Below are 144,179 nucleotides of genomic sequence, written 5' to 3'. Positions count from 1 at the left end.
TCTCCTGCCCCCATGTCCCAGTTTCCCTGCTGGGTGAAACACCAACACTATTAGTAGTAAATACTGTTCCAATTCCATGGGAATGTCAACTTTTTTAAGAACTGCCTAGCATAAGAAACGAATTGCCATTGATCCTTTGTGCTGCACAGTCATTCTTTATGGAAACATCTTTAATACAAATGTTGGACAAAATATTCCCATCAGTTGTAGGCATAACTCCCACTAGAATGGGTGCCACTTAATGGTCAGGCCCCTTTTATGTGATGATTGAAGCTAAATTAGCACCACATTTTATGAAGAAGATGACATCCAAAATCCTGGTATTTCAGTGATCCAAATCAACTTCTTGAATTCATTCCTAATCTGCTGTTAAAAAAAGGTTAATGACAGTTAATAAGGGATTCAAGTCTCCATGCAATTGTTTTGAAGTCAGTGTGGGGGTGGATGTAGGGGTATAATTAATGACAGAGTTTTTCCCATAAAAATTAATTCCATTATTATAGAATTACAGGACATATGATATGTAATCTTGTGCGTATAAAATATCTCTCTCTGCTACTTCTGTGTGGGCTCGGGTTATGCCATTGAGGTCCACGCAGTGGCGCTGGTGTAACTAAGAGAAATATAAAATACATGGGCATGTAATATACACTGCTTATGACAGAACAGTTTGGGTACTCCAGATACAAGATAAAATATGAGAAACACTCACAAGAAAGGGTAACTTTGTAAATGATAGTAGGCTAGCCAGATTCTGGCCCATGCCACGACCTGTTTATAGAGCAAAGGGACCTTAAAGAAGCATTAAATAGGCAGCTGAGGATTCCCCTGACATGGAGAAATGTTCTTTTGGTATAAAGTAATTGTTTCCAGACCCCTCTCTATGATCTGCTCCTTCCCTGGTATAGGAGTATGGAGGGCACTGTGGAGCTGGAGCCGGAGGGCACTGTACTCAACAATCTTCTCTACCATAATAGCCTTCGGGAGGCTGTAGTAGCTGGAACAAAGTAAAGCAGCATAAAAGATGCTCTAATTTGCCTCTAGAGATGGTTAGGCCACCAGTCTACCCCAGTTTATAGCAATCTTTGCCATCTTGCATCTCAGCCACACCACCTCTTGCTCCAAAGCAGCTGAGGGTTTAGCCCAATAGTTAGAAATCAAGACACTGATTATGAAGTCTATAGATGGGCAAAATTCCCATTGAAATCAACAGTGTATCATCTTTGTAAGATGTAGGTACCAAGGAAGTGAATAATAATTAGATAATTTAAAGTAGATCTTGTGTGTATCTTAATATAAAGCAAGGATTATGGTTTTTTACAAAGTTCTCTGAGGAAGTCAAATGAAGGGAAAACATTTGCTCTTCCTGTGCAGTCTCCCCATACAATTTACATTTTTCATTAAGGAATTTTTTTTTGCAATATTTGAGGGGTTTTTTTCAATATTGCCAGGAGGGGGAAAATATCGTCTGTAGCCAAAACAGATTTTGATTTGAATTGGTAAGAGATTGCATTCATTCAGAGTTTGTATTACAATGGTTGGAAATACAGCTCTATCTAGAGGAACTACTTCAACTGAATTTTCATTTTCATTTTAAAACATGGATGCTTTGTTATGCAAAAAACTATTAAAGATCTCGGAGGAAAGAGATGTGGTGGAATAAATGTATACAGTAGAGTTTACTAATTTATATTCACAGTTTGAGACTTCTCATTCTGGTTCCAATTTACTGAAAAACATGCATATGTTCATTACCAAACAGTTTCAGTATTAAAGTATCCTTTTTAGTGGCATGCTGACAATATAAATTTTTAAAACAGCTTTATGGGTTCAAGAAAATGCATATTGCATGTTGTCATAAATATAAAGGGAAGGGTAAACCCCTTTGAAATCCCTCCTGGCCAGGGGAAAGCTCCTCTCACCTGTAAAGGGTTAAGAAGCTAAAGGTAACCTCGCTGGCACCTGACCAAAATGACCAATGAGGAGACAAGATACTTTCAAAAGCTGGGAGGAGGGAGAGAAACAAAGGGTTTGTGTGTCTGTCTGTAGTCGTCTTGGCCGGGGACAGAACAGGAATGGAGTCTTAGAACTTTTAGTAAGTAATCTAGCTAGGTATGTGTTAGATTATGATTTCTTTAAATGGCTGAGAAAAGAATTGTGCTGAATAGAATAACTATTTCTGTCTGTGTATCTTTTTTGTAACTTAAGGTTTTGCCTAGAGGGGTTCTCTATGTTTTTGAATCTAATTACCCTGTAAGATATATACCATCCTGATTTTACAGGGGGGATTTCTTTATTTCTATTTACTTCTATTTTTTATTAAAAGTCTTCTTGTAAAACACTGAATGCTTTTTCATTGTTCTCAGATCCAAGGGTTTGGGTTTGTGGTCACCTATGCAAATTGGTGAGGCTTTTTATCCAACATTTCCCAGGAAAGGGGGGGTGCAAGTGTTGGGAGGATTGTTCATTGTTCTTAAGATCCAAGGGTCTGGGTCTGTAGTCACCTAGGCAAATTGGTGAGGCTTTTTACCAAACCTTGTCCAGGAAGTGGGGTGCAAGGTTTTGGGAAGTATTTTGGGGGGAAGGACGCGTCCAAACAGCTCTTCCCCAGTAACCAGTATTAGTTTGGTGGTGGTAGCGGCCATTCCAAGGATAACGGGGGTAATATTTGTTACCTTGGGGAAGTTTTGACCTAAGCTGGTAAAGATAAGCTTAGGAGGTTTTTCATGCAGGTCCCCACATCTGTACCCTAGAGTTCAGAGTGGGGGAGGAACCTTGACATGGTGGCACAGTGGTGGGATTAACCTGAAATCATTTTGAGATCCAGTTGAGATTTTTTGAACTAGAAATACAGATTTTAAAAAGGAATTTTTAGGAAGTCCAGAAGGCAGCTTTGAAACTGAAAGCAGCTTGGTTTCTCTCTGCTTTGTGGCCAAGCAGAGACAAAAGGGGATTATCTTGTGAATTGCAGGTTTTCTTTGCCTAGAGGCAGGGTACTTAACTCCTGCAGGGAAATTCACAGTCTTCCAACCCAGAGGTTTTTTTTTCTTTTCTTCCTAAAAGTAAATAGGGGGTGTGTGCTCTACCCATTTGCCTGGAGACAAAAGTGGCAGGGTTTTTTTAGGATTTTGATTTTTTTTTGTTTTACAAGGAGTACAGGTTTGAAAAGAAATTTTTTTTTTCTTTGGGCTGGGTAAGCAGTTTTCCAAGTAGTTGGAGGTTTTTTGCTTTAATTTGGGCCCAGAGCAGAGACAAGGGAATTGTCTTTTTCTGTAGGCTGACAATCACTATCAGAGAATAGGTATTCTATTCCAGCACAGCAAAATTTTACAGCCAAGTTTTGTTTGTTTATTTCTAAACCTCGGGTGTAAAGTTAGTTAAAAACAGAGAGGTTAGAATGGCCAAATCCTCAGCTCGACTACAGCTGGAATTAGCCAAATTGCAGGCTGAGGAAAAACAAAGGGAACATGAAAGACAGATAGAACTCATGCGGCTGGAGAAGGAGGTACAGGAGGCTGCCCACAAGAGGGAAATGGAGGCAAGGAAGCATGTGGAGGAGATGGAGAGGATAAAGGCCCAGCAGAATATACCAACAAACCCTAGCAATCCTTCTCCAGGTACCACTTCCCATCCCAGAAAGTTCCCCACCTACAAGGCAGGTGATGATACTGAGGCCTTCTTAGAAAACTTCGAAAGGGCCTGCCTTGGGTACAACATCTCTACTGACCAATACATGGTAGAGCTGAGGCCGCAGCTCAGTGGACCCTTAGCTGAGGTGGCAGCTGAAATGCCTAAAGAACACATGAACAAGTATGAACTGTTTAAATCCAAGGCGAGAGTCAGAATGGGGATAACACCCGAGCAGTCTCGTCGGAGGTTCAGAGCCCTAAGGTGGAAACCAGACATGTCATTTACCCGACATGCCTACCACATTGTAAAACATTGGGATGCCTGGATATCAGGAGCAAGTGTTGAATCTCCAGTAAATTTGCCCTTCCTAATGCAAATGGAACAATTCTTAGAGGGTGTTCCTGAGGAAATAGAAAGATACATCCTAGATGGGAAACCCAAAACTGTAATTGAGGCAGGAGAGATTGGAGCCAGATGGGTGGAGGTGGCAGAGAAGAAGAAAACTGGTCGCAGTTGGAGCGGAGACCAGAAGGGACCACCCCAGACCACACCCTATTACCGGGGGCCGCCCAAAGCCCCACCTACCTCCCAAAGAACCCTCCAGACCCCTTATCGTCCCACCACCCCGTTCTCCAGCAACCCACCTCGCCCCGGTGACCCGTCAGCTGGACGATGTTTTAAATGTAACGAGCTGGGGCATGTAAAGGCCAACTGCCCCAAGAACCCCAACAGGTTACAGTTCATTGCACCGGAATCACACCAGAGGTCCACAGGCCCAGATACCTCCCAGATACCCTTGGAGCGGAGGGAAACTGTGAGTGTGGGTGGGAAGAAGGTCACCGCGTGGAGGGACACCGGAGCACAAGTGTCAGCTATCCATGCTTCCTTAGTGGACCCCAATTTAATCAACCCAGAGATCCAAGTGACGATTCAACCCTTCAAGTCCAACTCTTTCAATTTGCCTACAGCCAAGTTGCCTGTCCAGTACAAGGGCTGGTCAGGAATGTGGACTTTTGCAGTCTATGATGATTATCCCATCTCCATGCTGTTGGGGGAAGACTTGGCCAATCATGTGAAGCAGGCCAAGAGGGTGGGAATGGTCACCCGCAACCAGGCTAAACAAGCCGTGAGGCCTAGCTCTGTTCCGGAAACTTCTATCAGGACCCAGTCAGAGGTGATGGACCTGGACCCCAGGCCAATGTCTGCAACAGCAGTAGTGGATCCAGTCCCAGAGACCCAGACGGAACCAGTCCCAGAACCGGAACCAGCCAAACAACCAACACCAGACCCCGTGCCAGCACTGAATCCAGTACTTGCAACCTCAACACCAGAGGGCCCCACCGAACCTGAACTGGCAGCAGCCGATAACCCTACACAAGAGGCTCAGCCGGAGCCTGAATCCCAACATAGTGCACCAGCGGAGAGCGGTTCACAGTCAACAGAAACAGCTCCATCCCCTATATCGCTTCCAGAGGGACCAAGCCTATGTCCCCAATCCAATGAGGAACTGATGTCTCCAGCATCAAGGGAACAGTTCCAGACCGAACAGGAAGCAGATGAAAGCCTCCAGAGAGCTTGGACGGCGGCACGGAGCAACCCACCGCCTCTCAGCTCTTCTAATCGATCCAGGTTTGTTGTAGAAAGAGGACTTTTATACAAGGAAACTCTTTCTGGGGGACACCAGGAAGACTGGCATCCTCAGAGACAGTTGGTAGTTCCAACTAAATACCGGGCCAAGCTCTTGAGCTTAGCCCATGATCACCCTAGTGGCCATGCTGGGGTGAACAGGACCAAAGACCGTTTGGGGGGGTCATTCCACTGGGAGGGAATGGGCAAGGATGTTTCTACCTATGTCCAGTCTTGTGAGGTGTGCCAAAGAGTGGGAAAACCCCAAGACCAGGTCAAAGCTCCTCTCCAGCCACTCCCCATCATTGAAGTTCCATTTCAGCGAGTAGCTGTGGATATTCTGGGTCCTTTTCCGAAAAAGACACCCAGAGGAAAGCAGTACATACTGACTTTCATGGATTTTGCCACCCGATGGCCGGAAGCAGTAGCTCTAAGCAACACCAGGGCTAAAAGTGTGTGCCAGGCACTAGCAGACATTTTTGCCAGGGTAGGTTGGCCCTCCGACATCCTCACAGATGCAGGGACTAATTTCCTGGCAGGAACTATGAAAAACCTTTGGGAAGCTCATGGGGTAAATCACTTGGTTGCCACTCCTTACCATCATCAAACAAATGGCATGGTGGAGAAGTTTAATGGAACTTTGGGGGCCATGATACGTAAATTCGTAAATGAGCACTCCAATGATTGGGACCTAGTATTGCAGCAGTTGCTCTTTGCCTACAGAGCTGTACCACATCCCAGTTTAGGGTTTTCTCCATTTGAACTTGTATATGGCCGTGAGGTTAAGGGGCCATTGCAGTTGGTAAAGCAGCAATGGGAGGGATTTACACCTTCTCCAGGAACTAACATTCTGGACTTTGTAACCAACCTACAAAACACCCTCCGAACCTCTTTAGCCCTTGCTAGAGAAAACTTACAGGATGCTCAAAAAGAGCAAAAAGCCTGGTATGATAAACATGCCAGAGAGCGTTCCTTCAAAGTAGGAGACCAGGTCATGGTCTTAAAGGCGCTCCAGGCCCATAAAATGGAAGCATCGTGGGAAGGGCCATTCGTGGTCCAGGAGCGCCTGGGAGCTGTTAATTATCTCATAGCATTCCCCACCTCCAACCGAAAGCCTAAGGTGTATCATATTAATTCTCTAAAGCCCTTTTATTCCAGAGAATTAAAGGTTTGTCAGTTTACAGCCCAGGGAGGAGACGACGCTGAGTGGCCTGAAGGTGTCTACTACGAAGGGAAATGTGCTGGTGGTGTGGAAGAGGTGAACCTCTCCATGACCCTTGGGCGTATGCAGCGACAGCAGATCCAGGAGCTGTGCACTAGCTACGCGCCAACGTTCTCAGCCACCCCAGGACTGACTGAACGGGCATACCACTCCATTGACACAGGTAATGCTCACCCAATTAGGGTCCAACCTTACCGGGTGTCTCCTCAAGCTAAAACTGCTATAGAACGGGAGATCCAGGATATGTTACAGATGGGTGTAATCCGCCCCTCTGAAAGTGCATGGGCATCTCCAGTGGTTCTAGTTCCCAAACCAGATGGGGAAATACGTTTTTGCGTGGACTACCGTAAGCTAAATGCTGTAACTCGCCCAGACAATTATCCAATGCCACGCACTGATGAACTATTAGAGAAACTGGGACGGGCCCAGTTCATCTCTACCTTGGACTTAACCAAGGGGTACTGGCAGGTACCGCTAGATGAATCTGCCAAGGAAAGGTCAGCCTTCATCACACATCTCGGGCTGTATGAATTTAATGTACTCCCTTTCGGGCTGCGAAATGCACCCGCCACTTTCCAAAGACTTGTAGATGGTCTCCTAGCGGGATTAGGAGAATATGCAGTTGCCTACCTTGACGATGTGGCCATATTTTCGGATTCCTGGGCAGACCACCTGGAACATCTACAAAAAGTCCTTGAGCGCATAAGGGAGGCAGGACTAACTGTTAAGGCTAAGAAGTGTCAAATAGGCCTAAACAGAGTGACTTACCTTGGACACCAGGTGGGTCAAGGAACTATCAGCCCCCTACAGGCCAAAGTGGATGCTATCCAAAAGTGGCCTGTCCCAAGGTCAAAGAAACAGGTTCAATCCTTCTTAGGCTTGGCCGGTTATTACAGACGATTTGTACCGCACTACAGCCAAATCGCTGCCCCACTGACAGACCTAACCAAAAAGAAACAGCCAAAGGCTGTTCAGTGGACCGGAAAGTGTCAGAAGGCCTTTAACAAGCTTAAAGCGACACTCATGTCTGACCCTGTACTAAGGGCCCCAGACTTTGACAAACCGTTCCTAGTAACCACAGATGCATCCGAGCGTGGTGTGGGAGCAGTTTTAATGCAGAAAGGACCTGATCAAGAATTCCACCCTGTAGTGTTTCTCAGCAAAAAACTGTCTGAGAGGGAAAGCAACTGGTCAGTCACTGAAAAAGAATGTTATGCCATTGTCTACGCTCTGGAAAAGCTACGCCCATATGTTTGGGGACGGCGTTTCCACCTGCAAACCGACCATGCTGCACTAAAGTGGCTTCACACCGTCAAAGAAACTAACAGAAAACTTCTTCGGTGGAGTTTAGCTCTCCAAGATTTTGATTTCGACATCCAACACATCTCAGGAGCTTCTAACAAAGTGGCTGATGCACTCTCCCGTGAAAGTTTCCCAGAATCAACTGGTTAAAATCGTCCTTGAGATGTGGAAAATATTGTTAGTCTTTATGTACTTGGTAGTATATTTAGAGATGCATGTGTCTTATTAACTCTGTTTTTCCTAGAGCTCCAGGAAGAAATCCCAGCCAGTGTTTCACCCTAGCTGAGATTTGGGGGGCGTGTCATAAATATAAAGGGAAGGGTAAACCCCTTTGAAATCCCTCCTGGCCAGGGGAAAGCTCCTCTCACCTGTAAAGGGTTAAGAAGCTAAAGGTAACCTCGCTGGCACCTGACCAAAATGACCAATGAGGAGACAAGATACTTTCAAAAGCTGGGAGGAGGGAGAGAAACAAAGGGTTTGTGTGTCTGTCTGTAGTCGTCTTGGCCGGGGACAGAACAGGAATGGAGTCTTAGAACTTTTAGTAAGTAATCTAGCTAGGTATGTGTTAGATTATGATTTCTTTAAATGGCTGAGAAAAGAATTGTGCTGAATAGAATAACTATTTCTGTCTGTGTATCTTTTTTGTAACTTAAGGTTTTGCCTAGAGGGGTTCTCTATGTTTTTGAATCTAATTACCCTGTAAGATATATACCATCCTGATTTTACAGGGGGGATTTCTTTATTTCTATTTACTTCTATTTTTTATTAAAAGTCTTCTTGTAAAACACTGAATGCTTTTTCATTGTTCTCAGATCCAAGGGTTTGGGTTTGTGGTCACCTATGCAAATTGGTGAGGCTTTTTATCCAACATTTCCCAGGAAAGGGGGGGTGCAAGTGTTGGGAGGATTGTTCATTGTTCTTAAGATCCAAGGGTCTGGGTCTGTAGTCACCTAGGCAAATTGGTGAGGCTTTTTACCAAACCTTGTCCAGGAAGTGGGGTGCAAGGTTTTGGGAAGTATTTTGGGGGGAAGGACGCGTCCAAACAGCTCTTCCCCAGTAACCAGTATTAGTTTGGTGGTGGTAGCGGCCATTCCAAGGATAACGGGGGTAATATTTGTTACCTTGGGGAAGTTTTGACCTAAGCTGGTAAAGATAAGCTTAGGAGGTTTTTCATGCAGGTCCCCACATCTGTACCCTAGAGTTCAGAGTGGGGGAGGAACCTTGACACATGTCATCTAAAAATATAAAATGGTGAGACTGATTAATTATAAAGCTGTATTTCATCTACGGGGTACAGATGCCTTGACAGCTTAGTACCATGTAATTTTATTCAAAAAATCAGGTACCAAATAAATGCAGCAACATGTATAGAAAACCTATAACAGGGAACCAAATGGAGGATTAATAGTAACTTTGCATTTACATTTGTGAAGCAGAAAAAGAAAGGAAAGGCTATTGTTAATTATTTAAGTAGGGGAAGTAATATAAAATACCAGTAGCTTTATCAGAGATCCATGTTTGTGAACACATTTTGTCAAGCAAATTAAAAAAAGAATATATTATAAAAAAAATTTCTTATGTATGCAACAGTTTCGCTGCATGTCTTTTGATAGTGAAATATTTCTAGGTCCTTAAGAGAAGCCATGTATATATCTGCTTAAAAAGCCTATGATTTCACCTAAAGGATTGCAATCTGGCAGGTATATCATATAACTAATGATTAACAGACAGTGACCTGCCAGGAAGCACAGATGGTTTTCTCATGTTTGTTTAAGCCTGTGTTACTAAGATATCATTCCAATGTATCTATATAGGGTCAAATTCTGAAATTCTGGGTCAGTTTTTCTTCAGGTAACTCCAGCTTAAGTGAAGGATTGAGTAAAACAGAAGACCCAGGTAATGCCAGCTAATGGGGAAAGTTCATAGATGGCTACCCTGACTGCCATCTAAGGATTCCAGTGAGCTTCTTTGTAAGGAGTCTTCCCCTAGTTCCCCTGGAGGAAATGAGGCAGAGAGACTTTCTGCCTTTGGTAGAGAAGCAGGGGTACAGCCCCCAAGCCATGCAGCTCTCCAATTATCCAGGGAAATCTCCATTTTCTGAACATTGCCAGAGCTTCCCCCTTCTTCCCAGTACAGGATCCCACTTTAAGAAAGGCTTCCCCTGTGTATGGAGGGGGGGGGGGGCAGAAAGCAAGCAAAACATCTTAATACAGCTTGAAACTTTATTTATTTTTGGTGACTAATCCCTGGGGGGCAAAAGTGTCTCTCCAACTGGCTCCATTCTTCACCCTGCCCATCCTGCCCTTGGTTTGCTGCCTTGCTACTACAGATCCCTGGATCTGCAGAGATCACTCCATCTACCTGACAACAGGGAATGGATGGTACCCAAGAGGCAAATGTCTTGCCTTCCCCCCCTTTCTATGTGTTCAGAGCAATATCATGTGAGGAACTCGTTGTACAGATGGGGTCTGAATGGACCCTGAATAAGTACCTCAGGATTAGCAATGATACAGCAGCACAAAACTCTAGAGTTGGATTTTGGTTGCTTTGATTATTATTTTTTCTTTTTTATATTTGAGATGGGGTGTACACCCCACACAAGTGATGAAAGAGTTAAGTGGAGCTGAAAAGTAAGGTAGTGGCACTTGGAGGATGGACCAGGCCCAATTAAAGATGAGTCACATTTGGAGAAGTAGCTGGGTGGTTAGTATAAAGAGAGGAAGCTAGAGTAGGAAGAGGGCTGAAGGAAGAAAGGGAAGAAACTCTGCAGTTCCTCTCTTGATACGAGACTGTGCTGGTCTTTCTAGTCTCAAGGAGGAAGTCCAGGGAGAGAGCTGGCCCTGGGATTCTCTCCTGAACAGAAAAGTCTGGCAAGAGGCCAGGGAGAACACAAAGCAGCTATGAGGGTAGAGCAAGCTCTGGTGGTGAGCCCGATAAAAGGGTAAGATCTTTATTTCCGGGGAAAAGTCTTTGGAAGTGTTCACCTGAGGAACAGAGCAGGGGAAACTAACGAGTGATGAAAGGTCAAGACTGAGGAGGGCAGAATTTGTTTTGTTAGTAGAATCATAGAATATCAGGGTTGGAAGGGACCTCAGGAGGTCATCTAGTCTAACCCCCTGCTCAAAGCAGGACCGATCCCCAATTAAATCATCTCAGCCAGGGCTTTGTCAAGCCTGACCTTAAAAACTTCTAAGGAAGGAGATTCCACCACCTCCCTAGGTAATGCATTCCAGTGTTTCTCCACCCTCCTAGTGAAAAAGTTTTTCCTACTATCCAACCTAAACCTCCCCCACTGCAACTTGAGACCATTACTCCTTGTCCTGTCATCCACTACCACTGAGAATAGTCTAGATCCATCCTCTTTGGAACCCCCTTTCAGGTAGTTGACAGCAGCTATCAAATCTCCCCTCATTCTTCTCTTCTGTAGACTAAACAATCCCAGTTCCCTCAGCCTCTCCTCATAAGTCATGTGTTCCAGTCCCCTAATCATTTTTGTTGCCCTCCGCTGTACACTCTCCAATTTTTCCACATCCTTCTTTGTAGTGTGGGGCCCAAAACTGGACACAGTACTCCAGATGAGGCCTCATCAATGTCGAATAGAGGGGAATGATCACGTCCCTCGATCTGCTGGCAATGCCCCTACTTATACATCCCAAAATGCCATTGGCCTTCTTGGCTACAAGGGCACACTGTTGACTCATATCCAGCTTCTCGTCCACTGTAACCCCTAGGTCCTTTTCTGCAGAACTGCTGCCTAGCCATTCGGTCCCTAGTCTGTAGCGGTGCATTGGATTCTTCCGTCCTAAGTGCAGGACTCTGCACATGTCCTCGTTGAACCTCATCAGATTTCTTTTGGCCCAATCCTCCAATTAGTCTAGGTCCCTCTGTATCCTATCCCTACCCTCCAGTGTATATACCACTCCTCCCAGTTTAGTGTCATCTGCAAACTTGCTGAGGGTGCAATCCACACCATCCTCCAGATCATTAATGAACAAATTGATGAACAAATCTGATTGAACAAAACCGGCCCCAGGACCGAGCCTTGGGGCACTCTGCTTGATACTGGCTGCCAACTAGACGTGGAGTCATTGATCACTACCCATTGAGCCCGACAATCTAGGCAATTTTCTACCCACCTTATAGTGCATTCATCCAGCCCATACTTCTTAAACTTGCTGACAAGAATACTGTGGGAGACCGTGTCAAAAGCTTTGCTAAAGTCAAGGAACACCACGTCCACTGCTTTCCCTTCATCCACAGAGCCAGTTATCTCCTCATAGAAGGCAATTAGATTAGTCAGGCATGACTTGCCCTGGGTGAATCCATGCTGACTGTTCCTGATCACTTTCTTCTCCTCTAAGTGCTTCAGAATTGATTCCTTGAGGACCTGCTCCATGATTTTTCTAGGGACTGAGGTGAGGCTGACTGGCCTGTAGTTCCTAGGATCCTCCTCCTTCCCTTTTTTAAAGATGGGCACTACATTAGCCTTTTTCCAGTCGTCCGGGACCTCCCCTGATCACCATGAGTTTTCAAAGATAATAGCCAATGGCTCTGCAGTCACATCCGCCAACTCCTTTAGCACTCTCAGATGCAGCACATTCGGCCCCATGGACTTGTGTTCGTCCAGCTTTTCTAAATAGTCCCGAACCACTTCTTTCTCCACAGAGGGCTGGTCACCTCCTCCCCATGCTGTGCTGCCCAGCGCAATAGTCTGGGAGCTGACCTTTTGTTCATGAAGACAGAGGCAAAAAAAGCATTGAGTACATTAGCTTTTTCCACATCCTCTGCCACTAGGTTGCCTCCCTCATTCAGTAAGGGGCCCACGCTTTCCTTGACTGTCTTCTTGTTGCCAACATACCTGAAGAAACCCTTTTTGTTACTCTTAACATCTCTTGCTAGCTGCAACTCCAGGTGTGATTTGGCCTTCCTGATTTCACTCCTGCATGCCCGAGCAATATTTTTATACTCGTCCCTGGTCATTTGTCCAATCTTCCACTTCTTGTAAGCTTCTTTTTTGTGTTTAAGATCAACAAGGACTTCACTGTTAAGCCAAGCTGGCCGCCTGCCATATTTACTATTCTTTCTACACATCGGGATGGTTTGCCCCTGTAACGTCAATAAGGATTCTTTAAAATACAGCCAGCTCTCCTGGACTCCTTTCTCCCTCATGTTATTCTCCCAGGAGATCTTGCCCATCAGTTCCCTGAGGGAGTCAAAGTCTGCTTTTCTGAAGTCCAGGGTCTGTATTCTGCTGCTTTCCTTTCCTCCTTGTGTCAGGATCCTGAACTTGACTTTTGGTTTGGTAGTTATTAGGGGATTCCAGGGGGAAGTCTTGTGAATCCTAGCCATGAAAAAAGGGTGAGCCTATAGAGGCTGTGGGAGGGGCCCACCGATAGGCTGAAATAAGAAGACGCCTAGGGGGAGGTAGCAGGCATTGGGTCCAAAGAGGCAGATCTTGCCTGCTCAGTAGAGAGTCCCTGAGCTAGAACCCAGAGGCGTGGGAAGGCCTGGGTTCTCCTACCAACCACCAGGGAAGGTGATGTGAAGTCAACCCCTGATATAAGGGAATAAGGACTCTTGAAAGCCTTAAGATGTGGGGATATAAGGAACACAGGGCCCAGACGTGGGGCTAAAATTTTTTTTGTAAGGACGTTGGACTTTAATTTGTTGGACACTGCTACCCTGGAAGGGAATTAAGGGACCAGAAAGGGTGACCAGACAGCAAGTGTGAAAAATCAGGACAGAGGGTGGGGGGTAATTGGAAGAACAAATTAAAGGGGAGCATGAATACTGGCAACATGTCTTGCAGCTTGTTAGAACTATTGTTCAAACATTAGCTGAACGTGGTCTGCCTTTCCGGGGAACAAATGATACATTTGGATCATTGCAGAATGGAAATATCTTGGGATTGTTAGAGCTTGTGGCTCAGTTTGATCCATTTTTAGCAGGCCATATCTCAAAATATGGGAATGCTAGCAAAGGTAACCCATCATACTTATCCAAGAGAATATGTGATGAACTCATTGGTCTAATGAGTGACGAAGTTCGTTCAGCTATTGTGGATGAACTAAGTATTGCTGGGTACTTGAGTTTATCTGTTGACTGTACACCTGATCTTTCACATATTGATCAACTGAGTATTGTACTAAGATGTGTCTCCCACAGATGGAAAAACCAGTTGATTTATAACATTGCTCAATTTCAAAAGCCACACTAGTGAAAAAATGGCAAATCAAGTACTGCATTATCTGTGCCAAGTTTGCAAAATAGATTTCTCAAAGTGCAGAGGTCAATCTTATGACAGTGCTGCCAACATGTCAAGGCGTTATCAACGAATGCAGAAGAAGCTTTTAGAACAGAACAAATATGCCATATTCATACCACGTGCTGCACACTATCTCAATCTTGTTGGCTGCAGTGCTGTTGATCGTTGTCCGGTGACAGTAAGTTTTTTCTTAGCAGTCCAGTTACTTTATACATTTTTAACTTTTCTCACACAAGTCAAGCTCTCCAAGAAAAAGAATTGGATTTGAAAACATGTGCAGACCTCTGACAATCATTTGCAGACTACGTACGCATTTTGAGGAATGATTTTGAAAGATTTGAAGGCGTATCAAAAGATATCTTGCCTGATACTAACTACAAAGAAGCCCAGTCCTGCAAGCGAATCAGGAAAAAACAAGCAAATGATAGCAGTGCAACAGAAACACCATTGAATCCTAGAGACAAATTTTGCGTTATCTACTTACTACGCTATAATTGATACACTTGAAGCTCATTTGAAGAGGAGAGGTGACGTGTACAAAGAAGTATCAAGTAGATTTTCTTTTCTAAATGATATGGACTTATCTGACGAACAATATTCACAAGGTTCCCAAAAACTAGTTGACTCATACCCTGTTGAGTTGAACATGAATCTCTGTGGAGAAGTACGGCAGTTCCACTGTTATATGCGTGCAAAGTTTAATGAAACAGGAAAAATTAAATTGTCACATTGATCTTCATGACACAGTATTGAAAGATGGAATACAATGTGTATTTCCAAATGTAGAGATTGCACTACGTATTTTTCTAACATTGATGATTACTAACTGCTCCGCAGAATGCTTTTTCTCAGCTGAAAAGAATAAAAAACCCTCAGAGAACAACAATGTGTCAGGACAGACTTGATTCACTTTCCCTATTGTGTACGGAAGCGGACATGCTTCGTCAAGTCAGCTTCGATGACCTTATCCAGAATTTTTCAAATCAGAAAATCTAGAAAAAAGCTATTTTAATTTCAGCATACATGTAAGTTTTTTTTTGTCATTTCAAAAACTAAAATTTTATTTTACAGTATAATATTGTTTTTATTTTGAATTACATGAGGTGGGGGCACCATAAACTTTTCAATGCCTAAGGCCTCTAAAGGTCTTAATCCAGCCCTATCACCACCCTAAGTGTGGAAGCTTGCTTAGTGAGAACAGAGAGGATTTGGCAGATGATTTGGAGAGAGTATAAAAGAACCAATCTGGTTGATAAGGTACTCTCCTTTGAATATTTATTCATCCTGAATTAGCTGAATGCCTTGAGTCCCATACATCCTGCTGAGTTTATAGAGTGTATGACGTAAATGATGAAAGCTGAGGAGAACTTTGCAGTATTGCTTTAGTACCTTCTGTGTGAGGGTAAGTTCTTAAATATATTTTAAAGAGTTGTAAAAAAAATGGTGTATTTGGGTAATAGGAATAATCTTCTGTTTTAAAATCAGTTGGCTTTGTTTGGGGTAGGGAGGGACTACTATGTGTCTTAGAAAGAGAGAAAATTAAATTATTTTAAAAAAAATCAAATACGTTAGTGATTGGAAACACAGAGCTTGATTCATTATTTGCAAGTTCAGAGGGTGAAATCCTGCCCCCATTGATGTCACTGGAAAAGCTCAGTTGACTTCACTGGGGCTGTGATTTCACTCATTATATACACTATCCATGAGTGCGCAGACACCCACCCAGTTTCCTTTCAATTTTTTCCAATAGCATGCATTGCAAGTGAGAAGTCAGCAAGGCTTCCTGTACTCTTAGGATGTTAGAACGCCTGCAGCTACCATGTATTAGTTGCAGTTCATGACAAAAAGTATTGGGGCTGACTGCTGCTCAAGGACATAACACAGTTAGGTCTTATCATGTAGGCTATCCATTTCTAATTTATCCAATTTATCTGTTGCTGATCCTGCAGTGTCAAATCATTTTGAAAATATATTAAATTCATATCTACCCTTGCTAGGGTAGTTCAGATGTTTAATTAACATTTCCTTCTGAAGACAGTCACTCAGTGTAGACTTTCAAAAGCTCTCCCCTTGGGTGGAATCTTTTATATTAAAATTATTGCATTTATTAATTTACATATTAGCTTCTGGGCTGATGTTTTAGATTGCTTGTCCTTTGTCATATTTAAAGTAGTCACCACTAAATATAATGTCCACTGGAGCTGACAAGGACAAAGACTGGCAGTTGGTTATATCCTCAGTGAAAGGACACTAGTTTGTACTGTATATTTGCCATGATGCTTGGTGAAATGTATTTAATCAGACAGGCTGTAAGAAGGTTCTTGCATGTGCCATTCCTTGTATGAAACTGTTTGAGACAGTGTAACATTTTCTATTCTCTAGTGATGAGACTTAATGCATTACTCAAAGCTCTTATAAAATATAAGAGCCTTCCTAACTTGTCTTCAGAGCCAAATATTGGTAATAGAACGGAGTTCCAGAGTTGTGCAAAACCACTGGATTGCACTAAAATAGTAATGATCAGTTTTTTCTCAAGTTTTGGGAAATAAAAAACATATCCAGGTCTGAAAATTCATCATAACTTCATTTCATTTTTACTGACATTTCATAAATTTGTATCTGTGGGGATGTGTACATCTTCCTTCTAATCCGTAGCAGCAGCGTGACTGAAATGCAAACAATTTTTCAAGTAACAAGGATGATCTAAAACATATTTTCTGTGAACCTCGGCTTGGCTGGCCAAACACTCTGTTGGTGACCCAAAGAGAAGGTCCTCTGAAAATTCACCTTTAAACTAACTGCCATAAGGGAAATCTGTGACAGAGTAAGGAATAGCACCCAGGTGTGAGGAACTGTACCTTTTAACAGGCTCATGTTATGTAATGCAGACACTGGGGAGTTAGGTACTGAATGAAAAGATCTGTCAAGCATCTTGTCTGTGTGATTACTGCACACCACACAAGGGATCAGATGCTGCCTTCATTTGCACCTATGCAATTCCACTGAAGTCAGTTAAGGCCTGAATTTGGTCCCAGATACCTTGAGTGATTATCTCCTGCCTTAACCACAAAAGCATCCCTGTCTCCTAATGAATCAGCTACTTCTTGTGTCTGGAACATTAGAGGATAATAAGAGTACAGACCACAAGGAGGAGAGGCAATTAAGGAGCCACAGGCTGCATGTTTGTATTGCACAGCCTACCATATGTGGGCACAGCACGTTCAAAAATATGCAGCTAAAATTAACCCCCAAAGTTAGTCTCCTTAGCACTCAGGAAACAAAACATAATATATTGGATGTTGGGACCTCAGGTGGTGTTCAAGTGCTAATTAGAAGCTTCCCACAAGACAACATTTGTATTTATTGGTGTGAGTAAAATGACTATGTAACTTCACCTAGCTATTACCATCTCAAGTGTTGCCTGAAACTGTTTGAACTGAAAGGCCAAAATCTGCTAACAGCCCATTTACATTACTTATGGCAGAGAGACGCATTGCAGCACTTACCCCAGTTCAGACAGCAGGAGATTATTAAAAGCTGTGTATGTTTTTACAATTAAGTGCTATGGATCATAACTATCCACCTTGACTAAATCAGAGGTTAGTGAGCTGAAACAGTGAACCAAATTTGTTAGGTCTGATGTTAATTAATGGACAGTTTCCTTCTTTACAAACTGTTTCTTCTGCCTCTGCTATGAGGTTCCTCTGGAATATATTCCAGGCATCTACACCTTACAATGTATATTTTACCATTGGCACAAATAGTTTGCAAATATGGGCTTTCTGTGTTTCTTTGCTATCCAGATTTATATATCACTTGAGTCAAATATTGATTCTGCTATCTCTTTATTTTCAGAGCTTATGTTTGTGGGAGACAAAACTTTGGATACAACACAGTTTCCTGTAGTTAAATGCAGACTAAACAGAAGCCCTCAGTGGCAGCATTCCTTGGCTTTTAGGAGTAATTTATGTAATGGAACATTAACAGCTGCATTTTAGTGGCTATGAAATTATCAGAAAATTGGCTCAAGATATATTAAATATTTGACAGTCTACTTTGATTTTATTTTCCAGTAAATGTGTAAATTTATGTTAATTCTTTCTCACTGTTTTGTATAATCTTAATACAATTATGGCCTATCTTAAAGGATTGTGTGAGTTTTATTAGCTCTGAGGGTTTGGTTTATTTACATTGTAATGTCTTCAAAGGTGGAATCATTTAATTAAATTGGGAATTTGGTAGTGTTTCTCAAAATATTAAACCATCTGTAAACATAAGCTCCATATTGTGACTTATGCTGCTTATCCTGAGTGATGGGAAACGAGATTCTTTTCGACATAAATTTTAAAAAGAAGAAACAGAATAATGTAAGAAATTTTAAGAAAAACTCACAAATTTGTAGTATATAATCTCCTCTTTGCAAGGAAAAAATAGAAAACATTCCTGTGCCCTGCATATTTACAAGAAGTTTCAGATCTGTGGTGCTAATCCTGAGAAGCTGACAGCAACTTTGCTGCATGTGGGGCAGCAAATAGAAAATGGAGCCATTTTATAGTAATTAAAGGATGGACTATTTTTTTAAATAAAATATTAGGCAAAATAAATAGGATTTAAAGTAGAGGATCTTAACAAAGCTTAACTTTGACATCTGAAGATGATAGCTGAATCCTCAGTTATGTTTATTCCAAACCTTTCCTTTAACTCTCAGAATCTAGCTTTCATCCTTCATAATTCATCACTTTCCTTGCTATGAGCATCAACTACTCTAATGCATTTTTGTTGGGCCACCCGACAATGTTTTGGTTTAATGTCCCTCCATGCAAGAAGCTAGCAGTTGCTCAGATACTGACTTTTTTTTTTTATAAATTCAAGCACACTAATAACATTGTTTCCGTAGCTACCAGTCCATTAAACAGTTGATGTTATTTCCTTACTTCTGAGCAAGCCTAATGGGCTCAAAGATAGTTCCTGTCAAATCCCAGGTCCTTGTTCCAGAAAACAAATCATGACAGTCAGTAAGACCAGAGGTTGTGCATCTAATACTGTCCACTGTCTTACCTTCACACTTTAAATAACAAATTAGGAACAGTGCTCTTCCATAGATCTGATTTAAGGATCTCTATTGGCTATTCTGCACCTGTGGGGCACACAGAATCTGTCAATGTCAATGGGAGTTTTGCAGCGGAGGTTGAGACTAGCATATTCAATAGAGATTGGCAGTGCAGTGGAAGTGAGAATTTTTGTCCTAACTGCAGAATCGGAAAGAAAGGATAGGCAAGAGTACCGTGGAAACTGAATGTTCCTGGAAAAATAACCATTCTAGGTAATATTAGATGTTAAACAACCCAGTACACCCACGAGGTAAAGCTACCCCAGGGAACACCTCAGACAGGGTAACATGCATAAAATATAGCTGCAACAAAAATGTAGCCTTCATCCAGGGCTTAAAGTAATCAGGAACATGAAGAATGCATCTCCCCATCCTCTCCCACTCTCCGCCTGGGAAACCTCTGCTCCCCATCTTCTACCTAATGAGGACTCTCCAAGGAGTGGGGAGATGAGGTGGGAGCAGCAGTTGGTGCTATCTTCTGGCTGAGGAGTTTCAAAGGTTTCTAGACATGCTACAGAGCAGTGGCAGCATCTGCCTGGAGAAGAGGTGCCTCAGCCATAAGTTCCCTATTTGCTTTCCCTAAAGGAAGATCTACTCTTCTGCTATTGTCTCCTTCCTCCGTCTCGCCGCTTCCCTCCTCCCCTCTTCCAGACAGGACAGGCGAATCATCTACTTTTGCATGTAATCTCTTATTTTTCAAATGCCTTTAATTCTTCAGAATTCCTGTTAAAAATTCTAAGTCCAGAAGGGATCATTGTGATCATGTAGGTTGACCTGTATATAACAGGCCACAGGACTTCCCTGAATTAATTCCTGTTTGAACTGGAAGCTAGACAAATTCAGACTGGAAAGAGGGTATGGATTTTTTTTAACAGTGAGCATAATTAACTATTGGAACAATTAACCAAGGATTCTGGTAGATTCTTCACCTTTAAATCAAGATATGTTCCAGTTGAGACCTATCAGTTAGCCAATTTTTAATCCATAGAATGACGACTTTGAATCATTCTAGTTGCATCTGACATCTCAGTTTCTCCTGATCTCCCAATTTTTGTTTGTTTCAACATTCAAAATATAGTTTATATCCTGGCACAGTCTAAATGCCAGTATTTCTAGAAATGGGGGTGGAAACACCGCCTTGCACATTATTAAGGCAATGTGTTATTTTTAACCTGCCTTAAGAACACATGACTTTTTTTTTTTTTTTTAGCTGATACATCAGTAGGTTGCTTTTTATTCTTATTTTCTCTTAAGAACACTCCAGTTGGGGAAAACTCCCTCTTGCTATTCATTCTACATGGTCAAACTGAGCAGCCTTACCTCTGAGACAGTTATTGGCAGCAGTTCAAATTATCTGGCTCATGTAATGATCTGTTAGAGTATGAGAAACCAGTGCAAATTAGCAATAAGAAATGCTAAAGCTATATATCACTGGCAACAATTTAGGAATAATATCTCTCTGCCTGAAGCAAATTCTGGTGATTCACTGATAATTTGCTAGAAGCCTTTCAACTTGATTCTTATTTGTGGAGTTAATGGTAGGTTATTTTGCAGTGTGATTGAAAGACCTGACATCTTAGCTATTATTTAAGGCTGTTGATTCCCTTCCACATGGAAACTTACCCGATTTTAAAGCTTTTTTCTCTCTCATGACAAGAACATCTTATCTATATTTTAAAATAATATGCTAATGTAATGAACTGTCTTTGTATGTTTGCAATCTTGCCCTCAGGTAGTTGGCCTACAGAGAGATTAAGGAATCTGCTGCTGCTACTGCTCAGCTAAGGACATCCACCATTAGCACAAGTGGTAGATGCCTGTGTTTTGGGAAATGAAGTTTCTGGGTTCTAGCTCTGGACACCCAAGGGTGTATGTGGTTTATATAGTTACTGTCTAGCATTGCAATAAATAAAGTCTGAGTCTACATAGGAATGTTGATATACCGAAGGATCATAATCAGGTATTCTGTGGGAGTAGAGAAAATGGAGCCAAACTTCTTCCTTATTCCATGATGACATCATGCATCTAGAAGATCATGCCATTTTGTACCATATCCTGGAGGGAGTGGGGGGAAACGTTTCTGATTTTCATAGATCACCTTACACCATATTGCACTGGTTACAGGAGTCATGGGATCTGTGATTTTTTTGGAGTATGTAATTAAAAATAAGTATCCTATGGCAAGTCCTCCAGAATTAAACATAACCATTTTAGGGAAAGTCCTGTGCAATTTTAATAAGTGAGAAAGCATCCTGTAAAAATTCCAAAAAAAAATCCTATAGACTTTAATAGTGAATTGAGACCCTTGGCACCATCCTCCAATGCTTATGGCAGGGATATCATTGTCTACTTTATTTTATAAAATAGCATTATCATTTGTACCCACTAAATTCTTTAGGACATTCTGTAAGAATATATTTTCTCCCTGACTTCTGTCTGATACTTCATCATTGGGTGGGTGGCGGTGATGGAGCACACAGATGCTCCATATCCATGGACAACATTAGGAGCTGCCAAGTTAAATGTTGGGCTTTATGAGATGCAATGAGGAAAGAGATTTAATAAACCAAACTGCTGTGGCACTCAGGATCACACCAGTGAACTCTGAGAATTTTAATTTCTCCAGTGGAGGTGCATTTTTTTCTCCCCAAAGCTTACAAAAATAAACAGTTCTCTCTCTTTTTTTTGAGAGAGACTGATTTACAAAGGTCAGTTCTGTTATGCCAGCTTCTGTGTTTCAATTTGTCTGTTTATCATAGAATAAGCACAGTTCTAATTAATTGCACTACTGTGGCATAATAAAGTTTATTTATGGGAGAAAAAAAGGGTTGTAATACCTTATACTTTCAAAAATGTATTTTCATGATTTTTGTCCTTTAATACTCTCATTCAGCTTTGCCTGAGAATGGTTTACAAGAATGAACTCTTTCTTCGAGGCCACATTTAAGAAGGATGAATTCAAACTGGAACAGGTACAGAGAAGGGCTACTAGGATGATCCGAGGAATGGAAAACCTGTCTTATGAAAGGAGACTCAAGGAGCTTGGCTTGTTTAGCCTAACTAAAAGAAGGTTGAGAGGAGATATGATTGCTCTCTATAAGTATATCAGAGGGATAAATACCGGAGAGGGAGAGGAATTATTTAAGCTCAGTACCAATGTGGACACAAGAACAAATGGATATAAACTGGCCATTGGGAAGTTTAGTCTTGAAATTAGATGAAGGTTTCTAACCATCAGAGGAGTGAAGTTCTGGAATAGCCTTCCAAGGGAAGCAGTGGGGCAAAAGACCTATCTGGATTCAAGATTAAACTCGATAAGTTTATGGAGGAGATGGTATGATGGGATAACATGATTTTGGCAATTAATTGATCTTTAACTATTCATGGTAAATAGGTCCAATGGCCTGTGATGGGATATTAGATGGGGTGGGATCTGAGTTACCCAGGAAAGAATTTTCTGTAGTATCTGGCTGGTGAATCTTGCCCATATGCTCAGGATTTAGCTGATTGCCATATTTGGGGTCGGGAAGGAATTTTCCTCCAGGACAGATTGGAAGAGGCCCTGGAGGTTTTTCACCTTCCTCGGTAGCATGCTGGAGGATTCTCTGTTCCTTGAAGTCTTTAAACCACAATTTGAGGAGTTCAATAGCTCAGATGTAGGTGAGAGGTTTTTCGCAGGGGTGGGTGGGTGAAATTCTGTGGCCTGTGTTGTGCAGGAGGTCAGACTAGATGATCATAATGGTCCCTTCTGACCTTAGTATCTATGAAATTATTCATTCTTTTTTTTAAAAAAATGCAAACCTATCATTTGGGGATAATATAGACAACCCAGGAATGTCAGACATTAATACTGAAATTCTCTTTCTGAAGGCTTTTTTAAAAATACACAAAAAAGCGATTAAGTTCAATTTTTGTTCTTTGGTGTAATTCTATTTAAATGGGTATACAAGAATAATCCTATTTAGTAGAGGACTATATAATAGAAACCATTTTGTAATATTGGTCCAAATTCTTCTCTGTTACATTGACTTCAGTGAAATTTCTCTGGATTTACCCCAGTTTAAGTTAGAGCAGACTTTGCCCCAGTGGCTTTTCCACCCAGTTAGACGGCAAATGGCAGGTTTTACCAATCAGTCAATAACTCTTTAATCTTTATTTTCATATGTTTAATCTTGCTAGTGGAGGTACTACATGTCTTTCACTCTGTGTGTTTGGGGGTGGGGGGTTTGCTCTTTGAATCATGCAAGCCTAGAATTGCCATTAGGAACAGATATGTGGTTTTCAGGTGGTATTCTTACTCTGAAAGGAAGTATATGTGCATTGATGGGAGATATTTGTTCATTGTGCTACCTCATTCTGTGGACCTCATTCTTTCACTGCCCTGCACCTTTTGATCCATTTATTAGGGGGAAACTCCTTCAATCCTTACTCAAGCAAGTTTCCTGTTCTCTTCAAGAAGAGGCTTCCCTGAATAGAAGCTGAGGGCTGTTGCCCTCCACATGGATTGTTCCCATGTAGGTGACTTTTAGTACTGACAGTGAAACAATGAAAAAACCTGATACATTCAAAGAGACTGTATCACTGGTATACTAACTAAACAAAGTGATCATGGCAAAAGACTCCTCAAAACCAAAACGCCTGGGAGGTGTTCGCGTGCATAACGTCACAATGCAGAAAGATAGCATTACATCCTATCGTTGTGAGAGCTCTGCAAGTGTTAAGTGGTGTTTCTTTACAATTGGATTTGGATAACTACATTTTAAAAACAAAAACAGTAAAATTTCTCTCCTTTTACGAATAGATATAAAGAGTTTAACATAATATTTTTCTTTTATAATTTGTTTCTACACTACAAAATTTCAACAGGGGAAATTAATGCCACATGGTGTAGCTATGGTTATGCAGGGTACAAGAAGAATTATTGACACTGTTGGACACTGGTCTGGAACTCAGCTGATCCTGGTTCTAATTATGACTGTCATTAACCTTTTGTGTGACCTTGTGCAAGTTACTTTACCTCTTATCTCAGCTGGGACCTTGAAGTGCTACTGTAATACAAATAACATGATTTTGAAATATAATGGCTTTAATAAACTTAAAAGTGATAACAAGTGCAATTAATCATCCATCTCTTCTAAATTAAATACATCCTACAGGTCCATGGCTGAAATTGGACAGTTTTATAATATGGAATAAAGGAAAGGTTTGTACACCTGAATCTGTCATGTATGACCAGTGATGTTGATACTTCACATTTTGTTGCAAAGCAGGGCATCCATTGGCAGCTGAAATCACTCCAGCATGTTTTAGGTTACAAACTGTCCTTTTGAGGATCTGTATTCCAAAGCATATGATTTCAGCAGATGACAATGAAAATAAATCTAGTCTGAAAAGAAAAGACATTCATTTTCTGTTTTTTAAGTGAACTTGTCTGTGAAAGGTGATGGATAGATAGCCTTGGAGATTGACAAGACCGATATTCTTTTGATTGTTCACAGAGTCAGTATAACATTGTCATGCTGCCCCTCCTGTGGGCCTGAATGTTAGCCTGGAGTACCTCTAGAGGTAGGGGTGGGAATGTGATTAATTCTCCTGGCTTGATTGTTGGCCTTTACTTCTCCTCAAAAGGATACCAGTTAGTGCCATGTGAATAGTAGCTTTCATAATATGAGCAATAGAGCAAGTGATATAAACTCTGAACAATTATCATACAGTAATAACTTGTTTTGTTCATTACTGATCTGACCTGGATTCAAATTGGCAGCTGGTGACAGGTTCTAATAAATCCTGAGTATTCCATGTTTCATAGACATGACATTGTAGTACACACGTATCTAGTTGTATCAGGGTATGCACAAAAACAGTTTATTATATTTTTTCTTTCCCTTCCTCCCCAAAGCACACTTTAAAGGAACAGTATGAATCGGACACTCTACTTTCTATGTATCTTATATGACTATATAAAACAATTATTGTCTAGTGTTCTTTACTAATTAAAGAAAAAACTTGCTACAATGCAGCTTACTTTATCCTTAAGTGGTCTCTTTACATGATCCACTTTGTCAATCAGTCTTTGTTTTCACAGTTAAAAATGCTTTACCAGAATCTGATAGTACCAGTCATCTATAAAAAGCTTTGTAGTAAACTGGACTAATCCATGCAGGAAAGTAAAAATGTCAGGAGTTTCAATTTGCAGAGTTTCTTGGGAATTCTCCCCCTGGGATGGTGAGGTTTGCCATCCATTCCCACCCCTTCTGGAAAAGGCCTAGGGTTTTGTCCCTACATTTGGTGGGCCCTGCAAGATCCATGCCGTTCTTAGGGAGCCAGTTGAAGCAGTGATCCTACATTTGCCAAGATCTGAACTTGCCTTTCCCATAGTTAGGGGGTAGGGAGGAGACTCAACAGAGACAAACACCTCAGTGGAGGAAGCATGGAGCTCCAAGCTGGAAATCTCTATGGCCCTGATACTGTAATGACTTAAGCAGGTAATTAAAATGAAGCACTTGAGTCATCCCACTGTGTGTTCTCTTGTGACAACCCACACTTGCACATTTGTGAGATTCTTTTCCCCCCAGATCAGGGGCATATTTGACAGTTTTGTTGTTAACCTCCTGACCAGGATCATAACTTGTTATGCCAATGGAAGCTTGACCTCTTTCATCCCTTGTTCCTCAAATATTGTTACAAAATTAGCTGATGAAATGAGGTCCTTCTCTTTTATATTCAATATACTTTAAATTTAAACAAGCAGATCTTTTATCTCACTGAGCTACTTTTAAAGGCACATCTATTTTACATAATAGCTGTTAGAAGACAAATGGTACAGTCACTGAAGAGGGGACATGACTAAAGATAGTTGTCAAAACTAAAATGACTTATTTCATAACATTATGAGTTAGCAGGGTTCTAGTTCAGGTACAGCAGCTTTTCAGTGTCTTTCTCCCAATTTGCACAAATAATTGACAGCTTATTAACAGCTCAGTGGGAGCACAGAAAGCCAAATGAGAAAAACAACTTGAGTACAACAGAGGGAACAAAGTCTCGATTGACAATTATGCTGAAAGCTTCCAACCAGATTTAAAATGAGAGGTTAGAAAACAGCCTGAGTAATAAATTATATGGGAAGAGAAGATTAAATTCTTCTCAGGCAGATCTAGCAATCTCCAGTCAGGCAGTGTGTGCTCTCCCTCACGTGAGGCCACCTTAGCTGAACTGCGTGGACATGGGCCAGCTTCTGTCTTTCCCTGCTTGCACACTTTGTGGGCTTCAGTGCCAGGGTAGGCCTATGCTTGAGTCCTTCCACTCCCTAGATCTATGCCCAGACGATGTTCAGAAATGCAGGGGAAGACTCCTTGCACTATCCCTATAGAGCAGCAATTTTTATTTCTCACCAACATCTTGTAGTACCAATCATCTTTCTTTATCTCAGCTTGATAGCCAAAGTCTCAAACTTGGTGCTTCAGTGATGCTTCTGATGTCAAATAAGGCAGCATTGCACACCTGGAGAGTAATCAAATAACCACATCCAAACCATTTACATAGGATATTGCAAGAAGTTACCCTCCCAAATCAAACGCTAGAGCCTCCTTCAGAATGTCCTGGTTACTTTGTTCCTTTGTGCAGGTAGGGTGGGGAGTTTTCCCCCCTTTCATAGAAGAGGCCAAGATTTCTGTCCCATATCTCACAATATTTCCCACCTACTCATCCAAGATTTGTGCAGATTTCAGGGATCCAGTGGAAACAATATCTTGATCTACTGTCTGCAATAACTGGCATCCAATAGCTTCCCCAATGGCAAGGGAATCCTTCCCAGGGATAGGTAGATCTGCCTGGTTTGGTTTCTGTCTTCCTCTTTGTCACGTACTTAACATACGTTTTTAACGGTAGGGGTAATTAACCGTTGGAACAACATTCCAAGGATTGTGGTGTTTCTCCACCACTAGCATTTAAAAAAAAATCAGCATTGGATATTTTTCTTAAAGATATGCTCTTGTTCAAATAGGAATTAATTCAGGGAGTCCTATGGCCTTTCTTATAAAGGAGGCCAGACTTAGATGATCACAACAATCCTTTTTGGCTTTAGCTATGTGTTGCTGTATGAGATAACATACACACTCTGACTAAATGGACTTAACTATCTTGGATAAAGTTCAGACCATTTTATTCACCAGGAGGATATTGTGGTACGTCTAAAAACAAATCTTCAACCTTGTGTTGAAATAAAATTATTACTTCATATCAAGGTTCCATGTACTGAGAATGAGGACTCCATGCTTATAAAATGAAACTGGCTCTTCATTAAGATAATTACTTACAACTGTGCTGTAACTACTGCTAGCTTTCAAAAAATGTGTGTACAGGCTAACTTCTTAGTGCCTCCTCCAAAGAGTGTGCCTTCTCTTTTGCAACCTGTTCTCCTCCCTCCAAGTTTCATGGAATATTTTCTCTGTGCTGATGAGGGCAATGTCACTTTAATTGTCTTGGGGCGGGGGGTAGGATTGATAATATCAGTATGGAGAAAAAATTCCACATGTGACTAATATCAAGGGCAACAGGCTGCTTTCAAAACTCGTGTATGGACTGATTATCAGAAGTACTGAGTAACTGCAGCTCCAGTTGAAGTGAGTGCAGTTTCAGGGAGTTGGCACTTGAAAACTCAGGCTCCTAGTTCCAAGGGGCGTAGGCTGATGAGGCAAATGGAAAGCTAAAAAGATGTTCCTTTCCTTTTGTGAAACTGGTGAAGAGATGCATTTTTTTTTAACGGTGCTAGCCAATAATTTATGTAGTTGCAATATTTCCTTTCCCTGCCATTAAAATCAAGATTGGTTCAGCATGTGTCCGTAGCTATGGTGATCTAAAAATGTAGTCAAGTATTCTATCAATATTTTATTTCCTCATTCTTTAATGTGTAATATGTGATCCACAAAATGCCAAGTAAAACCATTGCTTTAAAGTATTTTGATAAATCGAACAGGAAATGGTGTATGTGGAATGAGGAGAAAATAAAACAACCTGTTCCCCACTTGTAAATCCTATCCAGTGCTGCTGTTTCTTTTTGACTAATATCCAAAGGTTCTTCTCTGCTTAACAGTGACCACATTCTTGCCATCTGTTCCAACATCTCATAGCTTTACACAGTGCTTCATATGTTGTAGACTCTGTGTTAGGATGATAAGGGAGATAATTAAGATACTGTACCTAAAATAATAGTAGTTGTGGGGTTTCCAGGTTGGCTGCATTTCTCATGCAATTCATTGATGAATACAGAGACTTTCTTCTCTAGTTCACAAGTTCAAATCCAGCCCAAGCTGTAGTTACCAAAGTTGTTTACCATCTGGTAGTAAACAAGTTATATATATGTAACGCTGACAGACCCTGGTCATCTGTGGCCAGGATCGGACCTCTGCAGCTAAATGTTTGAGCCTCTACTGCATGAGCTAAAAGCCACAAGGCTCTTGCCTAGAACTGTAGCAGAGTCATTAATCTCTAAGTGGTCTCAGTGCTGCTAGAGGGAACAGAATACCACATCCAAGGTGTGGGTTACATATATAAAATGCTGAAGAGCCTTCTGAGGGTAAACTGTTTCTGGTGATCTCAGTTCACTTCCCAGAGAACTGATCTCCACATCAAAACCACATCACCAAAAGTCAGCTCACCCCATTTAACACTAAATAGCAGTCAGCAAAGAAACTAAATGAGCCCAAACACCAAATTATCTTCTTACCTCTATAGGTGGTCCCATGAGGCCAGGATTGAAGGCACACGGGCAAAGTTGTGTAGAGAGGCTTACGCTGCTGTCTGTACTGTTCCTGATCTGTGGATAAATAGAGGATTTCAGTCTCCTGGGCTGTCAGTCCAGCAGCTTTCATGAGTTCCATGTTCAGACTTTTATAAAAAGAAAATGGATATCTACACGATTTGCATTTAATGGAGAAGTCAGGGTTTGGTTTGGTTTTCTTTACCTCCTGTAATCTGAATGGGACCTGTCATAAAAATAAAGGGAAGGGTAACCACCTTTCTGTGTACAGTGCTATAAAATCCCTTCTGGCCAGAGGCAAAATACTTTCATCTGTAAAGGGTTCAGAAGCTAAGATAACTTCACTGGCACCTGACCAAAATGGACAATGAGGGGACAAGATTCTTTCAGATCTGGAGTGGGGGGAAACAAAGGGTCTGCCTGTCTGTGTGATGCTTTTGCCGGGAACAGATCACGAATGCAGTCTCAGAAACTCTGCTAAGTTAGTAAGTAATTTAGCTAGAAATGCGTTAGATTTCCTTTTGTTTAATGGCTGGTAAAATACTCTGTGCTGAATGGAATGTATATTCCTGTTTTTGTGTCTTTTTGTAACGTAAGGTTTTGCCTAGAGGGATTCTCTAAGTTTTGAATCTGATTACTCTGTAAGGTATTTACCATTCTGATTTTACAGAGGTGATGTACCTTGTACTTTGGGGAAGTTTTTAACCTAAGCTGGTAAGAATAAGCTTAGGGGGTCTTTCATGCAGGTCTCCACATCTGTACCCTAGAGTTCAGAGTGGGGAAGGAACCTTGACAGGACCTAAGAAGACAACATTCCTCTATTTATTGTTCACTGGGCAAAGGTTTTCACTACTGGCATTATTCACAGATTTCTGCTTTGAATCTCAAAAGGCAGATAAACTCATCAGAGATTCAAATTAAAACACAGCTTAAAAGAATATCCAGTGGCCATGAGCACCAGTGGCAGCTTTCACAAGATAATGCAACATTAGTTATGTACGTAACTAAGAGGTATCATGACTCAGAATTATCATTTTCAATAAAAACACTGACTTGGAGTCATGATCCTTGTATCTATCTTACTTTGGGGCCACAAAGAACTCATGTTGCTAAGATATATATTTTGCTGCTTTATTTCTTATAGAAAGTTGTTGATGGGTTGATGTGAAGGGGGGGGGGGGAGGGAACCTTCCTTCTTCCACTCTTTCTATGTCTTGACATATTGGCAGACAGTGAAATACCAGAGGAATCATATGAGAATGAGCCAATAAAGAAGAACAAATACTGAAACTCAGCCAGAAGGATGAGGCAAAGAAACAGGATCATAAATATTTAAAAGGTCATTTATTCATTTCCCATATCCTATAATCCCTACCAATAATAAAGTGGACTTCATGGAGGCTTTGGCACTCCTCTCTTTGCAGGGTAAATATTCTGTTTGAGGTAGCACTGATTATTTAGATTTCCTTTTTTCTGTTTTTTTTTTAATGGTCAACCTTTATTTTTGAAAATATTTTTACTATAAATTAATTTTTCTTTTTTCAGTTTGAAATTATTTTGCTTAGAAATGTCAGTTTGAAAATGTTGTTGAAATGGGACAACCTCAAAATTAAAAAAAACAAACAGTGGAAATTCAAGTGAGACTTTCTTACAAAAAGTTTTGTTTCAATGAGTCAGCATTTTCTGATAGAAAAATTCCCAACCAGCTTTATTTGTAATTGCTCTGATTCTTAAGCAACCATTCTCTCTGAGCTGCCAGTGAGAGCCATCCTTCTCTTCTCCGCTGTGAGTTTTTGGCCTTGGTGTACATGAAAAGTACATGTACACATGTACATGTACACATGTGTACATGTGTAAGTTATTTCCTACCTCCTGCTTATCTGCAATCAGTTTGAACGGCCATTGTGTTGCCCAATTTCTAATACTCTGTGAGTAAAGTTATACACTGTACACGTTACTGAAATAATAGATCTATATGAACTGAAGGAATCAAGAATAAAAGAGCAGCTGACTTTTCAAGATAAAGTCTTCTGTTTGGTATCCTTATCAGTATTCCACCAGATATTGGAATAATCAGGCTCCCAGCAGAAGCAGCTGCAATTTTTGTGGAATTTCTAATTGGTCATCATCAAGGCCTATAATACTGTGAACTGTATGTAGTGTATTGAACTTGTGTTAAAATAAGGCATGGGTTACAATATAGCCTCCTGTAAGCTTTGACAATCCCTTAATTGACTTTGATTCACACAATTGAGGAATAACATGCAGTGAACAGTTATTTCCACAAATATTCCGTGTTTTACATTATAAGTAGAGCTGAAAGTTCCCACTAAGACATCATGCCTTTGAAACAAATTAAAATCATAGTTATATCTTAAAAGTTCCCTGCAAAGTTTATAAGCATAAGGGCAGATTAATTAAAATCTTTAGGATAAATTAAAATTGCAAAAAGTTAGAGATTTCAGAGTAGCAGCCCTGTTAGTCTGTATTCACAAAAAGAAAAAGAGTACTTGTGGCACCTTAGAGACTAACAAATTTATTTGAGCATAAGCTTTCATGAGCTACAGCTCACTTCATCGAATGCTGTAGCTCATGAAAGCTTATGCTCAAATAAATTTGTTAGTCTCTAAGGTGCCACAAGTACTCCTTTTCTTTTTGCAAAAATTTAGAGCAATTGGAAAATAAATAACTAGAAAATTTGAGTCAATGGAAAGCAGAGTCATAAGAAAAAAATAAATGAAAAACGTTGCTTCTCAGTTGTACCTTTGATTGTTTGAAGTGCTTACCTTGCTCTGTACGACTACATTGCCTTGCCAATACATCAATGTCTTAATTTACCTAAAAATAAAGCATTGAAGGAATGCCCTACAAGTGAACTAACTGAAACATGCAAAAGCTTTGTTTTGCTAACAGCATGGCCTGCCATTGACAAAGATCCCACTGAGCTCCCCAGTTGTTGTTTTCCGTGTTCTAACAACTGGTTTAGACTGGTTCAAACCATTTTCAACACCATTGCCATAAGCCCGCTAGGGTATGTCTTCATTGCAGAGTTAGTCTGGGCTACCCTATCATGGGTGGAGCATCCCCACTGCAAAGCCCAATCCGTGCCACACTCACCAGTCTATATCCACAGTGTATTAGCCCATCTGCTGGGCTGGGTTTCTATCAGGATATTGCATAGATTTGACTTTTCACCATAACTGTGATCACATCTGTTCAATCCCCTTTGCTACCAGCTTCTTTGAGATACCAACATAGAAAGTTGATTTCAGATACAGTTCCCCAAAGGACGGATCTTAGTGATATCATGCCACAGTTCTACCAGAGGGCTGGCCAGCTGAAAGCACACTGGGAGGAGGATTTGTTGGATAGCATCTCTGCTCAAATGCAGTAGAATGTAGCAGGCAGACATGAGGTTAAAATGCCGTGCCAGGTGATATCTAGGGCAGAACAAGGAAGGAGACAGAAAAGAAAATACAGCCCAGTAGAACTGTGCATTTGGATGGGAGGACTAATAGCACTGTGGCTTGACTGGGCTGTGTTTTCACTGTAAAGTAGGTGGGTTGCTAGCACAGTTGCCAACGTTCACCTGGCAAATAAGCACCCCGACTTTCACAATTAGCCAAATATCAAGCTAATCCCATTTCAAAACAAGCTAATCCCTAAGAACACCAACACTCTGTGACCCCCAGCATGCAGTCTGGGACTCTGGTGGGCCCGCTGTGCACCCCTGACGCTCTCCCACCCCGCTTGCCCCTGCTTGAACCTTCCCTGCCCCCGTCCCTGCTTGCTGGGAGCCGATTAAAAAATAAAGAAGCAACTAGCAATTCACAAGCCAATTAAGCCAAAAACAAGCCCAATTTCTGCAGGTTTTTTTTGGCAGGTTTGGCATGTCTGGTTGCTAGCCCGGTGAAACCTAAGGTGAAGCCTATGCCATCAGCCTTGCTAGTCTGAATTTAAAGCACCCTTAAGCCTAGCTTAGTTTTTCTGTGTGGCTGGAAAGGGGATTAGGGGCAACATCAGGGTGACCACGTGTCTGGTTTCGGACTAGAACACCAAAAGGGCTCCTGGTGGCTCCGGTCAGCCATTGAATGTCCAGTTTGCGTGGCGCCGTAGTGGGGCTGGAAGGTTTCCTGCTAGCCACCAAGCAGTTCCTGGGTCAGGAAGCAGCATGTCCAGCTCCTAGCCTTAAGTTAGGGGCTGCTGGGGGAGGGGGGCCACCCCCTGCCCTCAGGCGCAGCTCGCATTGGCTGGATCAGGGCAGGGGAGGAACTAGCAGCACTCAAGCGCTTCGCAGGCAGCTGCTGAGCAGAATGCCAAACCTGCAAAGAAACCTGCAGAAATTGGGCTCGTTTTTGGCTTAATTGGCTTGTGAGTTGCTTGTTGTTGTTTGTTGCTTCTTTTTTTTTTTTTTTTTCAATTGGCTCCTGGCAAGGGGGGCACAAGCAGGGGAAGGCAGGGAGAGAGTCAGGGGTGCACAGTGGGCCCACCACAGTCCCAGACTGCATGCCAGGGGGGTCTAGTCACATAGAGTGTCGGGGCTCTTAAGGGTTGGCTTGTGTTGGCCTTGTTTTGAAATGGGATTAGCTTGATTTTTGGCTTATTGTGAAAGTCGGGGTGCTTATTTACCGCATGAAAGTTGGCAATCGTGCTGTTCAGGGGTCACATGGCGCACACCTCTCCCTCTGTTGCACGGCCCTCTTCTCGCGCGGCTGGGCTCGAGCTGCGGCACGTGCCTTGCGGCGCACCAAGGGCTGTTGCCCCATTGCCGGCACCCAGGAGTTGGAGGTAAGTGAGTCCCCATCTCCGAATCCTGGGAATGGGGCTGCACCCCCAACCCCCTCACTGCATCTCTCCCCATCCCACCCCCGTACACCCATCCCCCTCTCTTTTTATGTGTATGTCCAGCATCTACCACCCTGGAGCCTTAGTTGGTGTCTCTAGGCATTAAACAATTGTAACAATAAATAATGTGGCAGTATATGTGATACTGCGTGCTAGATGTATACACGTGTGTAACTGCATGTAGGTGTGGGCATCATTGCCACAGATTTAATTATGTAGGTGTCTAGACAGGTGTGTATTTCTGTGGTTGTGCTCTGTGGATTTGTATTTGGGCTTCAGAAGTGGGCCTTTAATGGACCCATTGAAGCTGTGGTAAGGTATAGTCCTAATTCCACACACAAAATTACAACTTTAGTTAATAAAAAATAAGGAGCTGGTTACAAAAAATGGGAAGGGGGAGGGAAAGAATCATGAAAACCTTCGTGAAATTTCATTTTTTTTTAAATGACCCTTTTTGACAATTTTGCTGCCAGCTCTAGTGTCCTGTAACAAATAAAACCTGAACTTAGCATAATACATCTGTCAAAACAATAAATGTGCCTGTTTGGGCCTTGCAGTGAAAATGAGCATGTGAGCGAGGGTGGGGGAGAGCAAGTGATGGAGGGAGGGGGGAATGGAGTAAGCAGGGGTTAGGGTCTCGGAAAAGGGGTGGGATAGGGGCAGGGCCTCAGGGAAGGGGCGGGTTAGTGGGAGGGGCAAGGGTGTTCTGTTTTCTGGAATTAGAAAGTTGGCAACCCTACGCAACATCCAGGTTATAGCCTGAGCTAACTCTACAATGAAGACAACCATAGATGCCTGCTATATCTGGGGTATCGAACAGATTTTCTCTAATGGAGTTGACACCAATTTGTACCATCTACACTAGGGATCACTGTATTGTTGACAACTATTTATCAATAACAGGTCTTCCTAGTGCAGATAGGGCCAGAGATTTTTCTAGCTTTCACAGGTCTGGAGATGAGGATTTTAATTACCATTATCTGAGCTCGTATGATCCTTTTATACGATATACCTCTACAAATTACACTAAAAAAAATGCTTTCATCCCCATTGCAAGTAGGTCTTATATGAGCAAATTGAGTAGTTTTATAGTTCTTGGTTTTTTAACTAGGCCAAAGCACTGCACTGAATCTGTTCTATAACCCATCATCTGTAATGTTGTTTCTCTGCTGACATGTTGCCTAAATTAAGTTTTGGACCTGAATGAAAAATGGTTGACTTGCTCTCAGTTCAGCTAAGCCTGGGTGAGTATTTGCTGGTATTTGTTGGCAAAGAACTACCAGCAGTTCTGATCTCTCTAACAACCGAAGGTATCTGCCTTCCAGATGTCTATGTATCCTCACAGTCCTGTTGGACCTATCACTGTTCCTGGATGCTCACATTGCAGCTGTGGCTAAAACGTCCTCCTTTCCTCTTAAGCGAGGCAGATGACTGAACTTTTTCACCTCAGACTGAGCCCTAACAACTGAGATCCGTGCATCTGTCAGCTCTGCTTTAAACTGTTTCTTACAACATATTGTTCCTGGAGCTGACCTTAATGGTCCCTGAGAAGCTAGAGTTAGTACAGATCTAACTTGTATGTGAGCAGAGCAATGGGAACACATCCCTTCAGTGTCCCATAATGACTCCAGACATAGTTCAGGGTCAAGTTCCATGGCCTGCTTCTAATCTTCAAGCTTGAAATAAGCTAGGACTTAACCTCTCTACTCCTCATCAGGAGGAAAAGAGGAGAAAGAGGGATACCTGAATCATTGTTTCCTCTTGAAAAAGGTGGGGAGGGGGCAAGAGATGTTATAATGTGGAGCAGTCTAAAGTTAGTGCGTGAGTATAAAGAGCAAGATTTTTTTTCTTGAGGAACTGGGGTTCACTATATTTGGTGGTCTAAAAGGCAAGCAGTTAATTACTGTACCAGTTTTCAAGGGTGATAAGAATTTAGACATTGCAGTTACTTTAATTTATCATGACCACATACAGGAGTTGTAAAGATAATTTCATCTTGGTTTCTGACTTCATCTTTAGTCTTATGGCCAGAGAGCAGGAGTTCAGCAAAACGATATGATCACTTTCTAATGAAATGAAAATCCAAACAATGACAAATCTAGTTACAGCACGCTATGGGGTAAGCTTTGTTCAAAGTTCAGACTCCTAAAGGTTTGAAAAAACATGATATCAAATGATAGACTGCAATCCATTGTTGAAGTAGTGCGTCTGAGTTAACACCTGAGAATTATTTTTGTATCAGCTACACTTATATTACAGAAACTGTTTATTATGTTTTCAATCCCATCTTTAAAAGAAGGCAACCAACCACCTGCTGCAGTTTATGGAAATACTACATACAATAACAGATTAATATTGTGTGAGGAAATCTTTCAAACATAACTCATCAGTCAGACACTGCTGAGAACTTAATTATGTGTTTCCACCTATTCTTTCTGCTCTTTTGATTGTTCTATTCTGCTTGTTGTAAGAAATGAAAGGTTAGTCTCCATCCTTTCACAGGAAGATCTGGCTTTTTCTTAAATATCAATTGTTTTGCAGGAGTGGTGGGTGAAATTCTATGGTCTGCGTTGTGCAGGAGGTCAGACTAGATGATCATTATGGTCCCTTCTGACCTAAATATCTATGAATCTATGAATATCACATGAAAACATATGTTTCTTTATTTTCATAAAACAGTGAAGTATGCTATGCAGTACAGACAGACCTACTGCTGCATGGTTCATGCAGGACCAGCCTGTTCTGATTTTAGATCACCTGGCACCAATTAGTAGTAGCAATGAATATTTAAAAGGAAATTCTCACCCGTAAGCCTTAAAGCAGGTCACTCAGATGGGCCAATGACTCCATTTTTACAAGTGGGGAAACTGGTACATGATAAAGATAAGTGACTTGTCTAAGTGAGTTAGAAACAAAACTGGGAATAGATAGAACCTAGAGGTGATATTTTCAAATCCCCACTACAGCTCCTTTTTGTAGCCATGGTGATGTACAGGGTCTATATGAGCCACTTTGCTGGCCAAGGCAGAACTTCCCCAATACAGGTATTGCACAAGCTAACCATAATGTGCCCTATATTGTTGATTACTATTTGTATCATAAGAGCCCTAGTCTAGGATCAGGACCCTGTTGCTCTAGGCAAACACAGAATTAAAAAGATTAGTTTAAGTAAGACCCTCTCACAAGTCTCAGTGCAACAGGGGCAGAGCAAGGAGCTGGAAGGGAAGTGGGGGTGTCCAAGGCCATGTTATGGGGATTCTGAGCAGCTCTGCGTCCCGTAGAACACCCCTTTCCCGCCAAAACACTGCCTAAATTATACTTGAAGTAGTTTGGTTCTCTGTAGCACCCCTGAATTGGAAGGGTACAAAGGTGGCTTAAACCACCTTAGCTTCCCCCTCAACCCTGCCTCCACACCCACCCTGTGGGCTGCGAGTTCTGTGTTGCGCCTCCTAGAGTTACTGCATAGAATCTCCTTCCAGGTCTCTTCAATCTTAGTCCTGTCTTCTAATCACTTAACCACCCCTAACAGGCGCATCTGCTACAGTGTTACTCTTTCTTTTCCAATGGAAGTATTTTAGGTTTATTTTTATTCCTTCCTCACTTTGCTGTTCTTTCTTACAAGCATTTTTCCTTAAGTGAATTTACAGCCCAGGGACTGAATTATTCTATTTCTTCACAGTACAGGGACTGCCTAAGGAGAGGCAATTCAACATACGTATAATGCGTTCCCTCCATCAGTGGGCCTCATACCTAAAGTGGAGGGGACCCACTTTGGAGATGAAAGTAGGTCAGTCTCCTTGCCTATTTTGCTAAGACTGTCAGTAAAGGTGCAATTTGTGACCTGGGTTTTCTTGCATGTAATATATATTCACTGGTTAATAGTATTTTTTTAATTAACAAAGGCACTGCAGGCATATTATATTTAGACAAGTGCGCAGAAGTGTATATTTCTGGAGTTTAATACTTCTGCCCTACATTGAGGGCATTATTTCTATTATAAACTGCAAATGAAGGGTTGTGGTGGGGAAAGTCATAGGCTTATGTATTTTTTAAGAGATGATGCAAGTTTCACTTGGTATGCACGGGGAATTTCTGAAGAATTAATGCACTGCACAGCCTCAAGGCCGATTGTTTGATCATCTCTCTGCATTCCATCAATCTTCTAACTTGCTAGGATTTGGGCAGGTTATGATACCACGTCCACACTGCTTTGAAAATGTACATGATATTCTAATAAGATAGGGAATTTGGTACTTTCGCTTTCTAACAAATGTTTAATATGTGGGTTAATTTTTTTTTTTTAGTGCAGAGATAGAAGTGTCCATATTTGCTGACTGTAAATAGCTGTCTCATCATGTCTGGTAGGTAATTGGGAGGGGGTGATGTCAGAGATATTCATAAGCTTTTATACTCTACATTTTTGAAAACCAGAATTTTCTTCCCCTCATTGCCATCTGCACAGCAGGTTCAATGCTTATGTGGTGAGGCCACAATTAATATCTCTGCAGTTGATTGATTTATATGAAACTATAACCAACTCGTCTCAGAACTGGAGTTTGTGTCTAGATTGCTTCCAGGAAAGCTATCTCTTCTCTGCAGCTCTGACAATTAAAAAATAGAACAATAATTATTTGTTTTACAATATAAAATAACAAAAAAGCTTAGCATATGATATGAGATAAAAGTAGCAAGCTCACTAAAGCTGGGCTTTGTGTCCTTGTATCTGGTGATTGTTTTGCTTTTTATTATTATTATTTAATTTTGTGTTAACAAAACTGGACCAAATATTGCTCTATTTTACACCAGGATAAATCTGTACTCATGCCACTGACTTGAATGTTAACAGATAATGTTAATACAAGAGCAGAACAAACTAACAAACAAAAACGTACAATAACAACCAACCAACCACTAGGGCCTTAATTTTCCATAAGGCTGGAAGGGGGAAAAAGCTGTTTCACTGGTTGAATTGTCTTTGTGGTTTTAGTTTGAACTCTTCATCATGCTTGAAATTGATTTATTCTCCTCCGTGAATATCTATCCACGGTCCGTATATGGCTCCTCTCACTTTAGTACCTGAGAACCTCACAAGCTTTAATCCATTTATCCTCACAGCACTCTGTGAGGTAGGGCAGTGCTACCATCCCCATTCTATAGGTGAGACTAAATGACCTGCCCAAGATCACACAAAAAGTCTGTGGTGGAGTAGGCTAGCACCCAAAACACTGGAACAGAAAAAGTTCTTAGTTTTCACCTGTACATGTCCATGCCACTGGGTTTCAAGAGGGGTCCCCATAACAACAGGAATAATTAAACAGAGCTCCATCAGATGACTTATCTGAAATGAAATGCATTGAATGTTTGACTAGTGAATATGTTCATTGAGCTCCCAGCCTTGCTGGGTGAATAATTTAAAGAAATATTTAGTGAATAATTTATTTAAAAATATTGCAGAAATGTATCAAGTAAACTTTTGCTATGAATATTTTTCAGTCATCTCTAATCTCATTTCCTTTGGGGAGGATTACCCTCATTTGGCGAGGCTTCAGAGCCAGGCCTCCACTTGGAGGCAGAAGTGCAGTTTGGCCCATTACAGCATATAGCCACACTGAAGCAGTGGAAATAATATGAGAGACTGGGCAAAAGACTCTCACATGTCTGTCAACATTACAGAGTGCACTGTCAATGATATTTTTTCATCTGTGTTTTTCAGATGTCCATTGCTTGAAAATTTATACATGTGGATGGAGAGAGGTTCATAAATTGATGCTTCCCATCTTAGTGGGGAATGTTTGATTGGAATCCCCATCCTGTGGGGCCTTTTTAGCTATTCCTTGCTGAGAATGCACATGGGGACTGTGTGTGGGAAAAGAGCTAGGGGAGAGTGGAGTGAAAACTGCCTCCCTAGCCACCTCTTGCCCATTCAAGAATAGGGGTGAGGAAACACATTAGCTCCAGCAAACCACACTCTCCCCTTTACCCAGGTTATTAACATTCCAGAGCACACAAAAACCATTCTTACTGCTGAAAGCTGCCCTGCTTATCCTGCCCTACAGGTGGTATAGTTGTGAGAACTAAGTTTCCAGACCTGCAGTGCTGAGACTAATCCAATGACTTATTTTGGAGTCAGGAGGGAAACATTCCCTCCAGACAGGAATGCAACGTTATCTGGTGGGTTTTATTGCCTTCCTCACAGCAACCTGAAGACTTGGAATGTGGGATAAGAAGTAGGAAGAGAGGCCTGTTATCGTGTATAAAGTAACCAAAATGGATAAATGTTCATGTGTAGGTCTCTTAGAGATCAAAAGATACAATCTAGACCTGCACTGGGGTTCAAGAGGAGGAACAAATTCTAGAAACCCTACAAGGGGGACAAGGGAGAGCACAAACCAGCATTTTTTCCATACTGCGCATGGGAAATATGGGTGAGTGTACACTATACCTTGTTAAAGGATAAACAGTAGTAGTTAACACTGGTAGGTGTGCTCCCCTGACACCCTGGGGTATACTTTGCCTATATCAGATACAATGGCTCTTATCCCTTTTATCACCTGGGCTGAAGTTTAAAATCACAATCTACCCATACTGTGTTTATTTACAGAAATATTGAGACAACAAGTATACCAATTTTTCACTGCGACTCTGGCCATGATGCTGCAGTCTGATCCATATGGAGCAACAATGAAGTCAGTGAGCTTCCATCATTGACCATTTTAAAATCAAGATGGGATGTTTTTTCTAAAAGATCAGCTCTAAGAATTATTATGGTCTATATTATAGAGGGGGTCAGACTAGATGATCATAGTGCTCCCTTCTGTCCTTGGCATCTAAGAATCTATGACTCTAAGGAACTTATACAAGGAACTGCCTGTCTGGATAAGATTTCAGGGGCCTGAGAGTAGAAACCTTGAATAAGCGTTGTGAAATAAAAGTAAAGCTCTGCTCTGGTAAATAGAGTACTGTATTCCATTATTTGCTAATACAGAGATTGCTTAAATATGCTTCAAAATGATCAACTATTGCTCAATTCTCTACGCTCCATATAGTAATAGAAAATCATAATATTATGATTATAATGTGCTTATGCTGCCATTTCTCTTCCCCCTATCCAAACAAAACAAATGAACAATTTGAACTTGCAGTGGTGGTGTTTCTTGATATCTTTTTTTGTTCTTTTTTGTTTCATAGTTTTATTTTGGTACATTTTAGTATTTTTCTCACACAGATTACTTGTATTATGCTGTATAAAAGAAAACTGGATTTTGTTCCTAGCAGTCAGTTTCTCTGAACAAACCCTTTGAATAGTAATAGTTCAGATGGTTCTTTGTGCTGGCAGAGATTATCTTTCAAAATTCAGTTTTAAAAGTCTTTTAAAAAATGTACATAATGTGCTTACCATGACTTGACCCCACGTCTGAGGAAGGAAAATACAAAAGTCTTTCATGGTCCTTTTTCCAAAGACAGTATTGTGTCTTCTCCTGAATCTAGTCTGTATTCTTGGTATCTCTTAAAGGAACACTCTTCACACATCTTGTTTGAAAAGATGGTCAACTTTTAGCTGTGAGCTAGCATCAATATTTTTTTTCCTCAGAAAAATTGATACTGTTTTTTGTTTCAGTACATGTCTAAGCAAAGCAAACAAAAAGTTGCCTAATGATAACATCCCAGGCCATTTATTTATATATATGTGTATAAAAGAAATCCGCTATAAAGGTGCTTGTTGTAAAAGATCCACTCACTTGGGTTGATGCTCCCATATCTAGGGACCTCCCATAGTCCTGCAGCTCGAGAGAGGAAGGATGAACTTGTATTTAGGAGATTGGAGTTCATTTCCTCCTGAACTTGGGCAAGTCACTTAGGCTGTGTCTGCACATAAACAGAAGATATGACTGCAGCTTGTGCAAACATATCTGAGTTAGATATGAACTAGTTAGCATGGGCCAGAGAGGAGTGAAGCCACAGTACATGTCTGCTCAGAACCCAGGCTAATTATTTGGGTGGCTAGCTCACTCCAAAGCCTATGGTGCTACAGCTTCACTTCTCTGGTACCTAAACTAGTTGGGTATATCTACATGAGCTGCAATCAGACCCCTGGATTGCAGTGTAGCTATACTGTCTTTCTGTACCTCAGTTCCCTATCTGTAAAACTGAGACAATACTTCATTTCTGAACACTCTTTTTCTGTTTTGTTGTTTGGACTATAAGCTCTTTGGGGGTAGGGATTGTCTTTACTATCTGCTTGTACAGTACCTCGTGTAACCGGGTCCTCGTCTCGTTTGAGGCCTTTAGGTACTTCCAGAATACAAATTCTAATTAGGCAGTTACTCTTCATTCCCTTTAGGGCAGACTGGGCATCCAATTCAGTGTTCATCTAATACAAGGAAAATAGAAGTCACATCTCTGTATGTTTGTCAGTACTATTTTGTAATTTCATACGCAATAATGATGTCTGCCTTATTCATTCCAGTTGGGAAAAATCTAACCAGACTTACAACTGCAGGCATTTGGCATATATTTAAATTGAGCTGCATCCAGTAGACAAGAATAGAAGGCAATTCCTTATCTCACAGTCACACATGGGTTCCTGCTTTTTTGTTTTTTGTTTTTTGTTTTTTGGTTCAAAAGCTCCAATTCTTAGAGCCAATTTCAGAGTCTCAGGAAAGAGTCAGTGAGCCCCCTCTCCTGCCATAGCCCAGTGGGCACTGAGGTGGGAGTCCTATTTTCAAGTCTCTGCTCCTCATACAGACTGGGCATTTGAGCTGGGGTCTCCCACATTTTGGGTAAGTGCCGGGCTGTATAAGGGCACCACTGGCAGCACCACCTTGTACTTTTTTTTTGCAAGAGATAGCTGACCTGGCTTAGGCACCTAATTCCAGTAGAGGGTTCATGACTGTGAATCCTAAAAGGAGACAAGTGCCTCCCTCCAGCACAGATTTAGGCACTAAAGTCCACGTGAGGGGCTTAGGCCACGCCCATCTCCTCACTCTGTTCTTTGGCGTCTAACTCTCCCCATGCATTGTATAGGGAGCGTAGGCACCTAACTCAGGGCTGTGGATTCCACTAGGTGGCAGAATGCCTGAAGTTAGGTGTTGCTATGCTGAGCCTAAATCCACTTTGTGGATCTAGCCTAAAGCCTCTTGCACGGTTAAAATCTGTGTACCGTATGTACAAGAATTGGTTCATTCACAAAATACAGCTACTTCTCAACTGGGGTATTGCAGCTATTATTATAGTAAGAGATAACATTATACTTTGGGAAAGCATATAAAATACCATAAACAGCTGCCGGTACTGGAATGGCGGCTAGACTGTAATTAATAGAGTTGATGACAATGCCAGCTTTAACATGCATAGTTTTGCAAAAAGATTTAGGGCTTTTTATTGACTACTAATGGCCAGGAACCTGCTTTGTATCTAATCTGAAATTCAGTACCTCCACTAGGACAGCATCCAGGTAATGTAAAACATACATCATTTGCTTCGTCATGTTAGTAATGAGATCCAGCCCTGCTTAATGTGCTTAATCCAGCCCTGCTTAAGAGCTCATGAAATCGCAGACCACTGGGTATATCAACATAGCAAAGAAAACCCACAGCTGGCCCATGCCAGTCAACTCGGGCTTCAGGGCAGAGGGTTTGGGATTGTTTCATTGCTGTGTAGACTTCTGGGCTCGGGCCTGAAGACTGTGCTCTGTGATCCTGGGAGGTGGGAGGATCCCAGAGCTCTGGGCACACAAGAGATGAGTAGAACTCTCCAGTAATTCCAAAGCTGGGTTAGCACTCGGTTAATTTACTGGGACTGCTTAAATATGAAGCCTTTCCTGTCCTCTTAAAATACTGACTTCGAAATAAAGGTCGAGCAGTCACTCTTATTTCACCCTCCCTCACATAACATTACTTTTCCAACAATAAGTTTTTAAAAATAAGCATAAATGCGACAAGGGCAGACTTAATTATTGAAGTGAATTCCCAGTTATGTTGGCAAGACAAGAGTTTTCTGGAATGGACGTTTTTGCATGAAAGTTATAAGCTGCACTTTCCCAACATAATATGATGAGGAAGTGTCTTGTCAAATAAAGCCTGTTCTAGAATTACTTCAGCAAATTAGTGATGTAAATAACTGTCTTGTAGCTAAATTTCAGTATATGAACACTGTTGATGGGTCTGGAAAAAGAACCTCTGTGGAATAAAATTATGTTCAAGCACCTAATAGTATACTATAACCCACCACATATTTGCAAGGTAGATAATGGGTGAAATTTCCCCTGGGATAGCTTGCCAAAGGACTAGAGCTGAGCAGGAAGTGGTTCTCCCCTGTGAGACTTAAAAAATGTTCCTGCAGCATCAAGACAAAACCGAGAACTTTTGAGGTAGACTACCAGGCTACTGGCTATTGTGGGGTGGTTCTCACTGAATACATCCTGTAGGAGCTGTTCCACTTTGTATAAAGAAGTAAATATTCATTTTCGGGGAGGAGTGACTGGTTGAATCACTCACCTGGGAGACCCCAGCCCAAGTCCCTGTTGTGTCATTCTGCCACGTTCCAAATGAGCAAACTAATGACCAGACCACGGTCTATTCCGGAGCAAGTGTCTCCCATGCTCTTTTTTTGTTCATTGGTTGGGTTGGCTTGTTTTTTTTTTACCAGAAATTCCATCCTGGAGCTGTGAATCATTCCCTGGTGAAAGTTTTGTCAAAACTGGTGTGTTCCCAGGGAAGGTTCTGCATTCAACAAACTGGCATTTTCTGACACAAAACCATTTTGTTAGAAAATTCCCATCCAGCTCCACTAGGAAGTACCTATACTAAAAGAGGGATTTTCCCTCTGTAGAGGATAGCTGAACTATTAAATCTGGTTGCGGCTCCATAGGCTGCCCTTGAGAGTTGCTGAATTAGCTCATTTCCAGGCCCAACCCTTCCCAGACCACTAATACCTGCCAGGGTACGAGTTGCCAGTGGCTTGCACTGCTCTGCCTTTTCTCCAGGTTAACTTAAGACATCTTTAATACTACTTCCTGCTCAACCTGTCTGGGTAGAGTAGCGAGCACCCCAGAGCCACTGGGTGACCACTGCCGGTGCAAAATGGGAGGGAACGCCTTAAAGGGGGCAAACACCCTGGAACTGTACAGTTCCAGTGTATATGTAGATCTGTGCTGGTGCCTCTCACAGGTGGTGGTGGGGGGTGGGGGGGTGGTTAGGCACCCTAGTCACTGCATTTGTGACCTAACACTGGATTGAATTTAAATTCACCAGGAGTCCACAATCTGTTCTTGCCAGTGCAACCCAGGTTGCGAATCTGGTTTCATGTGCTAGGAATAAGCCTAGCCATTAGATGTCTGCTGAGTAAATTTTTCTTTCTGGATATTTATTGATGTAACATAGATGTCTTTATGATTCCATTACATTTTATTCATGAGCTAGCTGCAATCTCTCCGGGCTGCTCTGCTCATCTCTATATTAAAATCCTGATTCACAAACCTTTAAAGCTGATAGATCATTTTCTTTTATGTTGCACTAAAAGGGTTGTAAGGAACACCCAGTGATAATATATTCAGAAGACAATTAACATTCGAGTTAATGATGATGATTCATCTGAGTCGTGATTCAACCTAATAAAATAACTTGCAGCATTAGAAGCACACAGTATGATTATATTTCTTGTTTAACAGTAAAATAAAATGTGTAATGGTTTGCATGCAATCACCTGGATTCACATCTTATACTTGAGGTCATTCTAAAATTTGACTTCCGTTTTATTCATTTACCATTTACTGGTATATTTGAATAGGATTTCTGTTTCAATGGTAAACCATAAGTGTGCAGAGTGCCAATGTACCTTGGTCCTTTGTGTCTCTATAGGGGAGTAAAACCCCAGTTCTGGCCCCATGAGTGGCAACATAGGACTGTCCTAAACTTTGCAGTCAGGTGGAAAGGGCAAAACAAGGGTATGAACCTGACACCTGCTCCCCTTCCTCATCCCTCTCCCCAAGTGCTTTTCCTGGAGTGGAACAGCTACATGCCTTACCTTACCCAAGGCTGAATGCTTGATTTGCTTCTTTTCGATTGGTTCCACTCTGCATAGCTAATGTACAATTAATGTGTGAAATGTTCTTTTTGCCATTTATTCTTCCCACACATACTACTGTTTTCTTCATTCATAGCAAAGGCAGAACTGTTCCTCGGCAGAACTCCACTACTGGGAATACTGCTGGATTTTGTAATTTTGTAACACAAATGTCAGCAGTATTTCTGTGTGAACCAAAGCCTCTGAAATAACACAAAGCTGCTTCCTTTAGAAATTCTGTCTGATGCCATCTAAAATAATTTTTCCCTACTCTGTCTTCACATTTTCTGCCCTATAGTCTTGATTATATCTATTAAGTTGCTTTTTTATTATTTATTTTAAAGCAAGGTTTTGGAAAGGGTAGTTCCATTAAATACAAAGAATGTATTTTGTTAAGAGCCAATTTCTAGGAAAAAAATAACTAATTTTTCATTATTATTCAAATGTGTTCTTCATTTATTTTTGCTCTTCATATGTGTCAAGCACAGGCTATTAATTGTGAATGCTTTGTATGGTGTACCTATCATGCTTGCTCACTTAGCCTTAAACAAAAGGGAAAAAGAAAACCTGTGCTGTTCAATCAGAATAATCTAAATTGCATTATTTATTCTCTACTGTGTATTTCTGTGGAGCTTCAGAGCCTGTAGTCAGAATCATTATGCTATGCAGCCATTGTAATATAAACCTTAATCTGATCTTGATTGATGGTTGCATAATCACAGTGAAGTGTGATAAGAAATATGGTTCACTTAGATTCATTGTCTGGAAGAAGAAAATACATTTAATGTTTCTATAATTTTACATCAATGATTTTTTATGAACTTGCGAGATAAAGGTGAGTACAGTTTTATGACTATAAGAATCCAGGGCCAGATCCACAGCTGCTGCACATTGGTGGTGTACCATTTAAATCTTCTGTTCCTGTTAGCTAGAAGATCTGCCTGCAGGATTCCTACTATCGTTGATATTACTTTTAAAAAGGCTACTCTGTGTAAAAGCAGATGTTAGACAGTTTGTCTAGGAGAAGTAATGAGGATTGAAATATGCTTTGAAAATAGCTGTAACTATTAAGCATCACTGACAATCCTCCTTATCATTTGCAAACAGTGAATGATTGTATTAAACCCACACCTACTGATTTTCCCTTCTGTGCAGAGGAGGGCACCACCAAACTATATTGAGGAGAACATTTTACATAATGTCCATAAAATGGCAATTTTCTATTTTTTTTTCCTTCAAAGTGACTGTATAACAATGTGCAAAGTACATACACCATCATGATTGTTTCCTCTGTGGAGATTTACAGTAAAATCTATTTCCCTGTCTAAAAATATGAATACAATAAAGAACTGAATAGCCTTCTTCCCTATAGTGTACATGCCTTAAAGCTTCTTCCATGTGTTCCATTACTCCTGATACTCCCCTTTTTATCATATTCAGTTGTACTCATTTCAGGAGACCTCACTCATTTAGTCCCTAATTTACCTATATTCCACACAAATGTGGGATCTCATCACTTCCAGTGTTTAAAATTACTCACATCAGAAATGAAGATTCAGGAAACTGACTGAGGTTACACATAGTTATTTACAGTAAAATGCTATGGAATTCATTCTTCATGGTTAGGTTGTCTCTCATTTTGAGTCTTTATCACACATTGCATTCCACATCTGGCAGATCTGATTGAGAAAAATTTTCTCTTGTTGTCACTGAAATTTTTCTAGGAAATGTTTTGGGCTTTTGGCAATTAAAACGTCCAGTAACAACAAAAACCCTCAATTTTAGTTACAAAATAATAATTTGGGTTTTTTTATGATAAACTGGACATTTTAGATGACTAATATCATTTGTTTAGTAGTGCCCAGATATGGCCTAGATATGGTCACTTCAGTTGAAGAACTTATGAGGGGAAGAAAAATAGAAAAATGGAAGAGAGTTTTAAAAAGCAGGTTTCTTTGTCTTAGAAAGAAAAAAAAGAAGAAAGTAAAACTGTATCTGCTAGCATGGGTTTGTTCTTTTGAATCCTTTGCTACCTTCAAAGGAAAGTATATAATTTCTTCATATTTTTGTGCATGTTTAATGGCTCAGTGCCTATGGGTATGATCTTGTTGTGCTGGCACTGCTTTTTTTGTTTTGTTTTTCCAGTTTACATCTCAGAGTTAACAGGAAAATGTACAATATGCAACAATAAATGCACAGATGAATAAAGCAACATAATCCCAAATGTCTACAGAAAGCAGAGGAAGCTTTCCCCCATCCTTGTGTGTTTAATAAAAATAAGGAAAATTGCAACAGAAAATAATGAAGTAAATAAAATGCTCAAGTTCCTTTTTCTGTAGCCCATCATGTGCTTTCCCCTCTCCTATAATATGCAATGTGCACTTTCTTTTTATTCAAGAATATACGTATCAGTTTTATATGATACAGTGCTGTGTTTGTCTTGTTAAATACTGTTAATGTTGACGGTCACTGAAGTTGCATTAACGTCTTTTCTTCTTTTCTTGTGAGACGCTGAATGGGAGTGAGCAAAAGAACCAGTCCTACTGAGAATCTAGGATGATTTAGTAAACATCTGCAGTACTTATGTTCCAGAGACATGTAATTTACTAAAAATGCCTGGTTCACCTCAGACCGACAATGAACAAAAATAATTTAAAATCTGTTGACTGTAATATGTGTGAATAAGAAAATATTTTCTTCTGTGTAAGAAACTGTCCGTGTTTTTTTTTTAAAATATGGTGTTTATAATTACACAGTTCATTTACAAACCTTCATCAAGTTCCTTATTGCACTACTGTCTTTTTACTGCCTCAGTTACTGGGTACAGAACACTGACATTGGATGATGATGGCACAAAAAGTGGGAGTGTGCTAATAAAGTTTGCGGATGATACAAAACTGAGAGGTATTGCCAATTTAGAGAAGGACAGGGATACCCTACAGGAGGATCTGGATGACCTTGTAAACTGGAGTAATAGTAATAGGATGAAATTTAATAGTGAGAAGTGTAAGGTCATGCATTTAGGGATTAATAACAAGAATTTTAGTTATAAGCTAGGGACGCATAGAATCATAAAATCATAGAATATCAGGGTTGGAAGGGACCTCAGGAGGTCATCTAGTCCAATCCCCTGCTCAAAGCAGGACCAATCCCCAATTAAATCATCCCAGCCAGGGCTTTGTCAAGCCTGACCTTAAAAACCTCTAAGGAAGGAGATTCTACCACCTCCCTAGGTAACGCATTCCAGTGTTTCCCCACCCTCATAGTGAAAAAGTTCTTCCTAATATCCAACCTAAACCTCCCCCACTGCAACTTGAGACCATTACTCCTTGTTCTGTCATCTGCTACCACTGAGAACAGTCTAGATCCATCCTCTTTGGAACCACCTTTCAGGTAGTTGAAAGCAGCTATCAAATCCCCCCTCATTCTTCTCTTCTGCAGACTAAACAATCCCAGTTCCCTCAGCCTCTCCTCATAAGTCATGTGTTCCAGACCCCTAATAATTTTTGTTGCCCTTCGCTGGACTCTCTCCAATTTTTCCACATCCTCCTTGTAGTGCGGGGCCCAAAACTGGACACAGTACTCCAGATGAGGCCTCACAATGTCGAATAGAGGGGAATGATCACATCCCTCGATCTGCTGGCAATGCCCCTACTTATACATCCCAAAATGCTATTGGCCTTCTTGGCAACAAGGGCACACTCTTGACTCATATCCAGCTTCTCGTCCACTGTCACCCCTAGGTCCTTTTCCGCAGAACTGCTGCCTAGCCATTCGGTCCCTAGTCTGTAGCGGTGTATTGGGTTCTTGCATCCTAAGTGCAGGACCCTGCACTTATCCTTGTTGAACCTCATCAGATTTCTTTTGGCCCAATCCTCCAATTTGTCTAGGTCCCTCTGCATATCTACCACTCCTCCCAGTTTAGTATCATCCGCAAATTTGCTGAGAGTGCAATCCACACCATCCTCCAGATCATTTATGAAGATATTGAACAAAACCAGCCCCAGGACCGACCCTTGGGGCACTCCACTTGATACCGGCTGCCAACTAGACATGGAGCCATTGATCACTACCCGTTGAGCCCGACAATCTAGCCAACTTTCTACCCACCTTATAGTGCATTCATCCAGCCCATACTTCTTTAACTTGCTGACAAGAATACTGTGGGAGACCATGTCAAAAGCTTTGCTAAAGTCGAGAAACAATACATCTACTGCTTTCCCTTCATCTGCAGAACCAGTAATCTCATCATAGAAGGCGATTAGATTAGTCAGGCATGACCTTCCCTTGGTGAATCCATGCTGACTGTTCCTGATCACTTTCCTCTCGTGTAAGTGCTTCAGGATTGATTCCTTGAGGACCTGCTCCATGATTTTTCTGGGGACTGAGGTGAGGCTGACTGGCCTGTAGTTCCCAGGATCCTCCTTCTTCCCTTTTTTAAAGACTGGCACTACATTAGCCTTTTTCCAGTCATCCGGGACTTCCCCCTTTCGCCACAAGTTTTCAAAGATAATGGCCAATGGCTCTGCAATCACAGCCGCCAATTCCTTTAGCACTCTCGGATGCAACTCGTCCGGCCCCATGGACTTGTACATGTCCAACTTTTCTAAATAGTCCCTAACCACCTCTTTCTCCACAGAGGGCTGGCCACCTACTCCCCATGCTGTGATGCCCAGCGCAGCAGTCTGGGAGCTGACCTTGTCTAGGAGCTGACCAGGGCATCAATTAGAAGTAACGGAGGAGGAAAAGGACCTTGGAGTATTGGTTGATCATAGGATGACTATGAACCACCAATGTGATATGGCTGCGAAAAAAGCTAATGCGGTCTTGGGATGCATCAGGAGAGGTATTTCCAGTAGGGATAAGGAGGTTTTAGTACCATTATACAAGGCACTGGTGAGACCTCACCTGGAATACTGTGTGCAGTTCTGGTCTCCCATGTTTAAGAAGGATGAATTCAAACTGGAACAGGTACAGAGAAGGGCTACTAGGATGATCCGAGGAATGGAAAACTTGTCTTATGAAAGGAGACTCAAGGAGTTTGGCTTGTTTAGCCTAACTAAAAGAAGGTTGAGGGGAGATATGATTGCTCTCTATAAATATGTCAGAGGGATAAATACCAGAGAGGGAGAGGAATTATTTAAGCTCAGTACCAATGTGGACACAAGAACAAATGGATATAAACTGGCCACTAGGAAATTTAGACTAGAAATTAGATGAAGGTTTTTAACCATCAGAGGAGTGAAGTTTTGGAATAGCATTCCAAGGGAAACAGTGGGACAAAAGATCTATCTGGCTTTAAGATTAAACTCAATAAGTTTATGGAGGAGATGGTATGATGGGATAACATGGTTTTGGTAATTAAATATTCATGGTAAATAGGCCCAATGGCCTGTGATGGGCTATTAGATGGGGTGAGATCCGAGTTACCCAGGAAAGAATTTTCTGTAGTATTTGGCTGATGAATCTTGCCCATATGCCCAGGGTTTAGCTGATTGCCATATTTGGGGTCGGGAAGGAATTTTCCTCCAGGGCAGATTGGAAGAGGCCCTGGAGGTTTTTCGCGTTCCTCTGTAGCATGGGGCACGGGTAACTTGCTGGAGGATTCTCTGTTCCTTGAAGTCTTTAAACTACAATTTGAGGACTTCAATAGCACAGATATAGGTGTGAGGTTTTTTTTCTGTAGGAGTGGTGGGTGAAATTCTGTGGCCTGCGTTGTGCAGGAGGTCAGACTAGATGATCATAATGGTCCCTTCTGACCTAAATATCTATGAATCTATGAATCTCATAGAATGCTCTAGCTGTCTTCAGGCTTCAGTTTATTTCTGTTTCCAGTCTCTGGAAAACTCTGTCCCTAGCAGGCTACTAGGGGAGAGTTAGAAGGCCCCTATGGTATGTCTGCACTGCAGTTAGACATCCATGGCTGGCCTATGCCCATTGCAGTGTATATGTTCAGGTTTGGGCTCAGGCTGCAGCCAAGCTCTGGGACCCTGCAAGGTGGAAAGATCCCAGAGCTCGGGCTGCAGTCCAAGCCCGAACGTCTATACCTCAATTTAACAGCCCCTTAGCCCCAGTCCCATGAACCTGAAACACCTGGCATGGACCATCCCTGGGCTTCTAATTGCAGTATAGATATGCCCTTAGAGGCTTAAAGGAAGCCCTGTTATGCACTTCAGTGCATAGCAGCCCTGTCAGTAAATGTGATGCACTGATAGCTTGCAGACCTTCAGTTCTTCTTGAACCAGGGGATTCCCCTCCTGCACTGATCTGGTGTTCAGCGCAGCTAAACCCAGCCAGGGAAGAGTCACAGGCCAGGCTCAGTTTCAGCCAAACCTTGTCAGAGACTTTGACCTAAATTCTGGGGTAGCTCAGCCTCAGAAACAGGGAAGCAGGGTAGGATCTCCCCTCAGAGCTAAGAAGTCCTGTAAAGAACCACCACACAGCTCCCAGGGACCCAGACCATTTGGGACAGAGAGGGATGCATGAGGCCCCAGATAAGGTGTGGGGCTGGAGGACAAGTGCAAGCTCAAGTCTGCCTTGGACAAGGGCTGTCCCCGTGCAAGGTAGCAAAGGCAGACAGTAGGTGTGTGTTCAGCTTCATACCCCTAACTCCTGTACACAATATTGCTCTCAGTGAATAAAAATAGTTTAAAAAAGGTTAGCATATCTCTGCCCTGCCCCCTGTATACCATATCACTGAAAACAACAAAAGTGTGGGGGAGGGGTAGATATTCCCTTCACATTTTTCCACAGCATTCTGAATGTTCTATGAGGTTTATAATGAAAACAGTGGCATAACATTACGGTCATGCTAACTGCACTATTATAGTGTTCTAAATATTGCTAAAACTATTTGGTGTTCTAGAATTATTGATCTACTCTATAGAAGGAGAACTGTAATATCATGCCTTTAGGCCCTGATCCAAAGCAGACGGAAGTCAACTGCAAGACTCCTATTGACTTTAGTGGCCATGGATTAAAAAATACATGGATTTAAAAAAGTCTTGTAATGAATAGCAAAGAGATGTATCTGCTTGCTCTCTCTGTGTATGATTTTGCAAACTCTTGCAAGTTTGATAGTGAGTAAGGGCAACTAGTATGAGTAAGCGTTTGCAGGACAGGACTCTACCATGAGGGTATTTGGTTACTGCTTCTGATGACAGTCAGGAATATGTCCAGTTTTTGGTATTTGTGAATAGAGCCAGAAAAGAAATAACAATAAATAAAATAGAGAAGCATGTATATTTTTTACAAATAAAACCACATAGTTTGATTTGCTTATGACTGGGTAGAGTCATGATATTTATTTTTGCACCAAATATTCATGTTTGAATATGTTTGAATCCCAAAAGTTTAATGAATTCACCCAGAAACCTTGAAGTGCATTATGTGGTATTTCTCTGGGTTAAATAGTTTGCCATATAGTAAAGAAGTAAAAATCAAGATCATACGATTTTTAGATGACCAGCCACCGATAGTCAAAGCACAGACATTGTGAACAACTTATTAATCTGATAATTATTTGTCCAAACTAGTCATTGATCACTTTACAAATGTTATTAAACAATTTGCGAACTAAAAAAGGAGCTAAATTAATAATGGACATTACTGATAATGAATAGTTCGGTCAGCTCTGTTAGGATGAAATTCACCTTTGTGCAGAAAGCCACTACAAGGATGATGAACTACATAGATCCTATTTAAAATAAGGCTTACATGTGTATCTTAAGTGGTGCAGATAACCTGTACTGGCCCTTGGACCAGGGGTGAATTGTATCCTTAATAAATAGCAGGAACAGGAAAAAAAATCTTCTGAAATGTTGAGATTCATTGCATCTTCCTATGATCTGCTCAAGACAATTTGATTTGTCCCATTTTAGTCTTAACCCAAACTGTAGTTTTACAATAGGTCTCTAAAAATCCCAAAGAGCCCAGTACAATACCTGAATAACATCAGAAAATCTGTGAATCTTTTTCTACTGAAGCAGTACCACAGTTTCATTGTGGGTCATCCTGCAGAGCGTAGTTCAGCAGAAGCAGACATTTCCCCTAAAAGGGAAATGCACTGTTTTAGAAAGTCACTATGGTGATGCTGATCAGCAGGCTTTCATTTGTCAGTTGGTAAACATCATTTTCAACTCCAAATATAAATCTATCTGGAAGTATATAATAATTAATCAGTTTAGAATGTAACTACTTTATTTTCCATTTAACCTATGAAAATTGAAAAACTAAAATCTGTTCAAAGACAGCAAGTGCTTTACTGGATGTGACTAAGGGTCTGATTCTACCAGGTGCTGAACATCTCCTGAAATGTGTTATGTACCCTCAGCTTCTAGTGTGGCTCTAAGTGACTTTTGAAAGCTGCTGAGCACACCTGGACTCTAAATGTTGCCAGTGTTCAGTAACCTTTAGGATTGTTTCCCAAGGTCTTAATTCTGCAAGGTACAGGCAACTTTTGGAGGTTGCTCAACTCCCATTGAAGTGAGTGGGAACTGAAGGTGCCCAATATCAAACTGTAAGGCCTCAATCCAGCAAAGCACTCCAAAGCATGCTTGTCTGTAAGCATGTGAGTCGTCCATTGACTTAAGTGGTATCATACTGCCTGAGCAACAAAAGAAGGGCCTGGGTTTTCAGAAGAGCTCAGCACCCAACAGCTCTCATGCAGGCATCCAAAAAATTGGCCAGGTTTTCAAAAGAGCTGTTTCCATTTAGACTTCTTTACTGCAGTGGACAAACTTGCAGAGTTGTCACCCAGCACGACTCTCATTGCTGTCAATGGAGACTGAGCTCTTTCTAAAAATCTTAACCCAATTCTGGGTGCTAAATTTTTTTTTTTGAAAAATTAGCCCAGATCCAAGAAACACCATCAGGATGTTAATCAGAGAGGATCATGGGTAAAGACTGGATTCAGCCCAGATAAACTGTCACCCATTTCCCATCAATATATGTGGTGGTTTCTTCTTTCACTGCCAAACCCCCAGACTGACCTTGGCTTTTGAGAGTTGATCAGGATTCTTTCACTCTAGCTGGTCATCTCCATGGAGATATTCTGATGATGTTTAGATCATAATCTGGCCCATAAAAGATCTGGTATGGAAAAGGCCCAGCTTGACTGTGAACACTTTGCAGGGCTGACACTTAAAGAAAAATATCTTTTTAAATTGCAAATAATTTATTTGGAAGTCAGTGGGATAAAGTGAATATGGAACCCTATGATATTTTTCAGTCATTCACAGGGTAGTGTTACACTATAAACAGGAGAAAGATTTAAATAAATCAAAGGGTCTGATTTTGATTTTGCTGTGATATAACCCCCATCTGGAAGATGTGAAGTAGATACAATGCAAAGCAAAGTCATGCTGGGGAAAGATCTGTCTGTGAAGTATCTGTGCTGCAAGTTGAAAACTAGAAAGGAGAGGGTCCAAAATAATTGGCACATACTCCAGCATTCTTCTTCCTGTCTTTCAGTGTATCACTACTTTTCAAAAACAAGAGTTCTCAATAACCGTTCAAATCACAGATGTTATATTGGCAGAGATTTGGAAAATAATGCATTTCTTGGCAATTATACTTTATGTCCCTTATATCAGTAGGTTTACATTAGTTTGATCCCATAGAGGGGGAGAGTCACCGATCACATAGCCATTAGGAATTCTCAATGTCCAGTCTCTAAAAGGGAAAGGTTACTAACCAACAAGATTTGTGTGTTTGGGACAAAGTAACATTTTGATGATTGCTTCATGTTGTGTGTGGAGGGGGTGGAGGTTGGTTGGGTTTGGTTTTCTTGCACTTCAAACTGGTTGCTTCAGTTCACGGGAAAGAGGTGTATGTAGTGATAGTGTAGCTGTGTTGGTCCCAGGATATGAGAGAGACAAGGTGAGTGAGGTAATATCTTTCATTGGACCAACTTCCGTTGGTGAGAGAAATAAGCTTTCGAGGCACACAGAGCTAACTTTAGATAAACGTAAGACAAAATACACGGTGTTTTATAACATTTAAATTGCATTCTTTTAAAGTCAGTTGCACTTAGAGCTATTCTAGCTTCACCAGTGCATGCATCCCATTGTTCGTCTGAAAGGAAAATCTTCTTACATTCCAGGTGAACTTCAGTCCAAGGAAAATCTTTTGGACCCTGAATGCACGTAAGCAGGCTGTATTCCTACAGTCCATTTGTTAAGGTTATGTATCCTTGAAAAGTACTAAGCAGTGAAAATGGAATTCATGTCCAATACACCCAACTTTTAAATCAGCAACAAAAATATATTTTGCTCTGTATTAACAAGACGTGTTGGCTTAGCTGAATCACTGCAGCAAGTGCTGAATCATTGATGTGGTGAAGCTCCCTGCTCAGCACACAGAGAACTCTGTTTTTGTGGGAAAAGCTACATATACTGTACAAAATATTCACCTCTGATTCTACCCTGACATGTCTTTCCGGCATAAAAAATAATAGGCTGTGAATTGCTTAGCATCAATTATGCCTTCAGTCTGCAAGATAGGGAAAGACTGTAACTCTGGATAAAGTCCGATTTATAGCCAGTACAACTGTTCTGAGGCCTAGACGCAACAGTTTCAAATATAGTTCAAGGAGCAGATTTCTCATAAGGGATTTAGGTGTGCAAGTCCCATTGACCTTCAATGGGACTTTTGAAAATCTTGCGCTCCTAATGGCCTAAGGGATTTATGAAAATCTCCCCCTAACAGTAACATAATAGAATATTCTGTGTAAGCCAGTATCTGTCTAATTCTTCCATACTGGAAGATTGTATATTATGATTCTATTTCAATACTCAATGGAACCCACTTACTTCAGTGGGTTTTGGATCCAGTCCTACATGCATAGTGCTGTTTTGAGGTGGTACAGCACCTCTCCGGCTCAGGGGAACACAAGGAGGCACACAGCCAGTCAATAATAGACATAGGGGAGTTAAATGGAGGACAAGTGACATCGAAGTTAGGGACTTTTGTATAAATTAGACTCAACAGTCAGAGCAGTGACACAACCTATTGTATAGAGCCTGCAGAGTATCCAAAGACGCAGCATCAATAAACTTGACCTTATAGTGAGCCTTTCGTAATCTGCCTGGTTTTAGGGGAATTCTCTCCTTAAAAAAAATTTCCATCTCAAAAGTAGAGAAGTATATTATTTACTTTTTTGTATTCTAAAATGATACTAGGGAATATGGAAGAGGAATTTCAGGGTTAATTTCTAAAGGTATATTTGCACTTGTTCTACTATGAATGCCTCAAATTTAGGCTATTAATGTGAACTAATATTCAAACACCACTTTATACTAGCTTTAGTAAAGACAAAAAATAATATAATAGCAGAGTAATTTGACAAATGGATTTGGTTTATAATGCAATCTAATGAACTAAAGGAATTGGAGAGCCAAAAAATAATTGATTCTGCTGTGTGAGTTGTGTATTGAAGAGGAATATGTAAATTCTTCCAAGGTTAAGTCCAAAATTCTCCAGTAATCAAAAAAGAACTAATTCTTTCTTAAATTAGGAAATTAATCTTAATGAGAAACCAAAACCCAAAAAGTCAATTGATACAAAGCTGTGAGAAAAAATTAATACAGAGTGGAAATGGTTGAAAAGTTTCCTGTTGTACAGGCTTACAGTAATGTGCACACAGTTAATATTATATGCATTACAATGCAATTTGGATAAGCAGACACCTAAAATCAGTTGCACAATCAGTTGGTCTGAGTACAGAATAGATCATGAACTGACACTGCCTTTGTTTGCTTTAGTAAACTTGTTGGTTTGGGATGTTCAGTCACTCCATGGTTGAAAAGAGGAAAAGAACCCCCGTAGTTTTTAAGATATTTTCTATTAAAACACTCTTCACAAGAGATTCCACTTAAACTATCCGCAGTCTCAGCCCAGAACATGGGCCATATTCACACTTTTGCAAAACTCTCCAAATGTTGGAAAATTCTGCTGGAAATCTTCATGGAGTTACTTGATAAGTGGGAAATGGTTTGTGCCCCTCCCCCAGAGAATGGGCACCATATCCTGCCCTCTATCCCTACAGATCTGTGTAGACCCACTGCTATATATCTCCCCAAGGCCAGTTGCAATGCAGCTCCCTCAGGAGCCCCCATTGATTCATGGATACCCCAAAAACTCAGAGTAATGAATTTAAGTTTAAATTCCCACACCTTTCCCAGACCTGAAGAAGAGCTCAGTATGGCTCAAGAGCTTGTCTCTCTCACCAACAGAAGTTGATCCAATAAAATATATTCCCTCACCCACCTTGTGTCCCTAATATCCTAGGACTAACATGGCCACACTATCACCCCATATAACATGTTTTTATGTAAGAGGAAGGTGTAAGGAAAAATTCTTCATCTATGGACTCTTTGGATTCTAACAGGGCAGAATAACTGAACAAGAACACGGGGTTATTCTGGGTAGCCTGAGAAATGTTGGGAAACTGTCAGATTACTACATCTCTGCTACCATTTGGAATTATAGACTGTTACTCATCTATAAATGCATTTTCACCTGCTTTAACCTTTCAATAACTCATTCCTTTTTCTTAGCTAATAAATCTTGTTCGTTTACTGCAGAATTGGCTAGCTGCATTGTCTTTGATGTGAGATCTAGGATGCAAATTGACCTGAATGGCTGGTCTCTTGGGACTGGATGTAACCTGGAATATTTTGTGATTTTTATTTTTTGGTGTAAGTGATGATTACACCACATAGTCAAGCAGGCCTGGGTGGCAAGACAGACTGGAGTGTCTCTGAGGGGGCTGTCTGTGACTCCATTAGAAGACTATTTTAATGCTTTGGGAGTTCACATATTATTTGGATTAGTGAAATCTAATTATGGAACATACCACCAGTTTTGGTTGTCTGCCCTGCTTTTGACAGTTTGCCCTGAAGTAGGCACTCATGGTTGTAAACCATTCCAGGCAGCATGACGGGGAATCCCTGCAGACAACAGCCATTCTCCTAGCAGCAATTTCGAAAAAGAATGTAAGGTGGGGTAATTTTGTAGAGTATGTGTGTAATGAGTAGGGACAAAGCACGCCAGATGTAGCTAGTGGAGTCAGATACTGTAAATGTATTTCAGCAAATATTGGATGACTACGTGGAATTCAATAAGTTAAAGGGTATTGTTTGATTCTGTTCTTGGAAATAGTTGGGCGCTCTTTAACGGTCAGATAAATATGATTTTGGGGTATCCCCCAAATGATTTTTTTTCTTGGGCAAGTTTTGTCAGGCACCGATTCAAAAGGCATATTTTAAAAATATCTTTTAAGTCTCTTTTCAGAGTAACAGCCGTGTTAGTCTGTCTTTGCAAAAAGAAAAGGAGTACTTGTGGCACCTTAGAGACTAACCAATTTATTTGAGCATGAGCTTTCGTGAGCTACAGCATCCGATGAAGTGAGCTGTAGCTCACGAAAGCTCATGCTCAGATAAATTGGTTAGTCTCTAAGGTGCCACAAGTACTCCTTTTTTTTAAGTCTCTATGAACGATGAGAGACTACAGGTGAATACAACAAACAAACGGGAGAAGAAGTTGAATAAATAGTAATGATTAGTATAAGGAGTAATCTCAGCACACTAACAGCTTACATATCTTGTTGTTTCAAGGCTGCAACCTTGAAGTACTGAGGTTTGCATAATGCAAATGAATGGAAAAGAAAAATTACCTCTGTTTAATTTGTATCTCAACCAAATATGATTGTGATGCTCTACACAGACGTCAATAGGTGGGCTGCGTTTGGAGACTGGGATTTGCTGAAATAAAGTGCATGGACAAAAATAGGACAGGGTCCTTTTTAAAATGTGACTGATTTTCTAAGCAACAGTCCCAGACCACTGGCACAGGGAAGAAGACCAGGCCAAGGTGGCAGAACAGGCTGTTGGCCTAAGGAGGCTCACTAGACCTCAGGTGCAGAGGAGGGGTGAGAATCAGACTCAGGGGCAGACCCGCTGATGGGGGAGGGGAAAGGAGGCATGGGCGATTTAAAAGAGCCCCGGGGGACCCCGACTGCCACCGGCAGTGCAGCAGGGCAAAGCAGGCTTCCTGCCCACCCTCGCTCTGCATCACTGCCAGAAGCAGCTGGCATGACCCCATGGCCCCTGGGGAAGGGGTCTCCGCGCGCTGCTGTCCTGCCCCTGCCCCAAACGCCGACTCCTCAGCTCCCATTGGCTGGAAACTGTGGCCAATGGGAGCTGTGGGGGCAGTGCCTGTGGGCAGCGGCACATGGAGACCTCCTGGGTCCCCCGCCTAGGAGCCGCTGCCAGAGGGATGTACTGGTCGCTTTCGGGAGCCGGCTGAGGAAGCGCCAACCCCCGCTTGCCAACCCCCACACCCCCTCCCACACCCAAACTCCCTCCCAGAGCCCTCACCCCCTCCCGCACCCAAACTCCTTCCCAGAGCCCAAACCCCATGCCCCCAACTGCACCCAAACTCCCTCCCAGAGTCCCACCCCTCAACCCATCCCACACCCAAATTCCTTCCCAGAGTCCGCACCCCCTACCGTACCCAAACTCTCTCTCAGAGCCTGCACCCCACACCCCTTCCCACACCCCAGCCCCTGCCCCAGCCTGGTGAAAGTGAGTGAGGGTGGGGGAGAAGAAGCGACGGGAGGGAGATGGAAAGAGGGGGGTGGGGCCTTGGAGAAGGGGCATAACAGGGGCATGGTCTCAGGGAAGGGGCAGGGCAAGGGTCTTTGGATTTGCACAATTAGACAGTTGGCAACCCTACTGGGCGGACATGTGGAAGCCTTGGCCATGCCGGAACAGTGCACCCAGCAGCTCAGCCGGCACCTCGCTGGGCACCAGCAGGCACAGCACTGTCCAAATGTCAGGCAGACCGCATCCGCGGCTTGTGCATGCATGGGGGCTCATTGACTGGTCTACCCTGGGGCCCGGAATTGCTGTCAGTGGGCTTGCTCAGGGGGAGGGGAGACAGAGTTTGCATTGAGGACTTTTTGATACATTGTCAGATGTGTAACTCTCTCCAGTGTGTTTAAGAATAAAATGCTCATAGTTAAGAAATTCCTTTGCTAAGCCTGTGTTACTTGCTTTCCTCCCACATTGTCCCTGAAGGGATTAACTAAAAAATCAGAGCTCCCACACCCTAGAGAGCTCTGAGGGAACGTGTCTGCTAAAGTTGAGCATAAGAATGAGCATACTGGGCCAGACCAGTGGTCTATCTAATCCGGTATCATGTCTTCCAACAGTGGACAACGCCAGATGCTTTAGAGGGAATGAAAAAGACAAAGCAATTGTCATAAATATAAAGGGAAGGGTAAACCCCTTTGAAATCCCTCCTGGCCAGGGGAAAGCTCCTCTCACCTGTAAAGGGTTAAGAAGCTAAAGGTAACCTTGCTGGCACCTGACCAAAATGACCAATGAGGAGACAAGATACTTTCAAAAGCTGGGAGGAGGGAGAGAAACAAAGGGTCTGTGTCTGTCTGTAGTCGTCTTGGCCGGGGATAGACCAGGAATGGAGTCTTAGAACTTTTAGTAAGTAATCTAGCTAGGTATGTGTTAGATTATGATTTCTTTAAATGGCTGAGAAAAGAATTGTGCTGAATAGAATAACTATTTCTGTCTGTGTATCTTTTTTGTAACTTAAGGTTTTGCCTAGAGGGGTTCTCTATGTTTTTGAATCTAATTACCCTGTAAGATATCTACCATCCTGATTTTACAGGGGGGATTTCTTTATTTCTATTTACTTCTATTTTTTATTAAAAGTCTTCTTGTAAAACACTGAATGCTTTTTCATTATTTTCAGATCCAAGGGTTTGGGTCTGTGGTCACCTATGCAAATTGGTGAGGCTTTTTATCCAACATTTCCCAGGAAAGGGGGAGTGCAAGTGTTGGGAGGATTGTTCATTGTTCTTAAGATCCAAGGGTCTGGGTCTGTAGTCACCTAGGCAAATTGGTGAGGCTTTTTACCAAACCTTGTCCAGGAAGTGGGGTGCAAGGTTTTGGGAAGTATTTTGGGGGGAAGGACGCGTCCAAACAGCTCTTCCCCAGTAACCAGTATTAGTTTGGTGGTGGTAGCGGCCAGTCCAAGGATAACGGGGGTAATATTTTGTACCTTGGGGAAGTTTTGACCTAAGCTGGTAAAGATAAGCTTAGGAGGTTTTTCATGCAGGTCCCCACATCTGTACCCTAGAGTTCAGAGTCGGGGAGGAACCTTGACAGCAATTTTGAATGATCCATCTCCTGTCATCCAGCCCTCGCTTCTGGCAGTTGGAGATTTAGGGACACCCTGAGTATGGGGTTGCATCCCTGGCCATTTTGGCTAATAGCTATTGATGGTTCCATCCTCCTTGAACTTACCTAATTCTTTTTTGAGCCCAATTATACTTTTGGCCTTTACAAAACCCCTGGCAAAGAGTTATACCCATAACGCACAGTGATCCTGTGAAAGTTCTTCCTTTTGTTTGTTTTAAGCCTACTGCCTATTAATTTAATTTGGGTGACCCTAGTTCTTGTGTTCTGTGAAGGGGAAAATAACACTTCCCTTTTCATTTTCTGATTGTATAGATCTGTATTTGAATAACTGACTTTTTGGTTCAATGGCCGAACTGGAGGGGAGGGGGCAGGCGAGAAGGATTTTTTTTTTTTGTTATGAACTGAAACTGAATTTCTTTTGCCCATCAGAAGCAAAAAACAAACAAACAAACATGTTTGGGTCAAACAAAATGTTTTGAATGTCACTGTGAAAATGTCAGTTTGAAACAACAGTTCATTTCAAAATAAAATGTCACAAGTTTCTTTATACTCTTTCAAAAAATATTCCTCACTCTTTATTTGGCCAAAACTACTTGCTGAATTCAACTCAAGTTTGTGAATAGTTTTAGTCACCTTGAAACTGCATTTTTCAGTGAATTTATTATACAACCAAAAAATTTCACCCAGATCTAGTTTCTAAGTGACCAGGGGCATGAGAGGGCTATGGTACTGGTTCCAGGATATAAATTGGCGAGACTCAGGGGTCCCAATGCCCAAAGAATGCAGTGGCATAATGTTAAAAAAAAAGAAATGGGTAAACTAACCTAAAATAAACTCCATATTCCCCAAATGGGAAGTAGGTAAACTCCTTTTACCCTCAACTACACTGAAGAAAGAAGGTTATTGGACATGGGGGCTGCACTTGAGAGTGTGACTGAGAGACCCAAAACTAGGAATGGTGGATACGTTTAAAACAAAAATTTCTACCCACTCCAAGGGGACTTAGCACCATATTGGATTGAGCTCTTGGGTCCACTCACAACAGACTGGTATCAGTTCAGAGAGTGGGACTGGAAAGGTTATGATAACTGCACCTGATTCCTCCTTTTTTTCCCCTTTCAGAAAAAGTTATGATTGTTATAGAAATCCCTGAAAAACCATTCTGACATGAAATGCATTTGTTGAATATAATATGCTTTATTGTTCTCACTAGATATGAAACAACTTTGGTTCAATTTATATAAATTAAAATGAAGAGGCGTGTAATTCTTACCAAAAAACTCCCTCATTACTAAATACACGACAATGTACAGAACATTTGTGAACTCACTAAAACCTAACCCCCCCCCAAACCTCCAATTAAATCTTATATCGCTTCAAATGGGGGAGATCCAGAGTACTCCAAGCCTTTGAGAATAATACAAAGAACTAATGATAATTGCTTTAGATAAAATAAAGGAAAGAACTGAAACTGAATGTTCACTATTAAATCACAAGCACAAGTTTGTATTGTATTTATAGTATAAAATAAAAAAGTATATCTTACCATTCTAGAAGTCTCCCAAAATATCTGTCTCCCTCCGATAAGAAGATGGAGAATGATGTATTAAAAATAAATAAATCAACTTCATTCTCCCATCAGACCATTAGTTTGCAAGCTGTAGGAGCATGGCTTTGAATTTCCTATCTTGGTAATGATTCATAGTAATGCCATGTTTTTTTTGTGCTTCAACACTTAGAAGACAAATATTTTGTAAGAAATCTTTTTCAGGTTTCTTACCAGATCATAATCTTTCTTTCCCCTTCTCCTTCCTCATGTACAGGAGCTTAAAAACGACCCTTCTGTGTTTTTCATTAAGGTTTGCACATTTACAGAATCTCTCAATTTCTGACAGATTAGGAATCTAGACTGATGAAATTAGAAAGCAAAGTGATGATAAAACTATTTGATGTCAAAACCTTTGATTCTCTTTTGATACCGATCATCCTTAAATTCAATCTCTAGTTCCTATTTTGTGCAGTGTATTTTTCTTGAAATAAGGATAGTTTCTTGTCACTGCAAAGCAGATATGAAGAAGTAGAATATAACTTGTTTATCTTTCTCTGAGCTTCACTAGGCTATTAGGGGTTTGTTGGTTTTTTTTTATTTGGTTGTTTTTTTAAAGAAGTTTGTAATCTGCAATTTCTCAGAGGCCTTGAATATTTTTAATGGTCTGCTCCATTTCTAATTTCCATTATTATTTCCCATAGGTGATTCTTCTACAGACTTTGAACTGGAGAGAATTGAAGGAAAGAAACTGCCAAAAATGCAGCTAAGGAAGACCTCCAAGGTCTTTAGAAAAATAAGCAATTAAAAAAACTTGTGTTTAGATATTTTATAAAAAGTTTCAAATCATTTGAGAGTGAAAACAAGCAGATTAAGTCTCAAATATAAGCTGTGCAGACTCTATTGGAAGCAGTCTATGTGGCATTAAAGCAGATATGCCCAATTCTCTACCATAGGTTACTTAATAAACTGTGAGGTTAGGGGTATGAGGTGACTCTATGGTGCTTATATTGTCCTGTCACCACTGGAAACTTTGCTTGTAAACTATTTCAACCTAAGCATGTGTTGGGTGGTCCATTCTTATCTCAAGTGAACATTTATTAATGCCAAAAACTCACTACGGATTTTGGCATGATTTGCCCTCTCTGTACAAGAATGTCCCAAGACTGAAATTGGACAGATGCAGATTTCAGTACAAAGTTACATTTACAGTTGGCATGTGGGATAAAATGCGCGGGGGGGGGGTTGTTTTGCTTTTTTTGGTATGCTTGGTTCTAGGCTTGATCTAACCCTTTTGATTTATTATTCCTCCTACTATGGCTGTTTAAGAATCTACAATATCTAAGGTTTAATCTTAAGCAAAAAAGAAAAGGTTCCTAGTCTTGTGGTTGGGTGGTAACCTTTGGAATCCAAAAGGCATGAAGGTCCTGCCCACACTCTTCAATGGTGATTTTTTATTTACCTCTTTAAGGTGCATGGCTTTCCAAATGTTGCAAATAAACAACACAGCTCAAATGGTATCCACACAATAGCTTTTCTGCCATCTCAATCTCCTTTGCGCCTCTGTACTTACCACACTGCCTGACCATGTTTCTGTCAGGTCATTAGGGGGGAAAACTGAACAGCTATCCCGTAGTGCCTTACCAGGGAATAGCGTTTGGAGGACATATGCAATAACAAAGAGCAAATAGTCAAAGTGAAGTGTTTGTAAGCAATCCATAGTCTAAAACTTTTTCAGCAGGATAGTTATAAATAAATGGGCCTAAGAAATTCAGGGTCAGTTCTCAGGCAACTTGATGAGGCACATTCCTTCCTGGTGCATATCATAATTGACCAGTGTCTAGATGTCACAATTTTGCCTGGAGCAATACAATATGGGCTTGTGTAATTCACCCAAACTCTTTTAAACGTATCTGCCAGTTATAGATCATCATCTATCCCTTGGTTCTGCAAGAAACTTAATGTGGGATGATTACAGTTTCTGGTGGCTCCCACTGTTTAAATTACAGTGCCATGTCTTTTCCTTTCCTTTCCTCATTGTTCTCCACAGCTACATATGTATTTTTCTCTTGGTATAAGTTACCTCTTCTATGCAGTAGAAGTCTGTTAAGGTGGTTGTTAGTTGCTGTGGGAGAAATTCACTCCTGTCCAGAAGGCCAGAACAAAACTTATGCAGCAATTAAGCTACATTTTGATGGTTTGAGCACTTAATACCACTTGAGTCAACAATGTAGGGCTTAATTGTGGCTGATGTGGTGCATAGTTCTTATGCTACTCTTCTGCACAAGAGTGAATTTCACCCTATATTAATTTATTTTTACATGCTTGACTAAAAGTTTCCTTTTTCCAATAGCCATGGAGCAATACAACATCTTCTGAATACACTCCATTGGATTTAGGAATAGATTTATTTTTTATATATATGATCCAAAATGCTGCCTCAGTTCACCTGACCCCATTCTTTAGAGACCTTTAAAATGGGGGTGGGGAGGACGAGATTGGGAAGGAGTGTTTGTTTTTTAATGGTGTGTGTCTGATTCCTGCAGAGGGAAAATGTATCTAACTTGTAAAAAAATATATTTTAAATGTAATTTTGCTAAGGCTACATGATGAGTGAATTTAACATATCCTTAAAAGTCGCACAAAAAGGTTAGAACCAGTTGTTCAATAAATGCAAGATTTCACTTTAGGTAAGTTCAATGATCTGTAAGGGTTTTTAATGTCTAATTTTGCTTTTGTAGGTTTTTCACATTATTGCCTAGGCCGTTAAAAATGTGTGTGTTTGGGGGGGGGGGGAGTGAGCCAGACTTTGATGCGTTTAATAATTAAATTTCAGTGACATCAATGTAATCAACATATCCAGACACTTCCATTGCCCAGGTTAGGATATGGAGAATTGGTGCCACGTCTCTGCCTACGGCCCCTCTCACACTGCACCCCATTTTGTCCACTTATTCACAGGGAGGGGAAGAAACAGCAGCCACAGAGACCTTCTGTTCCACACAGGACATGGACACAAGAGTCCTTGCTCTTGCCTACTTCTCTGTACAGTCACTAGAATGTGCCAAGCCCTTAACTGCTGGTCACACTCGTGTGCCTGTGTAGTTCTTGGTCAGGACAGGAAGCAAAGTTGACAGTGCCAGTTCCCACATGTATTGTTACAAAAGTAATCTGAAAGGGATGTGAGAACCAAGTGTTCAAATAATTTGTCCAGGGTTGAGCTCAGCATCCAAACTTCTGGGTGCTTACCAAAACCTGAATGCTGAACTTCTGGGATTTATCAGTCATTAGTTTTATCTAGTTCCCTGGTAATAGTACAGACTGTTTTTGTTATGGTTTTTAAAGGCCCAGAAATTCAGAATGGGATTATCCAGAAGGGTCTGGAGTGACCACTCCCAGATGAATTTTCACATGGGCTTCTCTGTGAAAGTGCTTAGCAGAGTCCAAGCAAACATCCCCATGCCTCCTTCCATTTGATTCATTATATGGCACCATTGTAACCAGGAAAAAAATAATTGGACCTTATACTTTGGGAAATTTTAAGGTATAATGATCAAATTATTTATAATTCTCCAGGTATTGGGTATGTATGAAACATGTGCAAACTTGTTCTGTTGGCTCATCGGTCATTGTCTTTTCTTACTTGCTTGTTGCCTAGTCAGTTACCACTCCCTTGCTAGCAAGCAAAAGGTTTTTTTTGTTTTTGTTTTGTTTTGTATTTATTTCACTACTTGAAGAGCAAAGGCCAAGCACAGCCTCTAAAGGAAAACAGAGCTTGAGAAATTTCTTAGAGGGAAACTGGAGGCTCCACAACGGAATTCAAAAGAGCGAAATGTGTGTTAAAGCCGCATACTGGTGCAGTTGGGCAGTAGCATATAAAACAGCCATGGGAACTATCAAGAGAACACCACCCTTTTTTGATACACTTGTAATTAGTGCAAACAGGAAATAATCATGTTGCCACACTAAGTGAGATTACTGCTGGGGATGAGTAAAATATTGCTCTTTTTAGTCAGGCACAACCTCAGTAGAGCATAAGTATGCCCCTTTAATATTCCAAAGAATATTTCTGGGAAATATTGCTCAGATTAAATCCTGGTGTTTGTGTGATAATATTTTAATTGGCCAAGTGTTTTGGTTACTAACAAATCAGAGAAGAAGCTTTTTTGCACGTGGCTGTTCAGGGATAAAGCCTTTTTAAGTAAACCAAACCGTATTTTAAAATCCATTTTGGCATTTACCCCATTCAGTTTTTGTATGAGGAAACACAGCAACAGTCGCTTACATTTTAATAATAACTGGCCTAAATAACTTTATATACAATGAAGACAAACCTTTCAACTGAACTTTATTTACACATTTGACCGGATTCATTTTTAAATGTATTGTCTGCCATTCATAACTTGTACTCATTCTAATTAAGATATAAATTGTCAGCTCTCCTGGGTTCTAGCCTATCCCTCTCCAGTGAAGAGAGAGTGACTATTTTATAACTTTCAAAGACTAAGGCCTTGGACAGATTATCAGGAAAGTTATCGAATGTCGGATATTTAATATTGAAGGGAAAATATAATGTGATTTCTTTCCTTTCTTATTCCAAAAAGACAGATGAAATGAGTTGAAATTAAGAATCTTACATTATGCTATGTTGCAATATTCATGGAGGGAAAAGGGGAAAAGTTCCTTCTTTATTAAAATATCAGAAAAACCATTTATCTCACAGCAAATTATTATTCTCATCTCTCAAGATAAATATTTTTAAAAGGAAAAGTAATTTCATTATGTTACTTCTACTTTGTGTCCTGATATATGTTTAATTTTGTGTCAGTTCTGTCACTTGCGTAAGAAGAATATTACTAAAATATAAAAATGATTGCTTATTGAAATACTACATTGCACACTGATTAGAAAATTCTACTGTCACCCCAAAGTGAATCTGAAATAGCTGTCTTTATTTCAGTAATGGGACTCTGAATTTACCAGTGTGAGTGAGAACAGAATTTGGGCCACTCTCAAGAAATTTTTCCCCTCAAAAAATATTAGAGATGAAATACAACTGTGAAATTTGGATTCAGGATTGGACCTGATCTTCCCTTCCCACCCCACCCTCCCTCCAAGTTATGGGGTTTTGGAGAGAAGCCACGAAGTTTGGATCCAGATTTGACCTTATCCAAAATTTCTGTTACAGCAGTTTGGATTTATGTTTCCAGTTCAAGATTATCTCTAATAAGGCACTGTGTATAATAATTGTTTCTTTATTTAAAGAAATAGATAAAAATGGGGCCTCTTTTACTACAAAGCTGTGTGGATGGGATGAATCCACTTGATAACTCTTTGATATCAAATAGTTGCCGCACTGGTTGCCATTATAATGTTAACATGAAGTTGCCATGCCGTGGCTTCTGAAATACCACAGTTTGCCCCCTATATTTGAAATAAGAGGTTGTTATTGTGATAACCCGAATCCTGTGTCTGTTGGCAAATGTTGACTTTTTATTAATGATGATTGCTGCATCAGCATTTGTTGCATACTGAATACAACTGTAAATAATGTCCCGTGGACACTGTGCAAAGCACAGTGTCAATGAGATTTGGAGTCAGCTAGAGAAATCCATTAGTAAATAGGGCTGTTAGAGAATGGAATCAGTTTATAACCTGTGCACATGTCTATGGCATGCAGGACAGCTCGTAGTTGATGAAATGGAGACTTAATGTTTGATTCGCCACTGCTTTTCAGTCATTTATAGCTATGTAAGGGGGTTGTAAGATGCTACGAAATCAGAATGATAGTATTTTTACACCCAACTTTCATTCACTGTGCACAAATGTGAAGGTGAAGGACAGAGAAGCAGAACCTAAGATTCTGTGGATTCATGGGAAGCTGCAAAACTAGACAAGATGAGTAAAGGAAGGTGAAGTAATTCATCATGACTCTCTGCTCACATGGAGAAGACTAGGATGTGATAGCCAATGAATACAATTTACTTTATTTATTTTGGATGTGGCCAGGCCTTCCCTATCTATCTAATCTCTGACAGAGATTTGTTTTCAAATAAGTTTAAATACAAAGGGTATATGTACACTGCAATTAAACACCCACTACTGGCCCATGTCAGCTGACTTGGGCTCACAGGGCTCGGGCTATGGGGCTATTTAATTGTTCTCCGCGTCCCAGAGTTTGGGCTCCAGCCCGAGCCCAAACATCTGCACCATATAATTAAACATGTAGCCTGAGTCCTGTGAGCCCCAGTCAGCTAACATGGGTCAGCTGCAGGTGTTTAATTATAGTGTAGAAATACCCCAACAGTGTCCTGGTTTAACTAACATTGTTTTCTTTGTAGATTAGTTTAAAGGGTCAGTTATCAAATCAAACTGAGTCTAAATAAACCAGGTGTAAATCAGCAGAAATGTGTCCACAGAGAGAGAGAGAGGATTGAATGTATTGAACTAAATCGATTTAAAGACCAATACGGATTAAACTGGGGTAGCCTAAATTCTCCTTGTGATTAGTCTTCTGCCTGTATCATTTTATTTATACTCTGCCAAATGCTGTAGTACAGAGACAAAACCCAATGGTAAGTTTTTTTTTAAGTAAGTGTTGACAGTTTGTTCCTTCAGTATTTTCAACAAAAGCAACATTTCAAACAGCAATGTATATTACCAAAACTATGATACAGAATTTCATTTTAATTTCAGTGCTACTGTATTTTCCAGTACAGTGAATCAAACAACAATTTTAAATCAGATGTTCAGTACCTATTCAGAAAAGTATTTGATCTGTTAATTACAAAAGGAAAATTAAAATGAGAAAAATGCATTCATTTTGAAATATTAAATGTAAAAAAGAAAAATGAAATTTCCCTTTAGTTAATATCCTAGATAATTTAATTCCTTCCAGATGGTTATCTGTGATGAACATGTCATCTTCAATATGGAATAATCTTAGAGCCCAGTTTGTTTATTATTTGAATGTAATAATATTCACAGCCATGGTAGCAGCACTAAATATATAACTTAATCATCTGAGATTAGAGAGAACTTGAAATAGACCACGATTCATAGTGTTTCTAAATTTAATTTTAAATCATATACTGTTAGCATGGTCCATGAATTCATTGGTTGAAATGCTGAGTAACAGGGTATTGTTTGAGTTCCAAAACTAAAAATAGCAATTATAGGAGATATGATCATCTGGATTTTAGCCTTGTACTGAGCCTTTAAGAGGGGAAGGGCCTTTCAGCTGTACTGATCTCCTTTTCTGGTAGTAATGATATTCAAACTGGCTCAGGTAATAAGAAAAATAGACTTAAGCTTTAATCCTCAGGCTCTCCTAGGAGTCTCAAAAAAGAGAACACTCTCCCCACTGTAATCAAAGAAATAGTTTCATGGATCGCAAACTATGGTTCTTGATGCAAAATGCCATGTGTTTCCTATGGGCTGCTGAGTGCCCTCGTTCCCATTCAGCACCTTGCAAGTATGGGATGCTAGCTGTTGTTATTGAATGTGACCTTCAATAAATGGAAGACTTAAATCATGACAGACCTGCTTGGGAACTTTGATCCCAATGGCATGTCCATTTAAATTAATTTCTCTTATTTTGAACTGACATTGGAACCGTATGCTGCATTTCCCCAGGGCCATTCAGGAGGTAAATTTCATAAGTATCTTAAAGACAATGAAAAGATTAATCTGTTAGGATTGTGGATTTATATTGAATAAAAAAATATTTTGCAGAAAAAGTGTAATGGTGTCAAAACTCATTCAAATACAATTAAGTTTACTCACATACTGATAAGAAAACACCACAAGCCTTTAGTTCTCCCAAATTATGGTGTTTTCCGCAGCACAAAGGTAATTTAACATATAGATGTAATAATATAAGCATAAAAAAGAAGCATCATACCTATCTAACACTAAGTCATCCTTCAATCAATGGCCAGGTTTATAGCTTTCTTTAGCAATGAACCTACTTTCATAAAAACAGACATTTCAGATACCAGTATAGTTAAGTAATAGGTAGAAGCCAGAGGAAATTATAGATAGTAACAGAAATTGGCAATTTGTCAAGTAGATATTTCCCCATGATCTTGCATTTGACATTTGCATCTTTGTTTTATTAATAAAATACACTTGTATGGCACTTCTATCTTCATATTAAGCCAGATAATATGAACCCAAGGCAGTTAGAATATTTGGTTTTTCTTCTCTGTTCACTGAAACAATCAATCTGTTGTGTTGCTGCAGACACTTAAAGACCGATACTTCCTTCACAACATACAGAAAGCCTGGTACCATAACAATTTTATATTTATATACCTTTCATAATTTAAAGACATCAAATACCTTTAACTACGGGCTAAAATCTTCTCATTTACAGCAGAAGGCCCACTGAAACCTCTAGAATACAAAGTCAATTAAGGTTGTAACTGAGGGTTTATTTTGACCTTGTATCTGTTCACACACACATCATTTCACCTACCAGTGACAAGCAGCCGAGTCTTTTGTGGAGCAACGGAATTGTTAAACAATTTAAAATAATGCTATGTAACAGTTTAGTTCTGATCATTGAAACTAAAGGGGAAATTTAGGTAAGCAGACTGACCAATACTGGAATTTGGCTAGGACATCATGGTTAACAATGTGACTCTCCCTACTTGTCTGTACTTGTTTTTTAATGCATTTCCCTCTCACCTTCTCCATTTTATAAAGCCGGTGTTGCCCACACAGCTCCTATCACCATGCCAGGGTACTGGTTTCATCTAATGAATTGCCAACATCACTTTTTAAAATATCCTGGGTTTTCCTTAGAGGTTTCATGTCAAAGTATTTCCTCTCCCTGACTCTGCTTTATTCATGAAATAAAAAACACTCAATGCAACATGTCTGCAGGCCCCAGCCATAGAAAAATGGCAGCAGCCTCGGCATGTTGTGCTTTGCTGCTACAGTATGTACAGTAGTTAAATTGCAGATTGGTAAGGTTTCAAGCCAATAATTAAGTTAATGAATATAAATATGCAAATAAGGGCATCTTTACAAAGTAGTCACTGTTGGGTGAGTGAATTAAATCTGTGAAATTATAATTCGAGTAAAGATTTCCCAGAGGCTGGTGAAGCAAGTGCAGGCATGTATAAAACCAATTCAGCCTACAAGGAAAATGTGCTTGAAAAGAACATACAAATTGCAAGTCATCAATAAGGTTAATAGAATCTGGAAAATAGCTATTAAAGATAATGAAAGGTAACAGAAACAAGGAAATCACATAAATTTCCTTTCCAGTTGTCATTGTTAAAATCTGTAGAAAATGATAAATGATGATTTTTAGGGAGATAAGTTTTTAAGGACATCAGAATTGTCATTTCATGGTCTACAGTTTTCAACAGATCACCACATAAAGCACATTGCCTGTCACTGCTGTGCAGCATAGCCTATCTGAGTTTTAGTTGCTTCACTTGTGCCCCACATCCCCCTAGAAAAATGGCTAAAAGCAAATATAAATGTATTCTTTAAAATTCAGAGATGAATCTGCTGCTACATAAAGAAAAATAAACACTTCAAAGTGAATTAAACAATTGACTCTACAATGGCAGCTCTGGCAAGTGTGTTAATTGGATACTTCAGTATAGACAAACGTCTTGATTGTTGCTCTTTTTATTTTAAATAAAGCAAAGGAATAAAGTCAAAGGATGCCATACGTATAAACAACAAATATATCAATGCAGGTAGGGTTATTCTAAAAGTAAGTGAGATCAACTCTAAATTAAGGGAAGAGAAGTGAAAGACCTATGTCAAAACGTAGGTAAGTACTTTGCTAGCATCAAATCCTATTGTAGAAGGTGGTTTTATACAGCACAATGTCAGAAAGTGTGCCATATTTTGAATACAACTCTGTGAATGAAAAATATTCACATCAAGGATGCAACTTTTGGCATGTACCTTCTTAGATTAGCAGTTCAAATGGCGAAATGCTTTAGGTGGATTAAAACCCCCTGGAGATACTATATGAAGCTAGAATCTTTGCTACAAGCCTTTTATCCCTTACATATTTTCTCCATGTGCATAACAAGTCAGGCAAGAATGCTTTCACCTGCCATCAATACCCTTTGGACTCTAGTGTGCTAAGTTGACTGAGGACAACTTTTCTTGGTAACATTTGTGTTCTTCTTAAGTACCTTAGTTTCCTTTCAAATTCCCAGGAAAGCTGGCTTTTCAGTAGTGCTGAGGGTTTGTAACAAGTTATGTCTGCTTCATGTCATACATATTATAAAAAATAAGTAGTCCCTTTTATCTGGATTAGTAAATTACATTTCCAGGTAATATATAGGCTTATCTTTTATAGACTATTATATTTAGATTTGCCTAAATTTTGTGCTATTATAATAATATTCCAATTGCACAAATTAAATATCAGTGGCCAAGAATTTAACTGATGAACATGATTGCAACCAGGAACCAATTACTGCCAACTGGCAAGGGGCACAGAGTGGCCTAGAGATAACCGGGGGCTCCAGAGTCTGGCATTTGCATTCTAGCTCACCAAAAGAATGTCATGTGCGGTCTCTGATGAAAGCCTGTGTTGCTATGGTCTTCGATGTCATTGTTAAATGAATGTACATAAACTATGTAAGGAATTAAGTACAGATACTGAAAATATGTTCTGAAACTCTGTCTAGGGACTTGTCACCAGTAAAGAGGAAAACCAGGTTCTCGGTCAGACAAGAAATGGTGACGTATCTGGCTGTTTAAATGTAAAATACATATTACATAGTTCACAGTGGGTCTCTACTCACCGGCCTGAACCAAATATTAATGAAGTGCTAATGAGAACTTCAAAGAAAGAATCTAACAGCGAGGGGCTGGGTGGGAAGAGAACCATATCTTGAGGTGCACATCAAAGGTTTCCTCTACTATGTTCAGGGTACAAAGAAGACACCCTACCACTCTTCGCTAATGAAGTAAATTAACCATGAGTCTGCTTCATGTAAAAGGGGTCTCAATCAAGGTTGGCTGAAAACCCTGGTGAAAGAACTTTGGATGAGATAACCTTCTTTAGGTAGGAACTAACCCGTTAGTTAATGTAGTCTCTAGAAAAGTGTGTGTTATAATTTTGTTTTATATGTAACTATTTGTTTCCAATATTCTTACTCACTAACATTTATTTTCAAAGAAGAGATTCAAGTGAATCCTTGTTTTCACAATAAATATTTCTGAGCGCTGTGGTGTTAAGCAAAGTGGTGATCCAGAGTTGACTCTTACAAGCTGGTGGGAACAGCAGGCCTAGTAATTCAGTGAATGTTCAGGGGATTAGGGTCTGGACACTATATTCTGAGGATGCGGGGGTTACTGTGAGCCTACTGCTACCTGTAAAGAGAGAGAGCCTGCAAGGGCCTGGATGGCAGTGCTTGTGCTGCCAGAGACTGGTGGCATCAGGCAGCTGATCCACAGGAAGCAGAGAGACGACTTCTTCACACTAAGGGCAGGTGGTGGGGAGGCATCTCTCAATCCTGCGTAGCCCTGGGGAGAATATAGGCTTAAATCTGCTTCATCCATAATTAAACTGGATAAATAACATTTACACATAATTTGTCTTTGTTGCAGCTCACAATGACTTTTAGGGGGCCCTTCTACAGGAATAGTCACTGGGAGTGACAGAGTAAGAATTCTCTCTAAGTGAAGATTTATCTTTCATTGTTTTATCAGGTGAAAGGGATTTTTTCCTCCTGAAATCCTAGGATGCTCAGGAGGCCAAGAACAACATCAAGTAGACCCTGCACGTCTGCATAAGCTCTGGATTTTCAGTGTCTTATCCTACCCTGGCTGGCACTGAGCAAAGAGTGGGAAAGTCTAAAGCAAACTTCCATTCCGTTCATGGCCCTTTCATGCTTGCCTTACATGCACTTTGAGCACTCAAGCTTTACTGGCATGACTGTTCACTTAAAGCAAATGTTGAACTCAAATGCTTGAATAATCACTGAAAGCTAATTCTGAATTGTGTATCCAATTGTAAAAAATGCAAATGCTTTGAATGGTCACATAAGTCATTTGATCAGGTAATATAAGCAATATTATGTGGCTTAACCAGCACAGAGTAAATTGTGACCATTACTAACAGCTATGCAACTTGAAAGTATCTTTGTGAGAGTTAGGTACATAGTAGACACATATTACAGATATGGCATTTTTCTGTTCCCGGCATGGATGACTCTCATAACTAAACAGTGTGCAGCCCAGATTACTGCCTATCTGAAAATTGCCATTCTTATAGTGTTAACTAGTTTATATAAGCCATCACTTCTGCCCAGTGAACAGGGTGGGCATTTACAAATTCATAATGTTTGTTGTTCTTTTTTTTAACTTATTGGCTAATTCCCTTTTCCAAGATTTTCATAGTTCTCTGATTCTACCTCTTTGCACATCTTCCTGTCCTCTGAAGATCTTTTCACCAGTAGGAGGAAATAGGTTCTCTCGATTAGCAGAATTATTATTTATAAAAATTTCTATGGTAAGAACAAACCAACTCCTGCTCAGAAGCAAGGATCTTTTGGGTCCAAATTCTGGCTTCAGGTGGGTATGTCTGGAATTAGCGTTTCTAGGAGACTCACATACCTTTCTGAGTGCAGAATTTTACTGCAGTGCTGCACAGGAAAAAACATATAATCTTGTAGTAATTTAAAGAATATTGATGTGTCCTTTTCTTTCCATCTTTACTGAAGAAACTAGTTTGAACATTTCTATTTTCAGAAGAAGAAAATTTCAGATTTTTTTTAAGAGCCTGAGGGTGGATTGAAAAAGGAAGATATTTCAGCTAAAAAAAACAACCGAGTTTATATTGTATCCCATGCATTAAGTAATATGTACCCCTTATAAATGCGGAAGTCTAGCAAATTCAAAATATCAATAGAGATCATTTTATATAGATTAATTTTATCAGCTAGTCAGAATTCTTCAATGCAAACAAGTTTATAATTGCTTAGATGAAACATAGGTTGTCACTTCATAAGAGCTAATTTAATACAATTTATTATGGTGCTGATTACATCTGGTAATTTCAGGATACTAATAAAATAAAGCAATAACAAAATGACAATAAATTGCACTTTCCAAGCAATCTGATTAGCAGGAATGAGTCACTGTTTATCTGAATAGCCATACAAGTGGCTTTGCTCAAATAGCCTCTAAATCCTGAAGATAATGTTGCATCTCTAGGGCTAAGTCTACATAACAGAATTGTTGTTATATGAGCAAGTGAGATAGCAACAACATAAATAGCATGCAGTGCAATGTATCCAAACTAGGCATCCTCCTTCAGGTACAGTTGCCCTCTGCATTTAACTGTACTCTACCTGTCCTCTGGGTGTCTAGCCTACAATTCCTGGCACAGTTCCAGGAGGCAGTGAGATTTACAAAGGATTTCTGAGAGCCCCAAGGAATTATGGAAGTTTAATCTCTTATCCCATAACTCCTTGGGGCAAGAGATTAAACTTCCATAATTCCTTGGGAAACTCATGTAAATCCCTAGGTACCAGTATCATTGCCTAGGCATTTTCTCAGCACAGGTGCTCTTGCTTCTTGTGTGGCTGGTCTCTTTAGCTGAAGCAGGTCTTGCTCCCCTGTGCTAGAACAAATGCTCACAGCTTGGTCAATTGAAAGGGCAGTCAACGCTTGGGGCTATAAAGAGCAAGGCTGTCAGTAAGGAAATGTTTCAGAGTAACAGCCGTGTTAGTCTGTATTCGCAAAAAGAAAAGGAGTACTTGTAGTACTTTAAAGATTAACAAATTTATTTGAGTATAAGCTTTTGTGAGCTACAGCTCACTTCATCGGTTGCATACTGTGGAAACTGTAGAAGATCTTTTTATATACACACAAAAAGCATGAAAAAATACCTCCTCCCAACCCTCTCTCCTGCCGGTAATAGCTTATCTAAAGTGATCACTCTCCTTACAATGTGTATGATAATCAAGGTGGGCCATTTCCAGCACAAATCCAGGTTTTCTCACCCCCCCCCCCAACACAAACTCACTCTCCTGCTGGTAATAGCTTATCTAAAGTGACCACTCTCCTTACAATGTGTATGATAATCAAGGTGGGCCATTTCCAGCACAAATCCAGGGTTTAACAAGAACGTCTGGAGGAAAAAACAAGGGGAAATAGGCTACCTTGCATAATGACTAAGCCACTCCCAGTCTCTATTCAAGCCTAAGTTAATTGTATCCAATTTGCAAATGAAAATGAATGCTCAGGGAATAGCAGTAGGAAGCTCCCTGGGAGTGGAGACAGTAGAAACATGGTGTGGCTTATGATAGGGTAGTTTGCCCTTTAAAGGCAGTACTGCCCAATGGGTAGTCTTTCCTTCATGTGACATGGCCTTTAAGAGTTTGGGGTGGTCTGATACACAAGGCCTGAGAGGATATGGGAGGAGATTAAAAGGGTCTCAGAAAGTACTAGCATTTAGAAGGAATTCTGTTACTGTATCTTTAAGGGCCTGGGAGGGTTCTGGAGTCTTGCAGGGGATAGGATAGGGCTCCCCTCTCACCCAGCCAGTAAGGAACGAACTGGGAGAAGATCCCAGTATAAATGCTGCCTTCTGATTGATAATAGGACAGATGTGGGTAGATACTATAGGGAGCAAGAAGGCTCCTGTGGGGATCTTAATTAGCAGGGGGAAAGTCTGCCTGCTGAACTCTCCTAGCCATTCATGACTGGTAAAAGGGCCCAGCTAGAGGATACGTTAGCTAAAGCCCTGAACCACAGCCCATTTCTACAGAGAAGAGATGTGTGAAAATCCTGCCTTAATGAGGAAAACTATAAGGGCCTCATATATAAACTGTAAGATAGCACACAGTGGCAGATTAGCCACTGGGTCAGTGTGCCCCAACCCTGCTCCCCAGCAGGCATGCTGAGGGTGGGAAAGGATTGCAGGCACAAGGTGTGGGGAGGGGCCCCCACTTGCTCTGGCCCAGGACCCCACGAAACCTTAACCTGCATCTGCTAGCCTGGTATGTGCTGAGAAGCTCAGGGACAGGCTTATTTGTGTGATGTTCTGCCTTTGGGAGTCAATAAACTAGCTCTCTGAAGGGGTGCTGTTCAATATTTAAGCTTCATGGGACTTATTACAACCCTGACTCAGAGAAACTGAGGCAGAGATGCAATGGTGGTCCTGCTGCACTATGCCTCCAGGGGAGTGCTTCGGGGATAGGGGCCTCCTCTACAGGGAGAAAGCCCTTGGAGGTGGTGCTCAGTTAAAAGAGCACAGAGGAATCCTGCGCCCCAGAGCAGGAGGGACTGAGAAGGAGGAAAAAACTCCTGGGAGCTGTAGCCCAGGGTGGCCTGAGGAACTGTTTGTGCGTGTTTGCCTATGTTAGGCAAATAAACTTGTGCTTGGAAAGAGCTTCTGGGTGTGGCAGTGAGCACTTTGTGGGCTGGGGACAAACCAGTAAGTTACACTTGTCTACAAATGTTTCTGCTGCAGATTTGGAAAAGAGGTCAGGAGACATCTGAAGCAAAATGGCAGAGGGTGCTCCAGAAACAAGATGAAAGCCAGCCGTGGAAACAAACAGCTGACAAAGCGTTGTGCCAGCATTCATCCACCTGTCTCAGGTAGCTCGATGAGGTGCTGGAAGCTAATGTCCTCCAGGTGGAATGCTGCTTTTGGATCTGGATCATGACCACAGATTTCTAGCTTTTAACTGCTCTGAAGATCTGGGGTGAGCTGCAATGGCTTCATAACTTCAGAATGAGCAGGGAGAGTTACTGTACCATTTTCCTCCCTCTGTGAGGTCCCTTCCAGCCCTGTGTTTCTATTATTATGGTGAGAGAGCCTAAACATAGCAGTGTTGGTCCATGAAGGGTAGTGCAATCTTCATGTGGAAAAGTACAGACAACTGCCAACAATCTACCCCAGTAGTTACCAGTGAGTTGGAATGCCATTTGGGGGCTGTGGATGATGTCATGGAGGTTTTCAGGCCAATACATCATGTGTTGCAGTGGCCTGTGATCAAAGCAGTCAATCTCCCAAAAGACCTCTGAGGAATTTTAACAACTGGGTTTCCCCAACTATAGAGGAAGGATTAATGCAGCCCATATGCCCATTCTGATGCCTTCCCCAAAAGCTCAGGAGTATGTTAATACAAAGGGATGCTATTCAGTGGTGGTTCAGTGCTTAATGGATTATCTTAGTAGATTCCTGAACACTTACATAAGATGGCGAAGCAAAGTGAATTGTGCAAGAGTGGGCACAAGACCATTCTATTCTCACCAAATAATGTTGACAATAACAGTAACTTCATCCCCATGTGATTCTTGGTGATCATTCATACCAGTTTTACTATGATTAACAAAGTTGTTCTTGGGTTACACCAGCCTGGAGGGAGACTGATTCTAATTTACACTCCAAAGGAATGGAATAGTGGTGAACTGCACTTCTGAAAGGCGGGCTGGGTGTGAGAAAAGGTCTGCTGACCTGTAAAGACTGTTCAGCTATTAGTGTCATGACTTCCTGTGGCATTCTGCATGGTATAATGTGTGGAAATGGTCTGAGAATGAAGTGAGGATCTAGAAGGATTAACAGCAACCTGTGTGCAGCCAGACAAACAAGCTTTTGCACCTGAGGCTGGTTCCTAAATTAAAACACACACCCTGACAATCAGCATGCTGTCCTAATTACAGGTACTTTTTGCCCAAACTTTCAAACCAAGGGTGGTGAATGGGGGATGGCTCATGCAGATAAGTTGCATTTTTTTAAATTATTAGTTATTTACATGTGTGCTGCGTTCTGTGGTGGCAGATTTTCCTTTATGCTTGACATGTAATTTTGAATTATTCTATGCAATGTTGTAGCAATGTTGGTCCCAGGATATTAGTGAAACACGATGGGTGAGGTAAACTCGTTTTATTGGACCAGTTTCTGTTGGTGAGAGAGAGAAGCTTTCGGGTTTACAGAAAGCTCTTCTTCAGGTCTGGGAAATGTAGCCGTGTGAGTACATTTCCCAGACCCGAAGAAGAGCTCTGTGTAAGCCTGAAAGCTTGTCTCTCTCACCAACAGAAGTTGGTCCACTAAAAGATGTTACCTCACTCACTTTCACTGGAAAATGAACAAAGATTACATAAATCAGCTCAATTTCTATGGTAAGAAATTTGATTTGATGCTGCAGAGGAAAGTAATTATTAGCAGTTGCTTCTATGAGGCTCCTTTGTGGTGGGATCATACTTCATGAGTTAATCACTTTCTTTTATGCTTTATGAATAACTTGTATTAGTTTTGTAGAAGGTGTTTGTAGAAAAATGAACTTGTACTGTAGTGATCTTAAAGAATCTAGTGTTTGATGTGAGATTAACAACCTCTTAAATTATTTTCTTTAAAAAGCATTTGCAGGCCAGATGCAATGTGAAAACAACGTAGCATATGCATGCTGCTTTAGACAGAACTTCTTATAGATCCATAAAGTGCTTGATGTTGGAATTATAATATTCACAGGTTTGTAAATGACAGAATGCCTGGGCAGTGACTCTGAGGGTTGGAGAGGAGGGAAAGAGTCCAAACAATTAATGTTGTACTGATTTACATTGTTGTATTGGACTGGTGGTGTAGGGGTAAGATGTCATTAGAAGTCTGTCTTCCATTCCCTCTCATTCTGGAAATAATTCTGCATCATTTCCCCGTCTGCCTGCCTGACCTGTCCTGAGTTCTTCCAACTGGTACATTCTGTCTGAAGTTCTTATGAATAGCTCTGTTCATGTTCAGGAAATGGTTTTTCCCTTCTTTGACCTGAGGTTTTGTCAGGTTTCCCAGAACTGTGGATCTGGATAACAACCCTTTTCCCCTGTCCATGAGAAATTGTAGAGTTACTAGTCACAATGGTACCTATCCAGCCTTTGAAATACTACTTCAATGATATAAAAGGAACTATTCCAGTCTGGTTTAATTCTAATACTTCTTGCAAGGAATTTTCTCCAGACTAGAGATAGTAAAGAGGCACAGTTAAAATTCACACAAAACGTGCAAGAATATGGATGGTTTAGGATGCTAAATTAGTACCAGAATGAACGGCATGTGATCTTCGCTTTAACTGGATTTAAAAGGTAACCTACTTGGGTATCTGCCACAATCATGCCCAACTGTCTTTTAAATGAACAATTGAGATTGAAAGATGTTCAATATTTATTGTCTTGCTAGAATCCCACATTTTTACAGCATTACTGGAGTTCTCATTTTAGTTATACCCAAATATTGATTTAGGTCTGGATTGTGAGCCATCCCTATATGGTTGAGCAGGGTAATTAGGTGGTGTAATACCCCAACCCCTTTCATAGCTGTGTGTACCTCTCATTGTTGCTCCTGGCATACTAGGGAGATAAGGAGTTTTATGTTCCAATGCACAGATGTAAATGAGGTGATAATCTGGATCACAAACTCTTTATTCCAGATGGCTATGCACAAACTGAAAACAATCCACTTTGAGTCTCAGATTAAAAGTTGAATATATAGGACTGGCAGATGGGAGATCTTTATACATGAAAATTTAGTGTTTGAAATGATTGAGACATAAAACCCCTTCAGCTAATGCCACTTTTGCAGAATCATGGATCTGATTATGGTGGTGTCTGGAAAGTTACCTAGCTGGTCCGTTGGTGCTGATCTTTTAATACTTCAGAGTCAATTATTCAATGTTCTCTGAAAATGCAGTTGCAAAATTTACAGTTGCACTCGTTTAAATGCATACAACCTGGCATTTGTGATAGTAATTGTATATTTACACATACATCTGCATGCAGATTCTCTTGAACATGCAAATATATGATTTTGCACATTCAAATATATACATATTGTAGGCAAAAGTTCAGACACATTAAGACAATATGCCTTGTCTAAGGTTTGTTGGAAGGCAACTGGAAAAAAAATCTTTCCTAAGAATTTATTTATTTACTTGAATGACTTGTAGGGAGAGTAGGTCAAATGTGTTGTATCTGGCGCCTTTGCAACAGATCTACTTTTTTTTTACAGAATGATATAGTGTATATTCGCACTGGTCAAAAATCAGACAAATTATTATTTACTTAGGAAGGCAACACAGGGAAAGAACACTCTAGTATCTCATGAAGTTCATGACACTTATTATTTGTACTTCTAATCACTAAAAGAGTAATTTAGAAACTGACCTATACTTTCACTACATCCTCCATCATTTAAATGGAAACCAAATTATAAAATGAATTAGGTTGGTGCTTCCAATCTTGTTTTTCTGTTACCTCGGTGAATTAACATGCTCAAGCAACATGTTCAGATTTTATATCAGCAAGGATTTCAGAATTCTGATTACACAAACCTAGCAAAATCTAATAATCTGCCTCCCAAAGTTATGCACTTCTTCTGTATCATATCTTTCTGCTGCATCTGGAGTCCTATATGACCATGGGAAAAAGAACATAATCTACCCCTTATTCCTAGATATACCAAATATGTACTAAAAATATTCAATGCTACACAGTTGTTCTACCACCAAAGCTGAAAATCATTTAAAAAAAATAACTTACAAGATTTTTAAAGGAAAGCACAAAAGTACTTCATGTTGTGTGAACCTATTCAGTACCACATGTCAGCAAATCTTCAGAGAGAGAAAACTATGCAGTAACATCTCTGTTGTTCATAAGGGCTTCCCATATGGAAGAACTCACAGCAGTCAGTGTGTCCTCCCAAGACTGCCAAGGGCTCAAAACTTTTCAGGTCAATAAACAGTGGTAGATCTTTATTTATAGAAGGGAAACAATTATTCCCACCATTAATACTGAAGATGATTTTCTTTCCTTTTCTATAATAAAAGGGTGTTTTTGTCCTAACCTGCATGGAGACAATTTAATATAGGTGAAAAATGTTAGAAAAGAATCAGAAAACAGTGATCCTATTGTCCTTGATTTCAAGGAGGTGTCACAGCTTCCAAGTAACTATGGAAGATCTGTGGTTTCTGTATTTCCTTTAAAAAAAAAAAAAAAAAAAAAAGTACATAGAGGATACTGTATGCTATAATTTACATACAGTAGGCACTTCAGAATGGAAATGTTTAAATTTGCAAATGTGAAGTTCACATTACAAATACAGAGGTACACAGTAGCACAACACGTTCACAGTTTCAGGCAACAGCTGTGAGAAAAACTTATGCTACTGCTTCTTGATGCAGGGGTCTAGGTTATAGCTTTAAGCCACTATAGGAGGGAGGGGAAGGTCTTTGCATGGGTAGCACAAGGCTTGGACAAGGAGATAGCTGCTGCTTTTTCATGTAGTGCAATGTGGGCTCCACTAGCCAGGACACAATGGAGTTCAGGCTTCTCTCCTCAGCCTCCCCATTTGGGGTTTCTAGTAATGTTGTTGGTGCTAGAGACTTGGTCTCTTGCAAGCATAGGGGCTGTGAAGACCAAGATAAGGCCTGGTGCCTGCACAGGGCACAAAGCATCTTCTCCTCCACTTCTACTTATCTACATACCCATTGGCCCCCATCACCCGAAATAGCAATGAAGAACTTATCCTTGCAACAAGCCTGTGACATAGAGAAGAAGTGTTGTCATCATTTTGCAGATGGGGAAATTGAGGCACAGAGATTAAATGATTTATTGAAGGCTACTCAGGGAGACTGTAGCAGAGTCCAGTCTTTAATCCAGGACACTTCACTCCCAGGGCTTTACTGTAAACATTTTTCTTCTTGTCCACAAGGGTAGGCAAAATTTAACCCTGTGTCAGTTGGTTCTTCCCAAGCCAGGTCTTAACTTGGAAATAAAAGCTGATGCTACATCCATCTCCCACCCCCATTCCTGAGCTGCTGGCATATTCCAGCATTCTCTTAACTTTGTTTCCCTTTTAGAACCTTCACCTCCCACTTTTCAGCCAGCAGCAGTGAGCGTGGGTTACTACATCAACCAGTTGTTCCCACAATCACATTAAATCTCTTGTTTCAGAGTAGCAGCCATGTTAGTCTGTATCCGCAAAAAGGAAAGGAGTACTTGTGGCACCTGAGAGACTAACAAATTTATTTGAGAATAAGCTTTCATGAGCTACAGCTCACTTCATCGGATGCATGCAGTGGAAAATACAGTGGAGAGATTTTATATAGACAGAGAACATGAAACAATAGGTGTTACCATACACACTGTAACCAGAGTGATCAGGTAAGGTGAGCTATTACCAGCAGGAGAGGAAAAAAAAAACCTTTTCTAGTGATAGTCAAGGTGGGCCATTTCCAGCAGTTGACAGGAACGTGTGAGGAACAGTAGGGGGGAGAATAAACATGGGGAAATAGTTTTACTTTGTGTAATGATACATCCACTCCCAGTCTTTATTCAAGCCTAAGTTAATGGTGTCCAGTTTGCAAATTAATTCCAATTCAGCAGTCTCCCGTTGGAGTCTGTTTTTGACGTTTTTTTGTTGAAGAATTGCGACTTTTAGGTCTGTAATCAAGTGACCAGAGAGATTGAAGTGTTCTCCAACTGATTTTTGAACGTTATAATTCTTGACGTCTGATTTGTGTCCATTTATTCTTTTATGGAGAGACTGTCCAGTTTGGCCAATGTACATGGCACAGGGGCATTGCTGGCACATGCTGGCATATATCACATTGGTAGATGTGCAGGTGAACGAGCCTCTGATAGTGTGGCTGATGTGATTAGGCCCTATGATGATGTCCCCTGAATAGATATGTGGACAGAGTTGGCAATGCACTTTGTTGAAAGGGTAGGTTCCTGGGTTAGTGGTTCCGTTGTGTGGTATATGGTTGCTGGTGAGTATTCGCTTCAGCCTGGGGAGCTGTCTGTAGGCAAGGACTGGCCTGTCTCCCAAGATTTGTGAGAGTATTGGGTCGTCCTTCAGGATAGGTTGTAGATCCTTGATAATGCGTTGGAGGGGTTTTAGTTGGGGGCTGAAGCTGATGGCTAGTGGCGTTCTGTTATTTTCTTTGTTGGACCTGTCCTGTAGTAGGTGACTTCTGGGAACTCTTCTGGCTCTATCAATCTGTTTCTTCACTTCCGCAGATGGGTATTGTAATTGTAAGAATGCTTGATAGAGATCTTGTAGGTGTTTGCCTCTGTCTGAGGGTTGGAGCAAATGCAGTTGTATTGTAGAGCTTGGCTGTAGACAGTGGATCGTGTGGTGTGGTCAGGGTGAAAGCTGGAGGCATGTAGGTAGGAATAGCAGTCAGTAGGTTTCCGGTATAGGGTGGTGTTTATGTGACCATCGCTTATTAGCACTGTAGTGTCCAGGAAGTGGATCTCTTGTGTGGACTGATCCAGGCTGAGGTTGATGGTGGAATGGAAATTGTTGAAATCATGGTGGAATTCGTCAATGGCTTCTTTTCCATGGGTCCAGATGATTAAGATGCCATCAATGTCGGGCAAGTAAAGTAGGGGCAGTAGGGGATGAGAGCTCCTGGCTTTCACTAGACAAAAGGGAATCACTTGCTGCTCAAAATCATGCCAACTTATCTTTTACATTTCAGTGGATGCTGTTAACTCCTTTTCAAGAGCAGGCAATGTGCTAATTGTCTAAATTACCCATTTCAATGACAGCTGATACTTACTGAAGTGATGTGTCCTCCTTTGATGATTTTTAGATCAATCCCACAGTTGTCTCCCCTGAAAATACAAAAAAAAAGAGTACTTGTGGCACCTTAGAGACTAACCAATTTATTTGAGCATAAGCTTTTGTGACCTACAAGGTGCCACAAGTACTCCTTTTCTTTTTGCAAATACAGACTAACATGGCTGCTACTCTGAAACCTGAAAATACAATATCTCTTTACAGAAACAAATGCCTGATTTGTATCATTTGCTACCACATAACATGTGTAAAAGAGAGCAGCACTTTCTGGTAGATGTTTTTCAAATATTTTATCTAAAAAGTGTGTCGTGGGTGAAGCTACCTTTGCTTTTTAATTGGTTACTATTGCAATGAATTCTGGGTTGGCATACCAGTAAAATTCTGAGGCAGCATGGCTTCCGTTCTACTGCAAAAAAAGACCTATGGCCCTCTACAGTGTGAAATTTACCATGGAAAGTTAATGATCTAGCTTTTGTACACAGCTGAATGAGTCAGCAAAAATTAATCAGGGCAACTGAAAGTACAATATCTAGAAAAGAATGAAGTTTGTGCTTTCACCCTTGTAATAATCAGGCAAGGATCCAGAAAAACGATAGATCTATGAAGGATATAATCTGTGAGGTTTCATTTTCTGCAGATTTAAACTCTGCAACTGAATCAATTTGGTATTCAAAATATTTGATTCCCCTCTCATGTGCACTGATGGCAATGTGTGGATCATCTGAAATATCTAATGTATTCATAGTGTAATTCAGTGTCACAGTATAGAAATTGGTCACCCAGGCCACTAGCGGTTCAAATACACGTTCATTGACCACATCCTGCAGACAAGTTTCAAATCTTCATGACTGTTCACCGAATTAAATAGGGTCAAATTGAATCAGAAACCTAGGATCCTCAAACTATTCACATTTTTCCCCAGTAGTTGTGCAGTATTAGGTAAGGTTGCCATTTTATAGCTTTATTAAGGCGTGTTCCTTATTTCATCTTGCTCTCAATGACCCAAATGCTGATGGGTGCAAAAGTCACTGACTTCTGTGTAGGGGGAGCTCTATGCCAATCTGGAAATCCTCAGGACCTCCAGGTATCTACAATAGATGGAGAACAGAGCCATCCTTAGGATTTATGGGGCCCTATGCAGTGTTATTAAACTGGTGCCCCTATGCCTGACTGCAGCCCGGGCTCACATGTGTATTTTAGATAAGGGTGGTCTCTTGAAGGATTTATTTAAAAAAACTATATGTCTGAAGTTCCAAGCATTGAAGACTGTGCATTTAAAAATCTATGCAAGGATTTTTTAGAGATGTGATTTTATAATCTTCAGCAATGCACTAATGAAATACTTTTAAAGCAAATTTTAAACTAAGGTCCTGTAGATTAAAATGTTCTGAGTAAATATTACAGTAATGCACAACCGTTTTTGTCAGTAAATTCAGAAACTGACACCTGGGGCTTGACAAATGCCTGTTAAATGGCTTCATTACCACTTGAATGGCTCTTTAACAGTTTCAATGTTGTGCTAAAAGAAAAGGAGTACTTGTTGCACCTTAGAGACTAACCAATTTATTTGAGCATGAGCTTTCGTGAGCTACAGCTCACTTCATCGGATGCATACCGTGGAAACTGCAGCAGACTTTATATACACACAGAGAATATGAAACAATACCTCCTCCCACCCCACTGTCCTGCTGGTAATAGCTTATCTAAAGTGATCATCAAGTTGGGCCATTTCCAGCACAAATCCAGGTTTTCTCACCCTCCACCCCCCCACACACAAATTCACTCTCCTGCTGGTAATAGCCCATCCAAAGTGACAACTCTCTACACAATGTGCATGATAATCAAGTTGGGCCATTTCCTACACAAATTCAGGTTCTCTCACCCCCTCACCCCCCTCCAAAAAAACACACACACAAACTCACTCTCCTGCTGGTAATAGCTCATCCAAAGTGACCACTCTTCCTACAATGTGCATGATAATCAAGGTGGGCCATTTCCAGCACAAATTCAGGTTTTCTCACCCCCCCACCCCCATACACACACAAACTCACTCTCCTGCTGGTAATAGCTCATCCAAAGTGACAACTCTCCCTACAATGTGCATGGTAATCAAGGTGGGCCATGTCCAGCACAAATCCAGGCTCTCACCCCGCCCCCCTTTTTTTTTTCCCAGGGGGACACACACACACACAAACTCACTCTCCTGCTGGCAATAGCTCATCCAAACTGACCACTCTCCAAGTTTAAATCCAAGTTAAACCAGAACGTCGGGGGGGGGGGGTAGGAAAAAACAAGGGGAAATAGGCTACCTTGCATAATGAAAAAAAAAAGGGGGGGGGTGAGAGAGCCTGGATTTGTGCTGGACATGGCCCACCTTGATTACCATGCACATTGTAGGGAGAGTGGTCACTTTGGATGAGCTATTACCAGCAGGAGAGTGAGTTTGTGTGTGTTTTTTGGAAGGGGGTGAGGGGGTGAGAGAACCTGGATTTGTGTAGGAAATGGCCCAACTTGATTATCATGCACATTGTGTAGAGAGTTGTCACTTTGGATGGGCTATTACCAGCAGGAGAGTGAATTTGTGTGTGGGGGGGTGGAGGGTGAGAAAACCTGGATTTGTGCTGGAAATGGCCCAACTTGATGATCACTTTAGATAAGCTATTACCAGCAGGACAGTGGGGTGGGAGGAGGTATTGTTTCATATTCTCTGTGTGTATATAAAGTCTGCTGCAGTTTCCACAGTATGCATCTGATGAAGTGAGCTGTAGCTCACGAAAGCTCATGCTCAAATAAATTGGTTAGTCTCTAAGGTGCCACAAGTACTCCTTTTCTTTTTGCGAATACAGACTAACAGGGCTGTTACTCTGAAACCTGTCAATGTTGTGCTAATAGGTCTGGTGGTCTGGCAGGCTTTTTCACTTTTAAGTACTAGATCCCCTTTGGAGGAAGATTCACCAAGCTGCAGCAGCCAGCTGTGGTGGGAGCTTGCAGGAGGGGTCAGTCAGAACAGGGATATGAAGAGGCGGAAAGAGGAACACTAAGACCCAGGTGTGCCCCAGATTTTTGGGTGTCCTACACAGCTGCGTATGCCTAAGGATGGCCCTGATGGAGAGTTTGGTCAGTCTATCTGTAGTCAGGTCCCATTCAGTTTCATAAGGATGTGGGTAATGGCAGGACAGGCTTTGTGGGAACTTTGCTGACCCTGTCGTCTCCAATTGTCTTGGGATGGAGACATTGGTGGCCTCACTGGTTCTCACCCAACTGCTGACCCATTGGCTGACTCTGGTACTTGGAGGGGCACCCTCAGTTTCTTTCTTCACTCTGTTCCTTCCTGTCACTCAGCTGAGAGGACCTCACCCATCATCAACACATGCAGAGACATCAGGAAGCTATATCTTGCCCGGCCATAAATCAGCTATGCTCCCTTTATGCCTGCAATGCCATATATATTTTCCAAGACATGGAGTAGAGATGGGTGGCTGCAAAGCTGCTTACGGCCACTACTATGTTGAGGGATCTTTGGATTCTTTCTGTATCCAAGGTTTGGTGGTGATGCTAGTCAGCAGAGCAAAATTGGATCTGTGGGTGTCACGGTTCCTCCCCCACTCTGAACTCTAGGGTACAGATGTGGGGACCTGCATGAAAAACCTCCTAAGCTTATCTTTACCAGCTTAGGTCAAAACTTCCCCAAGGTACAAAATATTACCCCCGTTATCCTTGGACTGGCCGCTACCACCACCAAACTAATACTGGTTACTGGGGAAGAGCTGTTTGGACGCGTCCTTCCCCGCAAAATACTTCCCAAAACCTTGCACCCCACTTCCTGGACAAGGTTTGGTAAAAAGCCTCACCAATTTGCCTACGTGACTACAGACCCAGACCCTTGGATCTTAAGAACAATGAACAATCCTCCCAACACTTGCACTCCCCCTTTCCTGGGAAATGTTGGATAAAAAGCCTCACCAATTTGCATAGGTGACCACAGACCCAAACCCTTGGATCTGAAAACAATGAAAAAGCATTCAGTGTTTTACAAGAAGACTTTTAATAAAAAATAGAAGTAAATAGAAATAAAGAAATCCCCCCTGTAAAATCAGGATGGTAGATATCTTACAGGGTAATTAGATTCAAAAACATAGAGAACCCCTCTAGGCAAAACCTTAAGTTACAAAAAAGATACACAGACAGAAATAGTTATTCTATTCAGCACAATTCTTTTCTCAGCCATTTAAAGAAATCATAATCTAACACATACCTAGCTAGATTACTTACTAAAAGTTCTAAGACTCCATTCCTGTTCTGTCCCCGGCCAAGACAACTACAGACAGACACAGACCCTTTGTTTCTCTCCCTCCTCCCAGCTTTTGAAAGTATCTTGTCTCCTCATTGGTCATTTTGGTCAGGTGCCAGTGAGGTTACCTTTAGCTTTTTAACCCTTTACAGGTGAGAGGAGCTTTCCCCTGGCCAGGAGGGATTTCAAAGGGGTTTACCCTTCCCTTTATATTTATGACACGCCCCCCAAATCTCAGCTAGGGTGAAACACTGGCTGGGATTTCTTCCTGGAGCTCTAGGAAAACAGAGTTAATAAGACACATGCATCTCTAAATATACTACCAAGTACATAAAGACTAACAATATTTTCCACATCTCAAGGACGATTTTAACCAGTTGATTCTGGGAAACTTTCACGGGAGAGTGCATCAGCCACTTTGTTAGAAGCTCCTGAGATGTGTTGGATGTCGAAATCAAAATCTTGGAGAGCTAAACTCCACTGAAGAAGTTTTTTGTTAGTTTCTTTGACGGTGTGAAGCCACTTTAGTGCAGCATGGTCGGTTTGCAGGTGGAAACGCCGTCCCCAAATATATGGGCGTAGCTTTTCCAGAGCGTAGACAATGGCATAACATTCTTTTTCAGTGACTGACCAGTTGCTTTCCCTCTCAGACAGTTTTTTGCTGAGAAACACTACAGGGTGGAATTCTTGATCAGGTCCTTTCTGCATTAAAACTGCTCCCACACCACGCTCGGATGCATCTGTGGTTACTAGGAACAGTTTGTCAAAGTCTGGGGCCCTTAGTACAGGGTCAGACATGAGTGTCACTTTAAGCTTGTTAAAGGCCTTCTGACACTTTCCGGTCCACTGAACAGCATTTGGCTGTTTCTTTTTGGTTAGGTCTGTCAGTGGGGCAGCGATTTGGCTGTAGTGCGGTACAAATCGTCTGTAATAACCGGCCAAGCCTAAGAAGGATTGAACCTGTTTCTTTGACTTTGGGACAGGCCACTTTTGGATAGCATCCACTTTGGCCTGTAGGGGGCTGATAGTTCCTTGACCCACCTGGTGTCCAAGGTAAGTCACTCTGTTTAGGCCTATTTGACACTTCTTAGCCTTAACAGTTAGTCCTGCCTCCCTTATGCGCTCAAGGACTTTCTGTAGATGTTCCAGGTGGTCTGCCCAGGAATCCGAAAATATGGCCACATCGTCAAGGTAGGCGACTGCATATTCTCCTAATCCCGCTAGGAGACCATCTACAAGTCTTTGGAAAGTGGCGGGTGCATTTCGCAGCCCGAAAGGGAGTACATTAAATTCATACAGCCCGAGATGTGTGATGAAGGCTGACCTTTCCTTGGCAGATTCATCTAGCGGTACCTGCCAGTACCCCTTGGTTAAGTCCAAGGTAGAGATGAACTGGGCCCGTCCCAGTTTCTCTAATAGTTCATCAGTGCGTGGCATTGGATAGTTGTCTGGGCGAGTTACAGCATTTAGCTTACGGTGGTCCACGCAAAAACGTATTTCCCCATCTGGTTTGGGAACTAGAACCACTGGAGATGCCCATGCACTTTCAGAGGGGCGGATTACACCCATCTGTAACATATCCTGGATCTCCCTTTCTATAGCAGTTTTAGCTTGAGAAGACACCCGGTAAGGTTGGACCCTAATTGGGTGAGCATTACCTGTGTCAATGGAGTGGTATGCCCGTTCAGTCAGTCCTGGGGTGGCTGAGAACGTTGGCGCGTAGCTAGTGCACAGCTCCTGGATCTGCTGTCGCTGCATACGCCCAAGGGTCATGGAGAGGTTCACCTCTTCCACACCACCAGCACATTTCCCTTCGTAGTAAACACCTTCAGGCCACTCAGCGTCGTCTCCTCCCTGGGCTGTAAACTGACAAACCTTTAATTCTCTAGAATAAAAGGGCTTTAGAGAATTAATATGATACACCTTAGGCTTTCGGTTGGAGGTGGGGAATGCTATGAGATAATTAACAGCTCCCAGGCGCTCCTGGACCGTGAATGGCTCTTCCCACGATGCTTCCATTTTATGGGCCTGGAGCGCCTTTAAGACCATGACCTGGTCTCCTACTTTGAAGGAACGCTCTCTGGCATGTTTATCATACCAGGCTTTTTGCTCTTTTTGAGCATCCTGTAAGTTTTCTCTAGCAAGGGCTAAAGAGGTTCGGAGGGTGTTTTGTAGGTTGGTTACAAAGTCCAGAATGTTAGTTCCTGGAGAAGGTGTAAATCCCTCCCATTGCTGCTTCACCAACTGCAATGGCCCCTTAACCTCACGGCCATATACAAGTTCAAATGGGGAAAACCCTAAACTGGGATGTGGTACAGCTCTGTAGGCAAAGAGCAACTGCTGCAATACTAGGTCCCAATCATTGGAGTGCTCATTTACGAATTTACGTATCATGGCCCCCAAAGTTCCATTAAACTTCTCCACCATGCCATTTGTTTGATGGTGGTAAGGAGTGGCAACCAAGTGATTTACCCCATGAGCTTCCCAAAGGTTTTTCATAGTTCCTGCCAGGAAATTAGTCCCTGCATCTGTGAGGATGTCGGAGGGCCAACCTACCCTGGCAAAAATGTCTGCTAGTGCCTGGCACACACTTTTAGCCCTGGTGTTGCTTAGAGCTACTGCTTCCGGCCATCGGGTGGCAAAATCCATGAAAGTCAGTATGTACTGCTTTCCTCTGGGTGTCTTTTTCGGAAAAGGACCCAGAATATCCACAGCTACTCGCTGAAATGGAACTTCAATGATGGGGAGTGGCTGGAGAGGAGCTTTGACCTGGTCTTGGGGTTTTCCCACTCTTTGGCACACCTCACAAGACTGGACATAGGTAGAAACATCCTTGCCCATTTCCTCCCAGTGGAATGACCCCCCCAAACGGTCTTTGGTCCTGTTCACCCCAGCATGGCCACTAGGGTGATCATGGGCTAAGCTCAAGAGCTTGGCCCGGTATTTAGTTGGAACTACCAACTGTCTCTGAGGATGCCAGTCTTCCTGGTGTCCCCCAGAAAGAGTTTCCTTGTATAAAAGTCCTCTTTCTACAACAAACCTGGATCGATTAGAAGAGCTGAGAGGCGGTGGGTTGCTCCGTGCCGCCGTCCACGCTCTCTGGAGGCTTTCATCTGCTTCCTGTTCGGTCTGGAACTGTTCCCTTGATGCTGGAGACATCAGTTCCTCATTGGATTGGGGACATAGGCGTGGTCCCTCTGGAAGCGATATAGGGGATGGAGCTGTTTCTGTTGACTGTGAACCGCTCTCCGCTGGTGCACTATGTTGGGATTCAGGCTCCGGCTGAGCCTCTTGTGTAGGGTTATCGGCTGCTGCCAGTTCAGGTTCGGTGGGGCCCTCTGGTGTTGAGGTTGCAAGTACTGGATTCAGTGCTGGCACGGGGTCTGGTGTTGGTTGTTTGGCTGGTTCCGGTTCTGGGACTGGTTCCGTCTGGGTCTCTGGGACTGGATCCACTACTGCTGTTGCAGACATTGGCCTGGGGTCTGGGTCCATCACCTCTGACCGGGCCCTGATAGAAGTTTCCGGAACAGAGCTAGGCCCCACGGCTTGTTTAGCCTGGCTGCGGGTGACCGTTCCCACCCTCTTGGCCTGCTTCACGTGATTGGCCAAGTCTTCCCCCAACAGCATGGGGATGGGATAATCATCATAGACTGCAAAAGTCCACATTCCTGACCAGCCCTTGTACTGGACAGGCAACTTGGCTGTAGGCAAATTGAAAGAGTTGGACTTGAAGGGTTGAATCGTCACTTGGATCTCTGGGTTGATTAAATTGGGGTCCACTAAGGAAGCATGGATAGCTGACACTTGTGCTCCGGTGTCCCTCCACACGGTGACCTTCTTCCCGCCCACACTCACAGTTTCCCTCCGCTCCAAGGGTATCTGGGAGGTATCTGGGCCTGTGGACCTCTGGTGTGATTCCGGTGCAATGAACTGTAATCTGTTGGGGTTCTTGGGGCAGTTGGCCTTTACATGCCCCAGCTCGTTACATTTAAAACATCGTCCAGCTGACGGGTCACCGGGGCGAGGTGGGTTGCTGGAGAACGGGGTGGTGGGACGATAAGGGGTCTGGAGGGTTCTTTGGGAGGTAGGTGGGGCTTTGGGCAGCCCCCGGTAATAGGGTGTGGTCTGGGGTGGTCCCTTCTGGTCTCCGCTCCAACTGCGACCAGTTTTCTTCTTCTCTGCCACCTCCACCCATCTGGCTCCAATCTCTCCTGCCTCGATTACAGTTTTGGGTTTCCCATCTAGGATGTATCTTTCTATTTCCTCAGGAACACCCTCTAAGAATTGTTCCATTTGCATTAGGAAGGGCAAATTTACTGGAGATTCAACACTTGCTCCTGATATCCAGGCATCCCAATGTTTCACAATGTGGTAGGCATGTCGGGTAAATGACATGTCTGGTTTCCACCTTAGGGCTCGGAACCTCCGACGAGACTGCTCGGGTGTTATCCCCATTCTGACTCTCGCCTTGGATTTAAACAGTTCATACTTGTTCATATGTTCTTTAGGCATTTCAGCTGCCACCTCAGCTAAGGGTCCACTGAGTTGCGGCCTCAGCTCTACCATGTATTGGTCAGTAGAGATGTTGTACCCAAGGCAGGCCCTTTCGAAGTTTTCTAAGAAGGCCTCAGTATCATCACCTGCCTTGTAGGTGGGGAACTTTCTGGGATGGGAAGTGGTACCTGGAGAAGGATTGCTAGGGTTTGTTGGTATATTCTGCTGGGCCTTTATCCTCTCCATCTCCTCCACATGCTTCCTTGCCTCCATTTCCCTCTTGTGGGCAGCCTCCTGTACCTCCTTCTCCAGCCGCATGAGTTCTATCTGTCTTTCATGTTCCCTTTGTTTTTCCTCAGCCTGAAATTTGGCTAATTCCAGCTGTAGTCGAGCCGAGGATTTGGCCATTCTAACCTCTCTGTTTTTAACTAACTTTACACCCGAGGTTTAGAAATAAACAAACAAAACTTGGCTGTAAAATTTTGCTGTGCTGGAATAGAATACCTATTCTCTGATAGTGATTGTCAGCCTACAGAAGAAGACAATTCCCTTGTCTCTGCTCTGGGCCCAAATTAAAGCAAAAAACCTCCAACTACTTGGAAACCTGCTTACCCAGCCCAAAGAAAAAAAAATTCTTTTCAAACCTGTGCTCCTTGTAAAACAAAAAAAAATCAAAATCCTAAAAAAAAAACCCTGCCACTTTTGTCTCCAGGCAAATGGGTAGAGCACACACCCCCTATTTACTTTTAGGAAGAAAAGAAAAAAAAACCTCTGGGTTGGAAGACTGTGAATTTCCCTGCAGGAGTTAAGTACCCTGCCTCCAGGCAAAGAAAACCTGCAATTCACAAGATAATCACCTTTTGTCTCTGCTTGGCCACAAAGCAGAGAGAAACCAAGCTGCTTTCAGTTTCAAAGCTGCTTTCTGGACTTCCTAAAAATTCCTTTTTAAAATCTGTATTTCTAGTTCAAAAAATCTCAACTGGATCTCAAAATGATTTCAGGTTAATCCCACCACTGCGCCACCATGTCACGGTTCCTCCCCCACTCTGAACTCTAGGGTACAGATGTGGGGACCTGCATGAAAAACCTCCTAAGCTTATCTTTACCAGCTTAGGTCAAAACTTCCCCAAGGTACAAAATATTACCCCCGTTATCCTTGGACTGGCCGCTACCACCACCAAACTAATACTGGTTACTGGGGAAGAGCTGTTTGGACGCGTCCTTCCCCGCAAAATACTTCCCAAAACCTTGCACCCCACTTCCTGGACAAGGTTTGGTAAAAAGCCTCACCAATTTGCCTACGTGACTACAGACCCAGACCCTTGGATCTTAAGAACAATGAACAATCCTCCCAACACTTGCACTCCCCCTTTCCTGGGAAATGTTGGATAAAAAGCCTCACCAATTTGCATAGGTGACCACAGACCCAAACCCTTGGATCTGAAAACAATGAAAAAGCATTCAGTGTTTTACAAGAAGACTTTTAATAAAAAATAGAAGTAAATAGAAATAAAGAAATCCCCCCTGTAAAATCAGGATGGTAGATATCTTACAGGGTAATTAGATTCAAAAACATAGAGAACCCCTCTAGGCAAAACCTTAAGTTACAAAAAAGATACACAGACAGAAATAGTTATTCTATTCAGCACAATTCTTTTCTCAGCCATTTAAAGAAATCATAATCTAACACATACCTAGCTAGATTACTTACTAAAAGTTCTAAGACTCCATTCCTGTTCTGTCCCCGGCCAAGACGACTACAGACAGACACAGACCCTTTGTTTCTCTCCCTCCTCCCAGCTTTTGAAAGTATCTTGTCTCCTCATTGGTCATTTTGGTCAGGTGCCAGCGAGGTTACCTTTAGCTTCTTAACCCTTTACAGGTGAGAGGAGGTTTCCCCTGGCCAGGAGGGATTTCAAAGGGGTTTACCCTTCCCTTTATATTTATGACAGTGGGTTATACATTTTATAGGAGAGGTTGAAATGTATTGACATGAAATGCCCATTGGTGCATTTGTTGAAATTTCTTCTTTCTACTCCCTTCTCTAACCCAAGCAAGACTGAGTTATCAGGTGAAGAACTAGCAAAATCCTCACTGCATATTCTATGAAGGCCTGGAAGGATTAGATTTTTTTTTTAATCGGTAAAGGTTGATTTCACCATATATACACACAATATTTCCATCAATAATTGAAACGTACATATATAGGCAAAGTATGAAAAATACTCCTTAATAACTTAGTTGATTTAAAGATATTTACTTTGTGTATTTCGACATGTGGTGTTGACAGTTTGTAACATTTTATAAAGCTTTAACTTTTTGAATCTCAGCATCTATCATCACTAAACAGTTTGTCTGGCCCCTTGTAATTTCCTGAAACTGTGAAAATTTAAATTGATAAAAATAAAAAGTGCTTAGGAATAAATATCAATATTATCCATCAGTAAGGCTACAATTTAGTCATGGGTATTAAAGTCATGGACAGGTCACAGACAATAAATAAAAACTCATGGCCTGTGATCTGTCCATGACTTATACTATAAATTCCCCTGACTAAATCTTAGGGGAGGGAGCACCCCGGGGGGCTGCTGCTCAGGCAGTCCTTGAGGCAAGCTGCACCAGCCACTGCTTGGGTGATCTTTTGTGCCAGCTGCCCATGGCCATCTGAGCACATGGATGGCTGTGGAGCTGCTCGAGGGGCTGGCTGCAGGGCTGCCTCAGTAGTCACGGAAAGTCACGGAAACCATGACTTCCGCAACCTCCATGACAAACATGGAGCCCTATCCATCAACTATGGAATAAAAACATTTTACCAAGCCTTTCTCTATTGTACATGTTCAATGTATGAAGTTATAGAAATTAAGATTAAGTGTTCTAAAATACAAATAATGAGAAATCCTGCACAGAAGCATAGCACAAACTAGACTTACCCACGGCTCAATGAAATAGAAATGGCATTTCTATTCATGCATTTCTACTCTGACTTTGCTGTCTGCCTTTGATGCTTTCAGTCAGGGAACAGGATTCAACTGGGCAACGCATATATAGATGCAGTTTCCAGTGTAACCAACAGTCTGTCCATACATGTATTTGTTGCTGAATAGAAAGTACCTCTTCATATGTTTCCCCCTTCCATTTAGATAGTTAGAACTTGAACTTCCATGTTCATGGTTTATATTTTCCTATGACCTTGAGTTTGTGATGCGTTCACAAGTTGCTCTTGCTGCCTTTAATGCTGCTCTTTTCCAGTTTCACACACCACTGTAGGGACAAAGCAAGAAGGAAGCCTAGAGGAGAATGTGGGAGGAAATGTGAGAACAGTGATGTTTGCAAAGATGAAGAAAGTTAACTCTGTACATTTCCCCCATGAAGAGAAATGTGCCAGATCTGGCCTTCTGCAGTACAGTATGGCCTTCTGACAACTGCTATTGCCAATACAATCTCAAGCCCTCATCAAAATGTGTAACCTCATAATAGACATTTTACTGAGGAGTAATTCTGAAGAGTAAATGTATGGCAATAATTTAATAGATGACAGTCTGAATTACTGAACACCAGGGATATACTACTAAGAGTTTCTTAGTGAGGGAAGCTTGTAAAGAATTAATCATAAAAAATCAGAACCCATACAATTTCTTCAGAAATAGTTGGTTAAATCAAGAGGCATACTTATAATTTATGCTAAAATACCAGATTTTGGACGTGGTGGGGGGAGGGATTGGGAATACCTACCAAATTGGTTAAAAGATTGAAAGGAGGCTTTTTTTTTTTTTTTTCCATGCAGTGTCCTGGGAACCACCATGCTTTTTTTCTGCCCTGGGACAACTCAGTCTCTCTATTTATGAAGAATATCTGTTAGTGTACAGTCTAAACCAGCTGGCCAGGCCTTGGCAGACCCAGTGGCCAAGTTAGTCCACAAACTGGCCTATAGGAGCAAGAGGTGGAGGGCAGTGGGAAATGTGCTTGTAGGAATGGGAGTATAGTGGAGGATAGACTGAGTAGGGCTGGGTGAAAATAATGCTTTTTGGGAAACTTCATAGGAAAAAATGACTGCAGATTCATTTCAGAATTAAGGGAGGCTTCCTTTTAAAACAAACACAAACAATACACTCATTCTTTGCAATATTGTAGAGCTTAGAGGCCCCAGCTGAAGTAAGGGCTTCATGGTGCTTTGCACTATACAGAGTCAGTGATGCTCTTTGCCCTGAAGAGCTCACAAACTTACTAGACAAGACAGACAAAGGAAGTGAGATGGTGAGATGGAAGGGAGAAAGGAAGTGATGATGGTGTTCCCCTCTTACAGATAGGGAACTGAAGCACGGAGGCCCTGACTCAGCAAACTATCTGTAATCAAGGCAGCATTTAAGCATGTGCCAATGAGACTTAGGCATATGCTTAAAGTTAAGCATGTTCTTAACTGCTTTGTCAAATTGGGCCACAGAGTTTAAACGAGTTGCCCAGGTTCACACAGGAAGTCTGTCGTAGGGCTTGGAACTGAATCCAGATGTCCTGAGCTCCACTCCAGAGCCTTAACCATCTTATCTAGTTTTGCTCAAAATTTGATGTTTCAAGGCAAAACTGCAACATTTCACAGAATTTTCTGTGAAACTATATAAAACAAACAAACAAAGAATACATTCAAACACTCAAATGTTGTGGGCTTTCATTTCGTTGTGCATATTTCACTCACCCCTCAATCAGCAACTCTTCTTCTATTTTTCGAAGGCAATATCCTTTTTTGGTAGCTCTAATAGTTGAAGGGCTTACATGACATACATAATTATAATTAAGTCACCAAGTTCACCATGTCAAAGGACCAAAAAAGGAGGCTGTCTCCTGAAACCAATGGTTTTCAAAAATGGGTTTCCAATCAACTAATCATGAATATCTGATTAAAGAAAAAGCATAGGGGGGGAGAATCTAATACAAGCCATTAATATTTATAGTGCTTCTAACTTCCATGAGACAAATTTTTAAAAGTCATTTATATATGCCATTGTAGATAAATAGGTCATTTAAAAAAATTTGGTGGCTAAATTTAGGCACATTTAACATTTAGGCCTCTAAATACATTGTCTGTTTTTTTTTCCCAGCTCCCACTGAAGTAACTGAAACTTCAGGAATGGAAGTTTGATCATTTTTGTCATACTGTTTAAATGAGAACAAACTATGACAATTTATCATTTGGCATTTTATGCTGTAGAATAACTTTTCTACAGCCCAGGGTCACATTCTGCAGTCCTTAACTTACCAAGTTCTTATTCAGGTAAAATAAGAACCCATCACATGCTCTGATGTGCAAAATAATGTTAATGTCAGTAAGTTCTGTCTGAATAAGGATTGTGGTGTAAGTGGGCATAACTGAAGTCAATGGAGCTGCATCCATTTACATCCACTAAGGATCTAACCCTGTGTTCCCATTCTTGGCTGTGCTACAAATTTTCTGACTCACCTTGGTCAAATGGCTTAACCTCTCAGGGGTGCCCTAAGGGATGAATTAATTGTTAGTAAAGCACATTGAGATCCCTGTATATAATATGATATGGAAGTTATATGTATTACTTTAAATAAAATTATACAGGCTGCTAATGGTAAACAGCTTATTGTCCCATGAACTTCTAGTCTTATCTGTCAGAAAGGAGATATTTTTCTAGTGTGTCATCATATACCAAGGTGTGAACTCTGAGAAAAGCACATCTTTGTAATTTAAATGAAGACTAACCTATTTTAATTTCATTACTATTTTATCACTGTGTGACTTCTGCTATTTGTAAATGTCAAGTAGGGAAAAGAGTGTTTCAGTTTAAGCTTCACTGTCATAAAATAAAAGCTTAATTTCCAGTACATTTAAGGAAGTAGTTCATGTCTCAGAAGTAAATTATAATAGACTTAGCTGAGTGGAAAATCATTTTGATGTTAACAAGAAGGGAAAACTGGTATTTCTCACGTGAAGCTAATTTCGTATACATTTTGAATTTCACATACAAAGTTTCTAGTTGAGCTTAATCAAGATACACTTCAAACATCCTATAGCCTTATCTTCTGTGTATTCATCTCCTCACTGTTTTTCTTTTTAGATTATACACTGCATGCTGCATGAATTGCATAAAGTTCTAATGAAGAACGTACAATGCAGATGGTATGTTAATACTCAGCTAAGTTACAGAAAAAATTTCTTTATCATTCAAACCATTTAAGGTCATTATATAACACTTCATAATTCTTAGAATATTACAAATAACTAGAAATAGTGTTAATCTCAGAAAATTGTCCATAAACTGCTCTATTCTCTACTAAAGAGTATGCAACCAAAACAAAAAATAACATCAAGTGGCAAAGAGTATGCATAATTTGTTTTGATGGGCAATCTGAGTCTGATCCAATGTCCATTAAACTAAAAAGAATAATCACCTAAAAACAAACAAATCCTCATTGACTTCAGTGGGCCTCAGATGAGGACCTTTTGGAATAGGAGTTTGGATTCAGCAAAGCACTTAATGTGCTTAATTAAGTATCCTGTTGACTTCAGTCAGGCTCTGTGTAGGTGCATGAGTCCACCTGCATGGAATGTATTGCAGGATATTGACCTGAAACTATGAACAGACTTCCTACTGATGACAAAGAATAACATACTGTTAGAGGGCTTACCCTTCACCATCTCCCCTGGCTCTTGTCACACAGACAGAAAGCAGAAGACCAGAAGTCCAAAGTGTAGACAATGCAATGTTTATTGGGGTTAGTTTCCAGCAAATGTGTGTCCCATAACTCTGACGCTGCAGAGCCTTGTTTCCCAGTGTCTCGTCCCCCTTCTTCAGGAGGCATAATTATACCTGAAATGCATGACCACAGTCCCACCCCTTACAACTTAGGGTCATGTTCCATTTTGGGTCTGGGGTCTTCATCCCACCTCTTTTGTACCCCATGGGTGGGGTAAGGAGTGAGGCTGTGCTCCGGTCAGGGCCGGGCATTTCTATGGTCTTTTAGTGTTTTATACCTGCCACCTAAGCCCCTTTGCCCCTCCCTGACTGGTTGCTTGATTTTACCTTAAAGTGTGCTCTGAGTAACACTTTAACTGCCCTTATCTATTCCCATTGTACTAACAAATCTATCTGTCGAGGCAGAAGCAACATCAGTGTCTTTTTTTCTTTGTTTACACATAATAGTATAAGAGTATCAAAAAGTCAAACCCAAAATTCTAACCCAAGCTAACAAATAGACCTATATACTAACATATACTTCTGTAGATTCAGTGGTGAACTTATGTACACAACACCCTTCTGCTCACAGGCTGTTCAAAGTGTGGTTTATCGTTAGTACATCAGTGCCATACAAAATCTCCTTTCTGATGATTCACCCACCTCTTCCAAAAATATCACCTAGTTTTTTCTTCTTAATTCGCATAAGAAAAATAATTCAGTGACATCAATAAAAGGAAAATTCTTCAAGAGCACTATAAATCAAAACCCCATTTCAGATTGTCACCCGGTCCGGAGTGGCCTAGGGACATGAGTGCATGTCTTAGGACAGACCGCCAGGAAATAGGGTACAAACCCCAAATTGGTTGTGTGTTCTATAATTAGATTTCACAAACTAAGTAACAAGTGTGAACTCCTCAAGCACTGCAACAGCCTTAACACAGAGTCACAGACCATGCCCAGGTCAAGTGCACCCTAGATCTCTCACCAAAGACAACTCGTGTGGCCAATCCTATAATAAACAAAAGGTTTATTAACTAGGAAAATAAATTGATTATTTACAAGGTTAAAGCAGATAACCTACACACCAAAAGGAGTTAGTCTTAGGTTCAGAAAGAGAATAGGAACGTCTATAATAAGCACACTCCATATGTTCTTTAGGGCTAACACAAGCAAAACAGCTAGGGGTCTTTTGCTTATGCTTAGTGATTCTTGCCCTTACAGAGTCAAAGCAGCAAAAAGAACTAAGTTTCTCTTTGTCAGAGATTTTATCCCCTTCTCCCCAGAGCCCAAGCTAATGGGATGAGTTCATGGACAGGTCTCCTCTGCCTGGAGTGGGTGAGGAGTTCATTTAACAAAGCCTTTGTTCTTTCGATGTCTCACATGGACTCATTTGGTTTCAAAGGCCTTCTCATTGGGAAGGACCTAACATCTTCTATAGGAAGCCTTCTCTATTCCTTTTTGAATTACAGAGGTTTACAAAGCAAACATTTGGTATTGTTTTGCAATGTGGGGTACAGCTAAGTGAGACTAAAGCTATGTTAATACTAGCAAAGTATGTTGCTCAGGGGTGTGAAAAAACACCTCTCCAATCGACATAAGTTGCACTGACAGAAGCGCTGGTGTGGACAGCGCTATGTCGGCAGGAGAACATCTCCCGCTGACATAGCTACTGCCGCTCGTTGGAGGTGGTTTAATTATGTTGACAGAAGAGCTCTCTGCCATCGGCGTAGAGCAGCTACGCAAGCGATCTTACAGCAGCACAACTGTTGTGCTGCTGTAAACTCAATAGTGTAGATGTGGCCTAATACATACAGCATCCTACAAGCTATTCATGAGGTCTAAACATCAAACACATTCTTACAACTCTAATATCTACCTTAACAATACTAACATATAGGCGAGCCAGACTGGTTTCCAGCTGTGCATTGTTCAGCGAGGCCTGGTTCCTTTGCATCAGCTGGCACCTGATCTGCCAGCATCACAGAGATACTCTATTTCTTCATGGAATATTCATGGTTAACTCTATGAAAAAATCAATAATTGTATTGACATTCACTTTGCAAGTACAATAATTCCTCGCTTAACGCTGTAGTTGTGTTCCTGAAAAATGCTACTTCAAGCGAAACGATGTTAAGTGAATCCAATTTCCCAATAAGAATTAATGTAAATAGCAGGGGTTAGGTTCCTTGGAAATGTTTTTTGCTAGACAAAAGACGATATTTTATTTATATAAATTTAGACTTTATAGATACATCCACAGATATACACAGTATAAGTTTTAAACAATTTAATACTGTACACAGCAATGATGATTGTGAAGCTTGGTTGAAGTGGTGGAGGAAGAGGGTGGGATATTTCCCCGGGAATGCCTTGCTGCTAAATGATGAACTAGCACTCGGTTGAGCCCTCAAGGGTTAACACATTGTTAATGTATCCTCACACTCTACAAGGGCAGCATGAATGGAGGGAGGAGACACAGCATGGCAGAGAGAGACAGATGCACACTCTGAGAGAGAGAGAGAGGGAAATACAGAGACACACACCGTGTGGTGTGTGTGTCTGAAAGAGAGAGACGTGCCTTGCCCCTTTAAGTACTCTGATGCCACTCTAAGTATATTGCCTTTTGAAGTAGATCAGCAAGTTGAGATAGCAGCTGCTACCAGCAAGCTCGCTCTGTCCTGACTCCTGTCATGTCCCCACCCTGCTCTATGGAGATGGGGTACAGGAGCGGGGGGAGGGGGACACCCTGACATTAGCACATTAGAGGGGGACACCTCTCCCCGCCCCCACCCCCAGCACAGCAAGCAGGAGGCTCGGGGAGCAGCTCCAAGGCAGAGGGCAGGAACAGCACATGGCAGTGGGAGAGGGACAGCTGAACTGCTCAGCAATTGATAGCCTGCTGCACAGGGAACTTAGGGGAGCGGGGAGCTGATGGGGGGGCTGCTGGCCCCTGGTTCCAAGCCTCCACCAGCTAGCTCCAACGGGCTGCTCTTCCTGCAAGCAGTGGACAAAGCAGGCGGCTGCCAAACAACATTATAAGGGAGCATTGCGCAACTTTAAACGAGCGTGTTCCCTGACTGATCGGCAACATAACAATGAAACAACATTAACTGGGACGATGTTAAGTGAGGAGTTACTATATAACTTGCAACTGCTTTTAAAATATAGAAGATTTTTTTTAAACTGAATAATGAAGTTCCTTAACCAGAGGTTTGCTTGTTAATGAGCTACAGGAGAAGCAGAGTGGGTGAAGTAAGTCCTTTGATTGTTAGAGTATGAATGTTTAAAATTAAGATAGATAAAGGTGACCAGATTCCAAACCTCTTAACGCAGGTGTAGATTTTACCAGTGGGTTAAAAAGATGAAAGTTAATCTGCTCACAGAAAAACTGGGAAACTGAAGCAAGCATGCATGCTCATGCAAACCCTGCTTGTGAACCTTGGCAACCTATCCAATGAGCAAGCTTTGTGAGCATCATATAAAAAAAATTCTGCAAGGTGTCGTGGAAGCAATGAGATAATAACTGATCTCGTTTTATGCAGTCAGAGAAAATAGGGAATTTGGGGAACAGCAACCATTCTATAATAGTGAAGATTAATATTGGTGTTCTCATTAGAGAAGGATGAACTCTACAGGGTTTGAGCTGTGTGAAATATATAACACAATGTGACCTTGCAGTTCCACTTGGCAGGGAATGTAACTCTGTCAGCTCAATTTCTACAGAACCCAAAACTCCAAGAAGCCCCTGTCCCCAGACTCAGGGATTCACCTATCCCTTCCTAATATAACCCCCTAAACAGCTGCTCTTCCCTAGGACCAGCCAACTCACTTACTAGTATTCTCTTCAAGCTGATGTGTGGCCTCCCTATTCCCAGTCTTCAGTGTACTACTTGGCAGCTTCTCCTTTCTTCTACTTTTGGAGTGAAGGGATTTTTAAAGAAGAACTCACTCACCCTTGATAGCATAAGTGGGGAATTATTGGTGCATCTGCAGCAGACCAAGGCTAGGTGGAATAGCATTTATAAGACATAGCATAGTAGTCAGGTAACCAGTAAAGTCTTTGTTACTAGGGAACTCCAGAAGTGCCTAGATTCTTTATAGGCACTCACTGTGAAGCAAGAGCTGCTTTTTCAGGAGCATTTTCCTACAGGGCAGTGGGAATTTAAGTGCTTACTCCCCCCTCATTATTATTATTGGGTAGTAGTAGGTGATGGCCCACCAAAATGAAGAAGGAAATGGCTCGCCTGGACCCACTGAATGCAGGTCTTCAGGCTTGGGGAGGCAGGTGCCAGACCATAATTTCCCCAAAGAGTGACAGTAAGTGTGGGTCTGATGAAGAATCTGGAGAACATCTGCAGGTGAATGCACTGTGCCCATCAATCTTCTGGTGAACGTTTGTGGACTTGGCCTGATATCTGTGGGCTTTACTGGAACTTAAACCTGTCCTGATTGTAGGTGAGGTCTGAGTTTGAGCCAAACCTTTTGCATGGCTTGGTCTTTATAAGGTGGAAGACCATGAAAACATTACACTTATCCTGTACAAGTTTATGAAAATATGGCACTAATGAAAAAACTTTACTGAGATTGAGGTATAGGAATAAGGAAGAGAGTGTACTATAGAAATGCTCCCTACAAACTTTCTATTGTTTTTATGTAGTCTCAGAAGTGTTCCCATTATAGTAGTGAATAAGGATGATTTTCAGGTGAGACAATTAAAGCAGAAACCCAAAAGATAAAGCTAGAAAAGAGGAAGACTGACAGTGACCACCATCATCATGACTGCACTTATGTGTCAGCCAGTTGGTTCAGACTTGATATGCTTCCATGCCTGTAATAAATCCATACATTTCCTTTGAAAACTCCAAATTGTTCTAAAGCTGCTTCTTTAATCCATCTACCTCCAGAAGAGTTGGTAAAATAGATAAGTATTTTACACTATAATAGAATAACATGGAAGTAGATAATTACTCTGAATTTTTATTAACAAGTTTCAATCCTCATTGCCCTGTTTGTGTGAAATGTTCTCAAATGCTGTTTGTTCCCTTAGTCAATGCTATGTTATCAGCTTTCTTTACTATCTTCAATGATGAACTCTTTGACTACTGTTGTATTTTGTAGATTTCAGAGTAACAGCCGTGTTAGTCTGTATTCGCAAAAAGAAAAGGAGTACTTGTGGCACCTTAGAGACTAACCAATTTATTTGAGCATGAGCTTTCGTGAGCTACAGCTCACTTCATTGGATGCATATCGTGGAAACTGGTGCATACCGTGGAAACATGCATACCATGGAGCAGACTTTATATATACACAGAGATCATGAAACAATACCTCCTCCCACCCCACTGTCCTGCTGGTAATAGCATCTCTGTGTGTATATAAAGTCTGCTGCAGTTTCCACGGTATGCATCCGATGAAGTGAGTTGTAGCTCACGAAAGCTCATGCTCAAATAAATTGGTTAGTCTCTAAGGTGCCACAAGTACTCCTTTTATTTTGTAGATGTAAGCCTTGTAGCCTGAAGCTGTAGAGGGCAAGGGACACTCTGCTGCCATCTGTTGGTGAACAAAGGGAAGAATGGTCACACATATGCTTCGTTTACATAGGCCAGTGGTTTTCAAACTTTTTTTTTCACGAATCACTTGAAAATTGCTGAGAGTCTTGGCGGACCACTTAATGATCTTTCCAAATGTTGTTTGTACCATTAGCTAGCTATTGTAAAGCGCTTTGGATAAAAGTGCTATATAAAAAAAAAACTTAATAATAAACATTTTCTTGTTCTACAAATAAAAGTACACAACTCATATTTTAATATCAGTAGTCTGAGCTTCCTAATGTGATGGATGTGCCCTCTCTCCCCCACGTCAGCAGTAGTCCTCGAGCTGGGGCTGGGAAGGAAGATGGTCTCTCCCCCACCACAGCAACCACAGAGGTGAGGCTGGGAAGGAGGGCTATCTCTCCCCAGCAGCCGCAGCCCTGGAGCTGGGGAAAGTAAACTCTTTCTCTGGCTGCCAGAGCCCTGCACATCCCAAATTCCCCAACCCCCTCTTCTCACCCCACTGCCACCTGCTACCTACCCTCTATTCCCCCCAAGGCCACCACCTCACCTTACATGTGCATCTTCTCCAGGGTCCAGGCACCTAGTTAGTGGAGTCATGCCTGCGCAGCTCCACTAATTAGGTAGGTGGCCCTTCAGTCTCTTGTGTGTGGCCACCAGGTGCGTACCTTAGAGCGGGGAAGGGCAAACTGCAGGCTGGATCCATCATGTCAGGGCTTTCAATATGGCCCGCACGATTGCCAGCCCTGTGACGCAGCTCCCAGAAGCGGCCAGCACCATGTCCCGTGCCCTCACCTGTGGGTACCACCCCCGAAGCTCCCATTGGCTGCGGTTCCCTGTTCCCGGCCAATAAGAACTGTGAGGGGTGGTGCCTGAAAGGGAGGGCAGCGCAAGGAGCCCTCTGCTCCCCACACCCCCAGGGCTGCAGGGACATGATGCCAGCTGCTTCTGGGAGCCTGCCTTAGCCCCACTGCGCCATGGGGCTGGCAATCCTGCAGGCCAGACTGAAAGCCCTGAGGGGCCAGATCCAGCCCGTGGGCTGTAGTTTGCCCTCCCCTGAACGAGCTGGTTGAAAATTTTCTATTGGAAAAGTTTTCCATCTGAAATTTATTAAATCAAACCAGAAATTGTGCCACCAGTGAAACAAAAATAAAAGGAGAAGAAACTAGCGGTGGGGAAGGGCAGGGTTCCTTTAAGTAAATAACAGAAGTTAGTTGGTTCTTCTCAATCTGTGGCACCTATTTCCATTTAATTTAAAATGGATTGCTTAGTTTCTATTTATGTACTCCAGCATGATACAGGGTTGGCACAGTTGTTCTGTAAAGTCAATCTCAAGCTGTTTAATATTCATCAGCACTACCTAGTCTGCCACCTCAACTCCAAGCTGAAAATTAAAACTAGAAATGTCCTGTATAATCAATGTTACTTTTTTAGATTTATTTTTTTGAAAGAGAGTCTGTGGAAGAGGAGGAGGAGGAGATAGTCATGGTATTACCTAGTGTGCAAGAACCTGGCTTCAATCATCTTTTACACAGAATCAAAGAAAATTGGCAATATTTCATCTCGGAACATTCTCCTGGTTCTGCAGGCTGTGAGTATAACATTGGTTCTTTTGCCAATACTACAGCAGTGGTGTCCTTTTTTACTTTACATCTCTTGAGGCTTCATTTGTGAAGCTGATGTTTATGGTGCCATTACACTTCTGTCTCACTCTCTCAGATAGCTAGAAGAGGCTTGTCATTTTGGCATCTGGAACCCAAGAAGTGGAAAATACTGTCCCATCTGCTTGCTCAGGGTTTGATTTTAACAAATCCTTCTATAATACTACTTTCTGCTGAATTAGGAGTCTGTTAATCAGATACTTTCATTAGTAGTATTGCATTGGAACTACGCTATATGTGAATTTCTGGCAAGCTGTTTCCATACTAAAGTTCTTCCCAGGTTTGCATCTAGTTGGAAGGATCAATACTCCAAATTTTATATGACACATGTACTTTAAATATTGTGGTTAGTGTACGTAATTCATAAGTTGGAGAAAGGTATAAGGAAATTGTTATGGAGCAGAGCCAAACATAGCAGAAACACTGTGGTTCCCGGGAGCTTTTGGGTCAGCTCATATATAGGCTCTGCACTACTGCATAATGTAGAGATTCATAGATATTAAGGTCAGAAGGGACAATTATGATCATCTAGTCTGACCTCCTGCCTTCAATGATGGTGCAATAAACCTCCTGCAATAAACCTCTCACCTATGTCTGAGCTATTGAAGTCCTCAAGTCATGGTTTAAAGACTTCAAGGTGCAGAGAATCCTTCAGCAAGTGACCCATGCCCCATGCTGCAGAGGAAGGTGAAAAACCCCCTGGCCTCTTCCAATCTGCCCTGGAGGAAAATTCCTTCCCGATCCCAAATATGGCAATTAGCTGAACCCTGAGATTGTGGGAAAGATTCATAGGAATTCCCACTACCTCTGCTGCACACTGTAGCCACACAATGATGGGAAAGGGAACAAGGAGAGGACAAGAGGGCTGTCCACTAGTCAGTCACCAACACACCCACAGAAGATCATAAACTATGCTTTTTCTTCATGAATTTTCATTATAAGTGTGTTCCTATGTTTGGTAGGAGAGTACCAATTTCCCATTGATCTAATACAAAGCTGTTTTCCAACCTTTTTGTTTTCATGTAAATTGCCAAATAAATGGAATTATGCAAGGTGCATATGCAAAGCAAAGAAAATCCTGGTCTTATTGAAGACAATGCTAAACTTCCCATTGACCAACTTCAGTGGCGAAAAGAGAAGGCTGGATGTGCTTAGTGCTCATCCTGCAGTTCTTAAAAATCACACTGACCAAGACCTCGATTTCTTATTGACCTACTAGGCCAAATTCTGTTCTCAGTTAACAGTGGTGTGAATCTGGATTAAATCCAGGAAAGTCAGAGGAGTTACTTCAGGTTTATACTGGTGTAATTTTAAGTGGAATTAGTCCCACTAAGTGCCATGAAACTATTGATGTGAGTAAGTGTAACCTACACACCTTCTGGGTGTGGTGTTCTGTCCCATCTAGTGGCAGTGAGACCACTTAGAGAGAAAGTTAAATGAATTTGCTCTACAGTCTTAGCTAACTGGCAGTTGGCTTTTAGCTCATGCAGTAGAGGCTCATGCACTAAGCTCCAGAGGTCCCTGGTTTGATCCCGCCTGCCAAAGACTGGGGTCTGTCAGCCTTACATAAGGTTTGCTGGATCTGACCTTTGGCACTAAACCCACATCTTTTCAGTGATTTTATTCTCAAATAGAAGGAATTGATGAAAGCTGCAAAACTCTAATATATTCCATTTCTTTCTAGATTTTGAAGGGAAAGACAAAGACCTTGATTCCTACTTACGCTAAGAGCCTAATTCCCGTTTCCAGTAAGGCTCCTCACACTGCTCTGGCAGCGCAAAGTCTCATTAAAGTGGGAGTAAACTTTGTTTACTGCCAGAGCAAAGTGAAAAGGGGATTTAGTGTAAATGAGAACTAAACCCACCCTCTTTACCTACTGTTTTAAAGAATGATCTCTACTTTCTGTAAACATTTTAACAAACAGAATAGCTTTCCATTATATTGCTTTATGTATGTATGCATGCTCAGTCCAGGCTACTAGGGAAATGACTTCATGGGTGAAAGGAACCACGTACAAGGTCTAATAGCTTCCCTGTGTAGTTATATTTCTTTTCAGTTTGTCTGATCAAATGGAGAATAAGAGCCTAATCCAAGAAAGTTGAATCTTCCCTTTTCAACCAAGAAGTTCTGGATCAGGTCCTAGAAACAAATGCAGAGAAAGGAGTTGGAAGCTACTCTAATGGAAGCAAATGATGAAGTAAAGCCACTTGCAGTACTGTACTACTGACACCAATAATTGCTTTCCCAAAGTTTAGTATGCTGATTTTTAAAGTGCTATGGGTCTGTATTGCAAAAATAATAAAAATTCTTCTGAAGATATCATAGTCAATATTCAAGGCCTTTCCCCTGCTCCACACACATGCACTCTTAAAGGTGCTTTAATCTTTAGTGATTCAACCTGATCTATTTTATGTCTGATTATGGATCTTACTTTTGAATATTTTTAATAGAAATTATTTCATACAATGTTTTTATATATTTCTGAGGAAAGAAAGGCTTAGATGCTATCATCTGTGCCACTTACTATCAGGTTACCTCAGTAGCTATTATTTCTTATCAACTCAGACAGACATTGGAAGCAAACTGAATAAATTTGGCATGTTGCCTGCAGAAAAATCATTGCTGTCTAAACCACTCTATTGTATTTATCCTCTTCAATTTATATATAATTTCATGAAAGAACTTTGCTGCAAGGTGCCTGCTCTACCTTGACTCATTTTAGATGCAAGTAAATAAAAATTGCAAGCTGATAGGCTATTAAAATTTTGCATTGATTATGAGCTGTTGAACTGAGAGAAATTCAGATTTGTTTTCACTTTTGTGTTGAGCATCCTTAAATTTGAGGGCCTGATTCTGCAAGGGAGTTAGTCCTGTTGTCCTGGGAAAGGACTAACACTGAATTTATTTATTCATCTGAAACCTTGCAGTGCTATCCTCACTCTGTGCTAGATTGTACCAGCCTTATATTGACAAGGACTTTCAAGTTACCTGCATTTTACTTACTCACCAGGATGAATACAGCTTGCCCATACTAGCCCTGGTGGAGGAATACCCAAGCCTAAAGAGGAATACCCAAACCAACAAAATGGATACCTCCAAGTAACAGAATAAGAACTTAATTTAGCAAAGCACTTAAGCATGTGAGTAGCTCCTTTGAAATCAATGGGTCTACTCACATGTTTAAAGTTAGCACAGGCATAAATCTTTGCAGGATCAAGTCCTAACTAAGTTGCTTCCCCAAAAATGTGGGTTAATGTTTTAACACCTAGACATAATCCATTCTCCTCCTGCCTACACTTATTTGAACAGTCTGTCTAAATTCTCATCTAAGATGATGCAAATAAAATAAACTACTCAAATACCGTCATAAAACTATTTCTCTTTGATCCATTTCTGACATTTTCATTTTTGTCACCTTTTAAAGAATATTTTAAAAATGTTACCTGTGAGAAATATAGCATTGCTGAGTGTTCACCCAAGTACAGTAGTCCAGATTCATTTTTATGGGAACACTGTTAACCTCAACTGAGCTACATCAAAGATGAATCTCCCAGGAGTTGATTGTCTTAAGTATGTATCAAAATAAATATGTGCTATCATATACAAAACCACAAGATGTGTGGGTATGTGTGATATGGGGAGACTGTCACAGTCCTCTTTCCATTAGTAAAGATTCAGAAATAATGTGCTGGTGTTTTCCCCAACTTTCCACATAAACATTAAAGGTGTGTGCAATATAAATAACAGGGAGGGAGCTGGGATTAATTTAAAAAGAATGCTTATGGTGAAGGAATACAGAATGCAAGGTCATAAATGTCAATTGCAGACCATATTAAACCCTGAAGAAAAGCAGAAGCATTTGATAACAGTAAAAGACACGTAGCATGTCTATACTCTGATGCAATGAATGCTCTATGGCAAGATAAAGAAACTAGGACATAAGTGAAAAAAATGTTTTCTTGTTCTGAAAGCTGGATATAGCAGTATTCGATTTCCTATTGGTTTCTGTTTAGAAAATGGTTTGCATGACTAACTGTCTGAAGATGGATTCAAAATGTTAATGATCATTCAGAAAAACAAACGTTAGAGATGAAGTGGTGGGACTCACATATTTAGGCATCAATCTAGCAGTTTCTTTGGTGAGGAAGGGCATGCAAAGTTACTCTTCAGTGGAGAATATGCACAGTGAGACTGTGGTTCACATTAGGCTTCACTAAGTCTTCATGTTGTGTAATCTCTGTACCTAGGTTCCACATGTGCAAAATGGATGTGCACTCGTTATTGTAAACACAATCATTTGTGTGAACAAAAGTCACTGTATAAAATTAGAGACTGAAAACTTTGCTGAGTTTTTACTAAGCTATGGATAGTAACAAAGTCTGTATTATATATTCATCCATAGTTTTGCATTCCCAATCACACTTAATTGCTAGTATTCTGTAACCCTGGATTTGCTGGAAAGGTAAAGCTGACATCAGATTTGTCTTGCAATTGACCTCCTCTTGTCTCTTTAGAATTTTCTCCCCTCTCTCCGCACAAGGCCAAGTCCAAGCTAAGTGTCATCATCTGCTTCTTTCACTTACCCCAGTTTTCCCATAGTATATGTCCATTGATTTCAATAGTTCCTGCTTGTGCGAGTAAGAAGAGAACCATGTCATATGAAATTCTTTTTAAAAGAAATATTTCTCTATAAATACCTCTAGAAATCAGAATTTTTTTCTGAAAAAGTGCAAACGATTCTTGGCTGTAAGGCATAAAGGATTGGGGTGGGGGGAGTGGTTAAATTTTGGGCTCTTGGTGTGTGGAGGTAGAGAGGAGATTGAGAACTCCTCATTTCTATATGTCCTGAAAGAGATGTGAGAATCTGACAGTGAGATCACTAACAACAGTAGAGAATGAATAAGTATGCGCCTCAAGGAAGCCTTTAAGCAGAGTATGATATTGTTTCTCAAACTGCAATCTGAATGTGCAGTTCAGCTTAAGAAAGATTCTCTTCAGAGTCAGTTTATCAGTCGCTAAACTGTCATGTGGATAACATATCAAGATTTTGATTATTTTGTGTTTTTCCCCCTCTATGTTAAAAATGGCACATTGGGTCTATGCAGTGACATGGATTTTGGAATTATAACTTCTTGGCAAGTTCAGGGCTGTTAGTTAGCTTTTGTATCTGTTTGAATGTCAGGAGTATAAAAAAGTGATAGTGATATAAATTCTTGTTCTGATATGTGTGTTTTAAGTTTGCTTGACTATATATTGAGTGAATGTTGTCTCTGAAATATCTGATCTTATGGGGTGATCCAAATCTATATGTAGAAATTTCCTCTTATTCTTTCTACTTAGTAGGGTAGGGCCAGTTTTTGAATTGATTTATACTGGAGTGAATAACTCCACTGACTTCATTCTTGTTGTTGACTTCAGTAGAGTGACTCTAGGTTTACAAAGATGTAACTGAGTTCAGAATCTGAACATTGGAGTTACTATACTACATTAGACTTGTGGTCCATCTAGTCTCTGACAGTGGCCAGGACCAAATGCTTCCAAAGAAGTTGCCAGAAGTGCCATTGTAAGGTTATGTAGAATAACCTGCCCCCAGAGGAAGCTTCTTACTAGCCACGGGAAGTTAGTGGTGGTTTATGCCTTGAGCCATAAGAGTTTATATCTTATAAACTCTTGACCTCTGTGGTAGCTTGTCACAATGATTTCCAAAAGCCAATTACATTTTGTAGACACAAATAAATCCTTCTCAGATATTTTATTTGTAGTCCTTTTAATTTAATTGGATATCCCCTTATTCTTGTATTATATGAGCAAGGATAAATGAAGGTTCTTGATTGACATACTCTGATTTGTAATTTCATACCTGTACCATCTCCTTTCTAAGCTGCCTGAATCTTTTCATTATCTCCTCATAAGGTCCTTTGGAGTTTCAAACAGCCTTCTCTAGTCCTAGCTAACCTCAACTCAGAATTTGCCAACTTGTTGTTTGCCTCCTTTGCAAGATCATTAATATATCGTTATATTAAAAAATGATCCTAACACAGATCTTTGTGGCATTTCATGGTGATGTCTAAACTGATCCATTATTCCTCCTTGTTAGTGTCCAGCCATATTTATTAAAGAAATATAAGGAACAACATTTAGATATCCGTAGCTGAAATAGGTGAAATATTTTGCTCTTCGGTTTGTTCTCACGTGGGACTTTTTTAATGTGACATTTATACACAGCAGGGAACTTATGGTGCAGTATTTTGATAGGTGCTGCTGTAGTTAATCTCCTTTATATCTCCATCCCTATTCCATTCTAAATGCCAGTGGAACAAGATCTTTCAGAAATTTAATAAGTGCAAAAAATTGTAATATTGCCAGTGGCTCTATTTGATAGACAAACACTAAGCATTTTCAATCCTTCTACTTTATCCCATAAAACTTTGCTGAATGAGACAGTGCAGTAAATGACTGACTCTGGGCTGCATTTTGTCTGCAAACCTGGAAGACTAATAGCTGTAAGACTAACTGCTGTGATGCTTTACTGTGTCCTCTGACCTGTTGGATCTACTAAAAACTTTAATGTGCTTTGTGTCACACACACAGGGCCATTGTTCAAAATAGGTTGCAGTCCAATGTAACACACTTAATTCTCTGTAATCCTTTTTAAACTGCTGGGCCTGATTCTCAGATTGGCTGAGCACCTGTAGTCCCTTTTGACTTCAAATGAAATTTTGGGTAAACTGAGACATCCAAAAATTGTGGAGGCCCTTTTGCAAATTTGGGGTGCAGTAAACATTATATCAATTTATGTAATATAAAAAAGAGCTGAACTTTATTCTGACAACCACCATTTGTTTTTATACATACTTAGAAAAGGGTATCAAATCTCATACTGCAGAACATCACCTAATGGTCACCGGTGCCAAAGGAATTTTCCCACCAGGTCCTGTATTGTCCAGTAAGGTAGGAAGCATGTGCAGCATGTGAAAATTAGGGGGCTGGCTGCCTTCCTTTAATGCATGAGGTATTGGCTTGTGATAGAGAAAAGGCTGAATGCTAGTTTGACAGACCCCATTGGTTTGATTTTGTGGTTTAGCAAATCTTGAGGTCCTATAGAATTACGCTATGAAATAGGATGTTTTTAAACATATTCTACTAATTATACTTCTAGGATTCTAACTACTATAATATAAATACTAGGATCAGCCTATATTCTGGCAACCCCTATCTGATGTAACAGCCCCCAGGTGCCATTCGCAACGGGCGTATTTACCAGCTTGATGCACAGCTATCCCGGAAGTGGTAAAATGCAAAAGCACAAATGCAGTCTCTTTCTTGAGTTGATATCTGAAAAACTCAGCAGTAGCTGGGATTTGGGAGCATGGTCTGCTTACAGATAATTCACAGTGTAAGAGCTAAACTAACTGAATAAAGTGTTTGCAATTTTTCAGCCAGCTCAACTGACCAGTAAGTGCAAAAGGTTGTTTTTTGTTTTTGAGATCAAGAACAAAGAAAGAAAAGGGGGGAAAGTATTTGGTATAAAATGCATCTCAATAATTTCATCAGACATGTTATTGGTCTCTTGTGTGTGGAAAATTCTGTACCATTAAAGACGATGAGATTATGAAGACCTAGCTTTGATTCTCTGGCCTTCTCATCTTTTTTGTAAAGGGGTGAGAGTTTAACTGATATACCTAGAGACTCAGACATTTAGATGAAGCTATGAGCGGTCTTCTTCGGCTATCCAGAAATACTTTCAAGGGGCAGGAGACCAAACAAATTTTATGCCATTTCTTTGCCAAAGGCTACTTCTCTTTGAGCCAATTATAGAGCATGCACACCTGGCAAAACACCAGAGAATGTAATAAAATGATTACAATATCTCTTAGAACAGTCTCCAGAGGCCTAACGAGAATTTTTGGCTCCCATCCACAGAAAACACTGAGGACTACTAGGTCTGAATACACCTCTGCCAAGAAAGAGGTGAAAGTAATATTCTACTTAGATGCACCTGGTTTGTCATAGCTTAGAACCAAGACATTTATTCCATATTTTGTAAGCATTTGTTTTTGTATGATGTTGTGCAGCTTAATATGACAAGATACATTTGTTTATAGGACATAGCTCATTTTTGAAAACTTTCTTCCTCAGTAATATTCCTTGTTAGTCACTCAGTTCCCTCCTCCCACCCAAAAGCCTCTGAAACCTCAATATACCTTTTACTATACTGTGACACTGGCAGACCAGGTGCCAGCTGATGCCAAGGCCTCTAGGCTTCACTGAACACTGACAAATGCATAGATAGAAACCAGTCTGGCTCACCTGTGCCTTAGTATTTGGACTTTATGAGATGCTTATGCATTTCAGTGTGCATTAATCTCACTTATAGTATCTGTATCCCATGTTATAAGGTAATATTTAAGTGTTTGCTCTGTAACTGGAAACCGCCCCACCCCACCCCCAGTCAGGAGAGAAGCATTATCAAGCGTGAAATACTAGTTTACCATAAGAGATGTTCTCTCCTGCCCAGAAAAAGAAGGTCTATGGACACCAGACAAACCATTGTGGAAAATCAGTGGACCAAAGACAGTCTTCCCCACATCCACAAAGAGTGGACATGCACAAGCACTCATGCCATCACAGCTTGAACATTGGGAGAAGGGAATAAAAATCCCTGACAAGAAGAAATTATCCCTGTGCTGCTTGGACTTCAGGAAGAGGGCAGGACTTCTAAGCATAAGAAAGGGATCCACAATTGTTTAGCTTAGGTTAGGACATATAGAGCTTGTCTGCAAGTAATTGTAGCTGTGTCAGTCTCAGGATATAGACCTTGCACATTACAGCAGTTTCTATTACTTTTTGAAACCTAAGACTGTAACTCAGTTGTGTGTGTATGTTTACCTGCTTTAACCTTGTAAATAACTCTCATTTCTTTTTCCTAGTTAATAAACCTTTAATTAATTTTATTATAGGATTGGCTGCAAGTGTTCTTTGCTGAGGGATCTAGGCTGCACTTGACCCGGGGTAAGTGGAGTGACCCTTTGGGATGGGAAGTAACCTGTATATTGTTCTGTTTCTTGGTGTAAGGAACCTTCAATCACAAAGGAAAGCTTGCCTTGGTGGCAAGATAGACTGGAGTGACCAAGGGGACTGTTTGTGACTCCATGTCAAGGCCATTGTGGTGCTTCAGGAGTTCACCCTTTGGATACTTGGTTGGTGAAATCTAATTATAGAACACACACCCAGTTTGGGGTTTGTGCCCTGTTTCTTAACAGTCTGCCCTGAGTTTGGCACTCATGGTCATGAACCACTAAAGGCAGTCTGACCCTGCTTCCTCAGTAATATCAATTGTTAATCCTTCAATTTCCTGCTCCAACCCAAAAGCCACTGAAATCTCAGTATACCTTCAGCAATCCATTATGAATTATTTTCTTTTCCGTAACACAGAAAACATAAAACAAATGTTCAAAACCCTGTCTGTTTAGTGCTAAGCCTTACTAAATACAACATGTATGTTAATATCTATTTCCACTGCTCAGTAGGAACACAGGAATTGCCAGACCGGATTAGACCCAGAGATTTAGCCAATCCCGTATCCTGTCTCCAAAAGTGGCCCTTATCAGGTGCTTCGGAGGAAGGTGCAAGATACACTTCAGTAAGCAGTTATGGGACAACCTGCCCACAGAAAAAAGCATCCTTTCTCCCTCCTCCCCCTATATATAGCTGGCTTATGACCTGAAGCATGAGGGGGGTTTATCACTTTTGTTGCTGTAATCCTTCTTATTGTAATTCTGAATGGTCTAGTTCTCCCTATAATTTCAATCCTTGTGCTGTGACATAACAAGAAAACAACCCTCCCTCCCCACACAAAACCCCAACAAGGATGATTCACATTAGAAGAAATGCCACAACTACTATTATTGACAACCCCAGCATTCTTTGACATGGGCATAGTGGGAGGAAAGACCAAACACACAAGAATGTGGTAATTAGGCCACAATTTACTACAACATGAAAACAACCCGGAAATAACTCCTCCAGTGCAGGTGAACCATCCCTAAGTAATCTGTACCGCCAGGAAGCCTGAAGGGGGACTGGTACCTCCTCTGCCGTTCCCTTGTGGTAAGGTTTTAGGGCATGGGAAAATGGGGATTGCTGCCTGCCGTACCAGAGATTGGAGCACACACCTACTCCCACCTTCTTCTGGGGATCCTCTGAATCTCTGGGTTAGTGAGAGGAAGGTGAAAAACCTATCTGGCAGCGATCAGAAAATTCCTTCCAGGTCCCAAAACAGTGACTGGCATAATGTCCACAGTTTAACCCACAAACTCAGTCTTACCATAATCCCATGGAAGGGAGCAGTTGTTCCAAGGTGCAGCATAGCATTGTGGAAAGGAGAAGCAGTTTATAAACCCTCTTCTCAAATGTATGGGAGCCAATAGGCTTTGTCTGGCCAATCAGCCTTGATATCGACAACTGCACAGCCTGTGCCAGGTGGCCTTCCCAAGCAATACTCTGTTCAGCCCATGAGGATACCAATGCCAGCCAGGAACAGAGGATAGAAATTACTCTGAAGGCACTAGAAGCCCAAACAAAGCTTTCTGCTCTGATAAGACACTGTCATACTTGCAACATGGAGGTAATATTCAGTTCCTCCTTCTCCTTTTGCCTTCATGTAGGGCTGTGATTATCTTGACATTTTTTTCTCCACAGTATATCTAATATCAGCCTCTTTTTTACCTGCCATGGTGGCTTAATTGTGTCTCCATTCCTTAATCATCTCCCACCGGGACTATGGCTACTGCTTCCTCCCAGTCAACTTGATGACCACAGTACTTCTCTCCAGTCTGCCCAAACTGCTGCTACCAAAATTATCATGCTTGTCCATTCCTTGACTCTTGTGCTCTCTGAATCCCTTCACTGGTTCCTCACCACCCTACATATCAGGCCCAAAGTTCTAATTCAAGTCCATATACAACTCTCCTTGGCCACTGATCTTGTTTCTTACTGCATTACCACCATCCCTTAGGCTTGACAAATATCAGCCTCAGCACCAACTTTGTTTTCTTCTTACTATTTTAATAATACATAATGGAACAGAAGGAAATCAAAGTCACCGGCAAGTCACAAGTGGTGGTGTCTCTTTTCTGCAAAACTCTGTAGTCTTGACTAGACTAAGGAAATATATATATTGTTAACTCCTTCTTCCAGCCCCTGCCCTCATTTTTGTTTGTTTGTCCTGTCTGATAATGTAGACAGTCTCTGTTCAGACAGCGTACAGTCATCTTTGTCACTTGTCTCTACAACGCCTTACTCAATGGGATCATGATCCTTGACTGGGCTTCCTAAGTGTTACTGTAACATAATAAATAAGAGGAAGAAGGTGGAGGACTTGACTGGCAAATGATTCCTTGGCTATATCAATAACACCTAGATAAAAATGGTATTCAAATATTTTACTCAATGTATAAAAGAGTGCAGCATAAACCAGTACAGAGGAGATGACATTAAAAGCAGTGCTTTGACAAGTATGTACAGTTTTAGCACAAAGGAAAAAGGGAAAGAAAGAAACAAGATAAAAGTAAATAATTGATGTTAGGGGGCTTATTCCTTCACCCACTTACTTCCCTGGTCCTTCTCGCATGAACAGAGAGCAACAATACCTGAAGTCCAAAGGTGCAAACAATTCGATGTTTATTGGGGTGAACTTCCAGCAAGCATGATTCCAGTTTCCTTCCTTAGTATCCTCCTTCCCAGCTCTGACACCACAGAGCCTTACACCTGAGTCCTTGTTCCCATTCCTGCCCTTAGCCAAACATGATTCCAATTTCCTTACCCCCATTCCCTGTTCCCATTTCCCCCTTTAGCAAAACATGATTCCAATTTCCTTACCCACATTCCCTGTTCCCATTTTCCCCATACACACTCACCCCCTCACTTCCTGATTGACTGCAGACTATATAGTAAAACTTGAGTTCTGCTTTGCTATACCTTAACCAATCATTTTCCTGAAATTTAACTAACCAATCCTAACATATTGTAACATGATTATGTAACCGATTATATCCCACCACTTTAATTAGTTTACACCCAGCAAAATTAATTATACAGCAGACAGGAACAATCACAGAACCAGACAGAGATTATACAGACAAACAATAGCAAAGTGGGAACTATAATGACAAAACAATACAGAAGTGAGGATTTCACATCCCAGCTATTGATAAGTGAGTTCTTGCCAGACAGGATGCTATCAAACTAAGTTTCCTTTTACATCTTCTATGCACTTCCCTTTCTCTGGAGGCGATAGGATTGTATTCCTAACAGCCCAATAGCACCTTCTTTCAATGTGACTAGTTTGGAATGTGAGGATCTGACCATTCCCTTCCCAGCTATGGCTGACTCTGCTGCTTAGCCAAAGGCCTTAGCCTAAGCACAGGGCCTCAAACTGTCACAGTAAGAGAAGGCCCTTACACCGGCAGACAATGATTTTGATTCTCTCTTTTGTACCTCTAGAACTAGCCAAGTGATAAGAATACACCTAAATTCTTAGAGTATAGTCCTTTACAGACAGACCTGAATATCTATATCCTAACAATTGACATTAATCCGGAAGAGTGTTGGAAGCACACAGCAGGGGCTTATTGGGGTTGGTTGGAATTGTTCATGGTTGCAGCGCTGAACATTTCAGTCTGCTCATATATCTTGTTAATACTCTGTGTGATTGTAAAGGTTTTTATTGTTTTGTGAGTTTCAAATCACATTTAATAAATTTAAAGTGTATCAACTGAAAATGCGTCGCAAAATGAACACAAAGGGGACATAGGTGGAAATACAAAATCCTGCAGAGATCTATTATTTGTATTACTGCGTCACCTAAGATCCCTATTCCTAGACCAGGATCCCATTGTGCTATTGATATTAGTGAGATGTTGCACATTACTAAGATTTGAATCTGTTTTCATTCACATTAAGCAGATAAAGTAACCCCATAACATAGGATGTTGTTGTAAAATCATTTACTTCTCAATCAGCATTTCTCATAGCTTCCTTTATGCCAATTCTCATGCAGTTGTTCCTTTACTATGTCTACAGCCACTATCTACTTGTTTGTCCTTTAAACTGTGAGCTTCTTGAAGCAGTGCTTGGAAAGTGCTGCTAACAGAAATAAATAATAGTTTTTCCTGTTTGCACCTCCATGAAAAGTTCCTCCTTCCCTGAGAAGGCTAGAGCTGTGTAAATAACTAGCTTTTTCAGTTTGCTGGTTGAACTGAAAAATGTTGAAAAACTCAGTTTGGATCAACCTGAAATAATTTTTTTTTTAATTAAAGAAAAACGTTCAGTGACCTTTAAAAAAAATTACAATTTTATTTCAGGTCAAACAAAATGTTTCATTTGATCTGAAATTAAATATTTCATTTGAGGTTTTTAACCATTTAAAAAGTTTAAAATGAAAAATCATTTGGAATTGAGCCATGTCATTCAGAAAACGTTGAATTAAAATGTTTTGATGGGGGGCTGAGTTTGTTTTCTTGTTTCAGTTGAGCTGAACTGATACTTTATTGGTTAAAAAAAAAAAAAGGCTTTATCCGAAAAAATCATCCTGCTCTAGTTAATGCCTCTTTAAAGCATACAAAGATCTTCATTTAACCTGTTAATCTGTTTTTTCATATTAATTCGCATACCCAATGCTTACTTCAAGCCCTTTCTTGATAGGCTGTGTGACTGAGTATTAAATATACAGGTTTAGAGTAGCAGCCGTGTTAGCCTGTATCCGCAAGAAAAACAGGAGTACTTGTGGCACCTTAGAGGCTAACAAATTTATTTGAGCATAAGCTTTCATGGGCTACAGCTCACTTCATTGGATGTATAGAATAGAACATATAGTAAGAAGATAGATATCTATCTACTGTGGCAAAATACCTTGTTCGCCTCAGTAGGCTCGGTCCTTTTTAGCCTTGGAGACTCAGGTTTGGGGCCAGGCAAATCCTTATAGATGGCACAGGGTCATAGAATATCAGGGTTGGAAGGGTCCTCAGGAGGTCATCTAGTCCAACCCCCTGCTCAAAGCAGGACAAATCCCCAACTAAATCATCCCAGCCAGGGGTTTGTCAAGCCTGACCTTAAAAACTTCTAAGGAAGAAGATTCCACCACCTTCCTAGGTAATGTATTCCAGTGTTTCACCACCCTCCTAGTGAAAAAGTTTTTCCTAATATCCAACCTAAACCTCCCGCACTGCAACTTGAGACCATTACTCCTTGTTCTGTCATCTCCTACCACTGAGAACAGTCTAGATCCATCCTCTTTGGAACCCCCTTTCAGGTAGCTGAAAGCAGCTATCAAATCCCCCCTCATTCTTCTCTTCCACAGACTAAACAATGCCAGTTCCCTCAGCCTCTCCTCATAAGTCATTTGTTCCAGTCCCCTAATTATTTTTATTGCTTTCCGCTGGACTCTTTCCAAATCTTTCTTGCAGTGTGGTGCCCAAAACTGGACACAGTACTCCAGATGAGGCCTCACCAATGTTGAATAGAGGGGAACGATCACGTCCCTCAATCTGCTGGCAATGCCCCTACTTATACATCCCAAAATGCCATTGGCCTTCTTGGCAACAAGGGCACACTGTTGACTCATATCCAGCTTCTCGTCCACTGTAACCTCAAGGTCCTTTTCTGCAGAACTGCTGCCGAGCCATTCAGTCCCTAGTCTGTAGCAGTGCATGGGATTCTTCTGTCCTAAGTGCAGGACTCTGCACTTGTCCTTGTTGAACCTCATCAGATTTCTTTTGGCCCAATCCTCCAATTTGTCCAGGTCCCTCTGTATCCTATCCCTACCCTCCAGCGTATCTACCTCTCCTCCCAGTTTAGTGTCATCTGCAAACTTGCTGAGGGTGCAATCCACACCATCCTCCAGATCATTAATGAGGATATTGAACAAAACCGGCCCGAGGACCAACCCTTGAGGCATTCCCCTTGATACCAGCTGCCAACTAGACATGGAGCCATTGATCACTACCCGTTGAGCCCGACAATCTAGCCAACTTTCTATCCACCATATAGTCCATTCATCCAGCCCATACTTCTTTAACTTGCTGGCAAGAATACTGTGGGAGACTGTGTCAAAAGCTTTGCTAAAGTCAAGGAACAACACGTCCACTGCTTTCCCCTCATCCACAGAGCTAGTTATCTCATCATAGAAGGCAATTAGATTAGTCATGCATGACTTGCCCTTGGTGAATCCATGCTGATGGTCCTGCTACTCCTCTCCTCAGTCAGTCCCTTGTGTTTATTTTCCTTCCCTTCTGGGGAGCAAGTGCAGCCTCCCTACTGGGAAGGTTTGGTGTCTTGCTACAAACAGCTGGCTGGCTGGCTGGCTTCCCCCCTCCTACCACCCAGTGGAGGGTTTAAAAAGGTCCTAAGTAGTTGGAGTCAGCTGAACCTAATTGGTTCCCTTGCAACCCTTTTTCCAGCTGAACCTTATTGCCCCCTGGTTCTCTCTCCTCAGTGGATAGGGAGGGGCCTTTTAGACCCCTGGGACTAATTACTACCCTCCTTTTGTAGCTGTTTGTCCTGGGTTTACCACACTACATACAGAGAAGGTGGAAGTTGCAATACAAACTGTAAGAGGCTAATTAATTAAGATGAGCTATTATCAGCAGCAGAAAAAAACTTTTGTAGTGATAGTCAAGATGGCCCATTTAGACAGTTGACAAGGATACTTAACATCTGGAAATACATTCAATATGTGTAATGACCCAGCCACTCCCAGTCTCTATTCAAACCCAAGTTAATGGTATCTACTTTGCATATTAATTCAAGCTCAGAAGTTTCTCGTTGGAGTCTGTTTTTGAAGCTTTGCTGTTGCAAGATTGCTACCCTTAAATCTTTTATTGAGTGGCCAGAGAGGTTGAAGTGTTCTCCTATTGGTTTTTGACTATTATGATTCCTGATATCAGATTTGTGTCCATTTATTCTTTTGCGTAGAGACTGTCCAGTTTGGCCAATCTACATGGCAGAGGGGTTTTGCTGGCACAGTACTTGAGTGTCCTAAAGGTCTGGGTTTTAGTCGTGATGTTTTCCACACTCTAAGGTTGAGGAGAAGGATGATTCAGTGATTAAGGCGTTAGCCTGGAATTTCAAAGACCTGACTTCAGTTCCCTGCTCTGTGTCAGACTTCCTGTATCCTTAGCGGAGTCTCTCTGTGACTCAGCGATAATAGAACTGACCTAATACAGAGTGGTTCTGTGAAGCTAAATTACATTAAAGATCATGAGTTGTTTAGATACTAGGGTAGATAGATGGACAGACAGATCAGGTTGTATAAAACCAACTATTTAATCTTCCTGAAAATGTCCTGTTGATAGCACTGGAGACTGAAGTGTTTTATTATTCCTGGTACAGCATTTGCAGTGACAGTGCAGTCTTCCCCACCAATATGCCATGAATTGGAGCATTGAATAGTTAGAGGTTAAATTAGGCCCTATGTTGATTGGCCTTTATTCAGATTGCTAAGGATGCCAGTTACTGTGGTGTGTTTTTGCTTTGATAAACACAAAATGCCAATACCAAATTCATTTCACTAGATCATTGAACAGTTGTCAGATGGTAATAACTTCTGGTCATTACCAATTTAAGTCAGGTCTGGAAGCATACATGAACTTCTCAATACTGGTCCCAGTCTCCTAGGTCACCCAGTCACATTCTAGCTATTAATTAAAACTTCATCCCTCAAAACATTTGAGACTTTTTCCTCTTTTATTTAATATCCTATCATCCCTTTAAACCATTACAAGTTGTTGATTTAACTTGCTGACTAAGTTAGCTGTGTGGAGACTGGATGGATGTAAACATAATTTGTTTTAGTTTTCTGTGTATTGTAGGGATAATAGTAGACATGTCATTAAGCCATAACATTTGGATCTAGATCTGAATTTTTCCGAAGTTCAGGAGTATTAGGATCATCCATCAAGCCCATCACTAATTCATACAGATTGTAAAAAAGTCTTCCACAGCAAATTGACTCTTTCTGGTGGCCACATAAGTGTGAAGGCACAGGGTAAACAGGGATTAACCCAGATATAGCTATCCTAGTCCTCTGTTGTTGAACAGAAATCGATGTGGAGTACTGCATACCTACCATATCTCTATTCTGATATGACACTTTTCTTTAACACATCATTTTCTTGTTGTTTTTGGCATGTGGACAGCAAAATTATGCTAACAAAACATGGCTTTGTATCAAACCTGACCGTGAACATCCGATTAGTCCTCTCTTAGGCTGAAGTATGTACTTTCATATTTGCTAGTCTGAATGTCAAGTGAATTTATATAAACAAGGTGGGTGAGGTAATACCTTTTATTGGATCAACTTCTGTTTTGGAGAGAGACTAGCCTTTGAGCTTACACAGAGCTCTTCTTCAGGTCTGGGGCCCAAGTCTTCAGGCCTAGGCCTGAAGAAGAACTCTGTGTAGTCTCGAAAGCTTGTCTCTCTCACCAACAAAAGTTGGTCCAATAAAATAAATTGCCTCCTCTACCTTGTCTCTCTCTAATATCCTGGGACCAACATGGCTACAACAACGTGGCAAACAGGAATAAAAGTTTAGTGGAAGGAGAGAAATTGTGCATATTAGTTAGTTCACCATTTTAATGAAAGCCATTTGATGGTAAAATCACTCATGAAGATGTGTTGCAATGTAAACTTGGGCAACTAACAGGCACTGAAGTACTCCATCTGAAATAGTGCTCAGATACTAAACACTTTCACACCTACTACATGTCATCTGTTAATGTCATTCCAAGTAGTACTGTTTTTTTTTAAATTCATTCAAGTGGGAAGGCTATAACAGTGTCAGTCAAATGGCTTTGTCTGACCCATAATGATTGAAAAGCTACGATTGAAAAGTTCCATGAATGTACAGGCTATGCAGAATGTGGCTATTCATACTGAGAAACATTTTGGTGGAAACTTCACATAGACCTCGTCTACCCCTGAGAAAACTGGCAATACACTAAATCCTCATGTACACAATTTGCTCTGATTTGAAGAAGAGGCAGGGTCCACTTGTGAAAATGGTAACTTTTCTTGCCTATTGTAGGGGATTTCATTAGTGTGGCTATGCCAAAGACTGAAATTATGGCTACTTCCAAGTGTAGACAAGGCCTTAGTCTTCTCTCACTTATAAGTTTACATTGCTGTTAATGATTATAATAATAAAATCTTTTGGAAATGTTTTTAAAAAAATTGTGAAAGGGAAAAATGGGATTTAAACATTTGGAAAAGATTGAAAAAAGAGAGAGTGGATGAGTAGGGGCTAATAATTATGGAGAGAAGATTCAGAGAACTGCAGTCCTGGTAAACTGGGGTTAGAAGCATACTATTACTGCTTTTCTGTAATTGTCTGGTGATATATATACCTCAAATCCCTCATCTTAATGATTTCTATGGAACTAGCTTTCAGGAAGCAGGGCCTGCAGCAGAGCCAATCTCCAGGCAACCTAATAAGTGCAGCTTGACTGTAGTAGGTGGCCTGATTGGCTGCACCACCTTTTGATTGTGTGAAGAGTACATACCTGTATAACACCTGTAGCATAGGTATAAATAGTAGTGTAGCTGGTGAGGCATGGGGTAAGCATGTGAAGACATGCCTCATAGGTGTGGTTATGGGTACAAATACTTTCTATTCCCCCAAGATGTGCCTTCCTTTCTATGCTGCTATTTTTAGCAGTGCAGCATCCTGCTGCCTCTCTGCTGCTGGAAACTTTCCCCTCCAGGAACAGTGGGAAAAAGCTCTGGTGGAGGGAGAGAGGCTCTGGCAGCTAGGAGCTGCTGAAGCCTTTCCCCACTACCCCCCCTCTGCCAGAGCCTTTCACAGACATGTGTAGCCACACATTGCAGGGTGGACACAAATGCTTTTCACAGCAGTGTGAGGCTACGTGTACACTACACACCACTGCTGGATAATGTAGACATAGCCCTGGAGTGCTTGCTCTGGTACCCAATTTAAGAACGATGGCAACCTAGTGAAGGGAAGCCTGCACTGCTAATCTCTAAGCTCTATCTGTTTCTCTGGAGTTAAAACAGTAAATTCACACCTAACTCCCAACTTTCCCTGGCCACCACTGCTCTGAATGATCATATTCTGCAGGTAATGAATGAAGTAGCATCTTGATTGTCCTTTTAATATGTTATACATCTATTATTCAGCTAGAGTGGAGGACTCAGAATATGGAAGAGTTTAGGGAGCCAAAGGAATTTTCAAGGTAACTGACTGAACACACTCTTTGGGGGAATGTGATCTTTTTTTTTTAATAAGATTTTGGAATAATTGAGTTTTGGATGGTCAAGATTTGACTATATATAAAACTTTTAGATACCTATTGCATGTTATACTGATTTTTTCCTAAGTTTAACTTATCTGGAAAACTATTTTACATAGTTTTGATAAATATATTTGAGAATTTTCTATGTCTGAAGACTTGACAATTTTAGCAAAGAAACTTGTCTTGTTTAGTTCTCTACTTGTAGCTTAAAGGTCTTCTGATTGCTGCTGTTCATTGCTGGAAGAAAAAGTATAGTGGGCAAATGTCATATGTTACAATCTTTTCTTGGAAACTTCCAAGTAGGAAAGTATTTTTTATTTATAATACAGGCTGACAGAAGATTGCAGGGATGTAGTAAAGACAGAAACTGTGAACTATCCCCACAGGTAACAGAGGTCAGTACCTTAACTTTGCACCAACAGTTACACCCCTGCCTCTGATATTGAACACTATCTTTGACTTCTTTGCTTGCTGTGAAATATAAAGCTTTCAAAATGAAAATACATTTGTGAAAATGCTTCACAGATATCTATCATATCTGCAGAGACATGCAGGCTGTAATTGCTTGAGAAATACATCCAGAATCCAAATACTTAGATGTTAATATTACTGCATTTCCTCTTCCTACCGAAAACAGGATTTTGTTTGTCATTAAACAAGATCTATTCCTGTCCATATACAGCCATAATTACCATGCTAAAATCGGCACATGACTACATTTACAGAAACTATTTGTGAGTTTCAATAAACAGAGCTTTAAGAGTGTTTTTACCCCTTCTGTATATCAGTGTTAAAGTGACAAGTAGGCTATTTCTTACCTGATACAGAGAGGTACAAATAAAAGATCATTCCTCATAAGAAGGCAAAGGGTTACCATGTGGTCCTCCATGAAGATGACTAGACTGTGAAACATTATACCCCACCAGTAATTCCTTAAACTTGAAATTTCTCCGCTAATCCCTTTCTCTTTTCTTCTTCCTCCATTCCTCTTGACTTCAGTGGGCATTTTGCCTGCATAAGCACTGAATAGAAATTGTTCTTGCAAGTCTACGGAGGACTGATAACTGATATACAGCACAGTGACTAACCTCAGGAATTGATCATTTTGCATATGTTATAATAATTATTCTGCTGCTTGTAATTTGTTATAAATTAAAAAGAGGAAGAGAGAAAAAGAAAGGGAGGTGACATTTTAATTCATTTTTGCACTCCTAATATGCAAAGTTTGCAGTTAATGTTAATGAAATGTATATGCCAACTCTGATCTAGTATATGGATTATTTTGTATTTTTGTAGCTGTTGGAGTAGATTTTTAAATGATATAGGGCCTGATCCTGCAGTCATTGAGGGTCTACTTGTGGTAGGAAGCACTGCACTCAGTAAGGTTTACAGGAGTGGGCCCTCCATTTGCGTATAAAAAAATCTGTGCATAAGACAAACCTATCTTTCAAAAAAAAATTGCCTTAAACAGGGAGAGCTATGTAATCAGGTGAATCTCTATTTGAATAATAAAAGAGGGAAGCTAAAGAGGGGGGTAACATAAAATAAATGTCCATGTATGATCTGAATCTGTAACGAACACTACAGACGTTCTTTTAAGTTACCAACACTACGGTTGACCACGTCCAGATCACCGTTTTTATTCAAGGTGTTAAATCGTGTCTGCATTAGTGTTTAAGAAAGTATTAGCAACAACATTTTTAAACGCAACCTATTTTCCCAGCCTAGGGAAGGCGTGCAATGCATTGTGATTCAAAGATGAAGGAAGGAGCTGAAAAATAGCTGTGCTGAGTCTGCCTCCTTCACTGAGGTGAATCATTGGGAAATCCTGCAAGTGAGATGTTAGAGAGGAAAGATCGATGTCATGCATATAATCTCCATCGCTGTGTAGATGCCAAGGATTGTTTTCCGCTCTTCCAGCTAAAATAAGATTGGCTAGACAGAAGCAGCAGCTAGGAATCAGATAAAAGATTAGTTTGATGGTGCAGTACATGCTTCAAAAGGGAATAGAATATTTTCAAAAGGGGGAGGAGGACTTGTGGCACCTTAGAGACTAACCAATTTATTTGAGCATAAGCTTTCGTGAGCTACAGCTCACTTCATCGGATGCATACTGTGGAAAATACAGAAGATGTTTTTATACACACAGACCATGAAAAAATGGTTCTCTCCCCCCACCCCACTCTCCTGCTGGTAATAGCTTATCTAAAGTGATCACTCTCCTTACAATGTGTATGATAATCAGGGTGAGCGAATACAGACTAACACAGCTGTTACTCTGAAACCTGTCATTATGCAAGGCACTGCATTTAGCCGTATGGAGTGGAAATCTATCAACTGCATGAAAAAACTTGTACAGATACAGACAGACATCATCTTCCTTTCCAAATGCAAACAGATGGACATCGTACCAAAAGGACTGAAGGTAAAAAATCCATTACAACCTACATACCACACAGACTATGCTGACAGCTTGTGCCACACGCTCTCAAAGAAACTGCGGAACCACCTGATCTACATCCTCTACAGCAAACAGGGAAAGATAAAGAATGAGCTCTCAAAAATGAATACTCTCATAAAAAACCAACCTTCCACACAAACTTCCTCGTGGCTGGACTTTACTAAAACTAGACAAGCCATTTACAACACATACTTTGCTTCTCTACAAAAGAAAAAGGACACTAAACTTTCTAAACTACTACATGCCACAAGGGGCCACAGCAATGGTTCCCTCAACCCACCCAGCAATATTGTTAACCTATCCAACTATACTCTTAGCCCAGCAGAAGCAGCTGTCCTATCTCGGGGCCTCTCCTTCTGCCCCTCCACCCCCACGAACATGATTCAGTTCTGTGGTGACCTAGAATCCTATTTTCGACGTCTCTGACTCAAGGAATATTTCCAACACACCTCTGAACAACATACTAATCCACAGAGACCTCCCTACCAACACTACAAAAAGAAGGATTCTAGGTGGACTCCTCCTGAAGGTCGAGACAGCAGACTGGACTTCTACATAGAGTGCTTCCGCTGACGTGCACGGGCTGAAATTGTGGAAAAGCAGCATCACTTGCCCCATAACCTCAGCCGTGCAGAACACAATACCATCCACAGCCTCAGAAACAACTCTGACATCATAATCAAAAAGGCTGACAAAGGAGGTGCTGTTGTCATCATGAATAGGTCGGAATATGAACAAGAGGCTGCTCGGCTCCAACACCACTTTCTACAAGCCATTACCCTCTGATCCCACTGAGAGTTAGCAAAAGAAACTACAGCATTTGCTCAAGAAACTCCCTGGAAAAGCACAAGATCAAATCCCCACAGACACACCCCTGGAACCCCGACCTGGGATATTCTATCTACTACCCAAGATCTATAAACCTGGAAATCCTGGGTGCCCCATCATCTCAGGCATTGGCACCCTGAGAGCAGGATTGTCTGGCTATGTAGACTCCCTCCTCAGGCCCTACGCTACCAGCACTCCCAGCTACCTTCGAGACACCACTGACTTCCTGAGGAAACTACAATCCATCGGTGATCTTCCTGATAACGCCATCCTGGCCACTATGGATGTAGAAGCCCTCTACACCAACATTCCACACAAAGATGGACTACAAGCCATCAAGAACACTATCCCCGATAATGTCACGGCTAACCTGGTGGCTGAACTTTGTGACTTTGTCCTTACCCATAACTATTTTACATTTGGGGACAATGTATACCTTCAAATCAGCGGCTCTGTTATGGGTACCCACATGGCCCCACAGTATGCCAACATTTTTACGGCTGACTTAGAACAAAGCTTCCTCAGCTCTTGGCCCCTAATGCCCCTACTCTACTTGCACTATATTGATGGCATCTTCATCATCTGGACCCATGGAAAAGAAGCCCTTGAGGAATTCCATCATGATTTCAACAATTTCCATCACACCATCAACCTCAGCCTGGTCCAGTCCACACAAGAGATCCACTTCCTGGACACTACAGTGCTAATAAACGATGGTCACATAAACACCACCCTATACCAGAAACCTACTGACCGCTATTCCTACCTACATGCCTCCAGCTTTCACCCTGACCACACCACACGATCCATCGTCTACAGCCAAGCTCTGCAATACAACCGCATTTGCTCCAACCCCTCAGACAGAGACAAACACCTACAAGAGCTCTATCAAGCATTCTTACAACTACAATACCCACCTGCGGAAGTGAAGAAACAGACTGATAGAGCCAGAAGCGTTCCCAGAAGTCACCTACTACAGGAGAGGTCCAACAAAGAAAATAACAGAACACCACTAGCCATCAATTTCAGCCCCCAACTAAAACCCCTCCAACGCATTATCAAGGATCTACAACCTATCCTGAAGGACGACCCAACACTCTCTCTAATCTTGGGTGACAGGCCAGTCCTTGCCTACAGACAGCCCCCCAGCCTGAAGTGAATACTCACCAGCAACCATATACCACACAACAGAACCACTAACCCAGGAACCTATCCTTGCAACAAAGCCCGTTGCCAACTGTGCCCACATATCTATTCAGGGGACACCACCACAGGGCCTAATAACATCAGCCACACTATCAGAGGCTCGTTCACCTGCACATCTACCAATGTGATATATGCCATCGTGTGCCAGCAATGCCCCTCTGCCATGTACATTGGGCAAACTGGACAGTCTCTACGTAAAAGAATAAATGGACACAAATCAGATGTCAAGAATTATAACATTCATAAACCAGTCGGAGAACACTTCAGTCTCTCTGGTCACTCGATTTCTGATCTCAAAGTGACTATCCTTCAACAAAAAAACTTCAAAAACAGACTCCAACGAGAGACTGCTGAATTGGAATTAATTTGCAAATTGGATACAATTAACTTAGGCTTGAATAGAGACTGGGAATGGTTGATTCATTATAAAAAGTAACCTATTTCCCCTTGCTTATTCTTTCCCTCCCCCCCCCCACTGTTCCTCAGACGTTCTTGTTAAACCCTGGATTTGTGCTGGAAATGGCCCACCTTTATTATCATACACATTGTAAGGAGAGTGATCACTTTAGATAAGCTATTACCAGCAGGAGAGCGGGGTGGGGGGAGAGAACCATTTTTTCATAGTCTGTGTGTATAAAAACATCTTCTGTATTTTCCACAGTATGCATCCGATGAAGTGAGCTGTAGCTCACGAAAGCTTATGCTCAAATAAATTGGTTAGTCTCTAAGGTGCCACAAGTACTCCTTTTCTTTTTGCAAATACAGACTAACACGGCTGTTACTCTGAAACCTTTCAAAAAGGGGGTTTCAATAATCAATGTGTTGTGTTGTCCATGTTAGAGGAAGACTCCCTTCTGTAATCCTTACTCATGTGAGTAATCTTAAGCACAGGAGTAATCTCAGTGCTTTCATTTGAGCAAGGTTTGTAGGATGGGGATCAAAATCTACGAAGGGATTATGAAACAGATGGGAGGGTGGGAACAACGGAAGACATTAACAGCTGTCATTCCTGGAGATAGACTCTACTATTGCTTTTGATGCAGGCTGCAAAGGTAAGGTTTATATATCATATGGATTGCCAGTCAAACTGGCTAGCTTCTCCCACATCATCCCATCGGAGGTGGGTTTAGCCTATCCCAATAAAGGAGTTGTGGGGTCCACCCATTTTGTGGAGTTAATCTTATTGCTTGCAAGAAGAAGTAGCTAAGGTATGAGATGCCTGTTAACCTGACAGTTCAGAAGCCTTTCATTCAGACTTAAATTGTTGTATCTTGTCCGGTGTCATCACCAGAAACCTGTCCCCATCCATGCCTTGAGCGATAGCATGACATATATCATAGGGACATGTGAGCTTTCCTGTAATGCATAATATTTGGTATGAATGAAGCACTTAAGAGGCATTTACCTAGACAGCATGAGGGAAATAACAGATGTTAAAAGGCCAATGCTGATAACACCAAAAATGAGACCCAGCATGAGAAATGATAAAAGGAAGTGTGATGTGGTGTGTGACTATGAAATATAGAAAGAGTTAAAATGTTCCTAGTAAGCTGTAGTAAGAACCAGTACCGAAAACAAGGGCCAGATCCGCAGCTGCTGCAAATCAGCATAGCTCCATTGAAGTCAGAGCTACGTCAGGTTACAGCATACATCCCTACAAGTATAATGTTTGCATGGTCATAAAAAAAATATTGGCTTCTGTCTTTTATTTTGTTCACTTAACTGATTGGACACTGAAGCTTGTAAAGTGGAACCAATAGATAAAGTCATTAAAAAAATCTAGTTTCCTAGTAAATTATAATTTCCCTCCCTTGTAAATGACAATTACTCTGTAATCAGCAGAAACTGTTTTAAAAATTGCAGTTGCAGTGATACAGCAAGTAATAACTGATTTAGAAATACACTAGTTGATATGATCTTTCTCCGAAGATAAAGGTCGTGAGCTTCTCTTTGCATTCTGCAAAATTTTAAGACTTAATAAACACTGTTATATGGTGACAGACGGAAGTATCCATGAATTCAGTGAATACCCTATATTTTTTATTTAAAGGGTCTGAAAATCTGTGTCATTGAATTAAAATGTCTGCCAAGTATAAAAGTGTAAGAGGCAAAAGTTTATAGTAGTGCTTATGGGGCAATTTCACAAAGTCTAATGCACTTATCTGTTTCATAATTACTTTAAGCTTGGCATGGAACAGCACCATTTCCTTGGTGCAGCCTATTTCAGGGACAATTTTTCTCATCTGAGGTTCAAATAACAAATGTGTTATATTCCCTGGAGGTTTTACTTTTTTTTTTTTAGTGCAATCCATGTGTAGCCTATTATTCAGTTGGCTAAGGAAAGCAATTAGGTCATTATATTTCTCAAAGGTTCACCTGTTACTTTGGCACTTTGACGTTAATTGACTAATCATTAACAACCCATATTGTCTACTGAATTGGGAATTAAATGAATTTGAATCAGCACAAATTGCACTCTTTTATCTTAAAGAACAAAGTGTCACATGTCTGGACCTGAGAAGTAATGAGTAAGTCTGCAGATTTTTTTGCTCTTCGGTTGGGATCTTTTTATTCTCTGCTGCAGAAAAACTTACTATTTACTAATAGGACTGAGTGATGAGACCTTTAATAGGGAGGCCATTCCTGTATTACAGTAAAGAAGAAGGACTAGATGACCTAGAAGGTCATTTCCAGCCCAATCATCTATGATTTAGGATGCTAACTGAGCTATTCATCCTCATGCTGGACACAACGCAAATGATGAGAATTTCTTTACATTGTCCCATAAATCAGCTGAACATTGATTTGGAAGGTCCATTTGTCTCAGAATGGATATTGAATTGTCTCTTAGTCTAGGTCACCCACTGACCTCTAGAAAGCTCAAAATATCCTGATGTGTCTGGTGCACAAGAGGGTTGGTCATGCCCACCATTTCGCAATGTGGACAATAAAAAATTCACTTGCAGTTTATTCTGAATAAATTTGAATCTGATTCTTAGAGGTGACAGACTAGTGCCTTATCCAGTAAGCCACTCAGTCTTTCTAGGTGGATCTAAATTTTTCATTTAAAGTTAAAATTAATTTGAATGCAACTGTATTCCACAGAGATTTAGCAAAAATGAAGGGGGACAAAAGGAAAAAGTAAACCCTGCAACCTGTGCTCTCTAAATTTTAATTAGCTTTGAAAATCAATGACTGAAAAAAAAAACAGTTTTAAAAATCCAGCTTCACAGTAGTCTTATAGTGATATTTCTCCTTTATTGTTATTGGTAGGAACTGATTTGCATCAGTAAGAATTTAAAATATTCAGAATAAAAAGCCCGTGAAGCAATTTATCTACGGTAATTATGGGGAACAAAATATTTTACTTAATATTGGCAGATTCTTAAGTTCTCTTTGTTCTATCAAAGTACGTGGGAAGAAATTAATTTTGCTAAGACAAGGGGTCACATCCTGTTACAATTAGATTTCAATGCAATATGCAAAAAAAATCACAATTAAAGAGAGTTTAAGAACGAAATATCCAAAGCAAATACATGCACTAATTGAAGCAGGGAACAGAACTAAAATATTGGAATCTTCATGCATATACTTGGAAAAGGTAGCACAATCTCATGTTTTACGTCTTGCACATATTCAAAGATAAGGGGCCATTTCAATCAATGGAGTTGCTTCATTTTATCAGCAGTGTAACAGAGCACAATTTAGCCCTCTTGGATGCAATTATTCGGTGTTTCTACTGGTTATGGGCCTTATCTTGCTTCTACTGAAGCTGACAAAACTCTCCTTGAATTTAATGAGAGCAGGATTAGACCTCTACTCTCATTTCTGTGATGACCTGTGACTGTCCAAAGGAAATAATGGGAAGACACAAGTCCATCCATCCACCACTCAGTCATTTCCACTGAGTCCTTCCCTAGATCAGGCAATGCCACCTTGTCCCCTCTTTACTTCCCTCCATCTTTCCTCTGATAAGCATAAAACCTTGAATGACACCTTCCCATTTCATCCTTCATCCCTCCCACCATCTCAGGGCACAAATCTATCATGCATTCCCACCCAATTCAGAATCCCTCCATCCACTCCTTTTCACTCCCTCCTTTTTTCCTCCTTGCAGAACCCCATGCAAATAGGCTTCTGAATGAAAAGAGTCATGATATGTTTCCCTACCAACTTCCACTGGGAAATCCCAGCATAAAATCACAATTGATATGGACCGGTTCCTTTCCTGCCTCTTCTCCCACCTAAAGAATTTGTAAAAAAAAATCTAGTACATCAGAGTCCATCTCCCAAAATGCAGACTCCTATCAATTGAGACATAGGAGATTCTTGAAAGCTAGACTGCTTCAAAGCAATTTACTGACAGTCAGAATGGGGAGAGGAAGATTAGCAGAACTGCAGTATTGTTTGTGTTAATGTGAAGTATATATGTAAGTGGAGTAAACTTTTCTGATCATGTTGTGTAATGTACTCTAACAGTAAATAGACTGGGAAATAACCATAGTTTACCTGGGTTAGTTATGTCATTGTTTGTGTAGGACGCAGTTGTGAAGCCAATTTAGAAAAGATAATATAGCAAATAAATGAAATAGCCATTTCATTTTATTTAATATTTTGTTTTTGCTATCTTAGTTGTAGTTCTGTGTATCTCTATCTCCTTAGTTATATGATATTCCAGAGTGAGAAGCATAGGCGAAGTCGACAGGGGAGCGTCAGCAGTCGACCTACCGCAGTGAAGACACTGCGGTAAGTAAATGTAAATACGTCAACTTCAGCTGTGCTATTTTCGTAGCTGAAGTTGCATAACTTAGACCGACTTAGCTCGCCGCCCCCCCATCACCACCAGTGTAGACCAGGCCTGACTGATGGAACACAGATGATTTCCGCCCCCCATAATGGCTCCCAAAGGAAGAGTGAGCTAGTGAATCTGTATGTTCCTGTGCTTATCTCTTAAGTAAAAAGCATAAAGATGTTAGGGGTGTGTGTGTGTGGGTTCAAGTCCTGGGGAGTCTGAAGGGTCAGCACTATGTCCAGAGAGGCTGGATAGGAGGTTCTAACACTTGGAGAGGGGTGCCAGAGATATGGTCTATACCTTCCCCAAGAGTGTGACTAGGAGCCTGCAGTTGGAGCAGTGGTCGGACTCTGTTCACACTCCAGAAGCTTGAAACACCCCAGGGATCCAGAGCATACAGGCTTGGATTCCCCCCACAGCTGTTCTAGTGGGCTTCAGGAATCGGCACTTGCCTGGCTCTGTACATAAGATACGACTCAATATGAAAGATACCATAGTATCTCTTGTAAATTCAGATACCCATGATAGCAAAATGCTTCATGTTTTATATGGTTCCCCCCATATAGTGGCAACCACTATACTCTGCACATTCTACAATGTCAACTATCCTATGTGCTGTCTTACAAAAGAAAATGTGTACACTTTTTGGTTTGCTTCAAAATGACTTTTGCAGGAGATATATCAATGCACTGTTTTCTGTTTTAGAAATAATTTAAGTGCTGAGAAATTACAGTTGACTGGTATTTTGTGCCTGGCAGTTCAGAGCCCAGACACCTCTGGGCTCGCTGCATCAGTTACAAATGTAAAAAAAATTGCTTGAGTCCCAGCACCTAACTGCTTGATCCCCAACTCCTCTTTTATTACAAATTAAGCACTGGATAACATCTATCTGTCTAAAAGAACAGGAGGACTTGTGGCACCTTAGAGACTAACACATTTATTTGAGCATAAGCTTTCGTGGGATAAAGCCCACTTCATTGGATACATGCAGTGGAAAATACAGTGGGGAGATTTATATACACAGAGAACATGAAACAATGGGTGTTACCATACTCACTGTAATGAGAGTGATCAGGTAAGGTGACCTATTACCAGCGGGAGCGGGGGGACCTTTTGTAGTGATAATCAAGGTGGGCCATTTCCAGCAGTTGACAAGAACATCTGCTACTCTGAAATCTATCAGCCTGCGAAGGTTCCAAAAACCATCAGCTCTTTTTCTGATTCACATATTGTATCCCTCCACATTCCTGTTTCTGTTCATTTGATCAGCTCATATGAAGAGTATACCTGCAATCAATTTCAAGTTTTCACAAAAATAAGTGAAGGACTAACCTGTGACTGTAAAGAGTAGAAAGTGTTGTACATGATAATGTTTGCTCTGATGTCTGATAGGAGGTGGATAACCTGACCTAGATTTGTGCTCACCTCATTGGAGCATGCACTCATGTCATGTGTCAGCAAAATGGTATGTTTTTTTATCTGCATGTTAGACTTTTGCAGATATATCTCCACTTGCTTAAACTGTAAATATAATCTGTTTCTGTGTGTGCTTGACCAAATGTAATTTTTTTTAAATCATGAAGCATATAGAAATAGATTACATGGTCCAAAATCACTGGGCATCGTACAATGTAAATTAATCTTTTATAAATGAGGCAATTACATGCCATTCTTCTATTGTGGAGATCATGTCCTACCTTACAGAGACATGTACAGGTTGGCCTGCTGAAAAATCAAATGAGGACTGATCCAAAGCCCATTGAAGTCAATAGAAGAATTTCCACTGACTTCAGTGGGTTTTGTGTCATGCCCTTATTATATGATATATAAAAAAGATGCAAATCTTTAATCAAATTATCATGTTGAATAATTGGGAGAGATGATATGTATCTTGATTCACACACAAACCCATTTTAAAAGTATTTGAATAAGGAAAACACTAATTTGCAAATAAGCAGGATTATTGGATAGTCATAGACACCTTCCTTAATGGAGACATGGTGTCCAATCTCTCTAGTGCTGAACATCTAGTGTTTGACCCATCCATTACACATCACAGTGGTAAATGTTTACTTGCAGCCAGTGATAGTGTTTTAACTGAAAAGTTCCTCTTTTGGTGAAAAATGGGAGGGGAAGTAATGAGCAACCAAAACAAACCAATATGGTAAAACCAAATTTAATCCAAAACCTTTTTTATGAAGGGGTTGAGGGTGGGGGCAAGGAGTTAAATTACATGTCTAAGAGGTTTTGTTTGTTTGTTTGTGTCAACTGATGAGACCTAGTATGGACTTAGCAGTACTAAGATGCTTAAATAGTTAGTGCAAAAAAAGTCCATGCAGTACTGATTTAATAATAATTCCATCCCTTTGGGGATATGTAGAGAAACAGAAAAGTATGTTTTTGACTCCAGATAATTTGTGCCTTCTCAGAAATATTGAAGGTTTATATAAATATGTAACATGGAAATATTAATGCTGTGGAAAATAAGAACTATTTTTAAGTCAAAAGCTTTTAATACAGCTAATAAGTATTTGTGAGTCAAAGCAAAAGAAAATCTTATAAAAATCAGGTACAACAAGATTAAATGTATCCCTAATGGGCAGAGCTAACTTGAGGATTTTGGGGGTTCCCCCTCTCAAGGTTATCCTTTCAAATTACCATAATCTCACACACATTCGTGCTCCATAAACCCTCTCTATCTCCTTTACCTGGATAGATGGATAGATACTACACTGCCAATTAGATGAACCAGGATACGTGACCTAACAGGTCATTTTCATCCCTATCTTCTAATGCACTTGGGTTTAAAAAATTGGAAATTTCCTTGATTTTAGGCCTCCTCATTTCTCATTTAGATTTTGGAAATCCCAAAAGTAGTTCTGTCCATGGCTGTTGAATCCAGTGATGTATTAGTAGAGAAGCCAAGAAAATCATTATCCCATCTAAAGTTATTTCTCTACAAATTCAACAAACTTTTCAGCCATGGAATTTTTCTCTCTTGTATATAATATTTTCATTTATGTAAAGTGCATCCTACTAGGTGTAGGTGTGCTTATAATTATCCTTATGAAACATTTGCTAATCCATTGTTAGATAATGCAACTAACAACTCTCCCAACAAACCAAAGAGTAACCAGGTTCCCTCACTCATGTCCATCCCTAAAAAGAGAGTTTAAGTTTGTTGACTTTAGAGGTCAATTGGCTAAGAGTCAAGATCTCACCAGTGAGAACATTGTTGTCTAACCTCACACATCTAGAGAGTGTTAGCTGGAGAGTTATAGCGAACCTGAGGCCTTGTCTACACTACAGAGTTTTGTTGACACAAGGCAGCTTTTGTTGACAAAACAGTGGATGCACACACACTGCGATGCAACTTTTGGTGGCAAAAATGCCTGTTTTGGCAACTAAATAAAACCAACCCGATGAGAGACATAAGGCTTTTTGTGCAAAATTTTTGTTGACAAAGTGCCAGTGTAGACACCACACTTGATTTTATCACTTTAATTGGGCTCCAGGAGGTATCCAACAATACCCATCGTTACTGCTGTGGTCAGCAGTTTGAACTGCATTGCCCTGCAGCCAGGTAAACAATCATCCGCCCTTCCCCCTTAGAAGCCCTGGGAATTTTTGAAATTCCATTTCCTGTTGGCTTGGCATGGAGAGGTCTCATTATATCTTCCCAGGTGACCATGGTAACTTATTGTTGCAAACACTCTCCCACTTGGATCACTGTGGAGCTGCTCAATCTGCTCAGTATATGGGGAGAGGAGGCTGTGCAGTCCCAGCTGCGCTTGAGCTGTTGGAATTTTGATACCTATGGGCAGATTTCTCAAGGCTTCTGCAAAAAGGGCTATGATTGGGTCATGCTGCAGTGCAGAACAAAGATAAAGGAGCTGAGGCAGGTGCACCATAAGGTGAAGGGGGCAAACCATCACTCCAGTGCTTCACCTAAGGCCTGCCCGTTCTATAAGGAGCTGGACGCTATCCTCAGTGGTGACACCACCTCCACCACCAAGAGCCCCGTGGATGCTTCAGTGGGCCTGGAGGCAGCGGAAAGAGGACCTAACCCAGAGGACGAAATAGTTGATGAAAAGGTGGAGTTAGATGACAATGTGGAGCTCCCAATGGGGCCGCCCAGTGGGTCAGGCAGCCAGAAACTGTTCTCCACTCTGGAGGCGTCTAGCCAGTCTCAGCAGTTGCTCTCCAGCGAGCAAGAAGCAGGAGAGGAGACACCTGGTGAGTGGCTGTGGTTTGTGTAGTGCGAAGGTGGGTTCAGGTTATAGAAATGTACAAGGCTGGCTGTGTTTCTGTCTGCTGGGACATTCCCCTATGCAGCTAATCAGTACAGTGGAACAGGCTGTTAATACATACCAAGATCTCATGGGAATCCTCCAGAGACATCTCTAGGAAAGTTTCCTGGAGGTACTCGGCAATCCTCTGCCAAAGGTTCCTTGGCAGAGCTGTTTTGTTCCTTCCCCGCATTGTAGGAAACTTTACCATGCCATTCGGCAATCACTTGTGCAGCATAGGACCAGGGCAGAAGCCACAGGTATAGTAGATATACCCTCACTTCCCTGTTTACTCTCAGCGGTGAGATATCTGCTACAGTGCCCCCCCTCCCAGCCAACACTCACCATGCTTTGGGTGTTCGCTGAGATGTGTGCTTGCCAAGGGTCAGTGAGAAAGTGATTGTTATGTTACCAGAGGTGTATTTTATTGAAATGTTTCAGTGCTGTGTGTGAACTTAACAATCATGCTTCTGTGCATTGTTCCTTGTGCTTCAGCAGATGTGGCCTTGAGGAACACTCCCCACAACCAGCTGAGCATCTCAGCCAGATAAGAAAGTGCCCAAGATGGAAAAAAGACAGCATGTTCCAGGAGGTACTGCACTTCTCCAGTGCAGAGAAAAGGGAATGCAAGGAGTGGAGAGAAGCTGAAAGGCAGGACAGAAAAGAAAATTAGGAGTTTAAGGACGCTACTGAGCGGATAATTAAAGTCATGGAGGAGCAAATACAGATGCTGCAGTCCTTAATAATGCTGCAGACTGAGCAGATGCGTGCCCGCCCGCCCCGCAGCACATTCATAACTTTTTTTTTTTGCTCCCCCTCCCCCCCAACTCTGCTCACACAGTCCTTTCCACTTTCTGGGACTTCTTGGTTTCCCCTTTACTCCACCCCCTTGAACAACTTTCAAAATGATAGCTGGACCTACACACAGCTCTGAAAGTCTGCCCTTCCCTGGTACCTCCTTTCCCACCAAGTGTCTTTGTGTGTGTTGTTTCTTGTGCAATAAAAGCAAAGTTTTTAAATAGAACTCATCTTTATTTATTTCCTACAAATTGAGATATCATACATACACAGGCAGTTTAATCATTTGCTTACTAGAATGTGAGGCCCCAAATTTCACCATTACTTCCTAGGAAAACTGCTTGTAATGTAACATTGCAGTACCAATCACAGCAATATACATTATTGGTTCTCATTTTTAAAGTGTTGCCTCAAAGCCTCCTTGATTTGAACTGCCCCCCTCTGGGCCCATCTGATAGCCTTGGTATCTGGCTGCTGAATATCAGCAGACAAGCGGTCTGCCTCAACAGTCCACCCCTGAGCAAACCTTTCACCCCTAACTTCACAAAGATTATGCAACATACTACATGCGGCTATGCCCATAGGAATAGTAACCTCATTGAGATCTAACCTGCAATAAAGGCATCACCAGCACACCTTTAATCTGCCAAAGGCACATTCCAATGTCATCCGGCACCTATTCAGTCTGTTGTTGAACTGCTCTTTACTGCTGCTCCAATTTCCTGTGTAAGGTTTCATGAGCCATCACTGTAAGGGGTACGCTGGGTCTCCCAGGATCACTATGGGCATTTCAACATCCCACACTATAATTTTCTGGACTGGAAAGAAAGTCTCTGCTTGTAGGTTTCTATACAGGCTGGTATTCCTGAAGATGCGTACATCATGCACCTTCCTGGACCACCCCACACTGGTGTCAGTGAAACGCCCAGGGTGATCCACAAGTACCTGCAACACCATGGAGGGGTACTCCTTCCTATTGATATACTCCATCGCAAGGTGGTCTGGTGCCAAAATTGGAATATGTGTTCCCTCTATCGCCCCTCCACGGTTAGGGAAACCCATTTCTGTAAATCCGTCCACTATATCATGCACATTTCCGAGAGTCACAGTCCTTCATAGCAGGATGCAATTAATTGCCCTGGACACTTGCATTAACACAGTCCCAATGGTCAACTTCCCAACTCCAAATTGATTTGCGACCAATTAGTAGCAGTCTGGAGTCACCAGTTTCCACACAGAGATTGCTATATGCTTCTCTAAGGCAACTCTCATTCTGGTCTCTTTGCACCATAGAACTGGGACGAGCTCCTCACACAGTTCCAGGAAGGTGGCTTTCTGCATCCAAAAATTCTATAGCCACTGCACGATGATATGATCCCACCAATCAGTGCTTGATTCCTGAGCCCAAAAGCAATGGTCCACCATCTGCAGCTGTTCTGTGAATGCCAAAGCAATCTAAAGTTGCTCCTATCCATATCACACAGCATGTCAGACAACTGGGAGTCTTCTTCAATTAGGAACTTTGTGACTAACTGCACTGCCATCTGCGATGTCTTAATGAAAGTTATCAGAACACAAGAGAGTAGTGCAAGAGCCATCCCTTCTCACAAAGATGCCAGGGTGTACAGCAAACAAAGGCCAT

The sequence above is a fragment of the Lepidochelys olivacea genome (genome assembly GCF_965140295.1).
Source record: "Lepidochelys olivacea isolate rLepOli2 genome assembly, chromosome: 9".
NCBI lineage: Eukaryota > Metazoa > Chordata > Testudines > Cheloniidae > Lepidochelys > Lepidochelys olivacea.
This window is presented reverse-complemented; position numbering follows the sequence as displayed.